The sequence below is a fragment of the Numida meleagris genome, chromosome 3, assembly GCF_002078875.1.
Source record: "Numida meleagris isolate 19003 breed g44 Domestic line chromosome 3, NumMel1.0, whole genome shotgun sequence".
Classification (NCBI taxonomy): Eukaryota; Metazoa; Chordata; class Aves; order Galliformes; family Numididae; genus Numida; species Numida meleagris.
The window spans coordinates 24,711,206-24,855,384 of record NC_034411.1 but is presented as its reverse complement, the minus strand read 5'-3'; the positions used below and the strand labels follow the sequence as shown (position 1 = coordinate 24,855,384).

Here is a 144,179-nt window from a genome sequence, read left to right as displayed (position 1 = left end):
AGGGAAAACACCCTGCATAAATACAGATGTCTCCACTTCTGAGGTTTTTCTGTGCTCCTGCTACTTAAACAGGGATCAAGAATCATACTGTTCTGTGGGCTTGGTCTTTATTTACCATAGCCTCGTTGAAACTTGATGTTGAAACTGGTTTCCTGGATTGGTTATTGAATCGGGAAGGCTGAGACTCTGCTATGAGGGCTGGGAACTTTTGGCTTTTTCCTTAAAAATAGCGAAAGGTTTGAGATTTTAAAAGCAGCTGCATTTTGCTATCATAGACTTTGTGGAAAGGGCTCATTTCTCTGCTTCTCTGAATTTCAATCACAGTGTCTGTACTAGAGCATAAAAGGCTCAGCAGAATGTCAGAACAGCAGGATTTTGCATGGCCATAAATGACCAAAGCAGAGCACGAGGATGAGCAAACCAATTATTTCACAAACTCCTGAGTAAGTGGCAATGAAATATCCTACGGTTAAAATGAATTTTCAAATATGATATAACACATACTGTAGCTTCCTTAACACATGCCCAGAAATCCTCTTGTTCTGCCTCGCACTGTGTACCCTGTCACTTTAGGCCAGGAGCTGAACAAAGTCACACACTTCATGCTGGCTATCTGGTTGTGGATGCAAAACCTTTACTTTTCCTTGCAGATGCCAGAAGAACAGCAATGTGTTTACAGAGACAGCTCTTTTGCCAGACCTTTCTGCTTACGGTGAGGAGGGTGCTCTCCTGCACACCTGCCTATTGAAATTCAGCAGATGCACCCCATTTTAGTGTTACCAAACTTAACACTGTATGCAAGGTATGTGGTCATTTACACATGCACACTGTTGTATCTGGTTTCCTATGCTCACTGTACATGCAATAAGACTGCTTAATGACAGACTTGGAGCCTTTACTCCAAATGTTGTGGTTTTCTGTTTTTTTGTTTCATTTCAGTTAGACCCCTGAAGTAATTAGCACACCCTGGGGGGTTTTGTGTGGTTTCTATCTGAATACCCATGAGTTAATTAGCTTGTTTGCAGTATCTCATTAATTCATTTTCAGCTGCAAACTTAATTGCTCTTTTATTGCTGATGAGTAAAATAGCTTTAGGCTCCCACTTAAAATGGGTGTACAAAAGCTGGGCTTCCAGCTTTTAGGAGGGGTGGTAGAATCGCCTTTCTGCTTCCCACTGCAGTCTGGGCTCCTTCATGGCAGGGCTTGCTGGGGACAGAGTCCTCCCGATGGCATACTTTTCTTGGTGTTGAAGCCATTGCCTAAATGTCAGTTTTCTCCAGTGGGAGGGAAATCAGAGGGGAATTAGTTGCCTGTAAACGTCAGTGTGTAGGCGAAGCTCAAGAAATAGAACCACTGAGAAAAAGGTTGTTACTGGTGCAGCCAGGGATACAGAAGCAGTAGACGCTACTGGTTATGACGCAGTGACTCTACTGAAGTTACTAATGGTGCAGGTCACGATTTCTCCTAGCACATCTTGAGTGCTATCTGATGGCAAATCTGTTTTCATGCTCTGGAGACCTATCAGGCACTTATTCTTGAAATTACTTTTCTGCCTCCTGTTATACATAAATGGACTCGTGCACGTCATTTTAGTTTTCAAGGCTTTGATTTCTTCCACCTAAAATGACAGTAATTGAAGAACGTGTCTAATATGTTCTGAGATTGCTGAATGGCAAGCATTATAGAAGAGCCAGGACTATTGATGTTATAAAGAGCAATAGCAAGATTAATTGAAAATAAGAAAGAAAAGCAAGTTGTAAATCTCTCCCATTTTTTCTCTTTATGATTGAATATCAAGAATACACAATTTATATTCCCGGTGGTGACTACCTTGCATCCGATGACCTTTACAAAAATCCATTGCTAGCATGGAAAATGTACTGAAACAATGTAAGCGGGCTTACTGTAGGCATGTGTGTTGCTTAACACAATAGGGTCCTGAAAGTAACTGCAGTCTCTGGATTCTTCTGCAAGAAGGGATCCCACGTGGGAGCTATTATGATGCTCCCTCTGCTGTCTCCCAATTTGCTTCCAAATTTCCCTTAGAAGACCTCATTTGGGCACTTATGCACAAACTGAAAAATAAAAAAAAATCTTCAATAAAAAGTACCATACCTTCTGGTAAGATGACTGTAGATAACAGGGAAGAAGAGTAAAACTGAGCACTAAATACTTGTATTCTGGACTTTTAAAATTGTGTATCTGCTTCAGCAGCTACTTGCAATTCTGAGTGAAATACATTTTCTTGAGAAGGAAAAACTATCAAGCTGTGGTTTTTATTCTAGAAAAAGATCTAGAACTACACAATCTGAATTCCACAGTGTTTTTAATACTTTCACAGCTTACTCCTTCCCTCATAAAATCTGAACTCTTTCTGACTTTGCCTTAATTATGGGTTTGAATTGGGAATAATTTCTCATTCCTGGAATAGCGAAGGAGGAAAAATCCTACTTACTTAAAAAAAAAAAAAAAAAAAAACCACTAAATTTTGTTTTCTGCTTTTCTCAAATCTGAGGGTCACAAGATGTCCAGACTATATGACACAAAAGTTACAAAACAACAAGAAGTTGGTACAGTCTGCTAACAATTTGCTCTGGAATTCTTCATGAGAATTTCAGTTATTGTGCAATATAGGAGACCTAGCTAAGATTGTACTCTTTTTTTTTTTCCCCAATGGGCAGAAAGTGTGTGGCGGGGAAGCAACTTCCTTAGGTGATGCTATGGCACAGATGATGATGATGTGGCACCTTTGTCCCCATTTCAGTGAGTGCTAAAACACATGCTTAATAAATGTGCTTAGAGAGTCAGCTGATCTAAGCTTTGCTTTGTTACCAACTTTGACTTCAGCCCAGACTAACTGGAGTTACTGGAGTTCATTACTGGTGCTACAGAGCATCAGGATGATAGTTTTTCTATCTTAAAAGAATCTTGCCTCGTTGCTGCTGGTAGTGTCCTTTTAATAGCAAAGGGGAGAATGTGCTTCAGAAAACAGGTGGGCTACAGTTGGTTGTAGTGTGCCAAAATAGTAAAGCCAAGTTTTCAGTTTCATAAAATGGGAACTGAAGCAGCAAGACATGAGAAGGGGAAGGAGATGAAAGGCAGCTCATGTGGGAGGCCCAGGGTACACCAGAGACCATGTATGGATCTGAGAAAGCTTGGCTCCTGCCTGTAGCTTCTCATTCCCCCTGGGTCCTCATGCCCCAGACTTGTGAATTGCTATTCTGGGTGTTGCTGAGAGGAACTACTGCTCACAGAAACCTCAGTTCTTGGCAAGAACAACTTATTCTAACCCTAGCATCTTTTTCTGGGCTGTCATCTTTACCCCAGTGCCTAGACAGAGTCTTAGTGAAATCTTTCTGGTCCTATTTGTTGTGTCTTGGCTTCTGTTCCTCTGTAGACACTGACTTACAGTAGGGAATCTCATTAAAAACCCTCTCCATGCTGAAGGTTTCTTCTAAACTTGATCTACAGTGGAATTAGGCACTGGTGCCCAGACCTGTGTCTGTCAGGCCAGTCTGTGGCTGTGGTGATGGACAAATGTACCCATGAAAGCTTTTGCAAGCGCTTTTCAAGGGTATGGAGAACAAAGATAGCTGTGAGGCTGCCAACCAAGATCTAACCAAACTGCCCTTGCTGGCCTGGACTCTGTTTTTTATCAGTAAAGTGTTTAAAGTTATTGGCGAAACAGAGCTGATTTCTATTTTTTTTTTTAAGTTGTCACACATTTTGGTTAGCTAATATTGAGTCTTTTGTGAGTTATCTGTTTAGTGGTGACGTGGTCTAATATCTTTGTGTTATGATTAGTTTCATAGAGGATGCACATGAAGTCCAGTTTCTCCTGCTGTGTGAACACCGCTGTGCTCAGGAAAAGTGACATTTCTCACCGTTTCTGACTGGTTTTTAGTGGAAACGGCATTTCCCTCCCATTATTCCTGGACCAGTGCTTCTCTGGCTGTATCTGGCATGTCCTTGCTGCTGTCTTTCTGCTCCTGTGTGGTATTTTTTGCAGCTTATCTCTTACATGCACGCAGTTGCAAGCACTCACTCAAACTCTTCAGAAACCCCCAGAGCCACCACAGCGCAGCCCTGCACATGATCTGTTTTGGGTGGCAGCTTCGATGATATGGTTTTGGTTATCTGTCTCATGAACTAGCTTCAATGCTTTGTTTTTTTATGCTGATTATGAATGGGAGATTGTAATAGCACCCATCAGCTTAACAGACAGAGCCAGTGACCGCTTCACAGAAGGGACTCTGGGAGTCCAGATAGGGAGGGCCAAACTGTTGTGAAATTAAACAACTGCATTCATGGTATGTTGGATATATGTTATCATTATTACAGTTTAAAGTTTTTATGTGTTCTAGATTTAAACATCACAACTGCTCAAATTCACATGTGTGGAGTCACCACGCAACCCATTCTCATATTTACCTCAGCTGTCTGCAATTTTCTCCAATTTCTGTGAGTTTAGTACAAGGACTGAGGTCTCTTAAGAAGCCAGCAGTTAATCTAGGCTGAGAAAGGTCTGATCTAAATTCCATCAAAGTTAATAGCCATCTGACAGTGGGCTCCAATAGGAACAGGGCTCACTCCTTCAAAGGGAGAGGCAGTAAATAGGCAGAATGATAGTACAGAGAAACACATCTAAAGGAAGATGTTTGTCACAGTGAAAACGTCACATGATATCTTTAGTTTGAAAAGTAACAAAAGGGAAAGCTTCCAATGTTTTAAATGTTATGACAGTTATTTGTTGCATTATGAGACAAATTTCTCACTTTATGGTAAAATCACTTAATTCCTTTTGAAAAGTGGTGTATCTTTCTGATTTGGATGGATTTGGAGGCACTGAGATACATTTTTGGTTGGTATAAACTTTGTCTAGCTTTGTACAGAAGCTTCATGTGGCAGATGAAAATCTGTCCCTTTGCCTTTCAGGAAGAAATTTCAACAACTAATTCAGAAAGTAATTCAGAAAGTTGTTTTTTTTTTTTTTTTTTTTTCATCACAGGAGCCCCAGGCTTAATTCTACTGTTAAACCAGCATAAAAGTTTCCTAATTGTTGCTCTAATAGAAGCTGTTTGGCTTAAATACTGCACTCGAGAATGCAATTTTCACCACAGTGTGGTGAAGTTACTCAGTATGGTATTTTGCTGTAACAACGTGACAAGGCTTACATTTCAAACAGCTTCAGAAAATGTAAGGACAGTTTTCTGTCATCCTTACTGTTATGACTTCCATATTATTTTATGGTCAAAAATCTGGTAACAGATGTGTGCGGTATTAGTATTGGGTCTGGTAGGTGTGAGAACCATCACACTTCACAGAGGCGTGAACTCCCCTGTCTCTGCTTCACACCTTGCTGCTATCATAAAGAGAACAGCCGTTTGCAGAGCTGAGCTGTGTCCTGGCCAAATCTTTTATAGGTGGGCCAATTTCCTTCCCAAATGTTTGATTGCAGTGGTGTTGATGTTCCAAAGACAGCCTGGCAAATAACTTCTTTTTGCTGGCAGAAAGGATTGGTGTTTAGAAATTTAACTCTGAGTTCACTTTTTCCTAGGAAACCAAGAGGCAAATTTTAAGGAGTGAAAAGCTTCAGACCTTTCATCGTGATCAGTCATCTCTCCCTTTCCCTTCTGAAATCCAGAAAGGTTGTTTAGAAAGCAAAGGACTTCAGTGAAATGGGAAATAAGTTATAGTTAGGAAAATATTTTCTAACCAGATAACGACAATCCAGAAGGAACTTCTGTGCTCTGGTGCTGGCTACAGTTAAATGATAGGGTTTTTTTTTACCCTGAAAATGAATATGCTATTTCTTTGTTTTAATATTGCCCATGATTATTTAGAGATGTAAATGTATGATACTGAAGAAGTTGATGTTGATTTTGCTGGCTGTCCTGGAGCTTGTTTTGTCTTTCATTAAATACACCTCTGACTAAATGTTTCTGATTAATTTAAATTGAGAATTAATTGTTGCAGTCACCTTACCCAAGCATGCAAATGTTTCTGGGAAGCTGACCATAAACTAGGCTGTAAGCAGCAAGAGTCCTGCAGATTATGTCCCAAGGCCAGCTGCTAGGATATAGGAATATGTTATGCTTTGTTGATAGATAATACAGTGTCTTTCCTAGGTATGCACAAAATACTGGGGGGAACTGGCTAGGCAGCTCTAGGGAGACTGGGCCGGAAGCTAGGAAAGCTCTGAAGAGGAGTTTCAGAGAGTAATTAAGAAAATTTCTGCTTGCCTTCTCTCTTGTGAAAGTGCTGGTGGTGGCATCATCTTTGACGTGGGCTTCTCATAGACATTTATCTTCAGATGATTTCTCATGCCAAGCCTGCCTGGAGCTGGGAGTGCTGCTCCTATACTGCTGCTTGGCCCCATGCGACGGGTACACCACACAACCATAACCTCTTCCTCTGGCAAACAGCGTTAAAAATATTGCAAAGAGCCAACTGTGGTCTTTTTTTTTTTTTTTCCCGTTCCTCTGAAGACTTTCTCCAAATACCTTGAATTAAGTTGCACAGAAATGATAAATCATTGTGCATGCCTGCTGCCTGGGATCTCTCTGACATGCTGGATTTAGCAAACTCCATGCTAGGGCATGGAGCATGCAATGAATTCTAGAGGGTGAGTTTATGTCTCTCTCCCAGCTGTTTTCTACTCCTTTTCCACAGCTGGCTGGTCAGGCCAGAGATAGAATAGAATGTGCGTACATCTCAGCCGCTTTTGGGCCAGCAGCAGACTGGTAAGGTTTTCTCATGATGCTGCAGCTGTGTCAGTCTAGCAGCTTCAAGGATATGTTCTCTCTACTTGTAGCTGTGTCTTTGCCTCTTTCTTGCCCAGGAGCACCAGGCTGATTTGTTGGTTCAGTTAACTTTAGGAAAAAAATTATATTTCTTGGGGGGTGGGCTGATTTCTTTTTCTTTTTTCCCCTCCCTGAAAGCTGGCTCTGAGAGCTTTGCAAGGTAGGGAAGCCCTTGCAGAGAGGCAGGAGGAGTGGCCAGAAGGGAGGGTTGCCCTACAGCCAGCAGGAGCTCAGCTGCGGCAGCAACCACAGCCCCATTACGCAGCGCAGGCCGTGGCCTGCTCGGCCTTCTGCCTGCTCTGAATGCTGCTGAGCACAGACAGAGCTGCATGAGTGCACTGCCAGGAGGAAATCTGCTGCTATGCACAAGTTAAAACTAGTTAATTATCTTTTAATTTCAGTGAATAGCTTTTATAGTTTTCTTACTGTATATTTCCCTTTTTTTTCTTAGCAAAAAAAAAAATTAAATATAAATCTTAATAGACAAAAACTTTATGCTCAGTGACTAAAGCAACTAAATTCTTTGGGTATTTTTTGCTTATAAAAATAAGTCTTTACAAGGTTTAAAAAAAAAATGTTGGCAAAGGTTTCCACCTCAGAAAGCTATTTTTGCCAGTGAATACATAAATTTGGTAGGTAATTTTGAGCAACGTAAGCTCCCATGGGCTGGGGAGAAGGGAAGCCAGGCCTTGGCATGTGAGGTTTTCTATCTTGCAGGGAGAAGCAGGGATCTGTTTGCAGGGCCTTCTGATGCTTTGAGTGGAGGAGGCAGGCCCTCACGTGTGCAGTATCACAGGTGGCCAAATGGTTACAGAGCTCCCCATAAACATTCCAAAATGTAGTGTGCGATTCGTGCAGCAGGCTGTGCCCGTTTGTGCAGGCTGGGATTGGGCTGAGCTGCTGGAGCGGTTAGCTGGGCAGGCAGTAGCATGGCCCTGGGCTGCCAGGGGCCAGTGAGCAGTCAGAGCTAGGGCAGTGCCTATGGAGAAGGGAAGATGCACAGCACTGGGCTGGTTGGAGGCTGTTTTGCATTTGTCATTTGATAGAAAGATATCAAGGCTCAAATAAGCAACAGCTTTTACCACTGATGCCTATAATGGGACTGTGCTGGTAATAAATTATGGCAGTGAGCTCATTAGCAGAGTCTTGGCTTCAAGTGCTTGCTTTGTGACCAACAGGAGAGCTTCCCCAACCCCAGCATGGCGAGGGGCAGGATTTCTATCTCTTTGCCTTACAGGGCTATTAGTAAAATGGCTTAGCAGCGCTCAGCACAGCTCTAGTGCAAAGCTGAGTACTGGCAGAACGTAGAAAGGTTCTTTTTAGTTTGTTTGTTTCTTTTGTGTGTGTTTTTTTTTTTAACATATTACTAGTTTGGCCTCCAGTGAAGGTGTGGACTTACGGGCTGCCTATAGGGAAAAAAAAAAAAACTGCCTGAGCCTATTCTATAGGCAGAAAACAGCTTATCTTCAGCCTTCCGTGAAGAGACTTAGATGAAACAAAAGACAGCAGGAGCTTGTTTCACTCAATACTAATCACGCTAATGTAATATGTATTTGTTTTTCTCAATTATGGGCCTGAAATGGGAGGCTCTAGACAAAAGCTTTTTTCCCTCTCCCTGACAATCTTATCATTTTAGTGCTGCCTGCTATTTATACGAGAGTGAAAGGGAAATGCAGAAACGATAGTGTGCAGTGCTGTGACCCAGCTGAGGAAATTCAGAAGCAGGTCTGCTGTTGCAGGGTGCTGTGTGCTGGTGAGGACAAGGAGGAGGAAGCACAAGCTTGTGACTGTGTCTGCAGGGCCCCTTTTGCTGGTGATGTGTCCATGCGTGTGTGTTCTGTGGTTAGGTCTGATGACCTCTCCTGACCAGCACTGAAGATTCAATAGCATCTGGGGCACAGGCAGGGGAAAATCAGGGAGCCAAGTGGGATGCCCAGCACCCATGCAGAGTGGTTGCAGCCTTGAGCACCTCTGCTGCTTTTTTGATCGTGCTGTGGTTTTTCTCAGGATTGCCAGGGTCTTTTCCAGTGTGAAGTACTATAAGAAAGTTGCCCATCAAATGGGTGGGAAGAGGAAGAGGAGGGCTTTCCCAGCTCCTGCAGGGTGCCTGCAGCATGGGATGTTGGCAAACAGGATGACTGTTGGTGGGGAGGTGGTGGCCGAGTCTCTGCATGTCCACAGTGAAGCTCTGCAACAGCCTTGAGATGGAGGGATCTCAGGAGGTTGTAAAGTGGCAGCAATTCACCAGACAGTCAGTGTATCTGTTGTATTGATTTTGAATGGGTGAACTGAATCGCTGAACTTTGACTGTGTTTGGAGGGATGTGTCTGACCAGCTGGATGTTTAATTGGACTAGCTGTTACATGAGAAAAGGATACCAAGCTCCAGTAAAGTCTGCAGAATCTTAGTGACTTAACAGATTGTGCCTTCTAGAGCCAAGATATTTCCTCTACAAACATCTTAGAGTTTGGGCAGTGGACAGGAGGGCAACTGGCCATCCCTACTTCCTTTTCTTGTGACTAATTTTGGTCAATGGAGGCCTTGTTATTTTTCAGAAATGATTTTAAAACCAGAACTTTTTTTTTTTTGCAGAAGAATGCATCTTTTAGAAAAACTTTAATGAGTGAGAAATAATACAAATCATTTTCCATGTTTTTTCTTTTCTGTTTTGTTTTAGAAGTTAAAGAGGGAAGAAATGAAAGGAGTAATTACAAACTTTTTTTTCAGTAAGAGGCATTTGAAATTGGGCATCTTGAAAGTCCCAAAGAAAAAGCTTATCAGTTTATATAGTATGTCATCAACCTTTTCCCTCTGAATTTGCACATATTTACCTTGGATAGTGTTCATAGAAGTTCATCCAGGAGGAGAAAAGGAGTTTCAGATTATCCAGGTCTCTGGTTAGTTTAAAATCTGCGGCGAGAAAAAAAATCTATTTGTTAGCATTAGCCTCTCAAATTCACCAGGTCATTGTCAACAGAACAACTCCAAACTGGGAGATTACTGAGGAAATATGATTCAGAGTTGATGTGCAGAATTTCAGTGGGGTGGACTGATGTATCAGCAAACACACACAATATGCTAAAGAAGGCTACCAGTAGTTATCAAGGTCTTATTCACTCCTAGAATCGCTGGCCTGCCTTGTATGTTCAAACTTCCGTTTTTCTCTTAAAACCAATATTTGTACAGAATGAAAATATTCACACTATAAAAATATAATATATAAACCCCACCATCCTTCTAATTATTCAGCCAGCTGTTTTGACATGTGCACTGACAAAGCTGGTATGAAGAAACAGTGGCTTGAGTGTTTTTTAGTGTGAAGGGTGTTTTTATCTGCTAGCAACTGTTTAGTAGGCAGCAAGCCCTTCATAATAAATATTTTCTTATCCTGATTTTGTTTTATTTTTTCCTGTTTCCTTATTTCTACAGCTTGGCCATCAGCTTCATGCCAATCCTTGTCAGTCTCATCTAGGGGATCAGAGGCACTGAACTGGGGGGCAGTGAAAAATGTCCAGTTTTTCTGTGTGTGGATTTCTTATTTGCTATTTTTTTTACTGCATGGTTTTGTTTATACTATATTTTACATCTATAAAGAGCCTTTCATTGCAGAGAATCTCCAGCATCTTTAGTGGATTTAGTGAGAAGCACCAGAGCGGTTTTTAACGTGCTGCAAAAATGCAGCCATCTCTAAGGAGGAAAGGTGTTATTTTTGCAGTTTGGGACAAGGTGGAAGACAAAAATATCTGCCTGAACTCTGAGCATGTAGTACAGGGAGGTGAAATACAAGAAGTTGTTAGATTTCTGGAGTTAAATGAGGATGTAGAAGGGCTCTGTGTGTTTCGGTTCTGGCTTAGAGCTTACCTGAGTGATGGCATGTCCCCAGCCCCTTTTCTCTTACTATAAAATTGGATTTAGGTTTGGGAAATGGTATGTGATCTGTTGGGTGAGAAAGTAAAGTTGTTCTTGGTAACTCTTTCAAAAATATTAACCAGATTGAGGGAAAAAAAAAATTGATCTCTTTGGTGTAGTGTTTCAGAATGGTCGAGTGTACACCTGGGAGTACGTACCCAGCAAAGCACAATGAAATGTCAGTGAATAGAAGGCTCTGCTTGTGCTGAGTTAATGAAGGACACCACAGCTGTGTTCCTCTAAGGTTTCTCATAGTAATTTTCCATGAAGCTATGGAAAAATATTTATCCTTCCTTCTATAAACATGTCTGTAGGAGATTTAAGGCAAGGCGTGCATGCACTCATGCACAGAAAAAGTCCCCTTACATAGCCATAATTAATAAAATGTCTATGTTTTAATGCTCCAGGAGGATACAAAAAAAAGTGTGTTTTACTTATCGCCCACCCCATTTTTGTGTGTAAATAGACACAATCTTTATGGAATAGATGTTCTCATGACCTCTGTGGAAACCCATGTGCTAGAAAGAGCATCCTCTGGGACGGTACAGACTAAAGAAACTGTACTTATTTCACGTGCTTCAATAAGCTTGAGGTTCAGAATGTGAAATACAACATTCTCAACTTATGAGAATGGCCCACCATTCTTTTTCCTCCTTGCTAACCTATACCTGGATTTTTTCGTGTCTCAGGAACAGTCTTCACTCACTTCCCACTCTAAGCAGCAGTATTTAATTGTACCAATGCCCTTTTTTTAATAGTGAGACTGATGATTTTATTGGCAATCATCTTTCCCCAGTATCCTACTGACATGCATGGTAAGGTACAAAGGAAGAACTGAGTACACACAACACAACTTTATGTTTGAGGGTTATGTGGTTGTGGTTAATATCAGACAGTGACCAGCTTTGTATTCCTGGGCATACACAAGATGCATCTGAACTTTAAGTCCACTAGTGGACTCAACATGATTTCAACAAATAGTTTTTATTATGTCACAGAGTGCAAGATAAGGAAGGAGTCCTTTGGCCAAGCACTATTTTTCTTGCTGATTCCCAGATGCCGGTCCTAAGAGGGTGGACTCAGATGGAGATGGCTTTTCCGTAGGTGGTAGAATATGTAGATTCTGTTCAGTCTTCTTGAGGCTAGATGGGAATGGCCTGGCCATTACTGAGGCAAATATTTCTTCAGGACATATAATGTAGGAAATAGTGCTGTTTTTCTCTGCAACCAGAAACTTTTACTTAAAATAGATAGCCAGTCAAATCTATGATATGCTTTGTGAATAATCTTGCTCCTTTGAAATTTGTTCCTGGTCCAAAGCTTAAATGAAAATGTCTGTTTTGGGGACTTCCTTACTCATCATTATTTCCCAAAGATTTAATTTCTGAGATTTTGTCTGGGAGATGTTCAGAATTCATGGTCACAAACAGATGTAGTATCTTGAATTAGAAAGGGAATGGTATTTCAATCAACAGACGAATTGAAACTGGAACTGGATTTCTGGGTGGGGTGAGCGGAGTAATTCAACTATTCTGTGCTCATATTCTAGGCAACAGTATAAAAGTGAGAAACCTAAAATGTCGCATAATGGGATTTTAAATGACGTTTCTCAAGTTTCTTCAATTAATTTTTAAATACTTTTTCCTGTGGGACTTTCCCTAACATTAATTGAATTGTAAGAAGAAATTGTGGTTTTATCAAAACAGACTCTTGGAAAGCTATTCTGACTGTATTTAATACTCATCAGCTGGAATTTTTCACTTTCTTGCATTTGAAAAATGCTGTTATTTTCTTTTTGAGTGAAGCATCAAATTTAAATAGTGAACTTACATTCATTAAAGAGCCTCTGGCAAGTAGCAGGCCACTACAAATGCTGGCATGGGTATCATGATGGATTCCTCCTCAGACAGTTTATCACTTGGCCCATGATATCCTTGCTTATGATACATGGCTGCATCCTGCTGTGAGCTGCTGCACTGTGCAGTCAGAGGAGTTCAACCGTTTCTACAAGAGGAGGATGCTTTTGATGATTATAAAAACATCAGCTTTGGTAAGGAAGCTCAGGTGATGGAGTGCTATCCCAGTCCAACCTAAGTTACTCTATGGATATGCTTTTTTTTTTTCCCCTTCCAGCCAAGAACTTGTTGTTCCCTTCTGGCCAGTATATTCTTTCACCTTCCAGAGACTGTCTTTGCTGATGAGGTACAGATCTATATGATCTCAATAACTATTCACATTCCCTGCTGGTTTAAAAAAAAACAAAAAAAAAACCCCAAAACTGTAAACTTAACTTTCATGTTGATGTACTATGCTGATCCTTCTACATCTATCTATGTCAAGCCTGTCCAGATCTCCAGACCTGGCCAATAACGGTCTCATTAGATCTGGATATGCAAGGGAACCCCTTTTCTACACTGTTCTTAAAGGTAAGACTGCTTTAGTAGTGTGTTACACAATTTAACGTGGAAGATATTAAAGAACAAGCCAGAAGACCGATCAGTCTTTGTTACTGCTTACCATGTTTTTGTCTCATTCAGATACTAACTGCAACTACTTGATATGCACACTGTTCTTTCTGTTGTTAGTTTGGATATCTGACTGGGCAGAAGGTGGGTGGCTGCAGGCTTTCAGTAGAATCGTATCCATTGGCTGAAGGCCACCATGCTGTTCATCCCTCTGGGGTTCTAGGTGAATTAGGATGAGCCGTTGTCTTGAGTGAGACTCAGTAAGGCTCAGGGAACTGCCATCATGAAGCAGCTTGTGAAATCATGCCTCTAGATCAGAATTTCTGAAAGGGAGATTGCTATTTTCTCATTTTACTTATCAGACAAAAATCTTGCAGTGTGATTGTTGTACAGGCAATTACAATATTCTGTCAGTCACAGAAATTCCTTTCACAGCCTCAGTGGCAGTACTTCTGTAGAAGTCTCCAGGGTTGTCATTCTCCCTTGTTTGTTCCTAATACTCCTAACTTAATAGCACTTGACAGAGCTGAATTTAACTTTAGCTTGCTCAAAGCTGACTACCATTGATTCCAAGTTACAACATGCAGTGATGCTGAGGATCTTATTGCCACAAGGAATCGGGCACCTCAAGATCTTAGTATGATCCTAGAAAGAAGAAGCAACTCATTTGTATGCAGGTAGCTAAGTAAGAACACAAGTAATTACTGACCTGCCATAAATAAGACTTATTTTTTTTTGTAGATTACAATCACTCCTTTTTCATCCTTTATGCTTTACTTTTCACCTTTCTTCTCCTCCCACTAGTGTACAGTAGTCCCTCACTCTCCCTACATTTTAATTTGTACAACAGCTATATACTATCAAACAATATTCTAGTAATTTCTCATTCTAATATAAATTTAAGAAAAGTGCTTGAGAGGAAGGAGGTGGTTTTTTTTTTTTTGGTAAAATAATTCAAATGTATTTTCACTATGCAGTGGAATGTGAATAATTTAAGTAGGGCAGTTGTAGCCATTCCTCTCTTCTTATGGGATTTACACTCCTGTAACTGAGGAATGTGTTGGGTCCTGTGCTTAGCTGTTTACTTCCAGTAGCCCCTAGCTTTGATACTGACTACACATTATTTAAATATTGGGTCTGCCAAGCTGGGAAGGAACAGAATGGATGACTGCAAGAATGAGACAAAATATGATGTAATTATGGTAAAATAAACATAGTACAGGAAAGGCAAGAAAGTCAAGCTCAGTGGAAGCTGTAGAACAAGTTGGAAGTCTTCAGATGGAAGGTTTTCCAATGGAAAATGCTGATTCATTGAGCACTTTGCAAAAAGGTGTTAATTTCAAATTGGCCTTGCTCAGAATGCGTGATTGAAGGTACCATGCCATTACAGCTAGCCTTTAAAGGTCTGAAATTACTTCAGTTCTGTCTTTGATATTATTAACAGTTTCAAATTTTTGACTGGCTGCAAATTTCAGTTTTTGTTTTACTTTTGCTGTTTTTCAGAGTTAATTAGTGTAGTTTGATTTATTTTTTGAAGTAGAAGTGTTGGCTTTTTCCACAAAGGGAAAAAATATAGTTAGGTTGTGCAGGTCAATTACAAGGAGAGGGCAGTTAGGCAAGAGCAACCTCAAGGGAAAAGCCATGAAGAAAGATGAGACAACGTCATACAACGGTACATACAGCAGCACCAGGTGCTCGGGACAGGATCTGTGGGGAGCTTAGTGCTGGACATGCATAACCACATTGTTATGGCATTTCAGGGAGAGCTCAGCCCACTGTGGTGGCCGAAAAAGTCTGCCACTCTATTACAGCAGGGAAATCTTGAGCTTCTCTTTTCCCATGACCCTTTTCATCTCAATTTTGTCTGTTGAAAATCAAGAGGAGGATGGTACCAGATGGCCACAGCCCTTCCTATGATGTAGGATGGCAAAGTCACCTTTGTAGAAAGTGCCTGAGCTCTTCAAAGTGTGAAAGGAGCCAGCAGGGATGATCCACACACATTGATTGCATTTATACATTTTAACCTCACATTGTGGTTTCTGGACACTTTCGATCATCCCAGAGATGATGCTGGAAAATGCTGTGCTTCTTTCCAGGCAGGAAAAGATGGCAGACCCTGGGAACTAGAACAGGAAAGCAGTATGGAAAGGGGCGTGTTTTTGCAGGCAGGGTTCTAGCCCAGCTGAGGCTCATAGGAGTGACAGGTGCTGTTTGCTTGGACTAAAGGTAGGAGCAACCAGGGGGGGCTTGGTGGGGAGACACTGTATGGAGTTTTGCTTGAGGAAACTGAGACAGAGGGAAACAATAAATGCCTGATAGACATAGCTACTGAAGCCTGTTTAAATGGAGAAGCAAAAAATGAGGGTCATTTTCGGGGTAAGTAGTCACCGTACAAGGCTTGAAGTTTGGTAAATCAATGGTATCTTGTTTAATCTTTCTCTTTTTGAAAAAAGTAGGACTTTGATTTATTTATTTATTGTACAGAAGCATTGCATCAATGAGAGAACAGGCTGTCATCAGTTTTTCCACTCAGTGGAAACAATTTTGGCTAACTGCCTGGGATCAGCAAAGACTGAGTATTCATATACTGTTGTACTGCTTCCATGGCAAGTAAATGATGTGCCCACAGTGGTCTGAATGTCCAGGTGACCTGATTCAGCAGAGACTTGTATCCTGCCTCCTCGGTCAAAATAATGTTGATGTGGTGCTTTGCAGGTGTGATATTTGTATCTTCCAAATCAGGAGCTTTTAGTTGCAGTAACCCTCGGTAGCCATTCCCTTGTAAGCAGCAGCACATGAGGGAGGTGCTAGACGCAGAAATGGGGACGAGTTAGCTCAGGGTGAGGACTGTAATGCTGCACCCTTGCCACAATAGTTTGCTGTCATGTGCGGAGCTGTGAACTGTGGGAGATGAGCAGCAGGGCTGTCCTGGCAGGACGGGTGAAAAACTCCAGTGTGGGTGTGGGAGGGAAACCTGGGGAACCACTGCAGAAGTTGCAAGGTAAGCCCTTTGCCTGCATGAATCAGAGCACATGTGAAGAGATGCAGGTTTAGCAGCTACCCAGAGACACAAACGCACGCCTTTATTGCTGTAATGAGGAGTATGGAGATTGGGCCACAGGCGGGGAAATGACCTTTGTCTGTATGAGCATCTGCTGCTGACCTGTCCACAAATTAGCATGAGGAATAAGCATGAAAAATGCATACTGCCCTATCGCACTTTGAGATCTCTGGAAGGTTGACAGAGGTATTAGAGAAATAAAAGCAAAAAAAAAAAAGAGAGTGTGGTAGCACTGTCTGCTGAGCCAAGTGTGCCTGGGACGGTGTTTTATGGGGATGCAGGTCATGTAGGAAGATGCAGAGAAACACGGATAGGACGATTGCATCTGATTTGCTGTCACTTAGCATATGAAAAGCTTGCTAAAAAGTGGGTGGGTGGTGGGAATGGGTTGTGGTGTTGGAAGAACCTGCTGAGCCACCTTCCAAACTACAGCATTGTTACAGGAGAAAGAGCAGAACCAAACGTGGCAAGCCACCTCCTCTGCAGCAGCGAATGGCATGGGTTGTAGTGCAGGAGCTTCCCCCAGATCTTGGAATGGGCTTTTATCTCGTACAGATTTGATCTCAGCCTTAACCACCATCAGAAAGCATATTAAAGGCATGTTCTGCTCCAGGTTATGTTTAGACCTTGAAAACAGAGCGTTTTTTAAACATGTCAGCTGGCATGCTTTAATTAACATAGATTTAAAATGTTCAGTCTATCTAAAATCATATTTAAAACAATGAGGGTATACATATGCATTTTCTAAAACTTCTTTGAATGTGATTTGTCCCTTCTGATAAAAGGTGTAATATGTATTCAAATTGTTGCTACTTATTCTTACTGGTCTGTGTTTTATAAAGCTCTTTTCCCATTGTTGCTGTGGCCTGAAGCTGTATAAAGATTTCTGGTATTTTAATGCTGGTAGAAGAATTTACTTGTCCCCTTAACCCTCTCCAGGCCTGGTGTGATGTTGGGATGCATGCAGGCTGTGGCTGGGCCGGGAGCTTGCTCATGGCCTGGTGGCAGGGCAGCAGAGTGCCTTCTGGATGGCCCGAATGCGAGGCAAGAAGATGGTGTGCAAGATGGATCGGCGCAGTGAAGCACAGCAAGCTGAGTGCTCATGTTGCTGCTAATTTTGCCTGAGCCTTGTTTCCCAAGCATGCATTTTTATGCCTGGTTAAATGGGCTTGTTTGTTTAATTGTGTGCTGCTTTTGGCTCTGTAAGTGAATCATCATCAGTGTGCATCCCTGGGTGCTGGCTTCAGTGTGTGTGGAGCTGCTGGCAGGGCGTGGGGCATGCGCGGGGTGGGCAGCAAGCACAGCTGCAGCCTAGCACACTACAGGCATTTGTGGGTTGTGTGTTGCTCTCTGAGCACGACTCGGCAGCCTCCTGCTCTGGTGTGGCCCGGCTCCCCTCCTCTTGCTTCCCAGGCGGACGGGACAGATGTTGCTGCTTACATGTGGCCTAAATGTTTTGCTTTTCCCACCCCCCTCCAGAATGTAAACACTTCTGTAATTGGTGAAATCAAATACAATTAAAACATGAAGGGAAACTGAGAAGCCAGTTATCTGTTTAGTTCAGAAATCCCAAGCTTGAGTAAGAGTAAACAGCTAGTTTCTCTTTTGGCAGATATAGAGGAGAGTGTTACCTGCTATCTGGGTAACTTGGGCAAGGGTGCATGAACACACATAGTTGGAGGGTGGGGACTAAAAATCTATTCCGTCTGGTTTAAATATTTACAAGATTTACTTGAGTAGGAGCGGAGTGTTTGAATGCAGTTGACCCAACCAGAAAGAGTGTGTATCTTTTCCTTGGGATGAGGGGTTTCTCTGGATGAACTCCTTTTCTCTCCCACCTGTGTTTTCTGCTGAAATAGTTCCTGCTGGTATCATTAACCTTGTCTTCCTGCTTGACTGCTTCTGGACTGACCTTGTTGGCTGGGCACAAGGCAGAAGTTCTGAAAAACAGGAACCAGTGCAGCAGGACCTGTAGCTCCATCCCAAGCCTGTGTTCTTCTTTCATGGGTCTGTGTTTAGTACCGACGCTGTGCTTGGCTTTTGCAGATATTTCCACTAAGGGACATAACTGTTGCTAAGGCTTATGAGCAAATTGTTGACCATTTAAAAAATTTTTGCAATTTGTAACTGGTATTATCTGCATGTTTGACTGTGTAAGTCACTATTTGCGTACAGTAGTATATGCATAGGTGTGTTTCTTTGCCAGCTAAAGCGTAACCTGAAATTTCTCCTAGACCTTTCCTTGTGACGGTAACCCCTCTGTCTCCATCTCTCCCAGCCTTTTCTCCTTGCCTTTAGAAGTGCTGTTAAAGATTCCAGCATAAACTCACAGCCGTGCTCTCTTTCACTGGAGTTTCTCCTCCACATGGGATGCCTGTTGTGGTCATGGTCAGGACTTGGAAGCTGCCTCATCTTAGCAACAGGCTGCAGCTTTCTGCTCTTCTGTTACCTTAGCATCTGTAGCCCTGGTAGTGCTAAGGGCTGTTCAGGCATGCCAGTTCAGCAAAGCCTGAGGTTAAACAAATGTGGCTAGCTTCTGGTTTAATCTAAAGGCAAATTAAAAAAACAAAAAAACAAAACAAAAAAAAACGCAGAGTCATTGGTTTTCTTTAAAGAAAAAAGAAAAAAAAACTGATTACAAGTAACACTATGATTGTTAGGGCCCTGACTTTACTTTTGAACTGCTGGTAAATTAGGTGTTTCTGTTATGGGAGCTACTATTGACAGGTTGTAAGTAAGCAACAGCTTTAGTGAGCTTCATGCGTCTGTAGGAAGCAGGAGAAAACGTTCCTTCCCTGTCCGTCCTAGTAGCATGTCTTGGCAGCAAAAGATGACTTCTCCAGGAATCCTGAGATGCCTTAACCTTGCAGGATGTGATTGCACAATGTGTTGGCTTCAGTGGAGGACCTGGGTGAAAACCATTCCCAGCCTTTCCTTTCTGTGCTGCCTGCTGCTGTGCTGGCAGCATGTGCAGCTGATCTGTGTCCCCAGTACTGAGGGCAAAGGGCTTACTGGTCACACAGTACGCTTGTCTTGCTCTCTGTGGGGCGCAATGAGTAGCACTTTGGGAAAAGTCAATAAAAGCAGTCCAGTATCTGTGTATTGTGGGGATGGCCATGCCTGAAGTGCCCTTCTGTTTAGACTGGCCCCATCCAGGCTGCTGTCTGCATCCCTGCCTCAAACCCCAAGTCTGATCCTCCTCTCCACCATGGAACCCAACAGAGGAGAGCAAGCAGAGGCTCTTCTAGATGGAAACATGAGAAATATTGCTAGGAATAGGGAGCTAACTGCCTTAAGAATGCATTTGGCAAATGTATCATTTCTGTTTATAAATACCGTGGAAACATTCTTTGATTTTTTTTTTCCTGTTATTACATTTTCTAACCAACTTTTCATCTTGCTCAGTGAATGGTTAAAGGGAGCATAGCTGAGTCTGGAGCATACTTGTACATGTTTTGAATGTTTGCTTTAGCTCCATTGGTTGCTTGCACTGTGCTGTATTTTTTTTTTGTGATATATTTTTCATATTTTGATCCCTGCCTTGGGAATTCCCAAACCACAAGAAGCTTTTACATTAGCTCTGCAAATGCTCTCAATGCAAATACTTGTGCCAGTCTTTTAGCATATCTTCATTAATGGATATATGTTTGCACAAGAACCTGCAGTGTTATCCATGTTTGCAAACCTTCTTGAAGATGGAACTAAATTGCTGTGAATGTTTGCAGTAAGCTCATGAAAAGAAACCTTGACCACCATGAATTTGCAGGATTTTCTTGAACAAATACCTGTGAACACTTGTCCTTTCCTCTTGCTGTACTATTTTCTCCATGGTGCATGTAGCTGGGAGATGCGGTAGCGATGTGTTTATAGAAATAAAAGCTTCAACACCTATCACTAGAAAATGTGCTCATCTGATTTAGTTAATAATGGTAGCTGTCCATGAGGGCTGTTTGCTTGAGTTATAGGGTTGGTAGCACTGTCCTTGCAACTTCTCTGTGTTTCTGAATAAGGGGGCAAGAACTGAGACAGTTCACCCAGGAAGGCTCCTTTTCTTATCAGAGATTTTCTGAAATGAGAGAGCTCCAAGTTCCTACATGCAGCCCTGTTTGTTCATAAAACCCTCCTGCAGGGATGTCTGTTACAGCACCCCTTTTGTCTCAATCAAGATAGGAAAATCCAGCGTAATTAGTAAAGTCTGTTTGCATGTAAAATATAATAGTCCCTTATAATTTGTTTCAGCACATATGACACTTATTCTGTCTCCGCTTTAAGTGTTTGTTTTGACTAATTCTCATTTACCTGAAAAAAAAATTCTTTTTCTAGCTTGGAGGGGGATAAATGTTATTTTTTTCATGCCTTGGTATTACAGAAATTCTTGGGTAGTCTTTGAAGCTGGATTCATGTTGGAGCAAGCGTAATCCCTCTTTGCAAGAAGGGTAGACAGCTTTAACTCCTTTCTTTTATAGGTGTAGGGTTTTCAGAGGATATATGCATATCTATCAGCCAGTTGCTTTTTAGCTTTTCTCTGTGTGTCTTGCTGTTCAAGTCTCAGCAGAGAGGATGTTATGTTGTCTGCTGTGTCTGTGGTTTTGCTCTGTGTTTCTAGAGTGTATATATTTACTATTTTGGTGAAATATATGCCCATCCACTGTTATGCTATACAAATGGGCTTTATCTGCTCAACCGATGTTTCTTGATTCTCAATGCATGACTTGTCCCGAGGAAATAATTTAATTCTGGCAGTACCTCCTGGTTTTAGTTCTGACAGGCCTTATCAGATAGTGTAGACTTTGAACTTTGCATGTCTCTTCCTTTTTTGTCTCTTACTTCTGCTAGCGCAGGCAGAAGTCATGTTGAACCTCTCTATGTGGCCTTGTATGTATGCAGCTTTTGTAATACGCTCTGAAAGGAGTTTTGGGGTTGCTATCAATAGCTCTTACACTATGTTCTCTTGTGGTTTATGGTCATTTTCTACTCAAATAGTTTCACTTCCTTATCTACTCAGGGCAGATAAACACATCTGCCGTTAGATTAATTGAAATAGGAATATTGAAATGCTTACTGTGGTTCTGAGGATGTCTCCTTGATGATACTGTTGGTCTTTCCAGACAAGGCTCAGAATAGGCATGCACAGCTACCTATCATGCATCATCTTATGCACGTGTGCAGGAAATAAAGTAGAATTTCACCGCAAGACTATAGCCTTCACATATAAAATAGCTAAGTTACCAAGGCAGAGAGGAGACATCCTGTGTTACCACCAAAAGGACCTTTTTTTCTTTCCAGTGGTTTATATCTTTTGGTCTTCCCTCTCCTTCTTTTACATCCATGTGTGTTGCTACAGTAAAACACTATGCAGAGAGACTTGACAAAAAAGAAAATTTTGGAGAAAAAGAACACTGTTAGCAGTGTGGCAATGTCTAGAAACTTAGAGTACTGCTCTTGGGAAAGGTTTGATGACAAAAGACAGTTTGTGCAGAGAAGATATTAAAAGCTAAATGGCTATGGCTCTTTGCCTATCTCTTAATGCTCAAATGTTGAACTTGGTGTTAGAAATAAGTGGCCTGTGATGAGTAGGTGAAAGCAGAAATGTAGGAATATTCATAATACAAGCAAATAACCTAAATGCCAATGATACAAAACAAATCACAAAAAGAGTACACTAGGTTTCTTAGAAGATGGACATAGTGGAATATTTAGCATTTCTTTTGTTTCTAGACTATGCTTCGTTCTCAGGATACCTAAAAAACAAACCAGTTAACCAACCAAACAAAAAATCAGGAAGGGACAGATCCTGTTGAGTTCTGATGAGAGGTAGCTGCCATTGAGTCCAGAAGCATCAGGAGTGGCAGCTTGAAAGAGCCTCTGATTTAAAAAACAAACAAACAAACAAAACCTAGAGAAACTAGCAACACTCCACTAGCATTTTCAAGTTGCAGAAAATGCAGGAAGTATCACAATTTTTTGTCAGTTGTTGATAAGAAGTGCCTGGTTGATACCAGCGGTACAAAACAAATGACTTCTGTGAATGTCTGATCTCAAAAGCCAAATTATACCTTAGTAATGAGGACAGGAATTATGTGATTTTGAACACAGTTTGTCAGAAAGCTAGAAATAAGCCTATCAAACATGACAGTATGGTATCTCACTTCAAACACGGAGTATAAACAGAGAAAAGCAGCAGCAAAGAAATAAACCAAGTTCTGTGTGGAAATGAATGCACAGAAGTAAGCAGAAAAAGGCAAACAAATAAGAAGAAAGTTCTTGGGAGAAGGAAATGCAAATGTATTGAATAATGGTCCAAGTACAGTGTCACCTGCATTGATTGTGGTGGACAATGTCATTATTGAAAAGTTTGTTAGCTTATGCAAGCATAAATTAAATATATTAATGTTTGTACAATACAGTACTCTCACTCCAGAATAATAAACAGTTGTAAACCTCAGTCTAACTCCAGCACTGGACAGCTGCATGCAAACAGGAAACTGTATGCCATGTAGATGGTGAATTATCAGTAAAGGCATTGCACTCATTATTAAAGGGAAGAATGTAAAAATGTAACCATGCACTGAAAATACTAAAATATCTATATTGGATAGTCCTCATTCCACTATGCCAACATAAAACACAGGGAAAACACCAAGAGGAGCTTTACAAGATGAAAGTGCAATTAATAATTGACTAAGTCACTGGCAAAGTCACTGCTTGCGGCCAGTACAAATAAATGTGGAGACCTAGGGACACTCAGAAAGGGACAGACAAGTTATTCATGTAATAGAGGCACAAGGAACTCCAGAAATCTAGTCTGAACAGACATATTGTGGTATCCCTACAGCAAAACTGCTGAAAGATTATAAAAATGTTTTTGAAGGTCTGCAATTTCTTCCAGGCACTCTGCACCTGGAGAAAGATTAAAGAATTTGGCTGCTATAGCACTTGCCCCACAGAGTAATTACTGTATGAGGAGGAAGAAATAATGTGAAATATAGAGAAACAGAAGAGAATGTACTCTCGCCAGTTGAAAAGTCCACACAGGGGATCAATGTACGGTCATCATGGAAAAGTCAGTCAAGCTGTGATGTGCAATGCTGAACACCTTGGAGCTCCCTACAAAGTGTGTGCAATTGAGGAAGCACTTTCTGAGTGGCAAAAATGAAAAGCAGCCATCTTTGGCACTGAGTATTGAGGATACTGGCAAGTGGATGAGGAAAACACCTACCTTACCACATTCTGGGCATCAGCAAGTAAACAGAGGTGGCTGAGATCAAAGTTGACGAGTGTCAGTGCTGCCTATGAGATACAGTAATGTAAAGGGTCTGTTACTGGTGGTATTCTTCTGAACTCATTCAGGGACAGAAGAATGGAAGTTGACTCAAATCAGCACCTCAAGCTCATCAGTCTGTTGGAAAGAGGCAGAGAAGTAACTCCTTAGCAGAATCAAAGACAAAACAGCAGTTATCTGAGATGCTGCGTGTGGGACATCATTTCCATGTCGCAATGTCCTGACCCCAGCAGCATGGGTTCTGCAGCGAATTGCTAATTACTTCTCTGAGCAATTTAAACTCATTCTAGCTCTTGGATTTTCCTTGATGGGATTTTTTCCCGGCCTCTTAGCAGTCACTTGCAAACTGGGATACAAATGTGTGGCATGGGGTATTTTCCAGTCACAATGCACCTTACTTGTGCCACACATAGACAGTGGCACAGCCATCACTTGTATAAATGTATTCTTCTCTTTTAAAATTGTCTCAGTCACGATGCTACTGAGATGCTCTTGAGATGTCCTTTATAAAGAGCAGCTAGTGGCTTTTATGTCACGTCAGTCCGATAAGCAGAGATAAGTAAACCACATTGAAAGGGGATATTTGGTAGTAAGTATATTTTGTGAGAAATCTAAACTGCAGTGCTCAGGGTGCTTGTGCCACTGTGGGTACTGCAGCCCAGGCCTCTTTGCTCCTGTCTCAATGAACCTAGCTGCAGATCTGTCTGTCTGCCCAGCTGCAGAACAAGAGTTGAAGTCATTTGAGTGAAAAATGACCATCAGCCACAAGAGAACATGCATGGAAACTTCAGATAGTAACCCCAATAGTCTTCTGTGGAGCGTTTCAAATAAAATGTGCAGTGCTAAAAGAGATTGTTGTGTACATGACTGACACCTTAAGTAAAAATGATCTTGCAACAAGAAATTGTGCAACTGCACAAGCACATGAGATCCTCAGGGTGATAGAGAGAATAAGCCCAGCCATATACAACTACTGTGTGGGTAGGAGCTGGAAAGACCTGGGAACCAAGTGGCTCCACGCTGATAGACGTGTGAGGAGGGATGGACGCAGGGGAGGAGTCATGTTTATCTCTCTAAGTTATCAAAATGAGCAAGAAGTCTGAGATAATGTCATATGAAAGTAGATGGGGCGGTTTGCTGAGAGCAAAGTATTTTAAATAGTTATAGTGAAGCAACGGATTAAAATGCTAACAAGATCATATTCTTGTCATAATAACCCAAGTTAGCCAACCCCTGATGAGCAGCTGTAAAACATGACAAAATGAAGCCAGGAGGAAAAGATTACGAAAGATGCAGCGTTTATAAAAGGCCTTAGACCTTTTCACCTGAAGCCAAACTAATTACCTCATGGCTGTAAATGATTGTTTAGATTCTGAGAATTCAGTTGGATTGTTAGATGTTATTATTGAAATCTCATGGACAGAAATGATGCTTAAGGTAACGTGGTGTCTACACTCTCATTTTTCTGGGCTGTGTATGAGTGTTTCCTTATGAAAGTCATTTAGACTTTCACTCTTAAAGGATTCACTTTTTAAGACCCAAGTTAGTTCTTTATTTCTTGGAACATGGTATGTACTGGTTTCCAAAAGATGAAACACAAGCTGGAAACTGTTCCATATCATTTTGTATTTCACTCAAAAGACAAGAGGTGAAAGTCTTGAAAAGTGTGACATGAATCCACTGGTGAAAGAGGGACAGGCCTTTCAGAGAAGACTTTTAAGAGTTCTGAATTTCAAAGAGATCTTTAATTAGCGAGCAAACTAAAATCGTGGAAGTTTCCCCCTTCATCATTCAAACCGGAATGTGTGGGATTTATGTTTGTAGACATTATCAGTCCTTTTGATTCCCACAGCCAGCCTGCATGTAGGCAGGTATAAATACTTCTAGAATAGAGATTTAATTTTATGTTACTTTGCTTTCCTAGAAAAGGGGAGTTTTCCTTCACTTGCTTACATAATGGCTAGCACGCACAAGTCTTTTTTCAATCTGAAATAAGAAGCATGAGAGGCTGTTGGCCCCACCGATTTCTTGCTTCCTTCATTAAGCTATTGTGACATTTTCTATTTTTGCCTTTCTCTCCTTTTTTCCTTTCTCTCCTTTTTTTCCTCTCTCCTTTTTTTTTCTTTCTTTCTGTTTCTCTTCCCTTTTTTCTTTTTTTTTTTTAATTTTCTTTCTTTTTTTTTCCCTCTTTCTTATCGCTTTCCTTTCTTTCTCATTCCTTGATCTTCTTTTACCTTGTTTTACCCTTGTTTTTCTGTTCTTGCTCCTTCTTTTTCCCTTCTTTTCTTCTCTGTTGTGCCTGGAGAACTCCTTATCTATTGTTTATAATTTATTAAAGACCATGTGCTAAAGAGTTGCTGTAAAATTACGTGAACGTGGAAGAAAGGCACTATCACTACAGTGACAAATGATGAGGTACAGATGAGCTCCAGTAGTAGCTTGGCTTTAGGACAGACAGTCAGCAAGTCCTGACAACTTTCTCACACTCCTCCTCTCTGAGGCACTGAATAAGTTACTTCTCTGCCTCAGTTTCTCTATCTGGAAAACTCTAAGAACAACGTGATGATGATAATTTGCTTCCCCCAAGGGAGTTGAGTGGATTAATTAGCTAATATCTTTAAAATGCTTTGAAGATGAAAAGTACAGCATAGATGGAGCCCTCCTGAGAGTCTAGGACTAAACATTCATTTAATGAGAATATTATTTTGGAAGTTCAGCACAACATGCAACAGAAAAGTACATTTATAGTGGTGCAGTTAGTTTAGTTAATATTCATGGCTTTGTTCTCTTCTCGTAAGTTTGCAGCAAGAATATAAAGATGGGAGAGAGAATAAGGGAATATTGCAGAACAGGGCAGAACGCTTGTTGTGGACTAATACAACAAGTCATTTTGCCACTATAAAACCATCTTCAGACAGCTGCAAGGATTCTCATGTACTAGAGCTGGAACAGGAGAAAAGGAATAGATCTTGGTAGATCTGCTGCTATAATAATAATCCGTTTTCCCTTCCAGGCAAAGCCACGGGGCTAGACCTTGCTTGTTGTGGTGTTTAGTCACCTTTGCACTTTATCTTACCTGCAAATCTCAGGCTGGGAATCAAATTGCAGCCCTCCTCAGCAGGAAGGAGGGCTGTGTGATCCACCTTCTATTGAGGAGTCATCGCTAAACCAAATGCAGGAGGAAAATTACCTGTCCTGGGGTGAAAAGCAGAGAGGCAGTGCTGTCCTTCCATCCTGGGAACACCAAGGTGATGAGGCAAGAGAACCACAATTTTTAGCTTTGGGAATCAAACCTGCCTTTTTTTTGCTTTCACAGCAAATTTTCTTTGCCCGTTTGATGTATGGTCTGAAACCATTACAACTTCTGTGCTTTCCCTTGAGTTAATATTTAATTCCTTCTTAAACATTAACCAGGGCTAGAACTACGTTTGTAAAAGAGTACTGCTGTGCTAATAACACTAGTCATTTCCTTTTAAAAAGCTTGGGAACAATGTGGAGCTCTGTATGTGTCTGAAAAGTAAACTCTCTTTTAATGACATATGTTACTGTTTCGCAACACAAATATTTTTTTTTGCTGTTTCTTCTGATGTTTACAAACTATTCCTGCCCAAACTGCAATCCATGAATCTTCTGTGGTGAACCCACCTCTTGAGCCTACACCTTTGTTGTGAAGCAAAGCAGTAAAGCAAAATGTCCCTTTACTCTCACCGGTTCATGTGGTATTAAGTCAAGTGCAAGTCAAATATAAATATATTCGTAGCTATAACTACCAGACAAATGGCTCTTGTCACAAACATTTCTCAACCACAGACATCAGGAAGAGAATCTTTTATGTATTTATTTAATTGTTATCAAGCACCAAAGACTGCGTAGTCAACTGAATGTTAACTCTACCATGGGTATTTTACCCTAAAGGTGAGAGGCTAGCTGGGCTTATCCATGGCCACATGGAAAATGGTTTTATTTAGGGCCTATGGCAGAGACTAGAAGAAGAGGAAGAGCTGCCTCCGGACACTCATGCTCATGCAGCTCTGCAGGTGCAGAGTACTGTATCCAAGGCTGGGGCCCCCAGGACAGGAAGGATGCAGAGCTGTTGGAGGGGATCTAGAGAAGGGTAGTGAAAATGATCAGAGGGCTCGAGCACTGCTCCTGTGATGAAGGGTTGAGGGAATTGGACTTGTTTAGCTTGGAGAAGAGAAGGCCCCGAGGAGACCTCATTGTGACCTTCCAGTGCTTGAAGGGAGCTTACAAGCAAGAGGTGAATGGACTTTCTTACGTGATCTGGTAGTGGTAGAACAAGGGGGAATAGCTTTAAACTAAAAGAGGAGATGTTTAGATTAGTGTTAGGAAGAAATTCTTAACTCAGAAGGTGGTGAGACACTGGTATAGGCTGTCCAGAGAGATTGTGGATGCCGTATCTCTGGAGGCATTCAAGGCCAGGTTAGATGGATTCCTGGACAACCTGATCTAGTGGTTGGCAACACAGTAGGGCCTCTTATGAGAACCTATTAAAGCTATATATTCTGGGTTATTCATTCTCAGTACAGCTCTGGCTGGTATAGCACTCCTCTTCTTGCTCACACAGTTCTGAGTACAGTTAGTGTACAGGTTTTCAGCCCTCTGCTGATGCAATTAACTTCTCCTATATACCTTTTCTGCAAGGCAGGAATTGTCCCATTTATTTTGTGGTTCTGGCAAAATCAATTTTGTTGCTATTCCCCCTCACACTTGTATAGTAAACCATGCTGACCAGTCAGAGGCTCTCCAGAGAGCATCCCAGCAATGCTGCCCCTCCAGTTCTTCCAGCCTGTGTGGCTGACCAGTATAGCTTTTGGGATACTGGCCCCACTGAACTTTTCCATGTTCCTCATTATCGCCCAGCAGACCTTGGAACAGATGAGATGTGGCAGCAGAAGACTTATTCAGGAGTTTGTTGTGTACTGTTTGCCAGGATGAGAGGGGACGGAAAGCTGGGTCATTATGTATTTCAAAAAGGGAGAAGAAAAGATTGAAACTTCCTTCTTCTAAAAGCCCTGCAGCTCAGGAGCTGCTTTGCTCCCTCCTCCTTCTTCCACTTTGTGAAAATTATACCAGTCCAACAAGCTCTGTTACTTACTCACCCTTTACTTCCTGGAAAACAAAGACACAGAACTGGAAAGGAGCTTGTGTGTTAATGAGTCTAGGCTCTCTTGCCTCGGCAAGCGTGTTGCATGGTCCCTTTCTTAAACTTACCACATTTCTTCTAAAAGCTCAGTATTTTTTTTTTGTCTTTTTTGTTTGTTTTTTGGAACCAGAACCCTACATCTTATGATTAGTACCCTTCGTGTAACTTGTAGCCCAAGAGCCCTCTCCAGTTACATGAAAGGTCTATCAGCCTTTGCCAGGAGCTCTTTGGCCGTGCCCACCTAAACCTGGTGCTCAAGCACTCCTTGCTCCCTGTACCTTCCACTGGGCTGGGTTGGCTCCCTGCCTGACCCGATTCCTTTATGTCTTTCTTTAGTATCTTTTCATTCATTGCTGTCTACTCCAGGAGGCTGTCACTTGATTCAGACCAGCCTGGTGCACAGGATAATAGGCATGTAAGAAGGTGTGGAGATGTCTTTGGGGAGGAGACTAGCATAAGAGAGCTTCACAAAAGGAGTGGTGTTTGCAGGAGACTGAGGTACTTGGAATGTGGGAGACAGCTTTACCTCTTTGACAGGGTCTGGGTGGGATGTGCAGGGCTAAAATGGGACCAGAAAAGGGGAGAAGAATAGGAAACTGGAGCTCAAATAGAATGATGGTGGAGGTGTAGTTGGATGCAACACTGAGCCTTGAGAAATAGAGGGTAGGCTGTCATTTATCAGTAAATGGCAAGAAACACTGCAGAAGGGTGGCACAGGCAGGTCAGTAGGAAAGGACCAGGGTTTTGGCAGTTTAACTGGTGTGTTCTTGCATTGAAAAATACATTGCTGCTGTACAGCAAACTGTGTTTGTGTTATGGGGCAGGTATGGGATGACTGTGCGCTGTGCAATGCAGAAGTGTAAACTTATCTCTCTTTGTATAAAAGCTCCAAGGATATCCCAAACACAAGACCCTGGATTTCAGATTTCTCTGTTTAGTCTGTGTGCTATAATTTAATCTAATATGACAAAATATTTGTAAGCACACATTTGTTTTGTCATGTGTATGTTTTACTTCTGATTTAAAACAGAATTAGCATTTCTTATGTGATATTCTCTCTTTTAAAGAAAGAAGAAAAAGAAAAGACTCCTATCCAGTGCTGGCCTGGTCGTTTGCTAATAATAATCTGCTGTTATCAAGTTTTATGACCTGGGATCTTGCTAATCCCTAGTGGTCATGTAGTTACTATAGTTTCACCAACAGAGCAAGAGTTGCATGCTGCAAGGCAATGCAGCACCAGTTCATAGCTGGGGTAATTCTGGATGTGGGCACGGGCCCTCTCTGACCTCCCAGCCCCCCTCTGTACCTGGATGCAGTAAGCAGCACATCTCTACCACTCATTCCTCTTGTTCTGCTCTGCTTGCATGCTCCTCAGAGGGGTTTTGTTGTGCTTCTGGTCTGTAAGTGACTTTGGAGTTTAAAGTTGCATGTTGGAAAAAAAAGAAAAGAGAATTTGCACAGATTTTGTGTCCTACTTCATAAAAAGTGGTTTTGCTGTTGACTTGCAGATAAGTGATTCTCTTAGGACAAAGGTTACAGGAAGCTTTATGGACTCAGTGGATGAACTCTGGGTGTGGGTATCAATAGCTCTGTGCTGTTCTAAAGACTCAGCTTCTTGCTTTTTCTTCCCGGTTGACCTTTGTATCCCTCAGTGTCACCATGTGTCAGATAGGAATGAGGACTATTTTTACTTCATAAATCCCAGTGACTCTTAGGAGAGGGAGTGCTACCATATTAATTTGTTTGGGGCAAAAATTGGGGCAAGGCAAGATAAAGCATCAAAGATTCCTATCAGCGTGGCTTATCTGGTAACTGAGGGATATGCTGTGAGTCTGTTTTCTACTCACAAAATGGAAAGCTCCATCAAAAAGTGTGATATTGCTTACATAAATGCTGCCATGGCTCTGCCTGTGACAGACTGGTGTTTATTAGAAACTTATACAGCTTCAAGAGTTAGGTTTATGTGGCACTGATCCATTGCTGTAAATTGCATGTAAATTTAAATTCATTGGTGTTATCAGTTGGTGCACAATTTCTTCAAATTCCTTCACCCTCAGGAGGAAGGGCTGCGGATGCCGGTGGGATGTTGGCATGTGCACGTTTCCATCTCAGCCCTGTGCAGGTCCCTGCAGAGGGGCGGGCGGCAGCTATGCCTCCCTCTGCTTTGCTCTGTGACCAAAGGATGTTGGCTCCAGAAATGTCAGCCTATGTCAAGCATCTTTCAGCCGCTTTTGACTTTGCTAATGACGCTAATTTGCTTTAAATACTTCTGCCATTTCAGATTCTCAGCCCTTTGTCATGGAACAAGACCTGCCTCCTTTTGAATTTGAGATGTGGAAACCTTCCTGTTCGCTTGCCATACAAGCTCTACTTTGGGTGTAGAAAATGCAGTTTGATATCTCCTGCAGACTGTCTCCTCTCTGTTGTGTATCTTATCCCTTCTCAACCTGGAGGCAAAAGCTGAAATGTCACGAAGTAGGCAGCTGCTTCTTCCTAAAACACCTGTGAGTCAATTCCCAGTGGGCATGAAGATGAAGATAACCTGGAATGCTTGCAGGGACAGGCTCCATTCATCACCTAGCAGTTCCTTGCTAATCTGTTTTAACCCTCCCTGACACTTTTTTCATCAGTCTTACAAACCATTTCTAAGTCTTGTCAGTGAGCAGGGCTGGGTTGCCCACTGGATGTGGCAGGAAGATGGAGTCCAGGAACGTCTGACCTGAATCTTAAACTGGCATGCATTTAAGGTGTTTGTGACCTTCTATTTTAGGGAATAACAACTGCAACTCTTCTTTCTGTTGCTATGAAAGCAGCTACTAACACTGTCTGTTGAACCTCTGACAGTTCACAGGCTGATATCGCTGTATGTTGCCGCCCCTGGTGATGTGGAATTACTTATCAGTAACAATTACACAACACTAACTGTGAAATAGAGATAATTGCTGAATTATTTTGAATATATTGGGAAAAGCTCTATAATTGTCTAAGATGCAACAGAAATATGTTGTGTGTCTAAACAAGAGAGGACTTGATACAGAAATCACTCCACTTTCTGTACTACAGGTAAATGAAGATGGGATACTGATTGATGGAGAAGAAACTACTGCAGGTTGGAGTATTTATTCAACATGTGCCTACGTGTAGCCTTAGAGGCAAAAACCTATTTATAGAGGATTAATATCATGATCTTTGTTCTTTTGTTTTAGTGTCTTGTGGCTGAACTGTCTTCTGGAGAGAACGAAAAGAATTAAGTAGAAGAATGGAAGAGGCTGGAATGCTCAATCATGAAGCGGCATCAGGCCGATATAGGTTGTCGCTGCCTATTATATCTCCAGGCAGCACTGGGCTGAGGTAATCTACAGTTTGCTTCACTTTGTGAGGTTATTCTGGTTTATAACTGTGTTATATCCATGGAAAATTCTCTCAGGTTGCTCATATTTCTCATACTTCTTCTCCCTATGAACTCATATTGTCAAGCTTACCCAAATAATTAAATAGCAGGGATAAAAAAAAAGTCCTTTTTCTTTTCTTTCCTTTATATTTGAGGTTTGTGAGGGTGCTCATGCTTTTCAGATGTTTGCCTTCACTGCAAGGGCTAGAGATGTATCTGTTCAGAAGCAGCCCCCACCCACTCCCCCATTCCCTAAATGAGAGCTGAGTGGATCTCCTCATCCTCTGGATGGAAGGTTTTAAGAAACTCCTGCAATTATGTGAGAATTACTAAAGCAGGGTAACCAAACTGCAATTTATGTTCAAGAACACCTCTTCTTCAGTGTGACAGCCTGGACAAGTAATAATGCCAATGGCTTGCGAAAACTGCAGGCTGTTTTAAAAGAATTCTTATGTTAAATTAAGTAGAAGCATGAATGTTTTTCAAACTTTTTTTTTTTAATCTCACATTGCATTATTACTGTCTCTGAATAGCTATTGTGTGCAAAAACTGAACTAAAAGCTTTGTGGTTTGTTCCAGTGTGTCACTTAGCTCCTTAATAAGCAGTTTGGTTTTTTAGGTCCTCCTGTAGTTTGACGTTCTTCCCTAATGCGCTCAGAAAGCCATGTATAAATAGAGCAAGTGCATTTTATGCCTATTCATTGTATATTTCTGAAGAGGCCTAATTTATTCCTGATATTTATTTTCTAAGTAAGAGTTACTCTTCTCAACAGAGTAATTGGGCGTAAAGGAAAAAAAAATCTCAAGAACAAGGAAAGCAGAAAATTAGGACATCGTTTCTCCAACTCTTCTGCCTTAGTCATAAGCCCAAAGATACATTCACGTTTTAACTTTTCTTAATTGCTTATATGTTTGGGGAATGTGTATAATAAATCAATTATTCAGATGAATAAGTTAAATGGCAGTGGTTTGAAGCTCTGCATTCCCCAAAATTCTTTCAGTTTTATTGTTCTATTTAATTTTCTTCAATGCCAGCGTCTTTGAAATGTATTGCAATGTGACCTTAGATATTTTATGGAATAAGCTGCATTTTTTTTTAAGCTCCAAACATGTATGAGCATGTAATTCCAAAATAATATCCAGTCATTTACCACAGAAGGAAGGAGGTGAGCTAGAGATTTGTAATATCGGCACATTGTGCTAGGGAAACTATAAAGGTGAATCATTTACGTAGAGCTCTCTATTCTGTTGCATTATAATTTTAGAAAGGAACATAATAAGATTATGCTAAAGCCACAGCTGTTTATACAGTAAAAGTGTTGTGTTTTGTGGCGTTTTTTTTGTAAAGACTGAAGGTTTATCCACAAAATAGTAAGTATTTTTGCCCCAAAAATATACTTGTATGTTGCACAAAAATTTGATTTTTCAATGATTTAAGTTGTTTGGAGATTGAGAGGCTTTGCGTATATACTGCCTGGAAGAAACAAAACATTATAAACTCCGGAACTATTGCTGTAGGTAATGTACTCTTTCTCTGTACGTGTGAGCATGGGCTACTGGTGTAGCTCTGCTAACAAAGACCTCTGTGTAGGTTGTGATTTCCTAGATCAGTACAACTTACATAAGAATAGCTTACTGGGTTGACAAGTGTGGTTCTTTTCTAATTGGCAATAGTGATTTTGCCCTGGAATATGCTCTCATTTTTCAGTGGTGGAGACTGCTAAAAGGAAGAGAGGGAGACAGATATTTAGACTGGCTAACGTATCTCTTCAGACTAAACACAGACTTACAGAAAATAGTGAATCTGACAGAAATTCATAAATATCCCCCCTACCCTCCCCCCCCACCTGCCCCAAGTTAGAGAGGGTAAGCTGTCTTGGGGAAGGGCAATGGGAAAGCGTGGAACATGTGAAGAGGCAAGAGAATGGTGCCTGAATATAAATAACTTTCTGGCACTACATACATTTATCTTATAAAAAAAATAAAAAAAATAAAATAAACTACATCACACATCAACGCATAACAAGATATCCATCAAAATGAGTTATCACAAATAAAAGAAGTGTGTAGTAAAAGGTAATCACAATTTACAGAGAATCTACTGTGTACTGTATGGGAGGGTAAAGGAAGAGCAAAAAACTCTGGAGATGAGAATTTCAATTTATGTTACAATAATTAATATGAAAAAGTCTTAATCAGTTATAAAGCAACAAAATTCATTAAATAACAATTGACATGAATTAACTGTATGTAATCACTTGTACTTTTTATCTATTTTACTTCTGAGAGTTTTTTACGAGCATATAAACTGATCTATGAGATTCAGGGATCTTTTGCTAATTAGTTAATCAATTGACACTACTTACGGCCCCACATAATACGTTGTCCTGTTCTGTAGTGCTGTGCAGTAAACTATAACTATTAGACCCTGGCCAAGCCATGCCCTGGCATTATCACTTATTTTTTTCGCTGGTCTGCTGTGGAAGCCTTCCTTTACAATATGAGTCATGATCTGCTGTTAAGATTGTCCTGAGTATTCGCTTTTGTCTGCTGAGAGCATAATATCTGGAAGCAGAACAAAAAATGTTCATCCACACTCATCATATTAGATTGAGACTGAATTGCTTAATGGAAAAGTTTTCCAAAAAAGAATAGCAGATATTTGCAGGACAGCAGCTTACTGCTTTTTGCCAGCAACATCTCACTAATCTTCACAGATGAAGTGTGGCATTGCATACCAAAAACAATGGTGGCACTTGAGGCAAATTGGAAAATGGTTAAAGGCTCTTGACTATGTCATCCTTTGCTTGTCTGCCCACAGAGCTTAGAAATGATGCTACTCACCGATTGCAATCAGAGGAGGGTGGCCCAATGGGAGCATAACATACAGGATGTAGCCACATCAACTTGCATGTTTGGCAACCGTGTATAAAAGGGAGTAAGTCCAGAGTGCAGCTCAATGGAAACAGTAAATTTAAAAGAGAGACTGCTAGTGGTAGACCTTTGCTTTGTGGGATGAAATCCTACTCTGCTGGATCCAGAATATCACCTGTTAGTTGCAGAGATCTTCTGCTTCTGGAGAGTTAGGTACCTAAGCAGGAAAGGAGGAGAATTTGAGAGTGGTAGGTAGTGTCTTGTGCTAAATTGCCCATCCTCAGATTGCCAAGGTGCTCCTTCCGTTTCATCCAAAATGTCTCTAGTCTGTGCAGCCTGAAGATGTATGTGTAGCCTACTGATTTCCTGTAATGGCATCAATCATGGTTGGTTTTCCTGAAAACAGTTGTGCTTTCGTGTTTTGAGTCACCAGTTGTTGTTAAGGTATGCAAAAGATAAGGGAGCATATGAAGGAATTGAGCAAGACCATGAGGAAAGAGGGGAACTTCCCTCTGAAACTGTACTCCTGCGAGGAGCTTTGAAGCACAGCAGGCATGTTGCAGAGCTAGGTCATAAGTTTTTTCTCAACTGTTCTATAGATAGAGCAACGGTTACCGCGTGAGAAAGTTCAAATCTCAGCACCCTCAGTCCTAAATGCATGCTTCTCCCTGTCATTCTGCCATGGCTCTTGTAGGAGAAAGTCAACGTGCAGGTACACGTGTGGTGTGTGCTGTGCTTGGCACTGCCGTATGAGCCAGGCTCCACATCTGCAATCTATTTGCCCTGCACCACTGTTCAAATCTGTGATGCTTTCTGCATCCTCCTTGGCTCTTGGATTTTTTTTTTTTTTCCTGTAAAACTATCTAAGGAACTCCTGTGAGATGAGGTTCACAGTGTGGATTGTGGATTTTGCTCTCCTCCACTCCTATTGCTGGCTGCTCCAGCGGTTCAGATCAAATTCCAAGTCTGCTGCAGCTAAGACTCTTTATCAAGGGAAAGCGTGCTGTACGCAAAGCACGTGGAAGTGCCCTCTTATGAAATGAGGTTTGACTTTCTGTGATATCAAAAAGAGCATTAAACCAGAATTTAATCTGTCCTGGGAAATCATATTTCACAATCTAATGCCTGAAGCCCTTTTCTTTTTGATATGAGGATCAGAATTTTGATCTCTCTTGTGGTTTGCCTAAACATTTTCTGTTAAATGACAGCAAGTTAATAAGTACAAAATAGTGGGTGGTTAACTACCATTTAGCAGGCCAACACTTTGCCTAAATGGGAAAGCTCTTTGTATGAGATAAGGATTGAATTTGAAACAGTAAAATTAAATCAGTGTAGCCACATCTTGTAGACACTCCTGTTTTGGTATTAAATGAGCTAGGGTTATTTCAGCTTACTACTTATGAAGACTTAAACTCAGCAGTGAGTCTTATCCTGGAACAAGGTCTATCCATGTGAGAGAGTTGCATTAATGCATCTCTTGCTGCTCAGCCATCTTGGGAGGATTGTTCAAAGCCTCTGAGGCAAGGAGAGCTACTGGAACAATTGCCAAATGACTTAGTGAAAAGAAAAAAGCCTGCATGTGCTACATGTAAAGTGTCTCCTTCGATAATGTGTGATAGTGGGGAACAATGGAGTGGGCAAGCTCGATAAGAATTTCCAGTAGCTTTGTGCTGAGGGAAAGGAGCTATGATAGCTGTGCAGAGAGCAGTTTGTTGCAGACTGATGAAATGACAGCTTTTATGACATGAGGAGAGGGGAGCTGATACCTTCTGCCTGAGCCAGTAATGGGCTGGTGAAGCCAGGGTGGAATTATCATGCTGGAACACTGCTATGAAAGCTGTTGTAAGCATCATGTGCTCCTCCTGGGGGTAATGGTAATGATGGTAGTAAGGTGGTATCAAACAGAGGTGATGTTAGGATAAATACGAGTAAGGCTGTGTCTAAGGGCTGGTAAAAGTGTGAAGAAGTTTATAGTTACCCTTTTAAGAAGAGTGTGGTATCTCCTGCCATTAGGCAGTTTTGACTCAGCATCACCTTTCCTCCATTGTCAGATGATACTGGAGTGATCATAATTGCATATCCTTGGTATGGATATAAACCATGTAAACTCTGAGAGATTTTAAAGCCTTTTGAGTGGTTTCCTTTAGGAGAAACAATAATGAATCATTGAATTATAGAATTCTTAGAGCTGGAAGGGACCTTTAAAGGTCATCTCGTCCAACTCCCCTGAAATGAACAGACATTCACAGCTAGACCAGATTGCCTTGGGCCTGATCCAGCCTCACCTTGAAACTCTCCAGGGATGGGGCATCAACCACATACCTGGGCAACCTGTTCCAGTGCCTCACCACCCTCACAGTAAAAAGCATTTTCCTTGTATCCAACCCTAAATCTACCCTCCTTAAGCTTGAAACCGTTTCCACTTGTCCTGTCACAACAAATCCTGCTAGAGAGCCTGTCCCCTTCTTTCCTGTAGCTCCCCTTGAGATACTGAAAGGTACTTCAGATGCTATCAGATCACCTCAGAGCCTCCTCTTCCCCATGTTGAACAGCCCCAGCTCTTACAGCCTGTCCTTGTAGGAGAGGTGTTCCATCCCTTGGATCATTTTTGAGGCCTTCCTCTGGATGCACTCCAGCAGGTCCATGTCTCTCCTGTACTTAGGACTCCACATCTGGATGCAGTGCTCTGGGTGAAGCCTGTCCGGTGCAGAGCAGAAGGGCAGGATCACCTCCGTCAACTTGCTGGCCCTGCTTTTGATGCAGCCCAGGATTCAGTTGGCTTTCTGGGCTGTGAGGGTACATTGCTGGCTCATTTTGAGCTTCCCACCCACCAGTAACCCCAGGATGGGGCTGTGCTCCATCCTTTCATCCCCCAGCTTGAATTTGTAGTGGGGGTTGCTACAATCCAGGTGCAAGATCTTGCATTTGAATTTGTTGGACCTAATGATGTTCTCCTGGGCCCACTGCTTAAGCCTATCTAGCTCCCTCTGGATGGCATCCCGTCCGTTCAGTGTGTCAGCTGCACCCCACGGCTTGGTGTCATCCACAAACTTGCTGAGGGTGCACTCGACCCCTCTGCCGATGTCAGTGATGGAGATATTAAAGAGTATTGGTCCCGGCACTGTTCCTGTGGGACACCACTTGTCACTGATCTCCATACAGACATTGAGCCATTGACTCCCACTCTCTGAACTCGATCCTGCAGCCAGTTCTTCGTCCATTGAACAGTCCACCAATCACCCATCAAATCCATATCTTTCCAATTTGGAGAGAAGGATGTTGTGGGGTACCTTATTAAAGGTCTTACTGAAGTCCAGATGGATGACATCAGTAGCTCTTCTCTTCTCCATTGATACAGTGACACCATCATAAACCACTAGGTTGGTCAAGCAGGATTTGTCCTCGGTGAAGCCATGCTGGTTCATGAACTTGGTTATATCTTGGGTTCAGGCAGTTAACAAACAATACCTATAAATCCTGAATTTTTGTTGTACCATTCAACAGAAGAAAGTGTCTTGGCTCACTGTTCTTCTTTCTAGCTGAGCCTGTTCTCTAGAGATCTCTGTCAGATGTTTCTCCAAAATGTTGCTACAAATCCTTCCCCCTCTGTCGCCAATTGATTACTATGCTTTGCTGGTCAACTCTTACACATGCAGCCTCTGGCTTTGCTCTTTTCTTCCTTCATCTGACACATAAGTTTGCTTATAAATCCCATGGAAAACTGCTCAGGCTGCCTGACTTGGTTCCTGTTTGTGACTTCTTCATGGAATGTCTTGCTGGTAGTTTATGTTGTCTGAGTTTCCTATTTTGTTAAAAGTTATACTGCTCTCTCTATCTGTTTTGTATGGTAATCACGTGCTTCTGTGGGCATGCTAACTGTGCCCTAGCATAGCCTAACTGCTCAAGGTGAATGTAGAGATGTTTAAGGCCTTTCTTATGCTAGGCAGAAAAGCGTAGTGTCTTTTATCAGGATTGGGGCAATCATATGGGAGCTAATCTTTTACTGAGAAAAGGGGATTACACTGCAAGTTTACAATTTTAAACATTGCCAGAGTATTCTGGGCTTCTTCAGCACTTGCTAAACAGTAGTGTTCGCTGATAAGGAAAAGGAGGGCATGTTTAGGAAATTTCCAGTTTGTTCTGCACTGCATTGTGAGATGGAATGAAAACATCCCATATAGCTCCACACCTGCTCCTGGGAGAAATTTCACTTGCTCAGTGGGACTCTGTTCAGAAAGTGACACCTGGATATGCTGTTGCAAATGTGTAGATTAATTACTGTAAGATTAATACCAGAGTGCTGTAAGGATGAATGCCTGCACCGTGGTGCTATGTCTTGGCTGACTCTGCAACTTACATCAGCAGACTGAAAAAAAAAAGAAAAAAAAGGTTGCATTATAAAAAGAAAATGAAAACATTTTCCATATTTTTTTTTCTTTTCAAACTGACCCAAAAAGGTCTAAATTAAATGAAGTTGGAAGGTTCAAGTGTGACTCAACTCATTGTTTTCATTCTCTCCTTTTGGCAGCCTTCACTAATTCCAGATGTTATTTGTCTAACCACATGGAAAAATTCTTATTGAAAAGGAGGGGTGGGGAAGAGGGTGAGAGAGGGGGAGAAACTGTTTTCCTGCATTTGGTACATTTTTAAAGCAATGATGGTATTGCGTAGACAGTGCTAATGTGCAGCAGGCACTAAAACTAGCTGGAGGCATGCCCAGGAGGAGACAGCCCCGAGATAAAAGCCTCTGTGTTATAGGGGAGGAATAAGAAGAAAGCCAAAAGCAGCTAGTTCAACAAAATGGTGTTCTGTCATTCTAGGACTCATTTGTGCGGAATTGTAAGGGCAGGACAAATGGGGAATTTAGCCTGACCCACTATATTGAGGAAGCTTGGAGAGCTATAGTATCATGTCAAGGAGAGAATGACTGTTTTTCTTGCACTGTGATCACAGGGGAATATATATTTAACTCATAAATAATGCCTTACCCTGAACGGAAAAAGGATTCATATAATCTTAGGCAGTGTACTCTTAGAGCACATGAATCCACTTACTTTGCTTGGCTTACCTAGCATTGCTCAGCTTAGGAACAAATGGAGCACTTCCTAATTTAATATAGCATATAAGCTCTTGTGTATTGTGGTAACATTATGTTGCGAGGTGGTTCCGGACTCCCCTTTTGTACTCTTGAGGTCTCCTTCAGGATTCGAGAACTCCAGGGGTCTGAACCAAACCACCTCTGTGCTGCAGGGGCAAAAGGGCAGTCCCTTTCTACAGTTCATAGCACAAAGTGAAAACAAAAAGTTACGGACTGAAGCACATAGGGGTTATGCCTCTTGGCAACACACAGTAATATTTGGCAGAGGAAAGCGGAGTTCCCAAGTTCACTTCACACCAAAGGAAAGCATCCGTGGCTCCCAAGCTCTGGAGCCAAGCTTTTTTTTTTCCACCATCAGCGCTTGCCCTTCTGTCTGAGCAGGACACCTGAGAGCATAAGCATGTGAGCTTAGGACCCTTCAAATAAATATTGTACAGAAGATCACCCACTGGCTAGCATACAGAGTACAACAAATCTTATTAACAGAAGATGGTTTAGTGAATACACATTTAGCAGCAGGCTCAGAACAAAGCATGCAGGAGGAAAGAGCAATGTGCTTTTGAGAACCATCAGTTTTCCCTCTCAAATGAAGCTTTTACATAAAGGACCTCCTTACAAGACCAAGTTTTGGAGTTTCTTAGGGGAAAGAAATCCCTTTTCCTATGAAAAGAATGGCTAGCTTGCATCTGATTGATTGGCTTGCTATCGTTTAGTTTTTTGGTGATGCCATTCTTTTTTTTTTCTCCCACAATGCACAAGATGCAGTAAAATGACATGGTGCTAGCAAAGAAAAAGAGAGGGGTTTTCTGTCTGTAGGTGGTTCTGTACTGAGAGTCCAGAGAGAAAAAAAAAATGTTCTGTTACGTCGTTTGTTGGTAAAAATACGAACTGTTACTGGAAAATACTGTTTTGAGATTAGCTGGTGGTAAGCTGTGACTAATGCTCATTGTGCCACTGTGTGCTTGCTTTTGGGTTACTAGGTCTCCCTCCAGCCCCCTTGCTTGTTTCATGTAGCTGATGGAGCCTGCCGAAAGTTGTACTGTAAGGTCTTTGGTGCAGGGACTGCTTTTTCAAGATTGTCTGCATGTTGCTTAATGCAGCGGGGGCTCTGGCTCAAGACTGAAGGCTTTGGGCATTAAGATAGCAAAAATAGTAAATTCAGTGTTGGTTCTTGGTTGCACTGACCTTTGCACCCTCTGGGTCACTTCAGTTTTGAGACTCTGGGGACCCAGAGCCCATGTTGGGTTCCATTCAGAGAGTGGAAGCCAAGTTTCCAGCCATGTTCATTGTGAAGTTTTCAAAATGGAAAACAATTGTTGATTCAAGTCCAAGACATTTTCTGGCTCTGGTAATCTTGTGTTCAGCATGATCACAATTAAATACATTCAGTATTGGGTTTAGGGGCTTAGTGGGATGTATTGTGTTAGAAGCAAGAGAAAACAATACATTTGTTACTTTTTTTTTTTTTTTAACTTAGTAAGGCATTTACTTACTTGGTGTTCTCTGGTTTTGTGGATAACCATGAAGATCTTATTGCAAAGCTAGCAATGATTGCTTTACTTTTCAGTAAAAATAAAAATGAGAAAGGCCACACAGCTTTTATCTCCATGTATCTCAGATGTAACTTCTCCTACTAGGCTCCTTCTGGCACATTAAAAAAAACTCTGTCCCACTTCCCCAGATGATCAGCGATAAGATACTGGGCTGCGAAATGATGTGATTATACAATAGATAACAGCTAAGGAGTGCTTGTTCTAGCACTGACTTTTGGTGAACTATCCTGGACCAGATTCAGGCAGGACTGCTGCAGACAACAGTAGCTACAAAGTTTTAACAGCATATATTTTTTCCAGAGCATATAAAAGCCTGCCAGAAGGGTTCACCCAAAGCTAGACAAAACATTCTTGGCTACGTTACCTCTGGTTTGGGTTGCTTCTTTCTGTGTAATGTAGGGAGGGAATATAAGAGCTACACTGCCTGAAAGGAAGATCTAAAGAATCAAGTGTCCCAAAGGAGAGGATTACTTTTTTTCTGTTTCAAGGGCATGTTTGAAAGAAGTATTTGGGTACCTTGGTGACATCTGTTAGAAGAAACCATTGAACAATTCACATTTTCAAGCTCCCCTTGTAAGAGGCAAGGTAGGTAATATACTTTCGAGGTCAAATGCGTCCACTGAAATACTGGACCAACCAGCCTGGCAAAAGCTGACAATATTATTGCTAACGGTATTTTTTTCTACAGGTTCCAATACTTGCGATTTTTAAATAGCACCATGTTAGATGAAAGTCAAGACTGAGTTCCCCTCATTTTATAAAATCTTCCTTAAGGGAAAGTTTAAGAGACAATGACCTTCATTTAGGAGTCCTGTTTGCCAGCTGACCGAGAATAAGTGTAATTCTGTAATGTGATTCATCCAGGTTCTCTGTATTTGGTCTGTAGGTAGTTGTTTCCTTCAGTGGCAATCCAGAAGATTCAGAAGGTTCACAGCATAGTGATAAAGAGAATGCCAACGTGTCACTCATATGATGTGTGAAAATAAAAGCAAATAGGGAATGTGCTATATTTAGACAGTGTTTAGACTTTTTATTAAAAACAATACTGTTTTATTTACAATCATGAAGGCACCTCCATAACTGCTGCCTAACATTTTTTTTTTAAAAGGAGAAACTGAGCGTGCTTGGTTGCTCATCCATGAAGACAGTCATCCTAATTTATAGATGGAGAGGTAGGAGGATCAATATTGCCAAGCACAGAAAAGATATTAGATTGGGTTGAGTGAGGTTTGATCCCTGAGGTTTGTGGTGAATCCATTCAATCAGTGGAACAGGACTTTCTTTCATCCTTTTATGTGGCTCTTCTTATTTGTTGCATATATGGAAAGTCAAAGTGAAATGTCAAAGTGGAAGGAACATAAGGCGTTCTGGTTTTTGTTTTTCACATGAACTTAGTATCACATACCCATAACAGCTGTAATTCCACCCATAGCTGTTGATGAAAAAGTATATGGAAGATAATTTTCAAATGTTTTCTGCTATGCTTAGCAGTTTCAGGGTTTTTTGATTTGGCGGAGTTTGCTTTGCTGTCTTGACTGTGCAAGGTGAACTGGATGGGTCAAAGAGGCTCAGATTCCAGGGAATTCCAGCCTAGTACTTTGATTAGGTCTCCCAGATTGCTAGTACTGGAAACATTTTTTTCCTTTTAAGTAGGGTGTAATATTACTTTAATTCTTCCAACCAACATTGTTTTCTGTCCATGAATGGTTGTATTTATGTCATGACTGAAGTAATATCTATAGATTAGGTTGTACCTGCAAGAATTTTAGAGTCTATGACCTGTTTGTATAGCTGTCATTCATTCTCATTCATAGAAGCCACCAAACACCTTCACAGAATCAAACCATGTTTGAGGTTGGAAGGGACCTCCAGAGATCATCTGGTCCAACTCCCAGATCAAAGAGGGACAAGCTCCTTCTCTTTAGTCGTGAATCTTTCTCCTGGTTTGTAAGACCAGTGAGTGGACCTCTGAGGCAAACACATGTATTAGTGTGTGTAATGTAAGTGTGCATTGAGAAAGGAATCACTGAGAAAGTAAATGCCAAGTATGTTTTTGTGGGAGAAGGTAGAATGTAGTCAGTATATATACAAATGTTACAGGGAGAAGACTGGACCTTTGAAAGCCTCTTAAACGTATAATTTCAACTGATCATTGAGTTATGCAGAAACTGGTGTTATCGAATACTGAGGAGTAGACAGGATAGATGGAGATTTTGAACATGCTTTACTTTCTGCATTCAAGGGGTGCCTGCCAGAAGTAAGATTGTCTGAAAGTAGTGTGACTATTTCTGACAGTAGTTAGTTTTGAAATACTTGACATTTTCAGCAGTTTTCAGTTGACTCAGGCAGAGAAGTCTTTAGTCATGAAAGTATTTAACAGCAGTATGGGAAGCTCCAATCACCAGTGAATAACAGTTCATCGAACAATGAACATAAAGCAGCATGTTTTTCAACAGAAGAGGGAAAAAAAAAACACTGGCAAGTGGCAATGACTGCTGTAAGACTCAAGTGTGACTCTTTTCACCCTGGATAGCTGAAGAGTCTGTTCAGAGGCAAGAGTGTGACTTGAGAGAATGAGAGAGACAGTATGTGAAATGGAAGATGCAGAATAATTCTCAGTGTTTAGACTACGTGGGGCCAACACAGATAATGAGCAGGATGGAATGTGGAGACCTGTGCGCTCTAGTGCATTCAGTATCCATCGTTTTGCTGTTCTTTGTTGGCAGTCCTTTGTAGAGCTTGACAGTTGAGGTTCTCACAGCTGTACCTGCCCTAGCAGACACAGGTGTGATATGAAGAATAGTGGAAAGCTGAGCTTCAAATGGAAATCTGTACCTAATGGAGGTAGGATGCAATAATATAAATACAAAAATGGCTCCTATTTTTCTGCCTCTGTCAGTTGTTAGGAACAAGCTAAAAGAGCAGAAAGATTTTCAGTGATGATTTTTTTTTTTTGTTTGGCCAGCTGTTAGTCGTCTCTTGCATTCCTGAGTCAAAGGTGGTTTGTAGCCCTTGATGGATCACTCTTACACGGTTTTGTGTAATTGCTTTTGAACTGGTTCAGTCCCAATTGCTGCAGTATCCTGTGGCAATGTGTTCCACAGCTGATTAATAACTAGTGCAAGAAATGGATATTTTCTCTTTATATTAGATGAACATTCTGACAGATACATTTAATGTGCCTTCATTTTTGCATCACTTATCTGCAATATCACTTTATCTGCAATAAAAAGCAGTTTGTTTTCAGATACATACCCTGATATGGATTTGCCATGCGGCCTCCCATAGAAATTCTAGAAAGTGATTTCCATCAGTTGTGTTGGTTAGCATTGTGAGATGTGGCATAGCAAGGAGGATGGGACTTACCATTGCTGATATCTCCAGGTCCTCATGAGAGAATGTTTAGTTACTGGGCTCCTCAGGTCTGTCTTTAAAGTTGGCTATCTGGTTAGGTATTATTAGGTGTAGCTGGTGAAGGGCAGTTATGGACTTCTGAGAAGCTATGACAAGACTCCATTGTTGTGCTGTGCAGTCAGGGCCCATAAACTCAATAAAACCAGCATCTCTTAGACACCTTGGATCTGAGTAGTCAACGACCAGCACAGTTTATCTTAAATCTGCAAATGTGGCTCATCTGAGTATTTGTAACAGGAAACAACTCAACATGACTAAGAACTTTCAAGATCAGATCCATAATACTGGTGCTGCTAGATTTAATCTGTGTTTAAGACTTTCATTTCTAGAGAACTACACTGGCATAACTGCTTTGGTGATTTCTGCCTGTCTAATACTGTTGCTTTTTATGACAGACAATGTAGGTCTTCCTGTTTACTTTCCCAAATAAGATGTCAGTCAAATAACCTTTTAGGAAATACTGCAGGTCACTTCTGTAGCGTGCCTCACTGCATGGAAACATTTATTGCCAAGATGAATGATATTCTTAGATATTCATGGGAAATAAACAGCAATAATCCTGGCAGGAGGTGTTGGCAGAATGAAGTGTGAACAGGAAGTGATTAAAGATAAAAGACAATCTCTGGGGTTACCTTTAGCTCACTGTGTGATTGTAGGTGTGGTTAAAAACAGGTCACAACAGAGTGTAATGCTTGCCAACAACAAAGCTGATTGGGGATCCAAAGTTTGCTCATCACTCAGGCTAGATTGATATTATATAACCAGACTGATCACACTGAATAAAATTCTTGGTGATTAACATATGCTTTTTAGCTTTAGCTGTGTTTCAGTGTATGCAGAGACATATGCCATATGTCTCATAATCAAAGCTGTAGTGACTACTAGATAAAGCTTCCAAAAACATTTAGCACTAAAACATTTACCTTCATTTTCATTGCAGTTATGCACCGAATGAGGCAGGAGTCCAGGCTAAAACAGTGTGTAATCATGTAATAAGGACTACCACATAATGACAAGGAAGGCAAATGATGGTTGCACCATCTACATTCATTAGTGTATTTCCCAACCTCTCTTAGTTTTGTGTTGGCTTTTTTTTTAAAACTTTTAGTCCCAGTGGCTATCTTTTGTCATAGCTTTAGTGTATGTTTGCAGCCAATACTTTACTTGCTCTCTAATGCAGAAAACCACCCATATTAGATTATCAAAGCATTGTTGACTGGTATCAATCTTGTGTCTGTCTTAATTTGTTAGAATCTCTCATTTATGAATAACAGGATGTGTGTGACAAATGTGGACTATTTATTCTGTGCATGTTATATCTTGCGCTTCTGTACATACAAAGCCTGAACCCTTGGGCTTTGGGAAAAGAGACAGAAAAGATGAAATCATGAGCAATACTCAGTGTTTCAATAGGTATCTCTGAAGTTTCCCTTCTGGTTTACAGACTGGCATTGATAACCCCTCCAAAATGATTCTGCAGCCCACCTGCCTTAGCCACCAGCACCATGACCTGTCTCCAGAGAAATATTCTAAGTCAATGTAGAAGGGAGATATTTTCCCAGGGGGAGCGGGATGTGCAGGTCTTGCATGGGATATGCTCTACCCACAAATAAGTAGCCTTTATCTGAGACTTGTCATTTACATTTCAAAAGATCAAGAGGTGAGTGGACTACTCAGTGTAATTACAACATGCATATGTAGCAGGATAGTTCACAGATCTGAATATGAGTACTCCTTAAACTGGTGGTTGTGGTGAGAAGGGGAGATGGAGAGAGGTGATCTTAATGTTCCGTACTCACACCCCTCTATGCTAAAGGCTCTCTCTGGTTCCTGCTCTCAGATAGAGAGTGATTACCTCCCTTCCTTATTTATTTTCCTACCCTTTTCTATCCCCTTTATGATTCCTTTGTGCTAGTGTTTGGCTTTGTTGCTAGGTCTCAGCTTGCTCAGTCTTTTCAATTGCTTGCCTAGGTTTAATCTTCTTTGAAAGGTCAGCATTGTGCCAAAGAAAGATGAGCCTTGTGTCAAGCACTAGAGTTTGAGGCATTCTGCAGTATGGGAAGTTCACCGTGTGGTGCTCCTCGCTAGCTAGAGCAACCAAGCTCACCAGGAGCAGATTGCATTACTTAGGCAAGTCTTGTGTAAGATACTCAGCAGAACAATTTAGACACAATCACTGAGGTAAGAGGGTGGTTCCAGGATGTACCTACATCACCACTTGTTCTTAAAATAATAGCTGAACAAATCAGCAGTAGGCAAGCTGAAGGAGCAGACTAGTTAGCTAAGCAAATTTTTTTGTTGATGAGTTCCTCTGAGGCACTGCCCTGCTCGTGATGAAAAAAGCCCCATCTCCCTTCTTTCCTACTGCAGCAGAGAAATTTGCTTAGACACCAGAAACGTGTCTGCATTACCTCACCTGGAGAGGGAGTAATTGTTTGGGACACACAGGATTTGCTGTTCAAATTCCAGCTCCTCCCTGGGTAGGTCTGTTTACCCTAAACTGTTGGTTGGGTTTGGGTCTAAGGGCACTTGCACACACAAATGGCAAACAGGTTTTACTTGACAGAGGGCTTCGCAGTGGGGAGGTTGGAGGCAAGGTGCAAAGCCCCAGCAAATGAAAGTCATGAAAAATGAAGCAGCCTAGCTATGTTTAGAAGTTCCTAAGTATCCAGCTTGCTGTTTCTTTTACTCACAGCTTTGAGGGAAATCTAGCTTAAGAGGAAAAGAATTCTGGATTGCTCCTGGTAGATGTGTATCTTCACCCAGGCTTTCTCACTCGGTACTTCCCCGTGTTGCTTCCCTCCTGTATTACACAAGGCTAAGTGACTTTGTCCTTAGAGATGTCAACTCTGGATGGGATAGAGAACATCACAGCAATGACTAAACTGTTCTTCAATAGTTCTAGGTGTAAATACTAGTTCTAAGTCATGCCTTGTGATTTTTTTTATTGTAGATACACACGTATGTTTGAAAACAGAACAGTTACCACGTGAGTTGTCAATTGTTTACAAACTTAAAATTTTATTTGCTTGCACCTTCCAAAAGAATCTTTCTACACTATTTTTAACATTAGGGCAGGAAAGCCCTTACAGATGTAACCCAAACATCTGAATGTGAATTGCTTAAGAAGACATCTTTCACCACCAGGCAGCTGGAAATATTTCTGATGTGAAGGGAGGGGGAAAGAGTTTGCAGAAAGACGTGAGCTCTGACTCACATCTTCAGAGCTTGTCAGGGCTGTATTTGCATTCGCGCTGCTGAGTGTGTGCTGTCAAAGCCTCTGCTCTGCTTATGGCTTTGCTGGGGGCTCAGCGACAGTGGTGCCTGAGAAATGCTCCCATGTAGGCATGGTGTTGGAGAAGTTGGCCAAAACACAGCTGCAGTTTCAAATACATTTGGAAAAAAAAAAACAGTGAGCTGTTGACTCCAAGTCTCATCCTTGCACCTGCTGTAACCTGGCCCAGCACTGCTACAGCACCTCCTGGTGCTGCCCCAGGCAGTGCTTACACCTGCATCCCTTAAATTAGGGCCAGGGTTTTACTAGGAAAACAACAGTTTGGTCAATTTTCTGCTCCCAGATGTGAAGCAAAATGGAGATTACTTATTTGGTTAAAAGGACACAGGCTGCAAATCAGAATGAGGTGTGAGATGGCAAATGAGACTACAGCTATGCTGTTTGATGGGAGTGATGTAAAAATATGGAAAGTCCATCAAAAATTCAGGCAATTGAAACTGAGTAGAGGCTATGTGGGAAGAGCATGTTTGGGGAAAAGCTTTGTGGCCCAGTGTGAAATTTCAAATTAATTTGCTTCAGGTGTGTTCGGGGATTTGTACCAGCTTTCAGTGGAAGTTCTGGATTTGAAATGTGCTGTATGGAAAATCATGACCCATGAATCCATAAACAACTATTAAATTTTCTTTCTATGAGAATTAATATTTGGTGAAAAGAGCTGTGTTGGGTCCAACACTTGCTATAATTTGTTGTTGGTATTTGGAAAACAAATAATAGTGAGAATGGTAAGAATGTGTGTGGATGGTAGGATGGGAAAGTCAACAGCCAAAGTACTTTCTAGAGACGTTGCTTTGAGAAAAGGGTGACCTTGGACTAGGGAATAGGAAGGTAAGGATATTTCCTGGGGCATGGTGTCATAATGTAGATTGGGTCAAAGCAGAGTCATGGTGCTGTGAAAAAGGGAAGATCCTGTCCCCACACCTGTGTTGGTTCCAGCAGCTGTGGTACTGGCAATCACCATGTGCTGGTTTCTGTGTGTATTGGATTGCCCTGTGGTACGGTTCAGCTCCCTAAAATGACAGGAACCTGGTGCGGGAAAGAATTATGGTTTTCTTATTTTTTCTTACTTTTTTCTTTTTTAATAAAATTCACTCTGTGAAAGGAAGAATGCATGTGGGAGCTGGTGCCCTGGAACTGTGCCACGTGGCTGGAGTGGGATGGAGATCGGCGCTTGCATTCTGCAGCCCTGACTTGTTACATCAGCACTGATTCAGGCTGGAAACCACCGAAAGAGTTGGCAGCAGCCAAGGGTGCACATCTCCCCCAGCCCGACTCCAGAAATGGCTCAGGAGAACAAGCACTGCAAACTGGTACTGCAGGGAGTTCCCAGGTCATCCAGACTGCTCCCGTTACCTCTGCTTCTTTCTGCTGTGTATGTGCTTCCCTGCCTTGTCCTCATGCTCATTTGTCAGATATCTACCAAACTTTAGTGGCCTCTCTGGTGCTTTTAGTTTAACCCCAGGAAGGCTCAGTGTTAGAGTGGGTTCATCATGCCAGCTTATGGCTGGTGTTTTGAGATTTGAAAGCTGGTGGCAGAACTAATGTCTAAGACATTCATAATTTTTTCTGGGGGAGAAAAGGGAAAGGATCATTTATAACTTATGTGAGTCACTGCTGAAACTCAAAACCATGTAGTATAAATGTTTTTATTAAAGAGAAGTTTGTATCTGTTCCCCAAGAGCACTGCAGTCCATCCAGCAGTTGAACTGGTATTTCCGTCATGGAGATGGATGCTCTCCTCCTGAGAGGCCTTTCTTTCTCCTCCAGCAGTATGTATAAGGGATGTACAAAGCCAGCTGGTCAGATGGGTTAGAAAGCACTGCACCACGTCAATGGGACCCATTGTTTGTGTTGCTGAGAAGAGACTCTTAGTTAAGAAAGAAAGAAATGCCTCCCCTGTAATCGCAGCTAACGAGGAGACCCTAGTGAAGTTTTTGTGTTTTAAAAGGCTTTGGCAAAAGATGTTTTGGACTCTTGGATTAGTTTATGTCCCACCCCCTTCTCCCCCCAAAAAAGACCCACTTGATCCTTAAGGATTTGCCTCAGTCATGGATTTTTCTGGGCTTGTTAACTTTGTTGTTATTTTTTTTCAGCTAGCGGAATAAAGAAATCCTTTGGGGAGAAGCACTCACTGGGGATTAGCTGCAAGTGGACCCAGCAGCTTGGTGGCTCCCCAGAGGGGTGACCTCTGACTCCTGGGTCAAATGCCGACTTGTCTTTCGCCTCCTGGCTGAGCAAGCTGAAGGCTGCCGGCAAGTGTTTGCTCTGTCCTCACTGATTTCCCTCTGTGCAGCAATGGGCAATGTAGGAGATGGGTTCTGTGTTATCACAGCTGCTACTCCATGAAACCAGGGGAAATTGATAAAGTAGATAGAATATCAAAGGCTATGGTAACTGTTATTGGAAGGAAACCGTAACCTGTTTTACCACCTAGAGGGACCTGTCTGCTTTCCTCCTCTATAATTTCAGAGCTGCTTTTCCAGCAGGGGTTTTCCCTACACAGCGGTGGTTCTTCAATTCATTGCAGAGTTGAGAAGTGGCAAGAGTGGCTTTTGGAAACTTTCTGCTATGGATGGTAACTCTACCTAGGCCTGATGGTATCACAGATTATGTGGTGGTGGCAGAGAAAGGTATCAAGGGAGCTGCTTGCACGAGCTATAACTGCTGTATATTAACAGAACCCATTTACTCTGGCTAGGAAGTTACAAGCAATGTGTTTGGGATGCAAAATGCTGTAAGAAGAGAAGCCAAAATTTAAACTGAAACCTTACATGTAATGGAGGTTAGATTTTGTGTGTAAGGCTAATACGTAGTTGAGTACCACTGAACAAATGAATTATGCAGATTAACTCTGCCTCTGAGAAGACTGGTTAAATACTATGCTATCCACTGCTTTCCACAGCCTTTGGAATCCTGGCTGTTTTACAAAGCAGTCAACTGCATCTTTTATCAGGTTATCAAGGGCTTGGATCAATTCATGATGAATAAATGTCCAACCTACTCTATTGAAAGTTCTGTCAGTCATTGTAGTGTACGGGTAGGTTTTCAAGAAACAGCTGTGGAAAAGGAACCTTTCCCTCAAAGCTATTGTCGGAGGAAAAGTAACAAATCGCTTTCATTGTTGGAAGGGAGTGTCGGCTCACATGGAGTCAGGTTTAATGATATGTTATTTTTCTTGTGAATAAACTGGATGGAATTAGGTGAACCTCTGGTGTATTACAGCGTTACACCTTAAAATGAGATTTCCAAACAAGTCAAAGGAATTAAGCTCCAGTGCAGTTTAGATTTATGTCCTGGCATGCGACAAATAAGGGAGGAGGGAAAGAGTGATATTAAATACACTAGACATATTTAAGTGTTAGCTTTTTCTTCTTAGGCATTTATTAGTAGTTGATTTCTTGTAAACATGCACGGCAGAAGAATGCTTTTAGTGGCTTTATAAAATGGGGAGGCTGTACAAGCTGTAGAGTTATGTATGGAGGTCTCTGTGTATGGAGAAGCAACAGATGGGAAGAAGTTGTGTAGAAAGCTGGCAAGGAGCAGGAGTGATCAAGGAGGGGCAGACAATCTGCAATAGGTGTTGGAAGAGGAAGACCTTTAGGATTTAGACCACATCAAACTTTGTGCCTTTCTGGTATCTACTCCATTGGTCTACTCCATTGCTCCATTGTGTTTTCTTTTTTCCCCAAACTGGTTGCAGGTGATGAAATGACTTAAAATTGTTTGCCATTAGCAAACAGTCAGAAATCTGCGGTGTGTATTTCTCCAGCAACGGCAGCTGTCAGGAGTGCATTGACTATTTTTGCCCTGGCTTTCCATGGGGTATTAGATTAGGTTCAAAGTCTGTCTGTTGGTTGTCAGGGTCCCTAATGGCCTGCCGTAAGGGTTTGTGGATGGCTGCTGAGAGCTCAAGGAGGAGAGCTGCAGCTGGCAGTTTCACTCCTCAGCTGCCAAGATACCTTCAGTCAGGGTCAGATTGCTGAAGGTAAAGCAGCTTGTTACCGCTGGTCATGCATCTTGGTCTCTTTCTGCATCATGGACATCCTGCACCCCATCTTTGCTGCTTCGCTTCGCCGTTCCTGGCTGCCAGCTGTAAGTCTAGTGCCTGTCAGCCCTGAGCAAAATGGATTCAACTCACTGGCCTGGAAGAAAACTAACGTGACAAAAAAGTGAATTGTTTGCTCCTGGGTTAATGAACTGAATCAGCTCTGTGAAGGCTCTGGTGAACATCAGAGTTTGATGCAAGAGAAACGATGCATTAACATGTCTGGGATGGAAAGGGCAGGGCTGTAGCACGGGATATGATGCTTTTGATTATGATGAACTGCTAGAGTGATTCATGCAGCTACCCTAGGAGGGTCTTAATACAGGACTGTGAAACAGGAACTGCTGTTAGCACAAGCTGCACCATCGCTATTATTATCATAAACATCCAGTTGTATGTAAAATAACATTTTACAGTGCACACACAGGACTACAAATTCATTCAGAAGAAGAGCAAAGCACGTGTGATAGATGTTGGCCACATTGCTGTGAGTCACTCTGGCATGACAGTGGTGAAGGTCATACCAGAACTTATTGGGGAGGAAAACAAGTAATCAAGGTAAAGGTAGATTTATTCCCACTCTCCAATAACCATCATGAAGGCACCATGCTCCAAAGAAGAAACATTATACCTGTAGAGTTCAGTGAAAAAGTGTTAATGATAGATCAATTTCCTTAGACTGGACATATGGGATGCTCCAGGGTTGTCACTTATTTGAGTTCTGAGATGCATTTATCATGACTTTATTAAAACTAATGTAACAAACATTTTGGAAGCTGTATTTCACATCAGCTAGCCAAGTTCAATTTAGTTGTGTTGGGCTGGAGGTCACGACTGAGACCTTTTGCCTCACAGGGTGACCCAAGAATTTTGGGCAGAGAATTAGGTTCTAATTTATTTAAAGTATGAAGGAGAAAACGTTTGCATTTCATAGTGTGTTCACAGCTTAAATGAGTATGAACAGTAATTAATATCAGCAGTTAAGGAGGGAAAAAAAGGTTCTAGATTTATTTTTACCATTAATCTTCCTGACCTTCCTGTGTCTTGTCATTTCATTCCCCATCTTGCATGCTTTTTTCTTCATGTTCTATTTTGTTCAAAAGATATATGTAAAGGTAACAGAGAATGAACCTTGGAAGGTTTTCCTTGCTTACAATGTAAGTTCAAACCATTTTCCAAGTAGTAAAGTTCTATAGATAATGAATTTTGGACATTCAGATGCTTCATCTATAGCTCTGTGCTCTTTAGCAGACCAGATACAAATTGCTTGACCCTAATTTGGCTGCATAGAGAAGCACAATACTCATGCTGCATAGCCTTGAAAAGGCTCTGGTACAATGTGGCATGAATATGATGAGATAGTCTGTGGCCTGGGGAAGGATCTATTTGGATAAACTGGGCATCCTTGTACTACCTTGCCATCTAAAATGGCAGTTGAAGACCTTACAAGATGTAGTTCAAAACTTCAAACAGCTAAAAGGGATGTCGCGTGAAAGTCTCTCTGCCCAAGGTTCATCAGAAAAGGTATGGACCATGCACCTTTGTGCTGGTCACAGTTCAGGGGATAGCCCTTAAATTTCAAAAATTAAACATGCATTTTTATTCATTTTATTACACCAGTCCATCCTCAATACTCTTCCCACTTTGTTGTGGCATTAATTGTTAGACTGAATAACTGGAGGAGTAATTAGGGTAGAGACATCAGATAGAGACGGATATTTTACGGTTGTCCCAGTATAGACATTTGTGGCAACTTCTACATTTGAGTGTCTGTGATCAGATACTGCCACGGCTTTAGGAAACCTTGGGCTTTACCAAAGTTGAAATGCACTGCCAAACATTTGAAAAGTTTGTCAGGCTTTAGCACGTGTTCTGATCTGACTTGAGCTGGATGCTAACTTTCAAATGTTATTGGTATGAGCGTTGTGATCTCTTCTGTCTTCAAAAGGAGCAATAATCATTATTCACTGATGGAAGACTATGGAGATGATGACTCTCACTTCAGGTTTTTCTTCTTGTATTTATAAATGCTCTTTGAAATAAATCTGCAAATGCAGGATATAATTCAGATCAGCTGAAGCAATATGTTCAGTGGGTCATGCACAGAAAATTGTAGGTGTTCCTCATATGTCATCCAGATTTTTTTTAAATGTTCTTGGCGAAAACATGATGTTTCTGTGTGGACAGCAGTACTGATGTCCTGTTGACTCCCCCACCTCACCACTAACCACCTGGAATGAAGTTATTTTTATAACTGGCGGACTTTCTATAAGCAAAATTGTTCGGATTTAGCAGCTGAATGGAAATGCCTGGCGTGCTTTTTGTGGTCATCCTTGATTGCTGATGTTACAGGGTAAGGCAAATGTGCCACAGAATTATGGTATGTTTGCATCTTTGCGAAGCAGTTGATAAGTAGCCTAACTAAGACACACAAGCTCAGGCCACTTGGTCTCCATGGTTAAGCCCTCCAAAAAGATGGATATACTCTCAAGCTGGAAATTGGGTAAATCTCTATTAAATAGGAAGTAGCCACAAAATCTGAACTTGGAGCCCAATGAGACTGTTAAGTCTGGCAGATTGGTTTAACCAAGGATTGTTGTGAAGTGTATGATATATACTGATATTCTCTTCCAAATCCCCTGATATTTTTCCTCAGCTTTGTTGGAGAGGACTTTTGAGTGACAGCCCAGATGAGGACCCTGTAGTATTTCCCTCTTTGCAGATGCCCAAACGATCTGTTCTCCTTTTCTGTTCTACGTGTTTCTTCTCATTTTCTGTTCTGTCTGAGCCCTAATTAGACAGTATTTTAGGTACCTAGAGTCATCTTCCTCTGGTTCTAGATAATTTCTGTGACTCTGTCTAGGCTGTCACTCTTGAGTTTCTACAGGAGGAAAGCAAATTGTGACAGACTGATGTAACAGAAAAAGGTGAATATTTTTAATAGTCTGCAAGGATTAAGAGAACTTTCTCTACTTCACCTGATAAAAGAAATAAATTCTTTATGTGAGCTATGTGTCAATAGTCTCAGCAGTTGTCAGCCTTTTGCAGAGTCCTAAAAGGGCTCTCATGGAGTTGCGTGCTGTAGGCCCTTGAGCAGAGTTTCTAGGCATGAGTCTCAGCCTCCTGCCATTTTTCTGGATAGCATTTATGTTGGTCTGGGCCAAAGACTAGGAATCTAGGGACTGTAGGCTGAAATAATTTTCCTATTTCTTTGTATATATGTCTAGAACTGTGTGCATGGTCTGAAAAGACCTATGAGAATGATGCCATTAATGTGACAGGGCCAGAATTTCTCTTCAGGCACTTTTACATCTGCATATGTAATCTGCTCGGAGCTGCTTCAGACAGAACTGGGATGACAAATGCCTGGGCAGGTCTCCACAAGACCTGCTGTCGCTGTGCCACATTTCATGGCATTTTGCTGGTGTTATAGACAGGAGGTGGGGTGAGGAGAAAGGAGACATTCAAAGCAAGTATTGAGCAGGGTATTCCTCAGGGCCGCAGGAGCAGGAGTGTCCTTCAGATCATCATTTTCAGTGGTAAAGGAGGGCGTTGCTTACTGGCTGGTGCAATACCCACCTGTCAAAGGCTCCCAGCTCCCCTTTGATGCATTGCAGTTCCAGCACTAGCAATTTTCTCTCCACCTATTGGACTGCTGGTTCTCCAGGGTGCCTCCTTTGCCTTCCTGGTTCCCCCAAGTCCTGCAGGTCATAGTTCTGTACAGATGCCTCTCCTGGGGCTGCTGTGCTTCTGTATCATCTTGCTCTGCTAGGAAATGCCTAAGCCCTTACCTTAAAGAAATGTACACAATAGGAAAGATATTGATTTCCAAGAAAATGCGGCATGGAGATCCAGACTTGTTCATTCCTTGGGGTTTAGATCTGGGGCTCTGCTTTGATCCAGCCCCACAAAGGTGAGGCCTGAACTTGTGCCAGTGTCTGATCTGACAATGTTTTGATTTGAAGAAACACATTGGTGTTTCTTTGATTTTACTTTTTTTTTCTTTTATTATTTTTTTTTCTTAGAGAAATTTAACTTGAGTGGTTTGAGGGGAAATATTTTAACTGTTTGGAACAGACTCTGTAATACAATAGTTTTCTGATCGGTGGCTGTTGAGATATGACTGACAGTCAAACTCTGGTCCTCATGTCCCTGTGCTCAGAAAAGAGCCTGAGCCAAAGCCAGGTAGGGAATCTTCCCAGGGTTTATAAACAACTTTGGCTGTTCGTAATAATATACAACAAATGTAAATCAGTTTAAACTGAAAGCTATGTTAAGGCTTAAGGTAGGTGCCCTGGAAAACGTTATCGCAGTTCTTTGGCACTGACTGTGGTTGGTTTCCCATCTCTGGAGCATCCCTGCTGAACCTTACACTTTCTGCGTTGCGTTGATGGAAACTGCCCAGACTATGTGCAGCAAGGAGACAAGTCTCTTGTCTAGAGAAACTTATTTATTCCCTCTTGTTCTGACTGTGGGACTGCTTTGGAAATGTTTTGAGCAGATTTTCTAATCTCTTGAAATGCTGGTTAGGTTCAGCTCTGTGTAAGGGAGGAATTACTTGTGCTTGAACCTTTCCTTAAATAGCTTTGAGTATTTTGGTAAATACAAATTGCAGCTCGGTATTACAGCTTTTCATTACTCTCTTCTCTTGATGGTCATTTCTGTTAAGAGGTACACTTTGAGAACAAAATGAATTTATGTATATCTTAAAAATGAAAAGCTTCTCTGAGAAGAGAAACCTACCACTAAAACTATATGCAGTTTTCTTTTTGGGCAGCTGGTGTGCTAAGGCCACATGAAGGCTTTGCAGACAAAAGGGATGTACTTGGAGCCTGGCATAGCAGCAATACCAATTGCCAAAGATGTCTGAGATAAATTGGTTTCCCTTAGTGTCATGCTGATCAGTTTTGTGTGCAACAGGAACCTCTGAGAGTAGAGCCACTGCTCCCAGCTGGCTCCTGACCCCACATCCCTCATGTGGAGGAACAGCACCTGAGATGAGAGGGTTATCAGAGATGACTCAGTTATGTTTAATTTTTAGGGGCTGGACATAGGTGTTTGGAAGGAGTCCTCCTGTGTGTAGCAGTTTATTTCTGGCAGTTGCTCTTGCTTTATCATTGCCCAGGGGTTATCACAATCTGCCAGATACATGCCTACTAGAGAACTCTGATCTTCCCACTCTTCACAGCTTGGTTATGCATTTTTTTTTCTATGAATTTTTGCGAAGGAATTCAGACGAAGGCTGTGAAGTTCTGTGGCTTAGAAATCACCTTTTGGTTCATGATGGCCAAAGGTTTCCCTTATAATCAAGATTTAGGGCATACGCCATATCAGGCTGTGCATCAATCTTGTTCTTTCTCTACTTCCCACACGCAGTAATATATGTTTATACCTTCTTTTGCACCAGCACCAGTGCTCATGTGACTCCTTATTGCCTTGTTCCAGGGAGTTGGTCCAGCCAGAAAGTAACCTGAAAAAGAAGTGCTGAGCTCTGTGAACCTTCTTCCTGGGAGATCAGGTTACTAAGTTAGGGCTGGCCAGGGGGGAAGGTGGGAACATATATCCCAGGGTGACGGAAGAGTACTATAACTTTCTGTCAGAGGATTTTATACCACCATGCAATCTTAGTGATTTGGATGGGGAATTTATAACTGTGAGAGCCTTATCTGAGTCACTGACTAATTGCTAATATTACCATGTTTGCCCTGCAGAAATATCAGGAGGCTGCAATCATGATAGGAGCACCGCTGTGCCTAGCTCTGTGTACACACTAGAAGAAAATTACACAGTGTTTGCAGTCTCCATAGATGTGTCGACCAAACACAACTAATGACAATACAAATGTGCTTTGGTCAGAATAGCTGTAGTGTTCCTCACTGAAAGTCCGTCTCAACCCTCTTACTCTATATTCTGTCTGATGGGGTAGAAGATATAGAAAGGGTGCAGGAAATGTGGTGTACGCAGCACTGCCTTATGTGGTACATTCTCACAGCTGCAGGGAAACAGGACTTCTGTGCTGTAAGTTGCATCCAAATGATAATAGTTACCAAGGGACTTACTCGACAAGGAGTTTGTTTGGACTGACAAAGACCTGTCTTGAATGTCTCTGCAAATGCCCATTGTAGTGGGCTTCAGTCTTACCCAGTGTTGTTTTAAATGTGCTCTTTTAAAAGGAACTTCATGCTCTCCTTTGTAAAAGGTCTGAGCCCTCTTCACTCATATTGTATGAGCTGCTTTTGGCACCTCTGAGAGTTGAAATATTTTTGCAGTTATGTGCTGCAAGCTGAAGGAAGCATTCCTCTACGTGCTGCTGTGAGTTTTGCTCTGTGACTGTGGGGGAATATAGCATCAAATGGGGGGGAGGGGGGGGAGGAAAAGAAACATTTCAGGAATTGGCAAATTTATAAGAGTTTCATCAGCTGTGATCAATTGGCTCCCAGGAATCATCTGAGAAGCACCTTCTCTATTTCAATACAGAGCAGAATTAAAAAGTGAATGTAATACGTCCAAGTCTTGTTCACTGAAGTGAGGCACCTACAAGATAGATCAGGTTGCTCAGAGCCCCATCCAGCCTGACCTTGAGCATCTCCAGGGATGGGGCATCCACTACCTCTCTTGGTAACCCATTCCAGTGCTTCATTACCCTTATTGTAAAAATCTTTTTTCTTATATCCAATCTAAACCCTCCTTTTAGTTTGAAACCATTTACTCTTGTCCTGTCACAACAAATCCTGCTAGAGAGCCTGTCCCCTTCTTTCTTATGGCCCCCCCTTTAGATACTGAAAGGCCGCTATCAGGTGTCTGTGGAGCCTCCTCTTCCCCAGGTTGAACAGCCCCAGCTCTTTCAGCCTGTCCTCGTAGGAGAGGTGTTCCATCCCTTGGATCATTTTTGTGGCCCTCCTCTGGGTGTGCTCTAACAGATCCACATCTCTCCTCTACTGAGTACTCCACATCTGGATGCAGTACTCCAGGTGAGGTCTTACCAGTGCAGAATAGAGGGACAGGATCGCCTCCATCACCCTGCTGGCCGCGCTTCTTTTGATGCAGCCAAGCATACTGTTGGTTTTCTGGGCTGTGAGAGTACACTGCTTGCTCATGTTGAGCTTCTTATCCACCAGTACCCCCAGGTCCTTTTTGGCAGGGCTGGGCTCCATCCTTTCATCCCCCAGCTTATACTGATAATGGGGGTTGCTACAACCCAGACACAAGACCTTGCCCTTGGTTTTGTGGAACCTCATGGTGTTCACCTGGGTGGCCCACTGTTTGAGCCTGTCCAGGTCTCTCTTGATGGCATCCCAAACCTCAGGTGTGTCAGCTGTACCATGCAGCTTGGTGAGAATGCAAACTTGCTGAGAATGCACTCAACTCCTCTGCTGATGTCATTGATGAAGATATTAAAGAGCACTGGTCCCAGCACTGACCCTTGAGGGACACCACTTGTCACTGATCTCCGTCCAGACATTGAGCCATTGACCACCACTCTGGATGCAATCTCGCAACCAATTCCTTGTCCATTGAACAGTCCACCCATCAAATCCACATCTTTCCAATGTGGAGGAAAGGATATTGTGGAGGACTGTGTCAAAGGCCTTACTGGAGTCCAGATAGATGACATCAGTAGCTCTTCTCTTGTCCGTTGATGCAGTTACACCATCACAGAAAAGCCACTACGTTTGTCAGGCAAGATTTGCTGTTGTTAAAGCCATACTGGTTGTCTTGCATCAGCTCCTTCTCTTCCACATGCCTTAGTGTAACTTCCAGAAGGATCTGTTCTATGTTATTCCCCAGCACAGAGGTGAGGCTAACAGGTTTGTAGTTCCCTGGGTTGTCCTTTCTACCCTTCTTATAAATGGGCGTGGCATTGCCTTTTTTCAAGTTACCAGGGATTTCACCTGACTCCCATGACTTTACAAATATCACCAAGAGTGGCAATAATAATTTAATAGTAATTCAGATCTTTTCTTTGAAAATAATAATCATTTCCTTCCTCTGTCCTTTTGTAAATTTGAGGATGTAATCAGATGTTAAACTGAATTTGACATGAAGCAAATTCTAAAAATTCTCCCTTTCCACTCTGGCTGTGCTGAAATGATCCAGGTTAAACATCAAACAAAAAAATCCAGCAGCAAAAACCTTTGTTTTTTTAATCAACTCAGATCTGCAGATCCCATCTGTTTTATTGATACACATCCCTCCACAAATTTGCACTGATCTAAGTGAGGTGGATCTCGATTGGCAGGGAGCGTGGGTGGGTGGATTTGGGCCTGGGGAAACTGAATAGCAAAATAGGAGAACGTTTGAACAGAAGTGGGTTAAACAGTGACACTGGCTATTCTGTGTGGCCTCAACCGGTTTCTGCTTTCAGTTCATGTGTACACAGCATGACTCCAGATGGAAATGGCCTTAACTGGTGGACTACTTGTCAATATGGTAATGCTCACCAAATGTGACATTTAAGGGATCGACTTCATTTTGAGTTAATTTTGTACCTGTTTATATTTAGCAGGAAAACATTTGTGATCTCTCACAGACTTTTTAAGTCGAAGTAACTGTTATTATATATATATATATAAAATACGAACTCAACACAACCCTTTACAGTGACTGGAAGGAAAATAGGGAATTGAAAAACCAGGCTACTGACTTCAGCTCCGTCTCTGTGTATTTAGTTCTCCATTTGTGCTGCAGTAGTAATGCCAGCTTAGATTTTGGAAAGGATTATAGGCTCTGCAGGTAAGAGTACATAAACATAAAACGCTATTACAAGGTAGATAGAAGCAGCTTCTTCTGAAGCTTACTACTACGGGAAAGATAGAATGATTTTAAGGGCATAATGCTTTTTCTCCCAGGCTGTGCAGTTCCTGCCTGCAATACAGTAAGGTTTGGCTGAAGATGCAAGACTATAATGCTGCACAGTGGTCCCAGCCTCTGTTCCTTTAAGTCCTGTACCGACACTTGACCACTACATCGTTGAGGTGACTTTGGGGTTTTAAATGCAAGACATATTTAAATGAAGAGTGTCTGCACATCTTTGGATTGCATCCCGGTTCCCCGGAGCTTGCTTGGAACAGACTTACTTCTCCTCAGGATCATGTAAGTCAGAATAACTCGAAATTTTGCCTTCCCTGAGCAAGCTGGTTACGTAAAACCTTAAATGCTCCAGAGGTCAACCAATTAAGAGCGATGATTACAAGCTGGTTCGTAGCGAACTGCTATTCACTTGCAGCATTCTCCGGTCTAAAGTTTCTTCAGAGGAGACGCAGGGATAACACTCCAGGGTGGGAACACTTCCTTTTTACATTACTAAGCAGCACTATTGTCTTAAATGTAAATTAGGTAATTAGTGAGGTGAAGAGACCACACAAAAGATTTTATTGGTTTGAATAAAATGCAGCCTGACATCAACCGGTAGAGTAACAAACAAATTTTCTGCGTTAGCATGAATCAGCACGTTAGATACAATTTCACCTTGTGTCTCACTCATGCACTACTGCATTTCCAGTTTATTTTAGGGCTGTAATTATTTAGATACGTATTTGGTTGCTGTAGATACTGTATTACCTACCTCATTTCTGCATTAGGCTTTAGTTTTCATTTCTACGCGATCTTCATTGTGTGATAATTCTTTGACTTTTCTCTCCTTATTGCTTTGTTTCTGCTTTTCTCATGGGGGTTTGCTTAGAAGTTACATAGACTCTTTTAAACAATATAAAGATGTGAATTTAGCAGATTGTAAATTGCAAGGCTTGAGCTGCCTTCTTGGCTATCACCCATGTGTTTTGGATTTTACTGTCTGTTTGACATGCACTACTTTTTCATTCAGATGTAAGCAGCACTACTGAAGTGAAAAGGCCGTGGCTGTGCGTTAATAGTAATGCTCCAGGTGTTCACTCACTTTGTTCTTTTGCAGGCTGTAGATTCTCCCAGCAAAGGAAATTTGTCATTTTCCAGATTATCTTCTGAATAGCCAAGCCAAATGATGAGACAAAAGATGATCTGGATCATGTGCCATCTGGATCGTAGTGATAAGATGAGATGGAAGGGCCCCAAGTTGTGCCAGGGGAGTTTCAGGTTGGATATTAGGAAAAACTACTTCTCCAAAAGAGTGGTCGAGCATTGGAACAGGCTGCCCAGGGAGGTGTGGTGGAGTCACTGTCCCTGGAGGTGTTCAAGAAATGTGGAGATGTGGCAGTGAGGGACATAGTTCAGTGGGCAGTATTGGTGGTAGGTGAATGGTTGGACTGGACAATCTTAGAGGTCTTCTCCAGCCTCAATGATTCTATGATTCTTTGTGCAAGGGAAGCAGGGGCCCTGGGAAGATAGGTGATAATGTGCAAAGTTTATAGTGAGCTGGAAACTGAATCCAAGTCAGAATTACCTCCCATTGCCATGCAAGTTGTGTTCCTTCAGATTCTACCATACTACGTTTTGAGTTGGTATGGCTGCTAGAGACTTATTTAAATAATAGTATGCAAACTTTTACCTGAAAAGATCGTGGAAAAATTTAAATAAATCCTTATTTTCTGGTCATTGTGGTTTAAAAAAAAAATCATTGTCTTGCCTGTATTTACACATGGGAGACAGGGATCCTGCCAGTCAGCCATGGGAGCGCTTCTCCCAAGCAAAATGCCCTGTGAGGTGTGTAAAGCAGCAGAGCTGGATGAGAGGGAGGGAGGACTGGCTCTGCCAGTTGGGGAGAGTCAGCTAAATGAATTGAGTGCTTTACACTGTGGCAGGGATTGAATCATGTGCCAGACAAAGCAAACAGCAGGCGTAGAGCCCAGTTAGCACCCACTGGTTATTAAGAAATATCTGCCCAAAGATACAAGGATAACAAAACAGGATTTTATTTCATCTTTCACATGTCTATGAGGTTGCAGTCCCCTGCTTTTACTCAAACCATTCCCCTCTCAGGCTAGTTATGCAGCGTGAAGCTAATGTGAAGCCTCAGTTCTGTTTTCCTGCCTTTCCAAAGCAAAGTACCACCTAGCTCAGTGCGCAGGGTGTCCTGGTCACACTGGGCATTTGGTGCTCTAGGTGAGATAGGGAAATGTTATCTCTCATTTTATAGACAGTGATTGCAGCGCAAAGTAAACAAGCGCCAGACCCTCAGAGGTACTTTGATGCCTGACTCTAGATGGTCTCAAGGTCATGCAGGCTCTGCATATTTCTGAAGCTTGAGGCTGATGTGATTTTGTGCCTGGACACAGACCATGTTGCAGGCAGAGATGGGATCTGTGGGTCCCGGGCTGGTGGCTTAGCTGCTGTACCAGACTGCCTTTCCTAATCTTCTGTTCAGATCTCTGCTTTCAACCTGTCTCTTCTGAAGGTTAAAAACCACTGTGGTTTTATGCTGAAGCACTGCCTCAAAGCTTGAAAAGGCTGCTTGGGTATGGGAGGACTGATTTGTTGAACTTCTGCCTTGTGGGAACACAAAGCCTGAGTTGCATTGTGTGGTGAGCAATGTTCAGCATGCAGTCACCCCAAACCACTTCACTGCCTAAATACTGCACCGTGGGATCACGGTGAAGTATCAGCACAGATAGAAACATGGCATTTTCAGGCTGCGTTTAGAAGGAAGTTCTTCAGGGGCGAATGGACACACTATGCAAACACTAAAGTAAAAAGGGAAGCATTTCTACAAACTATTGCATCATGGATACAAGTATGGATTATGTATGTGTATGTATGTGTAAACCCAGAATTTAATAAGGGCATGGAGGAATTCCTGGTAATTAGCAGATTGGATTTTGCCTGTGTTGGAGACTTTTTCTAACCATGTGTGCTAGATTTTCTGCTTTATGCCATGTGACTGGCTTTTAAAAGTGAGCAGAAGTGACCTTTCTCTGGCTTTAAATCTGCCTGTGAATTGCAGAGAACAGCCAGTAGATATTTTTGCTGGGGATTTAGAAAAAAAAAAAAAAAAGCCAACATGGCACAGAGTATCTCTGTTCCCTCCCACTGCAAGGTTTATTGATGCTGTCTGCAGATTTGTGTTTGCTTTACTGCTGGTAGTTAGAGCTGGTGATCAAAGGCGAGTGTAGCCGAACCCATGAAGGGATGTAATTGGTTGGACTCTTTGAGTCCCCTGTAACAATACTCAGTTTTGTTGTGTTAGGCAGGGCTCCACAAAGTATAAAACATTGTATGATTGCCGGGGCAGTTGGTCAAATGTTTTCTTCTTGTCTCAATTCCTTTTATACAGGAAACCAATATAGCTGGGAGCCCAGGGATGAAAGCTTTAAACCTGGAGGGTGCCTGGTACTTCCTGAGAACCTCACAGGGAAAAAGTTCAGTCCCCAAACAGCCTCGCTGACAGATATGTTTTTATAGCCTATTATTTTCTCTCTTCGTTCTTTGTTTCATTTGAATATAATAGGCTCTTTATTTTTATCTGCTCGTCTGTTCCTGCTGTTTATATCCTCTCCCCAAAATCATAATTCTCTGGTTATTTTCTTTTTTCCTTTTTTAACATCACATTTGGTTACTGTCTAACTGTGCCTGTATAGATGGGATATGGTTTATTTTTTGAGTAATGCATTTTCCATTTTCCTTCCTGTCTTTGCAATAGTATCCCGTATTTCAATTTGAACCAAAATGTTGTAGCCCTATTTATAGGTCTTGAATTTTGGCAGTGATGTAAGTGTGTTATGTGGTTGTATGACTTCATGAAAGAAAAAGCTGGAGCTGCAGATGAATACGTAAAAATGTTATTTTCTTGTTTATTTCTCTAATGCATGAGATGGAGAAAAGACTTAAGGCCTGTGATAGTAAAGTTACTTTATTTCTTCTGTACCAAAATCATGTTTATTCATTTAGATAGAATAGATGCAGAACTTTTTGGCATGATAGTTTTTAATTTGAACAAATACGCAACATAGGGTGCTTGTTTTCATCCTGTACTTGCACTCACAATATTCATTTCAGGGTACTGTCTGTGAGAGCCTGCCCCCCTCTCTTGCTGCCCCTGCACAACCCGACGTCCTCCAGCCATTGGGGGTGAAACAGCGGTGTTTGCCCAACCGCGCTGTGCATACAGGCGGCTCTGCATAGTGCTGGGTCAGCATGACATGAACATGCCACCTCTGATACTTTGTAGCAGACCTTGTTATGAGTTCCTACCCCCTGGCAGGCAGCAAAGCAGGCTGGAGAGCCAGAGTCGGGCTTTGCTCTCCTTGCTGCCACTGACTCGGAATGACTTTTGGACAAGTTCTTAAACCTGGTGCTTAGTTTACCCTTCTCTTAGTTAGCAGCTGCAGTGCCTGCCTCCAAGAGTGTCTGAGAATATAACTGGTGAGAAAAAAGGTCTTTGTCCCAGAAAACCCGTTATACATATCTGCCTATAATTGTTTAGCATAGAACATTACTTATTTACCTACATGTACAATGTTAATTTAACCTCCAATTTAATCATAATGAAAACCCAACTTATTAAAATCTACATTACAGATTGTTTCCTTGTCTCAAGGTTCGGTCATAATGCATCTTACTGAGATAGTTAAATGTGTCATTTGGGGTTTTGCTATTCTGTGGAAAAAGTATACATTTTTACTGAAATGGGATTTGCTGCTCAAAAGCTGTTTCAGGAATGTCTTTCTGTTGCTTAACTTAATGAAGTACCTGGAAGTGATTTTAAGCTGCTTGCAAAAGAACAGCCAGGGATCTATGACCTTATAATTATTAATTATAATGCAATTAATAATTACTATTATGATTACTTAACTCTTTTAAGTACACGTGTTCTTTTTATGTGCTTTCCTTCTTGCAGATTGATCACCTTAATTATGGTGTGTCTGTTTGCATGTACTTAGCACCTATTAAAATGAAACCTGAAGTGCATTCTCAAACAAATTAGAAACTGCTTTGTATGTTTTGAGGCCATCTCAGTGGGAATGAACTAGAGTTTTTCACCTCCCTGTGCTGATGTAGCTTGGACTTTGCATTATGTCATTTTCCCAGACCTTTGACAGAGAATGCTCCCTGTGTTCTCAGTATTTTGACCATTACTGGTAACTGTCTAATGATTAACTCTTAGAGCCATGGGGAAGCAAGCATATGCCATCACCCCAATATGCTGAATTCTGCCAGCTCCTGAAAGAGATAAACCTCTAGAAGTTTACGGAGCAACGTGTTTTGTAGCTGGATCGTGTAATTTGGTTTTCATGCTTCAGTCACTTTTCACAATTCCCCAGGCAATTAGAGAATCCAGAAATCCCCAATGGATAGACACCTGCTTGCAGGTCCCCGCAGGAAATGTCTGCAATACTGAATTAACTACAGATACCGTTTTATGATCTTTAAGTAATAACTTGGAAGAATAAAACTACCTATGGAATGGGTCTCAAAAATCCTTTGAGATGAATCCTAAATTTGAGCCCTGCTTTGTTGAAGCTGTACACTGCACACAAGGTACCATCTACACAAGAACGATGTGTCAAGTTTTGTGCTTTTTTTTTTTTTCCTTTTTCTTCCCTGGCAGCAATGGGGTCACCTGAGACAGTCGCTGCCCATGCTTACCCAGATGAGCAGTGCAGCCATTGTGTTCCTTCCTACATCAGCGTTTTTTGCAGTGTCCCTGCAGAAGTGGGCCAGGTCTGCTGAGCCTCCCAGCCTGGGCCTGCTGGCAGAGTCAGGAATATGCAGGATTCTGCAGCTCTTCCTCTCCCTCAGATAAGGCAGGGGCCTTCCTACTCCTGTTTACACTGCTGACTCCTGGGCAGCTTTACCATTCTGCTTCAGCTGCTTTCCTCAGCACAGCCTATTATGGGTAGGTCACAAAACTTTCCCTTTTGCTCTTAGATTGAGCTCTACATTACTGGGGAAGGACATCTGAGGCTTTGGGATTCAGGAGACCTGAGCACTTTTTTTTCTTGCCTTACTTCTTCATTCTTCCTCACTGAATTGAGCTATAAAGGGAAGTGATAACATTTGGCTGCCTCACTGGTTCATGTCTTGGTGTTTATAGTAGGTTTTGAGAGTGTTCTTAGAAAGTAAAGTGCTATTGGTGGTGGCAGGGTAATATTATCATTGTCTGAATTTTCCACCATTTAAACACAAGTCTTTAGATTTTTTACACCTCAGAAACTGAATCACTTCTGATATCATAACTAGAACTTGTACATCAGTTACATGCCAATTATTTGTGCCTTTCCTAGGCTAAAGGACAACAAAAGAAAGGCAATGGATAAAGGTTCTGAATCAGAACTGATATTGACCGTGTGTATTTCTTTCCTCCCTTCAGTATGATAAGCTGTCCCAGTTTTCTTCAGTCTGGCTACTTTTATGTGGCTATATCTATCGTTATATGGCTGTTTTTTAAATTGCTGATAATAGCTATTGAGACTTGAGGAACGTTATTTGCTTAACCTTGGATCTCTGTGAGAGAGAAGCTGGTTACTTTGAACCTTTTAGCCTACTGTATTTAGAAATGTTGAAAGAAGCAACTCTAAATTAGGGGGTTTACTGCATTTTTAAACACACAAATAGATACCTTCATTCTTACAAACAACATCAAAAGGCTAGAGAGTCTGGAGTATATCAACCATCTGTTGGTCATTCACCATTAGTCAACCTACACGTGCCTGTGTCTCCATCAGGATCCCTCTTCTTCAGATGTGTTCCCTCAGACATGATGCTGGATAATTATGAAGCTGGGAGGAATCCCAATAGTCCCCAGTTGTTACATGCTGTAGGTAAGGACAAAATGGCTTCCTGACATTCTTTGGTAGTAACATTGTATTTTGTCACATGGATGACTCTCTGTGCTTATTTACATGCATTTATCATTATACTTCGACTGTGGAGTTTGAATTTTCTGTTCTATGCTTCTCACAAAGATTGCTTAAAATAACAGATGCTAACCATTGCAGGCAGATTAGTTAATTTTATAACTAGTAAAACAGTAAAATAATAAACATCAAAGTAAGTGCTTAGGTCCAAGGTCCAAGAATATAAAGAAGGAATAAATACATGGATGTTTGGAGATTAATTTCCAACCCCTGTGTATATGCATTCATTGTATGCAATGACCCTTCTCTTTTGTGTAGTACAGCCTGTGCGTCATCATCACTGAACTCTCTGATGTGTGTGTTGTGCAAGTTGTTTGGGCTTGCATCTTACTGGTCAATATATTGGTTTTTGTTAGCGCTCTTGTTCCACAAAGTGAATTCTTTCTTTGGATGAGAAATACAGCAAAGGAACAAATGTGTTGCTTTAGAGGGGCAAAGTTCTTGTTCATATGCATAGGTGTTATTTAACATTGGTTATATACATTGGCTTGCATGCCTTTTTATTTTGGTTTGCTAAAATACATTTTGATTGCATGTGTAAAACATGAGAACTATTTTAGATGCATGTCTCTACTTAAAGCAGTGGAGTTAAAGCATACTTTCCTGTTCTTCGCATTTTGACATTTCATCTCTGGCCAACTATTATTACTTTTATGCATTACAGATGAACCTAGTTCCAGTATAAATCTAGTCATAAGCAAACTGTGACTGAAAATCTTATGTTAATATTCAGGAGTTCATATTCTCACTAGACAAGACAATTATGCTAAAAGGAAAAAAATAGCAGATCACAGGATCTGCAGTTGTGCGGGAAGTATGTATGAAATACAGAGATTAGCCCAGATTTCCCGAATTTCAATCAGTATTTTAATCAAAGCACATATTTCCTCAGTCCTTTTCCCTTTCTTTTGCTCTTTCTCATCTCAGATACTCATTTTATGGTGATAGTCCCAATAAAAATGCATGGCACGAAGATATTATGTGGATTATCTGATGGGAAAATATAGACTTTCTTGTTTTCCTGTCAGCAGTCTGTATGGAGACAGAGGGGCTGAAGCCACTGGATGCTTTGGCTCAGGAATGCAGCTGACTGGATCTAGAGGGTCACCTCTGAGAAAAGGGACCCATTCCTCCCTTTCCCTGCTTCTAGTTCTGGTGTATACAGGACATCTTCACTGGTATGGCGGATGAGCCTTGGGTAGTGTTTTATTTAGTAGATTACTGAATCAAACCATTCAGGTGATGGGGCCTACATTTGCCAAGACCAATTCAAGAAAAGCCTAGGGAATTTCCTTTCTGCAAACCTTTCAGACCCACTTTTTTTTTTTTTTTTTTGGCCTTAATTTGTCTCTAGAAACAACTAGGAACAAATTGAGAGAAATCATTCCATGGTGATAAATGTGGCACAAATGTTCTGTAATTTTATTCACTAGATAGAGCTCACAATTTTTCTTTATCTCCTAAAGCCTTTGTTATATTGTGAGATTATCTAATGACAGGATCTTCAAAGGAGAGAAACAATATTCTTACGCACGTGGAAGACTTCCATTGTTTCTCCTGCTGCTCCTTTGGCTTGATGCTGTACGCAAGGAGTAATTGTAGGAAATCAGTGCTCCTCTTCCTAACATAAACTAGGTTGAACTGCATTCTTCCTGTCTGCTATTGTTAGTGATAGCATTAGAAAACTGCATAGCAAGTCAGTCACGGAGGAGAAAAAGCAGGACAATTTCCTTTTTTTTTCACAGCTGCGTGCAATTTCACCTTCTGAAAAAAGGATCATTTGCACTACAAATTATATCAAATAATCTTCATGAGAAGGATCATTTCATTATCTTCAATAAAACTGTGTGGTGTAATAAAGCAAAAAACATTGTTTTTTGTTTTTGTCAGTTTTGCTTTTGTTTCCCTCTCAGCAATGGCATTCTCTTTCAGTCCAGTGTAAGCAGAAGAAGGGAGTGTTTGTATGTTTGTTCAGTCGGCATGGGAAGAACTTTTTCAAACCTTTATAGTCCTTTTGGCTAAGGTGATTATTTAAATGTCGGTGAACTGCAGTCAAATTTAGAACCAGGTAAGTAGCTAGTTTATTGATGGTTCAGAAAGTGTTGTTCTAGAAGTGTGAATATGGAAATCCCTGGTATGGACGAAGTAATTTGATTGTGCTTGGAATTGAATCTAAGCTTTTGTTGCAGTTTAAAAGATACTTCAAGGGCAATTTTCTGAGTAATTTCCTGAACAATATGTCTAGTTGCCAAATGTTTTGAAGATTTTCCATTTCTAAATCATTTATCTTGTGACACAGTAGTATCATTTTTAAGTCTCAGATGAGGCTGATTTGTGTCCAAGAGACTAGTCAATCCAATTTAAAACTTTTATTCCTTTTTTTTTTTCCTGCTTGTAAGGAAGAATATTTATAAGGCATCCTTATAGGTTGGAGGCATGTGTCGCGAAATAAAATGATTCAGAGGAGCATTTCATCACTTTGATTAAGATAAGAAAACTTTCATTCACTGTCGTGGTGCTTTAAAAGATAAGTATTCTAGAGGATTTTTAGGTTAATGAGGCATGAATAAATGTAAACTTTCCATGAAGAAATTAATAAAGTGATTGTATTTACTGTGGTCAAACAGTGCATTAATATCTATTACTGCTATTCAAAAACGATCTTTTAATAAGCTTTTTGCACAGGTGACCTGAGGCCTATATGAATATCACAGTCAAAAGTAGAGTCCTTTTCCGCATAGTTGTGCTCACTTTTAGAGCAAAGTTTGAAACTGCAGGCCTTCTGCAAAAGAAATGGGGAGACATGTGTTCATTTGGTAGAGGACAGAAATAGTTCTTTAAATGTAGAGTGTGAACTAAAGACTTGCGCTACAACAAGCTATTGACCTACATGCTCAGCTGAAGAGATTGGATGGATTTGAGATAGATTCCTTTCTTGAGAATATATTTTTTCATGTCCTTATATTCCATAGTTCTGGGCTGAAAATGACTTAAGAAATTGAATGAAAAATGAAAACAGATTAAATGAACTAAGTACTAATGCCAGCAAAACCTCCTAAGTTTTCCTTTAAAGCAGAGAATTGACAGGTTTTGTTCTAAAGAAATCAAGGCATCATTCAAATAGAAGCATTTAAATTCACTTAGAACTGTTGGAAAAGAATGTATCTAAAATACTCTGGCCGTCATCAGCAATGTTTTATAATTGTGCTTTGAGAGTCCGGTTTTCAAGGAATCATTTGAAATGTTCTCATAGCAACACACCAGTCTCTTTCTTAATACTTGCGTTCTGGAGGTGTGATGATTTGGCTTTGCCTCTGTCAATGTCATTGAATGTATTTAGGGTCTAAGATGAATATTCAACAGTTCTGTAGGATTAAGGAGTAAAATCCCAAACAATCTGAAGTCAAAAGTTTTAAGTCATACTTCTAGTCTAGATATTTTTTATTATTATTATTATTTTGGTGACTTGAAGGCTTGCTACGCTACTTCCCAGGAGGTTAAAAAGTCTGTAAACTGAGCTGGAAGAGCATTTGTGGGGTAGGTTGAAGTCTGATCCAGATGTGCTGGCCAAACTGCAAGAAACTGTAAGAGCAGCAAGAGGGCTGAAACGTGCCACGAGAAGCTCTTTGAGGCAAATGTGGTACTTCCTGTGGTGCTAAAGCAACACCAGTTTTACTGCTGGAATTACTTGTGAAATCGTTAGAAGATTTCAACATTATGTAGGTCAAATTTGCATGAGAGCGTGGTTTATGTATGATGCCTGTTGCTTTAAAGCGCGGTGTAATGACTTGCCCATTGCCCGGCGGAGGGCTCTTTTTTGATGTTAAAAACCCATGAAACTACGGTGGAAGCAGCCTCAGTTGGCCACTTTTTTTTTTTTGTGTGTGTGTGTGTGTGTGTGTGTGTGTGTGTGTGTGTGTGTGTGTGAAAAGTGCATTACAATAGCGCGTTAGTCATCCCTGCTTGATAAAAACGAGAAGGATGAATGAAAAAGCAAAGCACAATTTTGAGCTCTCAAGAGCAGCTTACGCTGAAAGACTTTTAAAGCGTGCTGTAGGGAAGACACTGCTGCTACTTGCAAGCCTCTCAGTTTTAGGTTTGGAAAACTACAGACTCCTTGAGATGGCAGGTCCTGTAGCAATGGTTGATTCAGCCCTTTATTCTTTGCGAGAACAGAAACAAAGTTCTGGTTTCTCAGTGGCACAGGGTGTTCTGAGGAGCCCTTTGAAACATCCAAGCAGACAAGGTCTGTCTGCTCTGTGTAAACACTCATGAGCATATAGCATTCTCTGGATGCGCTGGGATTTTGTACTGGGTCACTACATTCTCCTTTTCCCCAACTGTGCAGTTAGCTGCTGCCCTCCAGCATGTTGCACAGCATGATTGCACTGCATGCCAACAGTGTTCGGATCCAATGAAAGGCTCTTTAAGTAATAATGACCATTGGCACTACATTGCGTAAGTGCTGCTAGTCTTTCTCTGTTTCAGGGCTCAGTAAATGACTGTTTGCACTATTTAATCAGTCCCGGAAATGCCAGATGTTAGGAACTGCTGGACTGCAGGCAGATCTCGGGGAAACAGCAGATTGATGACTTATGGGAAGACTTATGGAAGAAAAACAGATGGTTTTATAGTTTTGCCTTGTTGGCAGGACAAATAGAAGGAGCTCTTGGTGCGAAAGAATGATTTGAGCATCTGGTGTATTTGCTAGTCCAGCAGGTTGAGAATGTTACATTCTTTCACTTCTAGAAACAGAAATCACTTAGATGTTAGCCAGCATTGCATGAAAGTAGCAAGGGCGTGGCAATGAAGACAAACCCCAGTCTGTCTTGCAGGTGGTGCTGATAAAACTGAAGGCACCGAGCTCACACCTGTAAGTGCAAGGGCTTAACACTTGATCCTTATTTCCCACATTGTTCATACAGCCTCCTTGGGTCTGTGGGCAAAATTTCCTAGTCTTAGTGACTTAAAACTGCCTCATGAATTCATTGGGATATCAGAAGTTCATTAAGAATATGAAGCGTTTTTGCATGTGATACGATTTATAAGCTTGCTTTTTTTTCTGGATGACAATTTGATTATAATTTCAAGCTGTGATGTTTCACAAGAGAAAGAATTACCCTCTGCTGTTTGAGTCCTCATTTCTCTGCCTTTTATTTGCTTTCCCATTGAAACTTGGGAACAAATGCCACGAGAAATGGTGCAACAGCCTTTCTATGGCTTTAGAGGCCTGGACAAAGCAGTGGAGAGAACATGTAACATGGAACTTATGCACGAGGGAAACATGAGGAAGACATTCAGTTATTATTTTTTTGTTTTCTGAGTAAAGCTACAGTTGTAATTAAATTAAACTGCAGAGCTCAGGCTTACGAGGTGCTCAGAACCCTCTGCTCCTTCTGACCACAGTAGGTCTGAAGAGTGGCAGTTCAGATTTTTTTTTTCCGTTCCTTCTCACAGCTGTATACCACAGTGAAATTTATTCCAAGCCTGAGGTGGCTTTGAGATTAAACATTTGGGATGTTAGTCTCTCTCTAACTCTGCTTGCAAGACTAACTCCAAGGAAGATAATAAGGGCATGAGGATAAGTTGCTTCTTCAAGTGAGTGGAAATGTTGTTTTAAAGGCCTTTGTGTGTGTCTTAGGGATTTGGGACTAGTTCTGAAGCTTTTCTACTCCAGTTTTACTGTTACTGGGTTATTACTGTGCATAGTCTGTGTTTCTGTTACACTAAAATATAACTGACTATAAATTAATTATGACACATCTTTTTAGGAGGTCACATTTCTTTAAAGAAAAACATTATTGAATAAGTTACAAGTGATGTGTCCTAAAACATAAATTCCAAACTATGGATTAGACTTTATGATATAAAATAATTAGTATTATGCCCAAGGAAATAATAAATTAACTTGTCTAATATTAGGCATTAGATTAGAATTAAGATGTCTTTAAAAAAAAAAAAAAAAAAAAGAAGTCCTTGGATATAACTTCAGAGAACAAGTTTTTGTACTTTGTATATACTCTTTAGATATTTTATTTTGGACTGAATGACAGTGCCAAGAGCAGGTTTTGAGAATATCAAGCAGAAAATGTCAAAATTCTATTCACTTAATTTTGAGCAGACACAAAACTGAGCAGACTCAGTTGCAGGTGTTCACTATGTCAAAGTTAAAATGCAAGTGCCTCTGGAATGAAATTGACAACAAAGGGAGCAATTAGGCAGTATCAGTGAACTATTATTTACGTATCTCACCTTAAAAGCCCATAAGGAGCAAGAATCAGGTCTGAGGCACCCACTTGCAAGAAAAGTTGTGCATGCAGTTTTTGTTTCAGAGGAATTGAGGGCAGTAGGAAGGCTGGTGCTAATTGAACAAGTTCCATAGGTGTGTGTATCACAAGTTGTCTCCAGCATTACTGGAGTGACTTCTTCACTCCTTTTTATGCCTCTAGCACTAAAAATGAAAAAGAGAAAAAAAAAGTTTCATGTCTCTGTTCTCACTGCTCTTTGTTCTATATTACCTTTCAATCCTGATGTTCCGAAAGTTGCAGAATGACACTATCACTCAAAACTGGTTTTGTTCTTGGATTTTTCCCCTACTTGGAAAGGGCTTTTCGATGAAGAAGAAAACTACTACTTCTTCCACTAAGAGGGAGTAGGATGAAGTTAACTGTTGATACAGGCTACTGTAGAAACCTACTTAATGGAATGTATCTGAGTTTCTATGTCCTGTGCAGAAATGAGAAAATGAGAAAAAAAAAGTAGGTGTCAGACTATAGTGATCTGAATGCAGGAAACTGATTTCAGAGAGCATCTGGCATTTTTTTTTTTTTTTGGTATGGATGAGGTGGTTTTTGTTTTTTGTTTCCATTTTTAGTCTGAATTAAAATATGAGCACACTGGTAATCTTATATGTAATGAAATAAAATGTGGGGCCAAGATCTAGTAGTGAGCAATGAAAAAACAACATTTTGTGACACAATTGCTTTCTATCAAAGGACTTTGTCATGGAAGGTGGATCTTTTCCTGTTTGAAAGTGTGAAGTCTCATATGTCTCTGCAAAGTGCACTAAAACTGTCTCTCAGAATTCCAGTACTATATCAAAGCCTTAAAAAGAGCTGAAAATGAAATATTAAATAAATGAAATATTCCATGCTGCAAACTTCAGCAACTTGGCAAGTTTGGGGGTAGCTGACATTAACATCCATGCTAGTATTCAGCTGACGTCCTTGTTCAGTGTATCTTTTTCACTGGCAAGGGACAAGAGCTGTGACTGAAACTTTGAAAGTAATATTTAATTAAGTAAATTGATGTGCTCATTGGGAAACTGCAAATCATTTTTGTCCTTTTTTAAAATTTATTAAGGCTCTTGAAAGGATGCTTTTTTCATTCAACAAAGATATATCTTTACAACAAGTACTTAGTGGTTAGCATGCTTCAGCTTTCTGCTTGGTGGTATCAGTGGTGGAATCTTTCCCTTAAATCTCTGTATTCTCCACCTAATACAGCATTAGATGTTTGACTTGTGCTGAAGGTTCGAATCATCCTTTTTATTGAAGTCTGAGAGACTGATCTGTTGTATCTAAGGACCTGAATCAGGAAGAAATAAATACACAGTACTTACGGACATGAAATGGAGAAAAATGCTAACATTCTGGAGGGAAGGCAATTAGCTGCTTGTTCAGGGAGATCTAATTAATCATTATCCTCTGCTTGGGGCTCACAAAGGAAAGGGAGAAATCAAGATGTGAATTCTGAAGAGTTAACTACAGCACTGAGAGAAGTTTGTCTATTGTTTCTCTATTAATATCGTTCACCAACTTACCACTCATCACCTCTTCCAAGTTGTCTCCCTAAAGTAACAAATGGCACCATAGATAAGCCAGATGCAATCTCATCTCTGCTTTCTTTTCAAAAATGTTTGAAAGTTTGTGAAAAAGAAAAATAAAGTGGGAGAAAAGCATGTTTTTAGTAGAAGCTGCATTTAGAAAAGGGGACTCTGTTTTTGCTGTAACATCTCTCTGCTATCTCATGGGCCTCCAAACTTACACAGTATGATTTGATTTCCTTAGAGGAGTTGTTCTGTGTCATTGTATTGCCTTCACAGCAATCTTGTGATCCCTTGTATTCTGAATATTGAAAGGATGCTCTCAGAGCCCTAGATCCATAATTGGCCTCAGTTCCTCCTCACCTTCTGTTTGTGGCTAATTTTCATTTTTCTATTTAATTCCATAACACAGTTTTTCTCGGGGATGTATCTGCACGTAACTACTACATATATGATGTTTATCTGTCTGCAGCATGATGAAAGAATATGTGGACTCTTTTTTTCTGGAAATGTTGCTCAAAGTCTTTAAATAATTCCTTTACTAGATAAAGCCATTATTTTTCCTTAAAATAAATCCATTGCTTTTCTCCTTTTTGCTCCAAGCTCCATTCAGGTCTACTTAACTTTAAAAGATGGAAAGCATTGTTCTTTCTTTACATGGAAAACAACTCTATGCTTTATTTACATGTAGCTTAATTCAGTAAAAACAGAACAAAAAAGAAGTCTGCTTCCAAACCAAACTCATGAAAACAAAGTCTCCACAAAGGTGGCTTGTATCTTTTTTCTTACAGTTCAATCTGAGATGAATATAAAACGCCAACTGCTTTTATCGTAATAGCAGATGTCTTTTTTTTTACAGGCATGAACCATTGCTTTATTTATGAGTTTCCTACTTTTCTTTTGATGCATCTTTTTCTAACTTATGAAATGTTTAATAATCTGCACAGAACAGGCTGCAATATTGTGAATGAGTCCAGGTAGAAAGCCTAGAGTCTGGTCACATGAAGTCATTCTTCTCCTTTCAAGCACTAGACTGGTGTGAAGGTTAACCAAAATAGAATTAAAAGTTTTTCTTCTGCAGGAGCAATTGCTGGTGTTGTTAGAAAGAATTCACAAATGGGAAGGAAATCAGTTCAGCATTTGAGAATCCTCGCAGTCATTTCACAGTGGAGCCTTGCATGAATGGAATTAACTTGTATTTCTGTAGGAAACAAAATGGCAAAATTTGCCACCAAGATGCAGCAAAACTCTTACTTAAAGGAAAATCAACATTGGTTTCTTCCTGTCAACTGCAAAACAATTACATAAAAGTATTTTCCATCTCATTTGGCAGTTTAAGTGTGCATACAGTCTTCTTGACTTGCGTAAATAATGGCAAGACCTAAAAATTTGATGGCACAATGTGTAGGATTTCTGTAGAAATACCATCACCTCTGACCAGTAGGAAGCTTTGCTGCTGATGTTAATGGACAAAGACTTTGCCCCGTGTCACTAGCCCCCAGCACTGGAAATCTTCCCCAAGGGCAGCCTTGTTTCCTGGCTGAAGTTGCGTTTAAGGTATCTGTGGCTCTTGATGTTGCTTGGGTGGATGTATCTAACATTTGAAGAGCATCTTGTCTCCTTATCTGTTGCAGACTGTGCTGTGAACACTTCTTTAACTACTTCCAGAGCTCGCTTCCACAGGCACATTTGGCCACTCCATCTGATTACCACCAAAACAGAGGAAAACAGCCTTCCACTGCCACTTTGTCACTGGCGTACCATCCAGCCAGTGTTTACAGAATGCTACAGTTAACATTGGCCAGATGCTCTATCAGTGGGAAACTTAAAAACCAGGCAGCACCAACTGCTTGTGTTTTCCAAACTCAGATGTTTTATCCACGGCCTAGTCTGCTCATGTGAGCCGGCATCGCCCCACGGCGGGTGCGCTGGCAGTTAGGCCTGGCAGCTGATAGCAGTGCTGGAGATGTTCACGTTGTTTAGGTCACTTTTAAAATCCGACATGTCAACTTTTTGAGGGTATATCCGTTTCTGAGAAATGTAGATCGCTTTCTTGAGGTTGCTTGCTTTTGAGGATTGCACAAAATAATATCTTGTGACGGCTCTCAGGGTGTGTGAATCACACTCCCATACTCACTGGTCTGAAGAACTGAAGAAGTAAAACCGTTTTCAGCCATGCTGAGGCAGTTTCTGGGGTAAAATATATGATCAAACTATATGGTATCGTTATAGAAACATGTCAAAAATAATTTTTTTGAAAGCAATTAATATTTTTCATAAAGTAAATGCTTCAGAAATGGTAACATTTCACCATGTCTACATCTGGAATGTGAAACATTCTAGAAAAAACAATTCTGCTCATTTCCTGTGGACTGTGTAAAAGGCACAGACATCTCTGGCCTAGACAACTTTTTAAAATTATATAACATTTCTTTCTAATATGCACTTAACCTACATCATCATTTTTTAAAAACATTTTTGAAGCCACTTTTCTTGGAATTCTGTTTCTTTTTAAGAACATTTTCATTTTCTAAGGAGTTGATACTTTGGTACCTATACATTTTGACCTTCACATACAAGGAACTTTTGTGTACAGCACAGAAATAGTCCCATACCTGAAGTACTCTTATGCTGTTAAAAGCGTGAATAGGCATTTCTTCTTTAAGGGTTGGAGGTGAGGTTCTTTTAACTATTTCAAATCCACATTCCAAAACCTATTTAAAAACCCGAGCCCCAAGTCCAGCTGACAATGAACTCTATTTTCAGCTGAAACCCCTGCCTCCCCTGCTTCACCAAACACTGTTTCTGCTGCTGGTCCTCTTGTGATAAAGACCAAAACTGTTGTTTGGCTGACATGCAGAAGGAGTTGTTTATCAAACGAAGGCTATTCTAGGATGATATGCTCTTTAAACACAACAACGGGGATTTTGAAGATAACCAAATCAGTACTACATAGGTGTTAGATCTGCTTTAAATTGTTTCAGTGTTGGAAAGTAGGAGGGGGCCTGGGATTTGGCTTTGAATCCCAGTCTTGGGAGTGTGAAATGGTTGACTCCAAATTAGCTGCCATCTGTGCTTTGTGCACAGATCTGTAGGGCATGAGCTCCTCTGGCCCTTCAGTACTTGGTGGGCACAGCCCTGAGGAGTGGTGGAAAAGGGCCTCATGAAATCCAGTTCCACTTGATCATCCAGCTGTACCTTGTGTTTCACCCTGCTTTGTTTATTTTTTGGTCCATGCTTGATGCTGGTGAGCTCGACCCACACTCCCTAAAAGCAGATTGACAAAGTCATCTTTTACTAGTTAGACCAGATAACGATCCCACTCTACTGATACAAATTAATTGCTTTCTAGGCTTGTAGAAAAGTGTCAATGGCTGTTTGATAGGTGGGAGGAAAACTGAAAAAATCTTAAGGAAGAATTAGTTCTGTAGAGGAAATGAGCAAACGTATGTGGTGCGACTTCTGTTGTTCATGCCTTCTCCAGAGTGAGAACCTCGCCAAGAATAAAGGTGACGTTCAAAGGAAAGGGAGGAACTTTATATTTTGTGTCTAGCTCTTAGATGACTGTTTTTCTTCTTCCTGAGCTCTGAATATGCTTTATTTTATGTAATGAAATCTTTTTTTTCAAACGTTTTCTCAGATATTTTTGTTACTTTGCTATAATAACCTATTACCTGTCATGAGGTCCAACTAAAAATTTCACTTTCTCACTTACAGCAGTGACCTTATAGGATACAGTGATCTCATTTAAAATCCTCTTTTCAAAAGTAGGAAAATGATGATTCCCTATATATGGAGAAGTATCAACTCTCTCTCTCCACCCCTCTTTTCCCTTGGCTAACAGCCAATACTTCTGCCTGTTTTCATATAATGCCTCTATACATGAAAAGAAAAGGAGCAGAAAGCTTTTTTCCCTCTAGTGCTGATCACATGTAAGTGATTTATTTAAGGCCACATAGTGAATTGTTTGCAAGAGCAGGGTGATTCTACCAGCCATATGGTTAAAGCTTAGCCTAAACATGCTGGATAGTTGCACCTTGTTCAGGGGAACATCTGGAGGTGCCCACTTTTCCTGGAATGCCATTTTGATTGATTGGAGGCGGGGAGAGGTCTTTCCTATTCAGCTGGTAGACATCTCTTGGCCCCAGAATTCAAGAAGAACCTATTTTCATCTGTAAGACTCCTGCCTTCTTGGAAACCTTCTCTGTCTTTCAAATCAAAGGCTTAAATTCCTCTGAGTGTGAAAGGAGCACCTTAGTGACCTGTGCCTAATACCACAGTTTGGCATCCTCACCGGAAGTTTGGATTTATTCCCTTAAAGAATCCTACTAGGTAGACCCCATGGAAAAACTAACCCTTAATTGAGAGCTATTGCTGTTTTGACCATCACCTTTTACAACAAAGTATGACGGTGTGGAGATGAGGAGTGGCAGTTCTCTTGTTTGTGCTTGAGCCAGCCTTGCTGCCTACTTTATCTTTTTCTATCCAGTAGAGATGCGTTTTTAAAAGCTGTATCACACAGACAAGAAGAAAAAGCAACTCCGTGGTTATTATTCAGACCAGCGTAGGGATCTACTTCATGAAGGAAAGTAGACAGTGTATGCTGATTATTGCAGTAAGGTTTGCTGGAGCCATCTCTGACATGATTGGTAAATAATGAACTCTTTTCTGTGCTTTTACAGAGGGATTGTGTTGCAAGGGGACCCCGGTATGTCTCAGCCAACAGTGACAGCCCCATAGCTTGCTGCAGCGAGCAAGTCCTGGTAGAACTATGGGTTATGCTCTGCTGCTGGAGGTTAGCAGGCTGTTTCATGGCTATGTTACCTGGGATTTAAGCAGTATAGAACTTCTGAAACAAAATTATCCTATTTAACTGAAAAAGATTCCTAATGAGGGACTGGGCTTTAATTAGCATGTCCAAATACAGATTAAGAGGTCCTTGTGTTTGAAAATGTTTGCCCTTTTGTTTGAAAATGATGCCCTTTACTTTTTTTATCTTATCCAAGTCAAGAAACCATACTTACATTTGGCTGTTCTTTTTCCGGCTTTGTTCTAATAACGCTTGACCTGCCCATGTAATTTGACGGAGTGAATATAAGGGTTATGCCTAGTCATCATGATAACTCATATGCATTGACCAAGGTAACAGAAACCAATTTTTGTGACAATGTAAGGGGTAGAAGTCCTGTGCAAGAGGAAATACATTTCCATACATCAAATACCATGCAATTTAATGGAGGAAGCAATTATACCTCGCAGTGCTGCTGGAGTCCGGAGAGCACTTCTCTGTTTTGTGGGTACCCACATGCTGGCGTTTCCCGGCATATGAACTCAGCGCATTGATCGCTGCCGCTTGAACTCTGGACTTGGTTCCTCATTGGTTGTTTGTTCTAACCACAGGGCTGAATGGAGCCTTTGGAGACTATCACAGTGTAAATAAATACATGTGTGTTTGTTTCTAGCCTGTTTAAAAAAAAAAAAAAAAAAGTGTGTGTCAAAGAAGTGGGGAAACTGTTAAGCATGCATTTGCGTGCCTTTGAGATGCAGGAAGTACAGGAAGTAAGGGGCTTGGGGGAGGGCTAGGAGGATCTTTCCTAGGGGTATAACAATAGGGAAACACAGAGAGTGCTTAGGTGCTGTTAGATTAGATTAGTGCAGATTTATTTAGCAAGTGCTGTTCGTTTTGATATTAATCGTGTAGAGATACTTACAGCTTGCAAAAAGTCTTACTAAACAAATGAGTACGATGAGTATTTTTTTTTCATCTACAGGAAGATACTACAGTTTTTTACTTTTTATTTTTAATTTTCTTTTGGTAAAGAGTCTGAACTGGAACTAGAAAATGAAAGGTGGCAGTAAAGTAATTCAGGCATACTAAATATCTGTGCTGCCACAATTGTCCCTAGGTGGGAGTTTTGTTCATCATTTGCGTTAGTGATATTTTTTTTTTGCTTTTGCTGTTGTTACAATTTTAAACGTGATGAAATATGCTGACTTTAGCAAGTTTTATGTTTCAGCAAAGGAGAGGCTGCAAATAGAACAAATGAATTCACAGTTGGCTAGAGCTAATTTTGTGTAGTTACTAGCTTACATCATGGTTTTCTCTGCCAGTTAGCTGCTTGAAAGTAAAATAAGAGGCATGGCATGGCCTGAAACTAAGAGAAAGGTTGGAGTTTCGGAGAGAGAGCCTCTTCACACCATTGCCAAATCACCTCTCATATACATTGTGTTTGCAGGCATAAAATAGAGCACAAGTCTGATGGCTGCAAACAATCCTTCTCAATACTTGCACTTTCTCTTCAAAGGTTTTACTTGCTGTACACTTCTTGAAATTTGCTGTGCGGGACAAACCTGGTGTAAGACTTGGCTGTGGATCATCACAGAGCCTGACAGAACAGCCCGTGATGAAACCTCCCTAATGCACCCGCAGCTGCTTGCAATGCTCCCCAAGGGGGCATGGCCCTGAACAGTCATGCTGCAAGAATATGACAGTGCTGTAGCAGCAGGAACCTTTTCCACAATGCTGGAGCAGGCAGTCCCTGCTCCACACCCTAGTGTCCCTTCTCACTCTTGCTTCTGGTATTGCTCTTTTTTTTTTTTTTCTTGTTTTCTCCTGGGTTAGCTATTTTCTCCTCTCTGACCACTAAACAGATGCACAATTCCATTCTTGCTTACAGTCTCTGTAAATCCAGCTGTGAGTGAGGGCTCCTGCTGCTTCTCTGCATTGTAATGCAGCTAATGCCACCATCATCAGCATCGTCTGAAGGGAGGAGATGGCTTGTCGTCTGAGTTTCTCCTCACCTCCAGTCCCGTCCCAGCCCTGCTCTCTGCTGGGCACCTCTCTTTAACCTACTCCTTTACTGGACAAACAGAAAATGGGCTCTTGCATTTCTCAAAACAGGTCTTTCTTGCTGGAAAGAGACCTGTATGACCTTTGGTAAATACATTTTTGTTCTCTCTATATTATACTATTAGCATAGCTTTTTCTTAAGTCCTAAATGATGGCCTGTTTATCCACATTGGTTGATTGTTCTGCTTTCTGCATATTGATTTCTAAACCAAATCTGAGCTATCAAGTGGTTACAAAAACTGTGTATGTAGACTAGTACTGGCTTAAGTTAAACTGTAGGGTGGATTTGTATTTCCCAGCATTTCCCTTGTCCCACTTTGCTGAATCAGTTTCCAGTGTCCCTGAAAAAGAACGTTTTGTCTCCCTTCTGGTTTTGCTATTTCCTTTTGTTAGCTGAAATCTTTAATAAAAATGCCATACAGAAAAGTATAAATGGAGGGAGTTTTGTTGGCTCAACAACGCAGGAGGTCAGATTTGGCAACCTTCATTTTAAAATGTATTTTCAGATCGCCCTTAATTCTTAGCTGTATACAACTGTCAAGGTGTTTTATTGGTTTTTTTTCTCCCTTCATTTGATTTAACAACTTAATGCTAGGCAAGCTGAAGGAAAATCCTTTTCTTGTTATTTCTTTACTTTCTTACTGATTGTGGTGATGTCATTGTGTTTTGTCTTTGGTCACCCTCTGAGCATTTTGTCGTAGAAACATTATAAGGTAAGAAACCAGAGAATGCCCTCACCCTGGATTGCTTTTCAAAAGCAGAAGATGACTCTCACATCATTGTTGTGCACACTAACTTGCTTTAAAGATTGAAGAGGGGAAAATTAGACTAATGTTCTCACTGCCCCTTGGCAGCCATACTTAGACATGTGCTCCTTGCCTGAAGGAGCTGCTGGCCCACTAGGGCTGCAGCCAGTGGCATGGAGCTGCTGCTCCTCCTGGCCTGTGCTTGCCATATTTCTGGGTCATTTGGGTGGGACAGTCCTAAAATGTAGCATGATCAAGGCTGCGCGTCAGGTACTGGTCCCGTTCTGCTGAAAGACTCATCCATACTGGCAGGATGGGGAGTGTGAGGGCCATGGGAAGTGACTGTGTCAGGGTTTGGTTAATCTGGGCTCGCTGGAGAGATATCAGCATAAGCTGTGTGTAAGAGGCCAGGACAAGTGCAGTGAAAACCACAACGGAGGATCCCTCTCTTCTGTCTCAGTGCAAGGCACCTCTATCAGGGCTTTGTGGTGTTGTCACTATGTAAGTCTGTGGTTCAAACACTACGAAGGAAAACCCTTTCAGGTATTGCGGATCGTCCTCCTTTTGTGAAAGTTCCTCATCCTCCCAGCCTCCTCAGCATCACACTTGAGACTAAGCTTAAAAAATCTTGCCCTTATTTTTCTTTTGTTGCACCCATGTCCAGCACTATGGAGGCTGTGGCACTCCTTTTGTACCATCTGCCTGTGTTCAAAGTATAGCCACAGTTTTGTACTCTCCCCATTCATACCATTACTTGAAATTGACATCTTTCTCTGTTTTGTGTGCATTTGACAATGTGTGAAATGTGTGCTTCAGAGACTTAACTGTAACCACCTACTGTTTTTTCCATAGTTATGTGTATGCAAATCTATTATAAATGTTGGTATCTCTACTTTGGGAGCCAAAGGGACCTTCATCCTTTTTGAGCTAGCCCTCTCTTACTCCAGCATGAAAAACAGCTGTGTTGAGGTAGGATCCTTGTCCTCTTGTCTTTCTACTGCATCAAGAATTCATATTTTATCTATAATAATTTGGACTTCCCAACGTTGTTGGGCCATACAGAGAGAGGTACTCAAATTTGTCCTAGCTCCAGGTCTGGAAGGGGCTTTATTTCATAGAGCTAGCAGCTGTAGCTATTTTTGAGAATGTTTGAAGTCTGCGCATACCTGGATAAACTTTAGAGGACCTTTTTTAGCCCTTCTTCTAGCTCTCCATTTCAATGGTTATGCTTGTGACCTTTTTCATTATGAGAATTCATGTTAATTCATGGCAAGCCAGAACATTATTATAAACTTCTCGACTGTTTCATTTTTTAGGGCTTTGAAATGTAATCAGAGGTGGATTTATCTGATACTAAGAGATGAAACAGTTACCAACCTTAGGTTTCCTCCCTTTTATTTTTCTAGGAGGTTACTGCCAGAGTAAACTGAAATTGGAGGTGGTTTATGTTAATGCTGCAGTCTGCAGACTGCACTTGCTCGGGAGTTTATCCAGCAGGATCAGCTGATCCCACTGCAGAATGGTGACCTCTGGCAGAGGCACAGGACGGAGACAGCTGCTTCAACTCTCCTAGCTAAACCTGTTTAAGGCGATGAGTGGGAGTTGTTAATACCACTATTTGTTTAATTGTTGGGCTAATAGAATTTTTGTGTGCTTTATTACAATACGATGCATGAAGTGGAAGCAGAGGTAAGGTTGAGTGCGCCACTTGGGAGCTGGTTCTTAATTATTCTCTTTCTTATTAATAAGAGCCTAAAATGAAAAGTAACCATGAGCGTATTCAGCTTCAAACTTTGCAGCTGTATAAAAAGGCTGCCCATCCTGAAAGGTCTGGAGCCACAGGGGTGCACAGTACTTTTAGGAATACAGGGCAAGTGTGAGTTTTTAATAAGCTTGGTCTCCTGATTTTTCTCCAAATATAGATAGGCACTTCTCAGCTTTAGTACTTAAGAACAGACAGCCAAGCGTGCTCTGGGAGCTATTTGCTGGGCAAGTCCCATAGAAAAGGGGAATCCAGAAGTTATTTCTACTTTAATAAAGAGACGATAAAGTTCTTAATGTTAGATTAATGAAAGTGAAGCCCCTTTCCTTCTCTCCTCCTCCCACATAATTCACTTTATAAAAAAAACAGAGTTGCTTCAGAAGCTATAACATGGATCACACTGGCATTGTGTGCTGGCTTGTGCAGTGCTGAATCCTTGTTTCAATACTTCCAAGCCCTGAAACTCATAGGGACAGACACGTGTGCCTGTGGGAACTTCCTTCTGTGCTCAGGCCCTCTGCAAATCTGCAAGTAATGGTCCTCTCAGCAGAGAAGCTGAGGGCACTTGGCACTGTAAAGTACCTTGCCCATACTGGAGATGGTGACAGAATTGGCAATGAGGAGGTGACTAGTCATTCTGTGAGCCCTGGTCTGGGGCCAGTTTTCATTTTCGTCTTGTTCTCTTTCTGTTTTTCTTTCTCTCTCACTTTTGTTATTTATACCAATGAGCAAATGTTGCTTATTTTTAGCAGCCTTTCCATTTTGCTCAGGCACTGATCCTCAGTAATGGAATGCCTGTGGCTCTCCCCAGGGCACCATACCATGTATAATAAGAGCAGACACGCAAGCTTTGGTGTAGGGAGTTATTGATTTGTTTCCAGGCACGTAGGTGTGTGTGATACATGTAAAAGGTGCCCATGCATACTGTATATTAGCACACTTAACATCTTTGTACATGGCTTGAGTGATCTGCCTTGAGCTGTTGATGAGAAATTATTTCTTTATGCTGTGTATTTCCATAAAGCAAGCAGACTTGCAACTTTCTTATTTTAGAGCGTATAAAACCAATAAAAAAAACCAAACACACCCAAGTACACACACCCATATCCACAAACAGAGCAAAAGTGAAGTCTCTCTCAAGGGCAGATAGTTTCAGTTTGGGGAGGAGCAAAAGAGATGGACCAATTCATTGCAACAGATGTAAGAGTTACTTAAGGGTATGTAATGCAAGGCCCCCCTCCTTTCCTCTACTAGAGCTTGTGTTGCAGAGTTCCTAGCACAAAGGGCTGTAGTCTTGAAAAAAGTACTGAAGAAGGACTTTCTCTGACATGTGGATGCCCTGGGAACCCTTGCTTCACAGATTAGCAGCCGACCAGCAGAATCTTCCAACTTCAACTGAATGGCCCAGTAGCTTATGTCTACTTTCCTACTTCGGGAGACGAGTGTATGACCATAGGCACTGACTCTCTTCTAAACTGTCTTAAAATGTGAGGGTATATTCAACTTGAGACAGCTCAGATTATTGTTGTCCTTGCCCAAAGTTTACCCAGAAGTACATCAGCACCAGGCAGTAGTTATATGCTTGAACTACAAGGAAGGAGGTGTAAACAGTTATTTCCTGCCTGTCCATGCTGGTCCTTCATCTGCCTGAGGTAAGAGGAATTTGCTGCAAGAACAAGTGCCTTGGATCACTGCTGCCCACTTTGCAGCAGCAGAGCTCTGCTGCTGATGCTAATGCTTTTATTGCTGTAGAGGATGTTACTGATGTGTGCCCTGGCTGGAGCCTATTGCGGTTCTGGTTGAAAAGAAGCCAGGAAGAGAGGTTGTTCCATGCCCTCAGTGTCACTGGGATCCCACCCAACCTGCAGGCATGGCTGCACAAGTGCTTGGATCTCTCAGCAGGGCTAAGTTTCAGTACTTCATATAGGGGTAGGGACCTACTTCATGTGTGTTGGCAGAGGAAACTAATTTGCTGCAGATAGAGAAAGAAGAGTCTAGGGGAAGCATTACTCAGGTGCAGCCATCAGCTGGATGGCTCAGAGCTTAAACTGCTAATGCTATGTCTACACAATTGCTCTCACTTTTGCCAATGTAAAGGAGTTACCATTGATTGCAACTGACACATATTGGAGACAGTGGGAGGGACTAAAGCAAAGCTTGTTTAGAGAACAAAGATAGGCTGCCTTTGAGAGGAAACTAAATGCTTTTTCTTCCTTCAATCTTTGTGATCCCACCACCTTTTGCCTTGCTCCAGTTACTGCTGGTTTTAACCTTGCTCTGATGGATCTCTGGGGTGAAGCAGTCTGCTGTTTGCAAAGAACCTGTCTTCTTACTGTCATTTGGGATCCAGCTCTTATTAATTATCCTGAACCAAGTGGAAGGGGGGAAGATATCTATTCTGATGTTTCTTTGTTATTATTATTATTTTTTAAATTCAGCCCTATTTGTATAGTGTGATCTTTACACCTCTCTCCCCCCAAATTACTAAAATTGCAGCACAGATGTCTGAAGTTTATTTTAAAGTAAATAACTCTTATAACTGGTATTCAGATTAACTACTGTCTTAGTCTGAAATGCAGCAAGACATTTAACATGTGTGGGATATGATACCCTTCTCAAATAAATGCAACACCATGTCAGGAGATGTTTTCATATTTTCAGGTAAGCAGGCTGGTGTGGGGAAAAAGGTTAGTCTATTAACACCTCTGCTCAAAGTGAGCCAACTTCCTTTTTACATGGAATAATTATTTTTTCACATAAGCCCTGTAGTGCCTCTGCTGTGTTTGCACTTGTAAGTCTCAAACATTGCAGTACAGATCGCCCTTTATGAGCGGAGTCTGAGGTCATGTGTCTGCATTTCAAATTCACTTTGCACGGGCTATCATGCAGTGGCTTGTGGATTCTGTAGGTGTAGGGCTACAGGAGCCCATATTTCAGGTGTGAAGAAAGCAGAACACTTTTTAGTATTTAAAGTACCCGTGTGTGCAACTCATGGCTACGAGTACCTTTGGCAAAGCTTTATGAATTCTGTTGATTCATAGCTGGCATCTCACCATCTCTATGGGAAGGGTTACTTACAAGTACGTATGTCATGTACATAACAGGACCATTTAGAGCATCACGAGAGCTTAAAGGTAAAGTGAACTTGGGCACAGAAGTCACTATGCCTCTGTGGAAGACTTGCTGGGGAGAATATTGAAAGGCTTTTTGTCTGCCATAGCCCAGGGCTCAGAAGAGATTTTAGGTGTCTAGCAGTCCACGCTTCTGTTTATTCTGTTCCAGTGAGGATTACGCTTCTTTGCCCAAAAGCAGGAGAAGTGGTTGTACCCAGAATGCCAAAAAAACATCAGAGATAGGAAGGCTTCTTCTATCCTGGATTGTGAATCCTGGGGCTTTCATGGATAAAAAGTTACAGGTGGAGATGGAGAGGGTGTAATGACACACAAATCTTGGGTCTAATTATCTTCTGAAGTTTTGGCCAAAGCTACTTTAAAGAAGATGAAAAAAAAAGGCTAATGAATGCTGAGGAGAGCTGGTCTGCAACTGCCCCCAGTAGCTCTCTTGAAGGTGGTCTTTTTTCACTGCATGCGTAACTGCTGCATGTCACTGTTTCATAAAGCTGTGTCTTGGCTACCCCTATACACTCATCACTGAAACTATCTCTTAAAACTCTGTACAGCACCTGGAAAAAAAAAATTATCATTTAAGGTGGCATTAGCATCTAGGTTCCAGTCACAGTTTTGTGCTAGGCACACTATAGCTGAGATAGGACCCATGTCCTAGAATGCTTATTTTCTATCTACAGACACTTAACGTTGACAGAGGACATGGGTAAAAGTAATCTGTCTCTTTTCTCCCAGTAAGAGCTGGCTAGACCAGTGATTGTTCTTAACAGGTGTGAAATCATGGTAAGATTGGAGCCATCCAGCAGAGCTGCAGGAAAATTTGATTAAAAAAAAAGAGGTTGGGTCTCAGCTTTTCTCAACTATCTTTACTACTGAATTTTTGGGTACCCATATGCAAATCCATTTACTGTTAAGTTAGAGCCAAAATTTATACACTGAGCTGTTGTGTGCCATGATCTGCTAATTTTTCACCAATAGCGCGATTTAAAGGGGCAACCCCAGGTGAAATAGAGTGACAATACTGTGCTGGTGCAAGGATTCCCTGTACAAGGTGAATTCTTTGTCATGCAGAGTACAATTCTGTAGGAGCAGTTTGTTATGATAACCTGAAAGGAAGGAAAAAGGCAGATATATTGATGCAATATATCCAGTGGTACAGCACTGCAAAGAGCAAATGGCTGTTCTGCAGTGAGGAAGGCAATCTTGCAGCTCCTGAAATATAAAAAAGGTCTGAAAGGTGCCTGTCTTTGCTCAGAGGATTTTTTTTTTTTTTTTTTGAGTTCCCCAGCATTTTTCCAGCATTTTAAAATCAGGAATGTTTACTGTGGGAAACTATTAATGAAGCCCAGTGGAATGGTGACAGGAGGGGTAAGTGCATATAAATTCAGGAACTGAACGGGTATATTCAGTAGGAAAAAAGGTGCATTACCAACATCTGTTAACTAAAATATGGTAACGAGCTGGAGGTAAGACTTTAAGGCTGTCCTCTGTGCTAACAGGCCCATATGGGGAAACTGGGAGAGCCCTGGGGTAAAACTGCAAGGCTGTCTGAAGGCAATGCTCAATGCTATGGCTGTGTTTTTAAATTATTGTAAATAAGATGCCTTTTTGTCCTAGCAAGGATAAGGCACTAAATGAGATGCTTTGCAAATGTTAAAACGTGGGCTTTTGTTAATGTGTCATTGGCCAGTTAATATTTTGGATAAAATTATTCATTGTTAAAGCTTTAAAACGTAGCTCTTTGCAACTGACCATTTAATTGTTATTAAAAGGCTGTGAAAGAAACCTGAAATGCTCCAAGAAACTGAAGGAGGTGTCTTCTGAAACACCTTCCGATGCAAGGAAAGAGGTAGGGGCTTTTATTATAAGAAATTGCTTTTGGAAAAGTATTTTTGCAAGTCATTTCTTGTTTTATTATTAATGGAGTATCCAAAAGAGGAGAAAAATTAGAAGAAAAGCAAAATTGTGACTCCCTGTAAAGGTGTAAATGTGAAGATACTGAGCCATAGCTGTTCTCTGGAGCAGCAGCTGGCAGCGCTACCTCCCATCTGTGCCGAGTGGGATGTGCTGCAGAAGCCAGGGCTGCAAAGCTCTCCACCTGTTTTTGGAAAGTAAGCACGCGCAACCTGAAGTTACTCAGCGTATTCATTTGGTCTTCGGCGGTTGGGTGATGTTGTTACTGCAAGTTTTCTGCTGTCTCATATCTCCTGCGACATGTGCCAGCTGATATGGGAGCTGTGACATACCACACCCCCGCGGCTGGGACGTGGCTCACATGGTCTGGGCTCATCCAGAGAACTTTAAAGAAACTGATAAGCTCTATCTTGTTTAACTTGGCCTTTGGAAGACGTTTGTGGAAATTTCTGCAAAGGAGGTGACATCAGTTGTTGTCACAGCTGCTGTGTAAGTCTGCAGGACTGCGTCTGTTCAGTATCTGGCTGGGGTGTGTAGGCGTGTGCCAGTAGATATTGATAATAGATTGTGTTCCAATCAAAAGCCAGCTCATATCAAGTAGGTAAGGAGGTTCAATTGCTCAGAATAGGCGCGTTATCATCAAAGGTTGATGTGATGATGGAGAGCGTAAAATTAACAAAGCAGAAAGAGAACCAGCTCTGGAGAGCTGATACTGCATTTGAAACAAACCTTCTCCCAGGGGAATTCCAAGTGTTAGCATGTGGGACAAGCTCCAGCTGCTCGCTGCTCAGACTTAAAATAAACCAGGCAAAGTCCCATGTACAAATCTCACCAGCTGAGGCAAGCTGCTGCTGCAAACTTTTCATCTTTTCCTCCAGTTGGGTCAGAATGACTAAATATTTTTGAAGGAGCATTTGAATGCTAACGTTTTGCACAGCTTTGCTTGTGCTTCTCTGAAGTGACACGTTTCTCAATGCAGTTATGAATTTAGCAAAAAATCTGCTTTGTGTATGTCGAAACACTGTCCTGGGAAGACTGGAATTAATAAAGGTTTAGAAATAGTATTTTTACCTTGTGTGACAATGACATTGCTATCAGTACGGCTGCTTTCACAAGCTAGGTACTTTTGAAATTGCAGCATGACTTAACTACTCTCCTTGGTTATTCAAATTATTTCTTAAAGAGAAGCACATATGACTTTCTTCAATAAGTTAAGAAAATAAATAGAAAATAATGTGTCTGTGGAACACACCATAACAATATTTAAGAGAGGAAGATGGCTGGGAGATGCATGGTTATTTGTCTGACAGCTATGGATGAACACCTTTGGGGAGCTCTGAAAAAAGACTGTAACACTGTTTGCTTTGTCTTGTGGTTTGAGATTGATTTCAGTTTTTTTTTTTTTTTTTAGATTTTAATAACCTTTTGACTATAATCTATTTCTAAGGTACTGAGATGCTTGGGAGGGGTGGGAAACAAGCAATTTAGCGCAATCTATGCAAATAATGTTTAAATTTTTTCTTTTAACATTTTCCTATGTGAAACTCCATTCATCAAGACTGCTCCATTTTTCAGTGATAAAACCTGTTGAGCAACGTAGCACACAGCATTTAGGAATTTAACGCTCCTATTACTGTCAAAGCACAGATATCAAGCTACACTAGTCAGCTTGAAAAATGTGCAGGTGACTGACACGATCCACCTTCCTGCTGCTTCTCTTCTTCCTTTAGATGCATGCACACTAATTTTTTGTTTACATCAGCAAGCTTATCCAGAATTTATTTATAAGAGTGAACTCTGCCACACTATGGTTAATCACATACAGTGCTAGGGATATCTTCTGAAGGTATCCTGAATACTGTGACAGAAGTATTTGTCACTCAAACTATTTATAATTCTAAGAGTTTAGAGGGCAGACATGTTTATTTTTTTTTTTATATGAAATGCTAGTCCTTCCTTTGCTCAAAAAATATATTGTCTATATCTGTATGGACGTGTGAGCCAGATCATGAGGGTGCTGTTTTCAGGCAATGCTGTATTTGCACCCCAGCCGCACTGCTGCTCACCTGGTTAGCCCTTCTGACTCACAAATGACTCTGGGGCTACAGCGCTCAGTCTGTTGTACACCGAGCCGCTAGTATCTGTGGACTGTTGGAAGAGGTCAGTGAAGGGTGACTCAAAAAATGTAAAGCTATTGTCCATGGACTTCAGTTTTCCATGTAGCACCTCCATAGAAAACTTTTTAAGGGTTTCCAGATTTAAACAAGCTGTAAGCCCTTGCTGTACTGTTAACCACAATTCCCTCCCCCCCTCCCGAAACTATGTAAAGCCCAATCAGTGTTGGAGAAATAGGGGGGATGGGAAAGCCATGGTTATCAGTCGTATTTTCCTAACCACCTCAAGGAATTGGTTCTGAAGACTTACTGACAGAGTTTACATCCAACTCATCCTTCCCTCCTATTGCTTGTTCCATATATTGAATTATTCTTAACTCTGTATTTCTGGGAATTGCAGGCAATGTATAGGCACTGTGCCTTCAGCAGGCATGCAAGGAATGTTGTGAGGGTAGCAAGCTTCCCTTTCCCCTTGCCACTCAGAAGATTTATGTACCAGTATAATGAGAATGAATGATGAGCTGCTGTTCAGTGACAGAGACCTTATGGGTCAGTGTGTGCCAAAAAGGTTGATAACCTCTGTGCATCAGGTTTTGTTCTGAAGAGACAGAAAATTGTTGTTGGTAGATGTAAAACTGGATGGACAAAGTAAAGGGTATTAGCAAATCTCTGGCAGTAAAGTTGAAAATCTGAGCTATTTATACAGTTGGAAAGAGAGTTGGGGTATTTTCATTAGTTTGGCACACAGTATTGACATTTGTAGAGCTAGAGATGATCCTGCCTAGAATTTCAGTCTCTTCTATTTTTTAGGTCTGTGAGACAACGTGATATATTGCAGGTTTGGTCTGAGCATTGGCCAAGCATAACTGGAGGGGCAGATTTCAACCTCTGAAATGGAGAAGTCTCTAGGTCACTCTAAATTTGCCTGGAGACAAAGCATGTTAAAGTATTTTTCTTTTTTTTTTTTTAGTTTAAGAACAAGATAAAATGTCCGTTGACAGAATCACTATTACTACTATATAAGTTATTCACTTCAACACCTTTCCCATATCATATCAAGTTAATGACCATTTTGTGCATCTGGTGTACATCCAGAACCCCTGCTACAAAGTCAAGGTTGCATAAGATATCCCAGTTTGTATTAGTAAATGCTATAGCACACTTTTATTTTGACAAGTATCATAAAGCTACATAAACTGAAACCATACTTAATTTTATTTTTCTAGAAGATATGAAGTAAAGATTAAATAGTGAATATTTTCATTGAATTTACCCTTTACCAAATTCCATATCCTACCCAGTAAATTCTTGAGAACTGAAAAGATAACGAAGCCTGAATTGTTTTGCTTCTATATACCTATATTGTAATCATCTTGAACAGAAGCCTAATTTTTACGTCTACTGGAACTACATCAGTTCCAGAGGAATCTCCCTGTCTTCTGGTACTTATGATTTTGTAGATCCACTCTGAAAATTTAGGTTGTCTCAAATGTTCTGGCAGCTCCATGTTATGAACTCTTGAAGCTGATTTAAAATTTCACTGTCGGTTTCTGTAGTGTGACAGAAAATTCAAGACAGGACTTCAGGGCTTAGGTCCTACTCAGAGGTTACCCACTTGCAAAAGCATTTTTCTGAAAAGTAAGGCAGAGAACTGGGTGCTCTTATACATACACCTGCAAGATAATTGGAAATCACTGTGCTACATTTTTCATAAGTAAGTGCCATAAAAAAATCCCCACCTGGAATGACGTGAAGCATGAACATTTTCCCTTTGAAAGGTGTTAGCGCGGTGTTTTTATGTGCACTTATGATGTGGTGGTTGGGATGGAATTAAGTGCTCCTCAGCAGTGGGCATATCACCATCCTCGTGCCTGTGCTGGCTGCAGAGGAAAAGGGCTGTTATTTAACTCTGCGTCATCACATTGCACCCCAGGGAAGTCAGAGATGTCACTGCCTTTGTTGCTTTGCATTGACAGGCGGTCCAGGGCACATAAGGGCAACAACGGGGAGGGCCTTCTGTATTCTGCACACAGCAGTCACCTTTGTCAGAGGCAGGAGGACCAGCTGTAGCCATCCTGCGTGGAGCAACCAGGGGAGAAGGAATGGGACAAAGCTGCTGTCTTGGGAGCTCCATCCATTCTAGATGTTGCCTTTACCGAAGTGATTTCATTCAGCCCTGAGCTTGTAATGGAAAATCTTGCTTGATTACAGCTTAATATACCATGGTTTATCTTTATGACTGAGTTGGCTTGAGTTAACAGTACCCGCAGAGATACACTGCTTGCAAAATATGCCCCACTAGCCAAAGCATGCTGTCTATCAAGATGGGTTAGGAAGATCTAGTGCTTCCCTGCAGTCATGTTGCTACTTGTAGCTGTATTTAATAAGATGTATATTGCTGGATTATTGCAGAGTGGTTTATACTGGCTTTTTTCTTCATTCTTTTGAATCCATTTATGTATGTTTTTTGCCATCAGGAATATGAATGCTTGCAAAAGTAGGGTCAGATGGTAAGACTGGATTGGAAGAGGATATTTAAGTTCTTGGGATGATGCTCAAAAAACCCTGTGGCCTCAGCAGTGCTACACAGCCACGCACACTACAGTGGTCCCTGAGTGTTAACCATGATCAGAAGCTCTGTAAAGTGTTTTGTGTTCTCCCTGAGCTAATTAACAGGAGTGCCTTTCAGCATACCTAATTAGCCCTGTTTCTGCAGCATCCTCAGGGGCACTGCTAATCAGCGTGGGTGCTTTGCTATACAGACACAGATATATTGCCTGTGGGTTCTGAGCTAGCATCCGCACACAGCATTGCGATGTGCCGTGTAGACAAGCCTGTTTCCTCAAAGCTGCCTCAGGATCTCTAACAGCCCTTTGCTGTATAGACTTGCCCCATGCATTAATGAGACCCCAAAAGTTTATGCAGGGAGAAGGATAACGACTTGGGATATGGGCCAGAGCATAACATTTCAGGAGACAGATGTTTTAGGGTGAGTCCAGAATTTATTTGCATTTACTTTACCTCTGCATCTACTTGTTACCTTTGGATTAAAGGATGGTATTAAAAGTAAGCGTGAGCTACAGTGAGGCAAGACATAAGCCTATATTGAGGAATATGAAGTCTGAACCTGCTTTTTTGCAGCTTGCTGGTTTTTACTTTTAGGTTCTTAGCTGAACTTATCACTGCTAAAAGGTAGCCATGAACCAAAATGTTTCTAAAGGATGTTTTCCCATTGCTGTGGTCAAATAATAATGGTAATGAATCAGCCTTTATGGTTTCACAGTCCCTTCTGTCTCTGACCTTGAAGCTCTTTGCAAGCATGTGTAAGTGCAGCTCGCATAAGCCCTGTGATGAGGCTACACAGCAATTCCTATAGCGTGACTGGCAAATCTGAGATGCAAAGACCTGCCAAAAATCTCTTGCATTTATTAGAAAGAATGTATCTTCTCTGATTTAACTTGTTCTTGCACTGTGCTCCTCAGAATTTTCTTGTACATACATTTTCTTATCAGTGCTATTTTAACACACTGATATCAGGTGATTGCAGATTTGGGTTAGCTGAGCTGATCTGAAAATGTTGCACCGCACTATACAAGAGCTGCAGAAAGGTGGCTTATTATTCCCAAAGGTACTGTACACTGCAGGGAGCTGATAAACAAAAGGTTCACTGTTTCTGTCTTCTCTTACAGTATCGGTAGCAACAGGACTGCACTGATACCTTCCCTGATAGCTTAGCCTTGCACAAGAAAACAGCACCATTTGTGGCTGCAAATGGCAGCCTTTGCATGGAGTCCCCAGGGCTCAGCAGCTCAGTGGGAATCTCCTCCTGCTGAGTGGAAAAGATCCATCCAAGGCAGCCTGAGATGCCTCTTAATCTTGTTTCACTTTATTCTCATCTTTCTAATAGCCCCACAGACACATAACACGGAGATATCCAATTTTCTCTTCTTCCCACAAGGAAAGCCTATGGCTACACCTGTGTCATATCTGAACTTATCTTGGGAGTGGTCTGAAGCCTGCAGTGCTTGTTGTGGCTTTGCTGCACTGGATTCAGATTGCCTGTGAGTTCTACATCTTCCTGCAAGTGACGGTGGCGGCCGTTTATGAAAGACCTTTCCTTTGCTGAGAGGAGAGACTGGATACATGGAAATGCCCAGGTCAGGTGATGGGAGTGCCCTGATGTGTGCAGGTCACACCAGAGCTGATGTGAGATATGTACCAGCAGGTGAAAAAGTCTAGATGGTCCCATATGAGAAATATGGTTTAGTGGTCAATACGGGTGCTACGTGGATGGTTGGACTAGATGATTGTAGAGATCTTTTCCAACCTTAATGATTCTATGATTCAATATACTGTTAAGGAGGAACACTACCTGAAACAGGGAGCTGAGGTGTTTTCTGCTTCTTTCCCTGTTGGAGGTGAGGATACTGTGAGTGATGCTAAGTCTTTGCAGCACAGGCAGGAGAGGAGACTCTCACAGCCAAGTCTCTTTGTTGCTGGTTCCACATCTACCTGCCGAAACCAGCAACCTACCAAACCGTGCCGTGGTGTGAAAGGGGCCTGCCTCCTTACCCTATTGCTTTAATTAGTTATAGTTAGGCACAGCAGGTGAGCTCCCAAACAAGAGGTAAGGCCTTCTAGTTAGAGGTCTTAACAATACCCTCTTCATACAAAGGTCTTCTGATTTTAACAGATGATCATGTGCAATGGGAAAATAGTGCTGTTTGCAAATATGGATCCTTCACTGAAATCCAAAAACCGTTTTTGCTGGAGCTACGTGCAAAAAAATTCTGGGATTAAAAAGTCTTCAAGAGCAAAGAGGAACAGGAAACAATGAGAGATGTATGTCTCAGCAAGACTTTGACAGAGAAGCCTCAACACGTGTGCAAGGTGAAAAGAATAACAGGATGACTTCAGTGTTGGCTGGTGATGGGCAAGGGAGGGCCCTCTTTGTCAGGGGCTGGCAGAGAAAAACGTAGCCTCTGAAGAGGGAGGAAGTACAGACCTTGCATGAGAAATAAGTCCTTTTCTAATAAACGATGGAAAGTGTAGGAGTTCTTAAAGACAGCTTTCCTGATCTCCCTATCTTTAACTCTTTTCCTACCTGATGGAACGTTGCTTTCATTCTCCTGCTTTACTCAAACTTCTGTGCATTTTGGGAAGGGACTGAGCAGCTTTACCTTACGCAAAAAGGTATCTAAAAGGCCAAAAGCCAAAACCAGAACCTGCACCAGAAAGAGCAGAAAGCCAGAGCTGCTGCAGAGTTTTCTGTTGCTGCGTGATCCTGATCTGAGAAATCAGTGAGGTAGGGCTACTGTTGTTAAAGGAAAAGGCGTGTATGTTCTTACTGAGGGTGATTTTTCTTTTTTCCTGAGGCTTGGTTTCAGTAACAGATGCATCTTGAGCAAAGCATCTAGTCACCTAAACCTTGTTTATAGTCAGAGGGAATAAATAAGCATGTCCAGAGGGCAATTCGTCCCACCTGTGTTAATTTGGGGGGAGTTGTGGGTGGAAGTGGTGGAAAGAAGAGCCCCTGGGAAGGGCCTGCCCACTGCTGCTGACCACACAGGGAGCCCAGGCAACTTTCTGGGGCTGCTTTTTGTTCACAGCAGAAGTCTGAGTTGTGCAGCGCTGCCTATGCTTTTGATTAGGCTGGAACAAGGAAGTACTTGGAAAAAAAAAAACCAAACAAACATGAAAGAAGGTGATGCCTTATTGTTCTCAGGCTGAAGCCCTGAGCATTAACCAGATATTGCAGAAGTGTAAGTAAGGATCTACACCTTTAAATGAGGGATGCAGATAAAAAGAAAAGTGCTTGTTACTTAAATGTGCTCTTAGCTGAGTGATTGCTAGCAGGATCTAAATACAAGACATGAAGTCAGTGATTGCTTACTGGTTTTGCTCTGGTACTGCTGAAGCTGTGATCAGGTTTAGAAACTATAATAGTTTACAGAGACTATGACACCCTTGAAAATAATTTTGCAGTGTACAATGAATTATGTAGTACTGTAACACAAAATTTTCTGCTTCCTTTCTTGTGTTAGGCTATGTTATCTGCAACCCACTAGTTTAAACAAAACAAGTGGGTTTTAATTTACTTTGCAACAAAAGTCAAGGCTAATTTTCACAGAAATGTTTAACTTTACAATCAAGATAGAAGTGACCAACGAGGATTCTGGCAGACAATTTTATCAGTCTAGTCTAACATCTAACTTCTGTTGCAGCAATGCTTGTCCTGAAAAAAAGCAGGTATGCTAGCAGAGATGAGCTCTTTCCCAGCCTAATGCGTGCCGGATGATTCTTGCCTGGGCATATTGCGTATCTCTACAATCTGAGCCAGGCTGGCAACTGTGCTTTGCTCTCCTCTGCTTTTGTCAGAGCCAAAGGCCAGCTGAGGTGCTCAGCACCCTATGGGACTGGCTCTGGGGTGGTGCAGAATACGGCTGAGAAGGAAAAACCCTATGAGAGCGGCTTGGTTCTGCCCTTTTCCATTTAGGGATTGTTCTCTTAGTTTTAGCAGGCATATGTGGGAGGGCAGACAGTTCCTCTTTAAGTGACCCTACTTTGTGTAAAGCCACATCCAGAGCAGCAATTTCTCTCTCCCTTCCTCCTTTCCAAATGTCTGCTGCCTGACGGAGGAAAAACTAATACTTAAAGAAATCTGTGACTTATGCAAAGGATTACATTTAAATAGGAAGCAAGTTAGCAGAAAGTTTCTTGCTGAAACTTGAAACTATACTGAAACATTAGGTCTAATATCCCAGAGTTGTTGTCTTGCTGTTCTCTTCATGAGCTGATTTATGAATTTACATTATACCTCTGGCTTGGGACATACATTTTTGGTTCAGACTGTAAATTGTTCCCTGTACCCTCTCCCGTTTCTCTCACTCCCCATTGCCCAGAAAAATTAGGACGTGTTTGTAAAGGCGCTGTTTTCTTCCCTGGCCCATGTGCTGGCTGGATGACTCATAAACCAAACATTGATAATATCAGTTGGCAGTTATTTAAACCTGAGGTTTCAGGTTAAGGAGTAACAATAAACGCAAATCTAGCTGGTGAGAGACTGTAATGGGTGCACGTGTGCTACAGCTTGAAACTTTTGAAGGATTGTTACCACAAACCCTGTGACACAAAATCTTAAGATGCTCTACAGGGAGTCCATTCTAGGGTGTCTGTTCTGATGACATGGGGTACATCTACTTCTCAGCTATCTCCCTCCTAAACTGCAGCCCCTCCCTGGGTTCCACAGGGAGGACTCCTGTGGTTCTCTGTGCAGACACCACTTGCTGATAGCAGAGGATTGCTAGTCACTTATGACAAAGCAGATTATCCCTCAGAGAGTAAGGTATTTGTATAATAGTTTAAAAAGACATTTCTGTAGCACATGTCCCATGAGTTAAATAAACTGTGGCTGGGAATGTTCCCATGTGCTGGGACATGGTCATCTGTGCCCATGGCCCGCTGGAGCACTTGCTGGAGAGAGGCCATCCACAATAGACAGATTGCATGAAGCCACCCAATTTCACAGGCTAAGACTTGTTACTAACAGAGACACAGACTGTTTGGAAGGCAGTTAGACACAGTTCTTAGAGACATGCACTGACACATTTCAATCACTGATTGAAAGAACAGCCTAAGAGCTGGTCTCATTTCAATGCAATAGTAACAATTGTGATGTCATAAATATTTTCATTTAGAAAATGCTCTGCTTACCCTGTTAGGGGCAAAATAGCCATTGGCTCCTCTCACTGATTTTCAGACTGTGAATGGGCAAGTGTCTTAAGAGTTTTTTGCTCCCAGTCCTTTCCCACAGAATTTCCAACGTACTGCCCAAAGAACTGCCTTGATGCTGCTGCTTTCTCTCTCTGTGTGTGGATAATAACTGGTACAGACTGCTGAGCAAGAAAGGCCTCCATAGGCCCTATGTTGGGATAGAGAAACAGCACTGGATGTGCAAAGTAAGCTAGCAGCAGAAGGGAAATCTCTTATTCCTTATCCAGTCCTATAATGGTGGCAGGAGATGGAAGAGACTCTGGGATGCATTCTCTTCTTGTGCTTAGAGAAAAGTCTCTGTTTCCATATCCAGTACTTATCCACACACTCTGGCTCCAGGAGTTTAGAAATACTTTTTTTTTTTTTTTTCCCAGGGAAACCTGAGAGAACATTGAAATTGGTAGCAAGACAACTTCAATATTGAAGTATTTTGACACTTTCTAGTGAGTTTTATTTTTTTTTCCTAGAAGGTCAATCTATAATGCTAATGCTAATATTGCTGCTGTGGACAAACTAAAAACCCAGACTTAATATGAAGTGATATTCTGCCTGTGTAGGCTGGTAGGTGTGTTTATGACAGATGGACAACCTTTTATAATGATTTTTGAATAATTTCTGTTGATTTTTTTTTGGTCAAAACTGGGATTGGGGATTTTATTTTTTAGCTTTGGAAATTCTTGTCAGGAGTGTGGGATGACATTGAGAAGAACAGCTGGGTCGTCTACCTGTGAGCCTTCTCCTGACTTTGTGGTTTGTTGGCCTACATCACTTGATAGAGCTGATTTCATTGTGTTAGCTACCTTGCACTGAGTTGTGTGTTCTTTCAGGAGGAAAAGACTTTATCACGTCAACATGTATTGCCTTTAGGCTTCGTCCTTACTGGGGATATTAAACTTCTTAAAATTCTGGAAGCATTTGTGAACAAGGCATATAAACACATTAAAACATCCTTGAACAATTTACAAATAGTTTAATTAGTGTTTGGAATAGCTTACCTTTAGCAAATTTAATAGCCAGCTAAAATTTTGGTGTTTGAAACTGAGCTAGTTCAGTGCCAAACTGGACACAGGAATTAATTTTGATCACCAAATCTCCCATTGTGTGTTCACAGTTCATCAGAAGCCTCATGAAAGATTCCCAGGAATAGGAAATTCTCAGAAAAGACTGCAGACGAATATTGGAGGTAATAGGACAAAACTTAAATTTCAGCACGTCGTGTTTATACAAAGCTAGTTCAGCTGATTCAGTTACAAACCATTCATTCCTGTTGTGTAAGCACGGCCCAACTCAGATATGAAAGTGGAGTTGTTTTTCTGAAACCTCATCCCACCAAACCTCACAGCTGCATCTTTTTGTCTTCCAGTGTGGTTTTGGACAGCCATAAATAGAAAGCATACAGACCTCCATCGCTAGTTGCTAGTTGTAACCTAGCAATGGCGGTAGAAGACTGCAGAACCTGTGTGTGCAGCTGAATCTCATGAGTTCCTCCATATTATCTACTTTGCATTGTGTATTCACAATGCTTTCAGGTTGGTTTTTTTTTGGTTTTTTTTTGGTTTTTTTTTTCCAGAAAAAGAAACTGATCCTGCCAGTGTCACCTTGCAGGAAAAAAAAAAGCCACAACACCTGAAAGCAGGGAGACAAAATCTCTTCTCAAAGTTCTCTGCATCTTTTTTGAAAATGAAATACTTTGTATGTTTTTAGAACTTGTGAGGAAAAGCAACGCTTCCTACAGACTTCATAAAACTCTGCAGTCCTCTGCCTGCATAACAATCAGTAGAAGAGGAATACGCCTTATTGACCTGGGAGGTGATCAAAGTTACTTATCTGATTAAAGATCAACTGGCTGAGTTCTGTTACATGTAATAAACAATGAGAACACATTCAACCCAGTGCTTTGAACAAGTGAAACTGTGCCTTCTCCCCACTGCAATATCAAAAAGTTATACTGTGACCTTTGCTTCCTCTTCTGAAGTGTTTTGTTCCGTTTTTGTGTGCAATGCAATTAATTGGTAGGCTGTCCTACCTCTATGGTGGGAAAAAAGTTTTTGTGTAACCCATGTTTAACTTACGGAAGTTAAGGCTGTGCGCAGTTACTCTCTATTCTATGAGACTGTGGCAACAGCACAAAGTGTCAGCAGAGTATTCATAGTGAATTTCAGTGATACTGTGTATATGTGTTTGGATAGGAAAGGATTTGCTCAAACTGGGAGATGTTATTTTCCCCAAGATTTGTAAAAAAATTTTTAGTAGTTTTCCATTCATGTACATCCCAGTACTCAAGTGTAGGAAAATAGAAGGAGGAGTCAAGTTATGGTGAGAGAGTTCAGTGCTTATGTCTGGCTTGACAGATACTGTGTTCTTGTAAGCCTAATTTCTAAACCAAAGGAGGCTGGAGACATTTGGATAAACAGCTGATGATGTCTGAAGTTTAATCCTGTTCATTAATCTTTTTCCGTACCTCTGATGCAACTACCTCTGTAAGTTCTTCCAAAACATTTCTACTGTCTCCTTTTCAAGAGCTATTTTATTAGAAATGTCCTTAAGCAGTGAGTCAGTATTTACCAAAACACTCCTAAATAGCCGTCATCTTGTGGTGTGTAAATATCACTGCTCAATTTACATGCAATGCTAGTGATGATAACTTGCTTTATTTCACTATTTCGGACATTTTTCTTGACTTTTTATTGCACTTTCTTGGGAAGATGATTGTGAAACCTTCCTTGCAAGATCCACATGCCAGTTACCTGAGCACTCAGAAATTCATGGTGATGATACCTGAAACAAAGCTTTCAAATTCTTTTGTGTTTTCTAGTCATATTTATTACTAGATTTTGAAGTTGCTTTTTTCCTTTAAATAATAAACTTCCATTTCTTTCTGCATTTACTACTAAATGTCAGGAGTTGCACAGAGCTTGGATCTGTTCACAAGCAAGTAATGTTCCTGCAAGGACTGTTCCTCTTTGTAATTCTAGATCTTGGATGGGAAGAGTCCTTCTTCGTGGCTTTGAGCCCCTTAAGTCACTTTTTGTTGTTGCTGTTGTTGTAGTTGAAGGCCACTCCTGGAAAGCTTTCTGTTTCTTCTCCTGGCCTGGCTAGCAAGGATCCTGAAACAGGGGTGCAGCTGTTCACATGTTTAAATAGGCAAAAAAAAAATCCTTATATTTTTAATAAAAGTAAATCTCAAAGACTGCTACTCCTCTGCCTAGCCAATGTGTACACGAGCTGTAGATGCTCCCTGGAAATGGTAGGGCTTCCTAGTCAACGGGTAGGGTTATTGTGATAAATAATGTGGAACTGGCTTCAGAGCAGCCTTTGGACAGAATCTCCCTGGCCCTAGTGGCACCAGCTCATTTTTCTGCTTGGGGAGGCAAAGAAGAGAAGGAAAGGGCATGGGATCAAGGACAAACAGGTGGAGTCAAGTAGCACATAACAGAACTGTGCTTGGCCCAGTAACAAAAATGCAGACCAGGAGACTCTCCTGAAAACTGTCAATGCTATTTTTGCCTGTGTGAGCTCAGGTACTGGAGCAGTGTCCATTCTGTACAAGCAGCTAAAATACATTTCCTATAACAACTGAAGTGGAAAGGGAAGTGGAGCTTGCTCAAATAAGTGCTAAAATAAATCTACAATCGAGGAGTGAGATGGGCAAAGAGGACCAGAATGAAAAATGAGCTGGTTGATGATTGGGATATATGTACTAGGGTCACGGTAAACCAGAATGCTACTAAACACACAAGAAAGAGCACAGTTTGAACAACAGAATGCAACTCTATTGTGTTTAGCAGATGTCTGCTGTAGCATTTATCCTACTATCTGCAAATTTATGACCAGTGTAAAATCTGAGACGAAATGAAAGGATGGTGCCAGTAAGTGCTCTTTTTAGGAGAATAAGACTGTGTGTTACTTGCATCTATTTAATGTATTTTCTAAAATGTATTGAGTGTCTTGCATGACAATCTGAGACAATAGAATAAGTCCAACTTCTAAGCCTGAGAGATTAAAATTCTGTTTCTTCTGACCTTTTCTATCTCCTCAGTGTATATGTTGTTACAGCTCTGAACACCATTGATTTGACTGAACTCCGTGTCAGTGAGGTGACTTTTGTTGACTTGACTGAGGTTTCTGTAGGAGTGTTCCAAAAGGTCTCAATATCTTTCTAATGTTAACTTTTAGGTCAGCTTCAGTAAGAGTACTTGACTAATGACAAGAATCAAGTCCTTATCCACCAATTTTTAAACAGGTATCTACTTGGATTTTGATCAGTGTTTCTATCCTCTCATGTCACCTAGAGTAATACCGAGTGACTATTCTACTCCACATCTGCAACTGCTGTGACTTCTACTTAAAGTTCTTTTACTCTGTGAAATAATTTATTAAGATATCATCCATATTGGAGAGATTACAGATCAGAAGTAGTCTGATTAAAATATTTGGCAAGCTATATTTGCTTGAAGATATGTCAAGAGACTAAGAGAATGATCTAAAAAAACTCATTATAAGGAGTAAAACAGTTTTTCTGATGTTTCTAAGTTTATCTAAGTTATCCATTTCATGTCTTCAAAGGTTTAAGGAATTACATATATTCCTGGGTATTTTCCCTTACAGCAAATCTTACAGTATTTCTAAATGAATTCCAAATAAATCCTTCCTGTATTTCTGTATTTCAATGTATGTTAAGATGATAGCTAGCATGCAATGATGTATAGTTAGTTTTCTGGTTAGTTTACCTCTAAGAGGTATGCTGGCATGAAATTTAAACAGCAGCAAATCCTAATAGCCTAGATGCAAAGTATTACTCTCGGAAAATTACGAAAGATGCTACTAACTCAGTCTGTATTTGTACCCACCTGAATTTAGGTGCCACCTGAAATTACAAAGGGCTCTGAGTTATCTCAAGATAATTACCCAAGTGCTGCTAAACTTGCGTTGCCTAGATTCAGTGCAACAAACCTTGATGCATGTAGTCACACTTGAAAAGACTTCTGCAGTTCATCAAGAAGCCAAGGCTTTGGTCATGTGTCCTCAGATGACTGATTGGGTAATGTTTGTACACCTCTACAGAAAAAAGTTTGCATAGAGAACTACATAAATATTACATTTTATGGTTATTAATAATCTTTTCCTGATGAAAGTAGTCTGTTGCATTGTTACATTTACCATTGAATGTATCCTGATCTGTTGAGGGGTCCTCTCTTCACAGTTTCTGAGGACCTCATGTAGAAATCCTGCAAAGTGGGAACATGGTGGCCCTCCTTTTAAGGGGAAGAACTGACACTTGGTGCTGTGCTGAGGCTTGCCTCTTCATCCTGTGCTGGTGTGCATGCTAACTAAGTGTTAGTGCTGCTGCTCTGTGCCTCGCAGCGGGTACCTGGAGCCATTCTGGAGTTCCTGTGCTGCACCCCACTGTGCAGCAGGGCTGATGGTAGGTGAATGTTTACATAGTAGCACTGGGTTTTCTAATGTTTGTTGAGGTATTTTGGTCTTTTCTTCTAAGGTACAGGGTAGAGTGATGCTACTGGGGAGAGTCTGCCAGGTCTTGCAATAGAGTTTTGTTTGGGCTGCTAGCAAGGCTGGGATGTGATGAGCTGCCCACCCCAAGGGCTGAGAGGGGCAGAGTGTGTGCTGGCCATGTGCCTCCTCCCCAGCTGCTGGTGGCTTTCTAGGGAGCAACACTGGTGCCAGGGCCACTCTGGCACCTGACTTGCCCTGGAATCAGGCATTTCTCTCCTGTTTCAATAGGCCTCGGTTTAATTTGGGTGGCAAGTGTTTACAGATTATATCCTCTACTTAATAAGGCTTCTGTGACAGCTGTTTTGTCCAGCTATCATCCTGATGTAAATGTTTTCACCCAATGGTCCTTGGATACCTACTAATATACTGCACTTCTCATGTGTTTGCTGATTGTTGTTTATTTTCCTGAGACATTTGCTGGATTCACAAAGCACAATTTTCCACTCTCCTTCTGTTTCAGGGTAATGCTTAATCCATGACCCAAAACTGCTTTTTAATTCTCTTGTTTATAATAAATTGCTAAATGGAAAGAAATGGAACTAAGCTCCTAAGCTTGATGAGCTTTTGTTTTGAGGTTGAACAGTGAATCTTAGAAAGCTTGTTTTTCACTTGCCCTGAAACCTTCCCCTCCTGCCTCCCTTCTTTCATGCCAATAAAAGGTAACCAGAGACAGATGGAGGCTTGCTCTCTGCCTCTTTTCAATGGGAGCGTCCTCTGAATGCCTCTTTCATGTACCTGCAGAGACCCTGCTCTGCTCCCTGCTGCGGCCGAGGTTCTCAGAGGTTCATTGCCTGCATTTCTGGTCTGAAACAGACTGAGAGAAATGAGCGCTAAGTAAACGTGCTGGCAGCCGTGCCAGCCTCAGCATTCCTACCTGCTGTGCTCGTGCTGGCTGTACCATGGCACTGGCTCCCACACACCCAGCTGTGGGGTGCTGGATGCACTGGCTGGGGATGGAGATGAGGCAAAGCAAGGAATGGAGAGTCTGATTTTTATGAGGCTGTTTATTCTTTCTATAACAAGCGTGTGGTGCCTTGTTGATGCCGAATGGGAATTTAACCCAGTGATAAAGTAAAACTGTAAACTTACCAAGCCTGTTTTCAACTGCTTTTGTTCTGTACTTCTAAACATCTGCAGAAAATGTGTTCAGTAACCCTCAGACAGTTCTGTGAAAGTGCACGTGATCATATTCAGCACCTTCTGCAGGGAGCTGATCGCCCTGCTGCAGCTGATTGAAGTCAGTAGAAAATGAACGTGTTATTCTCTCCCAACCAGACCTTTTGCACGTGAAGTTGGTGTTCGCAGGCTTTTGAGTGAAAACAGAAATTTCTTTTCATTTTTCTATCTACCAACATTCTGTTATGGTTTACAGAATGAAATTTAGCAAACACTAACATTTGATAACACAGAATTTTGCATTTGGTGTTTTTCTTAGCTAAGACGAACTCCAAACCCCCCTAGATGCCCAGCTTGCAGTGGAAGTTACATGTGAAAGGACTGTGCATTCATAACTTACTAACAACAGGATCAGAGCATTGTCTGTTGAAGCAAGTGAAAGAACCTGAACTGCATGAATTAGGGCTTTGTTTCCACAAACACCTAGGCATTGTGTAGACAGGAAAGTTTCCCCTTCCACCAGAATAACCCTATTCCATACCACACGTAGGCATTCTTATACAGATTTAATACCATACCATGTAAAGACATCTTTATTCAAGAATGAGAATGTGCAATCAAGGATTTATCTTGCTGTAAATACAGGTTATGCCAATCCTTCCACCTTGCTTTCTTCCAGTTGGCTCTTCCTGAGCTAGAGACCTTACTTTTGTCCCAGCTGCTTGTTCAAGGTCTTTTGATGATTCTTCTGTTCCTTTATACTATGAGTAATACTTTTCTCTTATCTGCCATCCCGCTCACTTGGGTGATGTTCCCCTTCCTGTTTCAGTCCAGCTGAGCTGCTGGCCCATGTTCAGGACTTCTTGATGCATCTTAGCTTTAGTTAGGTAAGGTACCTAGTGTGGATGGCCAGAGTAGAGCCATGGTGATGGTGTTGACATCTCAACCCAACAGTGTGATGTCAGGAATCAAATGACAACAGGTAAAAAGACTTGAAATGAAGGGCCATCCGAGCACCCTGATCAAAGCAAAAAGCATGAAATCTCAGTTGTTGCACTTTTGAGAGCATCAACAATGAAGCTAACCTTTCACCCTTTACTTTCTTTTGACCCTAATTTTGAAAGACAGTAGCAAACCATTCAGCTAGCTTCTTAAGTGCAAGAATATTCAGACTAGCTCGATTGTAATGCCTTTTCAAGTGAGTGGGAGAGCTCGCGGTAATGCATACAAATACAGAGGCTGGTAAGTTCATTACTTTGAGTTTCTGGTGTGGTGGCAGCAGTGAAGTGGTTAAAAGGTTGGCTTTAAAGTGGTCACAATTAGGCTTCAAAGTTAACACCCCACCCCACTGAGATGAATGGGAGCAGTTGACGTTTCTTAGTGCTATTGTTTCAGTTTGGCTTGCTACAGCTTCTAAAATAAGACAACAGTACATCTGTTTACATTCTGCTTCCGCAAACCCAGATGGGCTAGAAACTTCATTGTTTTTCAAGTGGAAGCTCAGATTCTGGAGAATACAGCAATATCCACAGGGTATCTGTAGGAAGAAGAGCTGAAAGCCTTCTTAATCACAGACATCTCCCCCTTCCCTGTAAACTTCTATTGTCCCAGGACAAATCTGTAAACCACTTGGGGGAAAAATAAAGCCATGTATATTTGAAGTACTTTTTACTTACTACATGACATGCACACAATAGCTTCTCAACAAGTCCCTAACGCCGATTTTCTGAAATGGGTGCAGGGTTTTGAACTTTTTCTGTCAGTGGTACCTGCTGTAAGAAAAGGTAAAGGTCCTGGGCTCACTGAACACGGTAGCTTCATTTAACCTTTCCTAATAAAAAACTTGCTTCATCTTCAGAGAAGTGAGGGTTTCAGTCAGGGGCTTTTGAGACCAGGTGATACTTTCTGTGCTCACATGGGCGGAGAGCAAGTGAAAAAATATGGTTTTTGAGAGAGATGTTTTATGTTTTCCTGATACGTTAACAGGACAGTTACATTCACTTCAGTAAGATCTTAGAAGCTGAGATGGATGAATAAAGGTGCAAGCAGGGCTGGGATTTGGTGCAGATGGTCTCTATTACTGCATGCCTCAGTTCATGTTGGGAGTACACTCTGTCCTCTCTGACTCTTGTTGCAGGGCCTGCACAGTGGCAAACTGCCCTCGGTAGCAGCCAGAACCCTTTGAGAGTTTCTCTGATAAAGGCGGTCCATTAGATATGCTCAGGCTGTAGATTGAAACCAGCTGTGAATCTGCCGGAAAGATTTTCCTCATTGTGCTTTCATCAGGGTGGAAAGTTTGTTGCTCCTTCTGCATAGATATATTTTGGGCTTCATTGCTCCAACTCTGCAAGTCCCAGAGCCTGCTGTTGATAAGGGCTGTTCTGCATGCAGGCTCCTGTTGTACCCTGGCACTGAGACCCTGCCTGCCTTTTGCCTGTGGACAACATAGCTTGTGCTTCAGAAAGGATGTTGTGGGCTCTTCCAAATGGCCTCCCAGATTTCAACCATATCATGCAGTTGAGCATGCCATCTGTGGTTGGGCTTGTGGAACTCCCTGCCTGTTGTACAGGAAGATGGAAAATTTCCGGTTATTAGGAGGAGCGAGTACATAAGGCAACAAATTTTCATGGTATATGCGTCATATGCTTGTTGAACAAAAAATCTGCTTTTTCTGCTATTTGTAGCTGAGGAGTGTGCAGTCTGCAAATGCCGTGGAGCAGTGTTGAGTGAAAGCAAGGGCTCTTCTGCTGCTGTAATAATGATCGTTTTGGGCAGTGTTGGAGGAAAGGATGCTTCTACCTGTCTGTGCCTGCTCACTTAGTTTTCTTTAGCACAGCATGTGAGACAGAGCACACCTAGCTTGTTTTCTGCCCAGCTTCAAGCTGCATTCTCATCCAGCTATTGTTTTTGCTGACCATCTTGCAGATTATTCAAGAGAACTGTGGGCATTTCCGTGGGTTGGCTGGCTCCTCTCAGGTCCAGCTCTTCAGCTCTTGTGCTAAGTGGGATTGTGCAGTAATCTGGTCTGTGTGAAGAAAACAATGACAAAACACAAGTGGAGTATTTATTTTTGAAAGCTTTTCTCGTGAGTTTGTTTTGTCTTTCTATCTAAAAATATTGCTTCACAATTAAGATAACATTAAAACATGCTGGAGAAAAGCTAGTCCAATGTGATGGAACAGCTACAGTGTGTAGCAAGAGCTACTCCATACAGTTAAAGGAAGAAGGATGTGCTATTCGGACAAACAGCTCAGAAAAAATGGGATCCAGTACAACTTTTTACATGTTTCCACTTTTCAGTTCTCTCGGTCATTTCTGACTCTAAAGAGGATCACTAAGGTATCATCTGGACATGAGTTACACATCTTGTTGAAGAGAGTAGTTATGCTATTACGCCTTTCAAATGCAATCAAAAATCACTTCTGTAAAGATACAGTGGCAGAGCTTGGAGACATTAGGAGATGTGTTGGCCAGTTCTGTACGCTAACTGGCCTGTTCTCCTGCATCACAGCAGTGTTGTGATACCTGTGTATCCAGAAGCTCAAACTTTCTTTTAATTTTTTTTTTACATTGTGCTTTTTTTCCCTTCTTTTTCTTCCTTTGAGCCTTCATTTTTGGGATTTTTTTTTTTTTTTTGAGTCAATTCTGCATTTCCAGTTTGTGGTGTATTTCCTTAGTCAATTTATAGTTGATGTCTCTGCTACTGCTAATCTCTTTGCTGGTCTGAGCTATCTCACTAACTGGTAATTGCCACTAAGCAGCAGAATCTTAGTTCTCTTTGAGTAGCTTGATGTGTTGCAGCTGTCACTGAACCCTAGAAGAGGATGAAGGATACAAGCCAGTCCCTCGTATAACTCATGAGAAATGGCCTGCAATAGGAAAATAAGACAGAAAACTGAAACAAAGTTTTTCAATTAATAGATACTAAAAAAAATGAATTTTATTCCCAAAATACTCTCAAAGATTTATTTATTAGATTTTTTTTTTCTAAAAGAAACCTGAAGGAGATGGTACTCACTTATTATTTCCAGCTTATGAAAAAAGTTGTTGAATACCCAAGTATTACATAGGATTAAGTTGTCATCATTTTTTTGAAGTTCTAATTCTGATAACAGTGGACAAGGATTATTATTATTACTATTATTTTCCTTTTTTTTCCTTCTTTCTCTCCTTCCTTTTTCCATCATAGACAGAGAAAATAGATTAATCTAGGATCTTTTACATTGTGCTCTGTGGTCCAGAGCTGGCTTATAAGACTTTCTATTTCAGTGATTTTGTTGTTCAAGAACTGACACTTCCTTCTACTTCTGGCCATGCTTTTTGATTTTGTTATTGAGTACACTTAAAGAAGAGAATACTAACCAAGTGCATACTTTCTGTGTCCAGGTTAACATTCACATTAAAACAAAAAATGACAGCAGAACTGCAGAGGTAACAACTCCACTGGAAGATGGAGTCACCCAAGGAAGACAGAAGTGACAACAGTCAGGAAAAGAAATCTGGGACATCCATGCTTCGGGCATACAGTAAGGATGAGGAAGCAGCACAGGTAAAACAGAGTAATGGCTCTGACTGCATGAATTTTAATCTCAATGGAACTGTTTTGGTTTGCTGTTAAAATCACTGGTTCTGGTTCATGGCAGGGGCTAACAAACCAAGAAATGAACAATTATGATTGAAGTAGATAAGTGAGAGCTACATGATCTTAGCTGCTGCATCACACCAAGTTTTTTGTGTCCATCGTGTGTGTCGTGGTTTTACTATTTTAATGCTTCATTTTTGTGTAGTTTGGAGGTGGTTGTGTACGTGACTAGATTCACTCCCTACTGGGATATAGGCCAAGATTTTCAAAGTGATTGTTTATTTTGAGTGCCTCTATTTTTTTTAAAGGACCCAAACTGGCAAATTTTAGAGGAGGCTTTAAAGAAGGACAGAGCACAAATCTTAGTCATCTTGGTTCTCTGTGGTGCATCAATACAGGAAGGAAAAATGAAAGATGTGAAAAAGAATGCAGTCAAAATCCTTGTTCTCTTTCCATAATTTCAGTGTCTGACCTTTGGCTTGCTGAACTGAGACCAGCAGATTTGGGCAGGGTGGTACTGGAGCTCAGAGCATGTTCCCTGCTGTTGAGCTGGCAGCCCCAGCTCTGTGCTTCTGCTGTTACCTCCCCACCACTCTGGAGCTTTATCTGAGTTTTCATTGTGGTCTTAAGATTGTGGTGAGATAGGGGCTGACTGCACCCTATGGGGAATAGGAGCAACAGGTACAAAACTTGTACTATAATAAGTACATAACCAATGTATTCCATCTTTCCGGAGCTGGCCAAGGCAGTAGGATAGGCTTTTAAATGGTGCCATGAGCACGGGTGCTGCTAGGATAATTGGTTTAGTCTCACCTTTTCCCTCACATTCCTGTTTGCTGATACAGAGCAGGGCTATTTGTGTTGCAGAATAAATTTCATTTGAAAGAAATACTGGCACTGAATTTAACAACAACAACAACAACAAAATCCTGGAAGCACGCCTGTAGGTTTTTGCTTTTTGAATGCCTATTTTTAGGGCTAGAGGTCAGCTGAAATAGCTCCTTCAAAAATGCACGTTGTATTCAAGGGAAGAAAATAATGAAGTGTAAGCTGTGAAGGCTTAATTGTTAAAAGTGCAACAATAGCTTACAAACAGTCTGCAAAGCCTGATCTCACAGCTGGAGGAAGGGATACTTTATTAATAGTTGCAAGGAGCAGGAGGATAGGGCCTGAAACAGGCAGGAAGCCTTGTAACACAAAACTGTTGCCAAAGCACCCTTACTGAACAATTCATGACAGAGTCAGCGTCACAGGAGCACCATGATAATGCAGCATGAACATGATGTAATCATGAGGCTTCAGTATTTTATAATCTGATGTGTTCCCTGAACACACTGGGAGCGAATACCTATTACACTGGGAGATGGCAGGGGGACATCTCTCTGCAGAGATTTCATGTGACTTTAATTCCTTCACTCCACACCCCAGTTTAACCACTGTGTGTTGTGAGTCCAGGGGGTGACTGCATGGGAGATAAAGGTCTGGAGCACAAGTCTTATGAGAAGGAGCTGAGGGAACTGAGATTGTTCAGTCTGGAGAAGAGGAGGCTCAGGGGAGTCCCTACAGCTGCCTGAAAGAAGGTTGTAGCGAGGTGGGGGTTGACATCCTCTCCCATGTAACAGTGATAGGATGAGAGGGAATGGCCTCAAGTTGCACCAGGGAAGGTTCAAGTTAGGTGCTAGGAAACATTTCTTCTCCAAAAGGATGGTAAGTTGTTGGAACAAGCTGCCCAGGCAGGTGATGGAGGCACTGTTCCTGGAGGTGTTCAAGAACTATGTAGATGTGGCACTGAGGGAAATAGCTCAGTAGGCATGGTGCGGATGGGTTGATCGTTGGACTAGATGGTGTTAGAGGTCTTTTCCAGCCTTAATGATTCTATGATTCTATAAGGGGATCCCTCCCTGTCACTCTATCTCCCAGCATAGCTGTGCTCAATGTTCAGCAGTGACCAGTGGTTTATGACGGATCCACACTGCTGCAATTTTCAAGATGTCCCTTAAAAGAAGTCCTTAGGTAACTGCAACAAATATGAGAATCTGGGAAAGCCTTGGGACCCGCAGAAATGCTTCAATGCTGGGGAAGATTTTATTTCATTTGAAAGAACATATCCATAAAGTTGCTTTAGTGCTGACTCCCCTTCTTGTGCTGCGCTGGCTCTGTGTGAGATCTGACATGGTTCTCCTCTATTTAGTAACAAAAACTCTGCTGGAAAGGGGAGAGGAAATCTAAACAAAAATCAGAGCCTGTTTTTTTTTTTTCTTTTAAACATCATGCAGATTTAATCCAGGTTGCCTGTGCCAGTCATAATCCCTCCTTTCAGGTTTGTCTTTTCCATGTAGGTCAATGGCAACTCAACTCCTGATGCATCAAATTCAGAAACTTGCTGAGGCTGCCAGTATCCCTGGCAGCATCACAGAGTGCAGATGACACTTATTTTGACTAGGATAGCATGTACTCTCAGGGTCAGTCTTTGCTGTAGGCATGGTATTTGTGTGGCTCGGCTGTAGGGGTTGCGTTGTTAGAAAGCATGTTTGCCTTCACCTTAGTTTTAACTATGTTATCTGGTGGGTTTGTTTGTTTGCTGTTTTTGTTTTCTTAAGGAGGATGTTTTCCTTTTCCACACACACCCTTTAATTAACAAGGTAGGTATTTCCTTGCAGCTTTACCTGTACATGACTTTCTCCATCATTATTGCCCTCTCTGGGCAGCACCAGTAACCAGGAGTGGCAAGTGAGGTGTGAGGACAGGCAGGTTGCTCTGTTATTCAGATCTATTTGGGGCAGTATAAGCTGTTATCTAGTGGGATTTTGTCTCCTGCATTCTTAACTTTTCCTGCACCGTGCAGGAGAAATGTTTAAGGGGTTACTCTTTTACATACTCTGCAGGAACCCATCAATTCTAGTCATAAAAAGGGACTGATTGCAACTGCAACCATTCATGATTTCCAGGCTAATAATCCATTGTAATGCACTTTGTAGAATAAGATCAGAAGGAAAGGCAAGGACAAATGTTCTTTGTTTCAACCCACAATAAGATGCATGCCTATGGTTTTCTTATCTAAGCCAAGCTGGCATGTGGCAGAAGGAGAAAGAATTCCGCTCCTCATCCTGTCCATAATGTATTTATTTTTTCCCTTGGTGCAGCCTAAAGTGTGGTCATGTTGGCTTCTTCTGCTCTGATGTGCTCTTGGAAAGAAAGGGCTCCCTTACTTTCTTATCTCCCACCTATTAAAGGTGAATCATTGTTTAATTCTGTCTTAGGTGCTTCATACTCAAATATGTCCATCAGAACTTCCAGTTTGGTCCCAAGGAAGATTTTCTAGATTTCTAAATGATCGAAAATTGATATTAGAAATGCTGCTAGTCATGCATCTGACCCATGGAAAAGGTCACTTACAATAGAGGAAATTATTCAAACTCCTCTGTTCTTTTTTTCTCTGTTTGGGCTTAAAGTACTTTGAACATCCTAGCTATACCAGAACTCATTGTATATCATTAGTGTTGTATCCCAGAAGAAATGCATCCCTTCAGGACTTCCTCCTTATTTATTATACAATCTCGAGGGAAAAAAAGGTGAATGGGGCTGAAATTGTGGTCCAGCTGTTAGGAGTCCACTTGCTGCTATGGGAGAGATGTGGTGATGCTATGCTTCTTGATACAGCGAGTCTGTTACTTCCAGTGGCTGAGGCACATTCCAAGTGTGCAGAGGTCCAGATCCCTTTTCTGAGGTAGACAGCTCTGAAAGTAAGTAAGTTTATGTCTCTGCTTTTCCTTTACTGGCCTTTTTACTCCATTTTAGGCATTATTTGCCTTCATGTATCTTTTTGTCATTACGATTACTGAAAAATGCAACTGGTTTGGGTTATCCACTGAAATACCTCAAGAGATCCTGTGACAGTTGCCCTTCCCCTTCTTCTATGAAGCCAGGCTATGATTAATGAAAAGTTGCAAGGGGTTTGTTTAGTACACTGTTATTTTCTTCCGAGAATTTTTTTCTCTTCTCCCTCTCAGCACAGATGACCTGTACAGTTTCCTCATGCTTTTGTTTCTTTAGATATTCTTCAGAATAGAAAATAACTTCACTCCTGACTTGGACTTTGAATCCTTTGAAATGAAATCAAGATAGTTTGTATTTAGCTGGTTGGGATCCAGTGCCATGGTCGACTAAAAAATATTTGATTTTTTTACTAGCTTTTTAGATCAACAGGTTAATTTTGATTTCCAATCTACAGCAGTATCACAACATTGCAAGGTCGCAGCTCAGTCTGAGACTATCACAAGAAAAATTGTAATTACACTGGCTTTAGTGGGGTTTTATAAATCATAGTGATTCATATAAAATATATCTGAAGTTAGGGTCTATGAGTGCATCCAGGCTATTGATGAGACTATCTCCTCAGTTCTACAGAAACAGAGAAGACAGAAAAACACAATGTAATAATTCAGTCACTGATTCCAAAACCATGACTGAACATGATCACACACATACATGACTATATATATGGCACATATAGGTGCATTTTTGCTATTCTGTACATGTTCTCTGTCCTTAATTATTAATATGCATGCTGTATACTGCACATCTATATGCGTACCTATTTAACATACAATAGAAATCAGACACAGGCAAAAATGTGTTGCATAATTTGTGGTCTGATTTGTGGGATAAATCCCATATGCATGTCTACAGTGTGATTATTTAAGTTTCACCGTTCCTCTGCTGTACTAGTAAGAGGTAGCTGCTCTAGAAAGCCCTCTGAGCTTTCCCAATCCAGACATGCCATTCGTAACCTTTCCAAAATGTGATGTCAATGGAACTGCAGCTGGTTAAAGGGCTACGTAGGGCAAAAAGTGGTATTAGTGGCTAATAAAGGCTAATTCTTTTGCAAGCAAAATTAGCTCGCTTCACTAGCTTGTTATGACTTGAAGTGTCTGGCCATTGAACTACGCATCTGGCTCATTTGTTGATCTCAAAGAGATCGCACCCTGACTGACAGCTGTAGTGGACTGGAAGAAAGTAGCCCAAATGAGTAAGAACAAGAGGACTTCAGTTTGTGTGACTTTGGGACAGTAGCAATCCATGCAAACAGCCTTAATAAGCAGAAGAGAAGAACCTGACAAAGAATGGGTGTGATATGGATCCTGGCTCAAGGCAGTAATTTTCCTGAAATGACTGGTTCCTAATGCACAGCTTTGTTGCCCACAGATGCTACCTCCCACTCCCAGTATACACAACTACTGAAGAGACACAAATGTCCAGTAGCTGGTTACAGCAATCCCAAATAATCTCAAGGAGACTGATTTTGAGCAAGTCCCAGAAATTCTTGTGGTACTCTGTAGTGATTCAAGCTGCACCAGAGTCGCCTAAGCTCTGTGGATGTGTATTTATTTTTAATTCATTTTGCTTTGGGGTAAACACCACATCAGAGTGCTTTTATTATCAAGTTCCTTTTCCTGCACAATGCATCTGTACAGATTCTAAACCCCTTCATCAAGAAGGATCATTTCCTTTTTTTTTAACTTCAGATTGGTTTATCCAGAGTTGTTGTCCCTGACTTCCTTTAACCTGCCCTGCATCAAAACTCTTTTAGAGTCCTCTCTGCATCCTTTCTTTCCTTAGCACATATTTAGAAATGCCTGTGTATACACATACACACGTGCATGTCCATGCATATTTTAATCCATTTCTGCTTCAGTCCTGCAGCCTTCTGCCTGGTCAGATTGGCTGAGGCTCATGGGAGAGGTTAGTGCTAGGAAGCAGCAAAGCACATGTTCCTTGTGTACTTTGAGTACTTCAGAAAGGTTTTAATGCTGCCTTTATTTGTGCAAAAATTGTTCAAACTTCCCAACTCTCTGATAATACCACACAGACAAATGTTCATTAAGATCAGGGCTGATTACTTTTTCACCATGGTCTTGTTTTTCCAGGTGATTTGAGACTCAGCGTTAATACAGGTCATTGAGAGGGAGAGGCTGATGATGCTGCTTTTTGTGCTGTTAAACCCTCAATTGTTGTTCCTGGATTACAGGTTTATAGAGACCATATGGAAATGTTGGTTTAAGTTCTTAAGTAAATTCTAGGTCTAAAACTTCTCTTCATTATCAAACATTGCTTGAGGTAAAAGGAGACCTTGGACTAATGAATGAGATTGGCTTCTGCAGTGTGCCTATGACATTTCTTTATTTGGACCACAGACCCTTGCGAAGTGCTGCCACTGACATTTTGGCAGAGGCTGGAACAAGAAAAGGAAATCTCCCCGGAGGAGACCTGTGGATCAAACTCATCAGCCCCCAGGTAAGAGAAAACTACTCACCCATAAACATGATGGCTGCAATTGGGCCTTTGCATCTGCATTGTTTTGTTCCTTGTTAAATTTTTAGGATTAGCCATGGCTGGGCGCAGCCTTGATGCCCTGTGAGAGGCTAAGAGATGATGAGAGTGGTATGAATGCTCTTTGCTTACTGAGGATTTCAGGAAATTGTACAAGATGGTACTCCCAGGATTTTCTCACAGCAGGAGAGACTAACCTCACAGAGAGAGAAGAACGTAAAGTCTCTGATCCAAAACTAGACATACAGCTATGCTTAAGTAACGTGTGGAGAGGAGTCGAAGTTATGGTGTTTAGTAAACTATAGCTTTGCGTGTTTAAATGATAATGAGAATTATAGAAGAGAGATCTTGTAGCAACCCAGTTGAAAGAAACAAGAACTGGAGCTAATGGATCCTAAACAAAACAAGACAAGCAGTAAAGCATTTGCTGAGATAAGTTTCTATCCAGGTTACAATAGAAGTTGGTGCTGCAAAACCCCACTTGTTTACAGTTACAGTGGCAGAAGTGCATCAACACTGCGACCGTGCTGAGGCTGCAGATGGCAATCATATCTGCTCTGATATTAAGTATGGAAGGATGAGTACCTGTGAAGGCTAGTAGAGAACTTCTGAAGACATTTTGACCTAACTAAAATGTCAGAATAGTCTGTTTCTTGTTGGATCAGGAGTCAAAGAAGTACCAAAATAATGTAGGTGGTTGTCTGTTCCTGTTGCTGTTCCTGTTAGCTTTTACCATTCATCCTTCCCCTCAATTCATGTCATGTAGTACAACAAATCTTAATTTTGAGTCCAGTATAGGGTGTTGTAGACTGCAATCCCTCTAATCTTTTTCTTGTTACAGGCTATAGTGTAGCCAGTGTTACTACCTTTCCCTCTCCTTTTCCTTCTGAAGAAATTCAGCTCTATACAAATATTCTTGATTTAGTTTTGTTGTTACCACTATACCTCACTCTTTTTGGCTCTTCCTCAGTAACTCCTTATCAAAGTCCATGCTCAGACCTTTCTTGTACAATATCCTTGTTTTGTCCTGCCATAAGGCTACATCTGAACTCTTCTATGATTCTTTTTCACCTGCTTTTCTGTCTTTCTTACGGGAAGCTGTTTCTGTGCAATAGAAACAAACAAACAAACCCAAAACAACAGTTGCTGTGCTTCACCAACAGCCAGCAGTGGTGTACTTGCCCCAGTGCTGAGCTGATAAAGCCAACAGCGCTGAAGCATTGCTGGTTTTGTGCTTTGGATGACTCCTCTGAACTGGTTTCCTGATTTGTCCTACCAGCATTAATTTGCTTTGTGCTCTGAGAGCAACTGCTCTGTTGGTGAGAGTTACAGCAGCTAGATCTCCATTTCTCCCTAGTATAGTCAAAGCAACAATGATGACTGCCTCTCCCTGGCTTTTCCTTGGCAAGCTTCCCAGAAAGATGTGTACTTAATTATAATTTGCTCTCTGCGGTCAGCAGCAATATCCTAGCTTTTAGTATTTCAACAGTGTCTTTATAACTCTGTTTTTAAGTCTTCACCTGTTCTACAGAACAGCATTACAATTGGGTTGAATATATGCAGCAATCAATGATTGCACTTACAGTACTTGCAGTTAATTCCCCTTTCATTTTCTACTTCATCTGTCCATTTTGACTTAAAAAGAGAGAAAAAAAAACACCAAAAAACTTCTACTGCTTTCTTTTGTAAAAATAGCATCACTTTCTGGGGAAATCTTTCACTCCTTCCTTGCCCACACATGTAGTATATCGCATTAAAGCTGTTATTGAGTTTTAGGCAGGGAAGCAGTTGTCTGTCAAATTGCTTCAAACGAAACCACAAAATGAGCAGGTCATAAATCCAGAAGCAGCACAAGAGTGGGAATATGAGACCTGCGATATGTAATACGGCTCTTTTAGTCCAACCTCCCCTATTGCCACTCTGGTGCTAAATATACTGCTGGTGTCCTTGCAAGAAACCAAATGCACTGAGCTGGGAAGGGCAGTGGGCAGTGTTAGTTTAGGGATTGTTTGTTTGTAAATTTCCTTGATGTAAATTTCCTTGATGATACACTAAGAAGAGAGTATCCAAATTCTCCTAATTGTGTATTTGTTACTACAGTGGTGAGGTTTCACAAATATCAGATCATCTTAATCAAATGTCTAATTTTTAATCTAGCATTTTAATTTTTAAAGATATTTTTGTTAAAAATTGTCTTTTTTTAAATCCAGATACTAATCTTGCTCTACAGGGACTCCTATTTTAGAATAAGATAAGTGAAATCTGCATTTGCAGTTCATGAATAAGTGTTGTAAGGTAGGAAGGTTATTTCAAAGAGTTGAGCTTGCCTGTAGCATTTGTATTAGATAAGTGATAAGTCAACCCTCTGTTGTATTGCATTTTACACAGGATGCAGATAACTGACATTGTGAGTCCTGGAATGAACCTTTCCCTACTGTTGGTCAGGTGGTGGTTTGAGCTTTCTAACTTCTGGAGATGTAAAGAAAAGTAGTTTTGAAAAGTACAGATTCAGATTAACTTGAAATTAATTTAAAAAAATCCACGTGAATTCTTTTTGTATGTATATAAAATAGTAGGTCAACTTTGTAGCATAGTTAGCAGCTTTTTTGGATTTCATGTCTTTCACTCATCACTATTTTTCATGTCTGGTTTAATAATTATGCTTTGTTGTTCCCAAACTGAATTTTTAGGAAAATGTGTGATTTTCTAGTTTGTATCCTTAGCACTACTAATTATCTAATTATACTTTATTAATGTGGCTTATTTTAATGTTTTGTACATATGGTAAGTTTCACTAAGTAATAATGAGTAATAGTTTTTATATCTTCTATAAACAAGGCTTATAGTCCCATCCCAATGCATGATGATTCCTCATGTCTGAATCTGATGCCAGTTCCAGAGCAAGGATCTGCATGTGGTGCCATGTGGTGGGTCACGGCTTGCATGTGGGAGCAGTCATGTCAGGTTTTGCCTCACTGTGCCCCTTCCTCTCCAGGACCACAGTGTGAAGGGACAGTGAAAGGACCATGGCGACCATTTCCAGTGGAGCATCCCTCTCCCTGGCCACTGCAGGGGTAAGTCTTTTGTTTATGAAACCAGAGAGGCTCTTTGAAGTATAGGCCATTCAGCTTTTTGCTGATTTTCCACTCTAGGCCCCACAATGAGATTACTGCTGGATGAACCCAGAGAGTTGCCTCGCGATTTAGGAGTTGCAGTTTCTCTATCTACAAAGTTGAGAGGTGAGGGTAAATTATTTTGAGATACTGAGATGGAAAAAAACATGATTATTACAACTGTACAGCTTGCTGTTAAAATCAGAAAGGAACATGCTATGGTCTTGCATTCCAAAAGAATCAAATGCTGTGAAACTAGTGGGAGTGTAACAATAGCACAAGGAATGCTGGTAAAATACCAGCGTGACATGACTTGAATTAGAAATATTCTATATTTGCCACATGTTAGGAACCACTAACTCCAGTGGCTACTGTAACTGATTAAGAATTGTATAGGAATCTGCTTTCAATATCTGTGCTTTAAAAATATCTTGGAATGTAACACTGGAAAAGAAAATATATTTCCTGAAGTCTGCCTCAACACCATTTTGTCACTGTCTGATTTCTGGTTTTGTTCTTTTTTCTTTTTTTTTTCTTTTTTTTTTTTTTTAAATTATTATTGTTTTTACTGCAGATTCTTCATTTTTCCAGAGAGCTGACATTTATCAGAGATCACATGCTGAAGATCAGCTTCAGTTTTACATACTCTGGATTGTTTTATTTAATTTTGTTCTTTTTTTTTCAGAGGGAATGAGAGCATTTCAGGGAGAAGAACATATTTGTTATAAAGAATAAAATAAAAGTTGTTATAAATAGGATAAAATAGAAAGGAAATATGAAACATTTTCTTTATACTTCTGTCTATTGTTTGTTGTGTTAAATATTTAACCATGACTGTTGAAAATAATCTGATGAAATGTTAAGGATTTTTTTTTTTCCCCACATCTCCTGTGGTCTGTACTTGAGGTGCACTGAGAACCTAAACTCAGCCTGAGTAAGCCATAATGAATGCTTTAGAGTATTATCTTCTGTTTAGTATTAAGGAAATGAACACTGTAGTGCTAGAAGTATAATCATAGTAACTTTTCTTTGGTAGAGATTTGACCTGCCTTCACTTACTGGTACTGTCATTTCTGCCCTGTGGGACTGAAAGGTCAATGAGAAGACTCCTGTGCCACAGAGAGGAGCAGGATAGCAATGGTTCTGTGAACACAAGTTCTATCTCTGACACAGATTTCTTCTGTGATGTAGAACAAATTATTTATTTCCCATAAGTTTTAGCTTACTCACCAGCTATATAAAACCTCTGAGGTGTATAAGTTCACAGAATGCTCTAAAGCAGAGAGGTGAAAGATTAAAAATCCTTTAAAAAATTCTTGGTGAGGCCTCAGCCTCCCTCTGCAGTTGTCTGTAGTTTTACCGTAGACTTAAACGGTTCCGAGTCAGGTTTAGACTAAGTCCTGTTAAAATCCCAGCTATATAAACAGCCTGGTAATTTAAGGCATTGTTGTCAGCAATTGCTTTCACTTAAGTTAGTGGATTCAAGTATGTGTTCATGTTAACAAGTTTTCTAGTCTTATGCTTCTTTCAAAGCAGGACTTGATCCTTCTTAAATGAGATACAGAAGTAGGAGCAACTGCTCTTCAGCCCAAGAGCATGAGGTATCTCACTACTTTGCTTGCTGTCCTAATATAATAATGTCTTGTAAACCTTTTATGCAGGAATTATTTTAAAGTGGCATTGCTCTGTACTGCACATCAATGTGAATGGTGCCACCAGAGAGCAGGCCTGTCCACCTCCATCAAAGACTGCCCCTGCAGAATCTGATAGTGAATTAGGTGTGTGGCACACCACAGCAAGCCAGCAGAAGGTGCAAACATAAATGAAAGATGGCAGTTTCAGTAAGGCAGAACTTTTCTCATTGTCAGACTGAGTCTAGTGGCTCATTGGTGGAAACAATGCTGCCAAAGGGTTTGTAGAGTATACAAACATTGCTATATAAGTAGTAGTGCTCAGTAGTGAATTTGGAGCTTGCTTGTGAGTTCAGTAAGGTTAGTTTGGATGTCAGAGCTGCAAAAGCCAAAATGATTTAAGTTGTTGGAATTAACGTGTACATAGAGTTCAGTCTTCTTGGCTTTACAGAATTACTCAGACTTCCTTTATTTAAAAAAGGAACCACATTTTCCACGTACTAGAAGTGACGGCCCTATCATGAAAAGAACTTGGTAATGCACAGCTTGATGATAGGGGATAGCGTGATGCAGAAATAAGTGTCACTGGTCCAGATGCATATGCAGGGATTAAGAGGTTCACAGCAAATGTGTAGTGGCTAAAAGCTACCTGGCGAATGAGGTCAGCTCTGCGCCTGTTGGGAGTTATCTACTCAGTGCTCAGAACATTCCTATTGTAAAACAACTTATCTGATTGTCACTAAAAGCAGTGAATACCCAGATAAAGCAGTTTTTTGAATAATTTGAATTGACAGAATTATTTCTCATGGTTGGAACTGAGCTAGAGGAATAGTCAAATCTATTTGGATGGTAATGGCACATTTGCACTGTGTAACTACTGACAAAATGTAAATGATTACGTCATAACTAGAGACACATATGCCAGGATAGTGTGAGAATTATTTGGCAAATGAGATTAATGTCTGCATGGGAGACACTGTGGAAAGGTTCCTGTTAGTCATGTGAGCATGTTTGATGTGGATGAGATGTGTTGAGAAGCTTGAGCAAACACAGCAAGTGATCATCCTGTTAATAGAAAAGACTCCCAGAGTCATACCATCGTGATTCACCTTTCTGTGTATGTTCGTGCATCCTACTGTCTGATCCCTGGAGCTGCAGTGACCAATTAGGGCACTTCTAGCCAAATGTTCAAAAACATAAATAGGAGTCTGGTGAGACCGCTGGAGTGATAAGGGGCTTGTTTTTGGTGATTTTATGAAACTCTTACCCAGGGCTTGCTCCACCAGAAGATTTAAGTGTTCTGATGCTGACAATAGGATTTATCCAGAAAAGATATACAGGATCCAGTGTTGTACCTAGGAACAAGCCTGAACACCTTGGGAAAGAATGCACAAAACTGCTCACACTGAGGAAAAAACTGCCATGAGGTAAGAAATGTGCAGAAGAAACACAGGACATAGCTTGTTGCATCTTTCTCTGCGTTTAGGATACAGTTCTGCCTCCTTCCTCTCAGGATCCTCAGCCATGGGTAGCTGTTGAGTGATACTTCTTTGCATGGCATGACTAACATAATCTTCTGTAGCTTTGCAATGTAAGAACTTGCCCCCAAAATTCTTCAGCCAGTTTCCAAACCCTTCTTCAGCTTCCCAAAGTGTCTCCTTTTCAGTGGCTTTTCATCATGCTAATTTGTAGCCCACTGCTCCTTTTCTCACATTGTCTTTATTCTCTCTAAAATAAAACTTAACTGTCTTGTAGTGCTTGCAGAGAGACTAGCTTCTGAATTCAATGTCATTAACACTTACTGACCTACTGTTTCATTTCTTGAGAATCATGAGATTTAGTCTGACTGTTGTCTCAAATATGAGTGTTTTTATTTTTGCAGCATTGATATTTTTCAGCTCTAGTAGCTCTTATGTTTTCTGTATGGGTCTACAGAACCATCTAGTCTAACCTTTTATGCAACATAATCCATGGAAATATATATATAATAAGCAGAGAAAATGTCAAAGTTATGGTCATTTATGGCCATCAGCTGAAATATACTGTAAACTAGTTCTAGATATTTTGTTTAAAAAAACTGTTTCAAATCTTAAATCTTGAACAATGTAAGAACATTGATAGCAGGCTTGCAAAATAAGACCTACAGTATGATGTCAAGAGAATTAATCACATTAATTCCAGGAAATTTAAAGTGACACCTCTCATTGTCCACAATGGAAAGGAAACTAAAAAGAGGCAATGTTTGGTTATACTCATTAGTTAACAACAAAGAAAAGAAGAAAGAAAAATAGCCCTAAGTATTGTGAGAGGAAAATTAGGATTATATATCAGGGAACTACTAGCCAAGGAAAGCAGCTGCCAACTGAAGCTTTGGAATCAGCAGCACTGAAGATATTCAGGGCTAGGCTAGACATCCATCTATCAAAATGGGATAAAGAAATCAGTCCAAACACAATGTAGGAATAATCTAACAGAGTGCCCTGCCAAACTTCTACCCCAAATAGTGTATGATTTAGTTGGAATGGAAAAGGAAGGCATTTTGGCTTGCTGAGTCTTTTACTGTTTTAATCTTAAAAGCACAAATTCCTCTTCTTCTTTTCTTTTTTTAAAGCAGAACTTATTGTTAGAAACTTTTTAAATTTTTTATTTATTGCAACAAGAGTGTATAGGCTTTGCTGTGGTTTCTAGATACATTGATCCTAGCTTAGATTGCTGTTACATTTCTCTCAAAATGAGTACTTGTGTATATATACATATCTATACACATATAATAAAAAATAGATCTTAGAATGAAAAACTGTTTCACAATGTCTTTTCATAGGAATTTTCTGGACATTATCAGATCACTCATACCAAGCCTGAGGAAAGACTGTCAGAAGGATATTTATTTGTTAGAGGTATGTAGGATAGTAAGACTGGAGGGCTAGTGTGGTTATAATGGTATGGTTAGCTGTTTAGCCTGTGTCACAAGTTCAAATAGAGGCCAAGAGGGATATTCACCATTCATTACTACCGAGTTATTGTTGAAATGGGTGGTGACCTACTCCTAGTGGCCAAGTAGGCAGCAATACAGTATTCAGTACCGAAGTGAACCGACAGGCTAACACTTGTCATCAAGAGCTGGGGTCCAGGTTTTTAGGGGTGTCTATCCCTTTAATATGCAATTAGATGCCTATTGCAGTTTTGAAGTGTTTAAAGGTGCCCACCTGAGGCTGAAGGAAGTGGAGTTCATGTACCTAAGATCTTTACAGAAGCTATATAGGCTTTTGTCTGGAGCACTGAGCACCTTTAAAATTACAGCCTAGCATCCTCAACACATTTTCAATGAAACTGATTCCCTATTTTTCAGTGCAACTTTAATAAGCCTCTTATTTCCTCATTGTTTAACCCAACACATACTGTAAAAGAATACAGATGATATTTTATTAGTTTTTGAGTATGCTGCTGCAAGCACAGTCTCCTTTCACAACAATGTCTTCCAGTGCAGCAGTCATACCATAACATATCATAACTGTTTTAAAGAGGCTGTTTCAGACACAGAATTAACTTTTAAATAACAAATTGATCTTCAGACTGAGTACCAATTTTCTGTAGAAATGTGACACACAGAATTTAACCGCTGAAACCACAGTACTGTCTGTACCTTGCATTTCCTGATTTATACTGTAAATATTAGTGCTAACTTCTAAGAAAAACCAGAACAGATCAAGGATGATTCTTTGCAAAAGTAAGCCTGCCACGTTGTCATTGTATTATGAAGACATGTCACGTGGTGGGAGGGAAGTATGAATATCTGCTATCTGATGTATATGATTGAAAAGGGAAAACACAGAATGAAATCATCAAGCCACATTAGCCAAAGTGAACAGATAAGAGAGGGCATAACACTGGAACTGTAAACAGTCAAGCCAAGATTACTCTTCCATGTAGAACAGTGCGTGCCTTTAGATGTGGAAACAAAAATGTTAATACTTGTGGCTTATCACTGGAAATGTTCAAGGATGGGGCTATAATAGTCATGTGTATAACCGTCCCTCCCCTACTATTTTGTGTACTGTTTGAGATTTTTCTCCAAGTAACTCAAGCAGGAAAATGAAACTCAACTGACCTCCATTCAGACTAATGCCCATGTGTTTGCTATCTGCCCCCACACCCTGCTTCCTCTGCTGTGCCATCAGCACTTTGTGTCACCACTGGTGAGCCCCAGCTCTCCCTTCTGCCTCTAGCCCAGCTTGGCTCCCAGCACCCTTCACAGCCACTGCGCGAAACAAGTCATGTACATGTGCTGCTCACAGCCTCCGTCTTCCTTCTGTTGGTGAAACCACATGTGCTCAAAGTTGTAAATATGGGTGTCAGATAAAATGCAAGAAATTTTGAATGTGGCAAAGGCTCTATTTCCCTCATTCCTTCCCCCTCTACCATCGAGAGAGGAAACCACAATGACAGGAAGAGCACAATGTTTCTTCCCAAGGAGACACCCTGCAGTAGTCAGTAGCTCACGTTTACCCAGATTTTGCTTTCTGTGTTGATGCACATTGTGCTTTGCAAAATACGAAGCTTACCTGGACATTTAAAGTCACTTGAGTAAAACATTTTGGTGGAGAAAATAGTCAAGTCAGGCTACCGTATAATGAGAGCTTTTATAGTCTACCATTCAGGCAGGGCTGCTAAGATAGCTCTTACTAAGAATGTGCAAGTTCTATTTTTACTTGCTACTGGTCTAGCATTGACCTGTTTGGAATACCTAATTTATTATTGCATACACATGTATACACCTCTCAACAAGATTTTGGGAGGATTTTCTGAAGCTGATGGTGCTCTCAGAAGACTTTGCCTGTGATAAGCACATTTCATTTCCCCTGTCGAGCCACTTCATAAATTTGTGTTAACTTTTTATATTTTACCCATTAGTCAAGTGCAGTGTTTTTTATTCCCTGGTTTTCAGCCACTACCCTTGTCCAGTTTTCACTCTTTCTAGCTTGCATACAGACACCATCTGGCATTACCCCCAGGGTTTCCTAGACAAGGGCAATCTAGTTAGCCTTGTGAAATTCAAACCCCGGGCAAAACAAAAACTGTATAAAATGCCACTAGATACTTTTTCTCACTTCTGTGTGAGAAGCAACTACATTACCAGGGCAACTGTAAGAACAGAAATTTCATCTCAAAATGAGTTATCCTCTCAACCAACCTATTCTTTTCCCCAGTTTTTTTTTCAATTTAATGGAGTTACTACAACTCTTTTCCAGTCAAGCGAAAGTTTGACCAGCTTGTGTGTAATTACAGGGCTTCAGAGTAGAATGTTGTGTAAGGAACTGTCTGTAACAATGCTTGAAATAAAGTAGATTGAGAACAGATTTAGTAAAGAAATTAGGAAGTCATTCCAGCGCTCTTTTCTTTTCTAAATAACATACTGCAAATAAAATCTTTGAGGCAAGATTCTGGACAAAGACATTCTTTTGAAAAAAGACCACAAGATTCCTGGTTTTCTTAATGGATAAAACAGAAAGAATTGGTCTCGGTCTGGGACACTCAAAATGCTGATCCTTTTGAACAATGTGGACAAGTATGGAATATTGTCCAATGTATTCATCCTCAAGGAGAAATAAACTAAATTTGTGTGCTCTGACTGTCTCATAGGAGTTGAAAAAGAGCCCCTCCCTTTCCTTTTTGTGTTTGCATGTTTCCAGAGTTTCCAAAGGAATTTACTTGGGCAAAGCATTTTGAGCTGTATATCTGATTTTCCCTGAGAAATGATGTTCTAGTTGCACATTTGTGAGGTTTAGAGCCAGAGACTCTATTATTTATGGCTCTGAGAATCTAAAGTCAGTAGGGAGCTGTGTACCTACATGGGTGCTGGCCTCAGATTGAAGACTGAGGTGAATTCTCCACAGCAAAGTAGGCTTCTGAACTATAAATGTTTTTTACTTTTCAAGTTTGTTGTATTTTATTGTCCCTTCTGACTTCACAGTCACTTTACTCAAGTGTTTTCACAGGAAGAATTCATATTGTGGCCTTGCTCTGACAGCATAGGGGCAGTGATATGATGAAGACAAGCAAATTTTCCATGGAAACACCATGGAAAAATGAAGTGTAACCGGTCACTCCCTCAGCTTGGCAGTCACAAGTAAGTGAAAGGAAGGTATATGCAGCAATATTTGGGAAACATTGATACAAGACATCAAATTTCAACCTTGTTATATGTCCTGGGACAAGCAAGCTTGTTTTCAATTTGATTGAGAGTGTATGACATTTAGATGATCCTGTAAGATGTAGGTGACGTATCTGTCAACTTTTGCTTTGCAATGTTCCTTAGTGAAAACCACAATTTCATTTTGGTTTCATGAGCCTGCCTTGATGGCATAGGTAGGTTTATATTTCGACAAGATCAGAAGAGCAGAAGTAGACAGGCTAACATTAGCAGGGGAGGCAGTGTCTGAAATTAATTACACAGCTAGAATTTTGCAGCTTGGAACTGAGTTTTTGTTGCTCTGTAAAATTTCTTCTAAAATGGTCCCTTTTTCTGTAGTGTACAGAGAAATACCTAGCTGGTTGAAATTGTTGTGTCAGTCAAAAGATACAGTTATTTATCAACAGTCTTAGAATGGTTAACTTTTAAAGAGTGAGATGTAAATCAGCAGTCTCTGGTTTTAATCACAGTAGATGCATGGGTTCCTTTTCAGTCCTAATGAAGGAGTTTGGAGCTGGAGACCACAACATGTTTGAAGTAATTTTGATGTCCCTTTTTGCACGTTCCTAAGGTATCTAAGATGTGGCTAATAATAATAGCAGGTGTCATCTGTTTCTCTCAGCATGTGGCATGAAAGTAGTGTGGCCACAGAGCTATGCATTATTTACATGATGTCAACACGTCAGCAAGTGGGGTGGCAGAGAGCCAGGTTAAGTCGCTTCAGATTTTAAACACAGGACACCGAATAATAACACTGTGTCACACTCGAGGACAGAGGAATCTGGCAAATCAGCAGTAGAACAGTGTGCCAAGTTCATTTGAATGGCTTTTTTTTTTCTTTTTTCCCCTACAGAATGATGAAGGAATCAAAATTGAGAGCCAAGGAAACCAAGTAAAATTGACTTTCTTTTTATTTTCCCCCAAAGCAAAAAATTGTATTCAGAAAAGGACATTCTTTGATTACATAATATGAAGATGCGTGGATCTCTGTCCTTCATCCAGAGGTGTCTGCTCCTGAGAATGCACAACCACACTACAGTGCATCTGTCAGCTCACTGTCTTTGCTTCCATAAGTGGTAATTCTATTTGATCTTTTTACTTTCTTCCATTAGCTTTTTGTAGAAGCTAGTGTAACAGGTCCACAATCAACAAATGAGCCCTGTAGATGTAGATTTGTAAGAGGCAATCACATTATTTAGAATGGGTAGTTTAAGGATTTGAAGCTTCCCAAGTGAATGGAGCACATCTAGGAAGGCTGCTCTCAGCCATTACTACTTCTGGAGCAGCTCTGATATCTGTGTCACCCCTAAGACTGGTTCACCATACCAGCTTGCAGAAAGCTAACTCAGCATAAATATAAAATGAACGGTGTTCTATTGGTATAGTAATCCAACCAGGCTCACTGAAGGGCCACATGAAAGTCAGAGAGGACGTAATGGAGGCAATAGAACTGCATGCCAGGGAAGGGAGGATGTTGGGAAAAATGAAGGCAGCAGAGCTGCTGGCTAAATTCAGCTATACTGTGAAACCTCACCCTAGAATGCTTAATGCACAAGGAGGGGCTGTTGGAAGGTTAAAAGGAGCATCCAAAATACTGGGATTCATTTTACCTCATCACCATAATACCCTTTTTATGAAACTAGAGCTATTTATTCTCATAAAAACCTTTTGCTTTTCTTATTTTCAAGGACAATGCAACCATTGGAATCCATGCACAGTTCTTTCAAGTTGAATGCTTAGTTCAACATTCCACTTCCATTTCCTGGTAGAAAATGTTTTATATGAAAGCAACTTTAACCTTTCAAAAGGGTTCATTTACTGTTACGTTTGGTATCAACTTTCCAAAAAATGCAGTCTGCATTTGGCATATTATGGTTTCTGGTTTTAATATTGGTTTAGGAAAAAAAGAGTCATGTGCCATAAGTCAGAAATAAAATATTGCACCAGAATTCTCTCTACATGTGAATTCACCCCATAAGCAAATGGTTTAAAGTAGGTCTGATCACTTAATGCCAAGACTTGGGCTCAATCTAACCATGAACCAGCTGGTAACAAATAACACATTCAACTCTCAGCCACAGGAAACTGTTAGGTTGCCTTTTTATAGATGACTACAGCCCTAAAGCTCCTGAAGCACGGAATAATATCATACGGACTTGGAAAGTGTTGAACACCTACCATATGCACATAAAGAAGGGTAATAAAGATAAAAGGCCTGAACTGAGCTTTAATTCCTAATTTTCTGCTTTTGATTTATCAGCTACTTCTGCACTGCTATGGCTCTCTTTGGCCTAAAATTATGTAGAAGATGCTCAATCAAATCAATGAAACTCAGGCTTCCCCCTGTGAGTGTAACAGATGATAAGCATAAACTTGTGAGTTCTTTCTTGCTTTCTTTTCAGCATTTTTGTGCATTTGTTTCTGAAGTGTTGACTGTGGTAACAATATGCTGCAGTGGACAGTTCCTGGCGGTCTGTCCCTACTGGAGTGGTGCTGCTGATGTGGTGAGAGAGATGCTGAGTTAGCAGAGCTGCTTCAGAATGGCTCTGAACTTGAGCTAGGGCTGACATGGTTGGGTGCAGTACCATGAAAACATGGCTGAGACACTCTGGGAACATTTACAGCACCTCTGCATAATGCTGCAGTGTGCTGTGTGACCATCTCAGCTGTCAGGTTTGTCTAGGAATCTCTGCGCTTTGGCTATTGCAGTGTTTAGAGGTATTCTGAGAACTACACTTCAACTGGACTTCTGCTATCAGTAAGTACCTCTTGCAGCAAAAAGTGCTTTCAGACAGGCCTGGCCATGAGTGAGACAATAAAGGCTAATCCTCTGTGTTGCTGAGCCTCAGCTTCTAATAAGGGACTCAGAACTTGTAAGGGTAAAGCTTCAAAGTGAATACAGATTTACAGGAGGCGGGCAGATAAGAGGGTTATAGCCCACCCATTAAGTCCACCTGGTCTTAATATATGATAGCAGTCAGTCTTCATGTGACAAGCTTTTTCCATATCCCAACTTTGTTACAGGGAGTGAGATTTCCAAGAATTGGGTTGGCAGTGTGCTTGTCAAAGTTGGGTGCACTACAGAGCCTAAGTCTTTCAGTCATACATAATAGTTTTATCACCCCTTGAACTGCAGCAGCTAAATCTGACAGTGATAGTGAAGCAAACCCTTAGAAAAATAACATTTATGACATTCAGTAACAATAATCTTTTCTGATGATGAATGCGTGTCCAGTGCTTTGAAGATGTAAAGGTCTGCAAAAATGCAAATTATTATTTTATCTGGAAATGTGCTTTGTGGTATCCCAAAAAGTACTCTCATTTTTTATTCCTTTTTTTGTGCGTGTGCAGGAGTTCTCATGAGTTTTCAGCCATGAATCCATCTGGGAATAATTTCACTGTGAGAAGAATGCTTCCATTCTATCAGGAAAAAAGGCTGCATGGAAATCATGGAAAGCTACAGAAGAAAGGAGCAGTCATTGTTTAAAAGCACTGTGGCCTGTGAAGATGGAAACCAGAATGGGAATTTGCCTCCGAATTTTATAAGCTTCTAGAAACTAAAATGATGAGAAACAAATGCAAAAAGTTCACAAAAGTAGTAGTTATTAAAAAAAATAATAATTCTTAAGGCCCTATTCTTTTATGATGAATAGACCTGATTAGAGGGATATTAATTACCTGGAATACCATCATTTAAACAGGTAGAGATATTCACAGTATATTTAGGTTGCCACCTAGATTAGTATTATACTTCTCAGTTGCTAACAATGAAGTTATCAGCCACTGGAACAAATTATTAAGAGGAACAGTGAGCTTACCATTTCTTGAAGTCTTCAAACTGAGAGTGAATGGTATGCTTTAGCAAACAATGGAGACACAGCTGGCTGAAATTATATGGTTGTACTAAAGAGCAGGAAACATGAGATGTTCTATGTGGTTCTTTCTAGCCTTAAGAGCTATAGCTCTATAATTTCACAAATACCATTACAAAGAATTCCTTAGAAGTAGTGATGACCATAGCAACAATCTGAATCCATCTCCTGATTTGGGGTAGATTATTCTAAATAATTTTGAAAAATTACAGGCTATAGTACTGTTTCTACAACGTACTGTCACTACAAGGTCATGTAACTAGCATAAAGAGGGCACTTTGTAATTTTACAGTATTAGAAATCCCTGTTTGTGGACTAAAGAAACCCTTCTGCTCTCCAAAAGAGCTCATTGTACTTCAGTTCATGAATGAGTGTATAAACAAATAAGCATGTGTACTGCTGCTTTCCTACATGATGCATTTCTTTCATTAAAATGTGTTAGACTCACTTAGTGAAATAGAAAAGTATCCACAGAGGAAATTCTAAGATATTGCTCATTAACACAGACTATTTCTAAGCTGTACTAATTTTCTCCTTCTAGGGTGACCTGGGACTCTGCTTAAAAGAGAGCTCTTTCCCATAGCCAGTCTTCCAGTTGAGGACAGCTAAACCATTGTTTTCCATATTTCCAACAACTTTGGGCATTTGTCACTGTCAACACTTAAATACGGGGGAATATATGGAAATTTGGGAAAGGTATGTATAACTGATTGAGCAGTTAGATGTGAAAAGAAATGGTTCTTCAGATCTAGAAAGATGAGGAAATTAATTGACTACACGCTTAGAAGGAAGACTGTGCTATTTCATGATGGCTCTCAAACACCATCCTTACAAAAACATCTTTATCTTTGTCTGATTTAAAATAACAACAAAGAAAACCACTACTGCCACCAACAAAAAACCCAAAACAACTCCCAAAACTGTAGCCTACACTATAAAAGACTTTGAGTAAATGTATAGCATATTTTATTATCGGAAATCACCACAACAGTCAAAAAGGTATTCCTTTAGAATGGTTCAACTATTTCATTAGTCATAAGGGAAAATTACTCTTCTGACAGTATGACTTTCATCCAGAAGGATGAGTTTGGCAGTACAGCTGGGACATCTGGATTGTCCAAACTAATGTTAGAAAAAACGTAACAATGTAGCTTTTCAAACTATGATAGGGGAAACTGATGATTTATTGTCCAAAATGGATATGCATAATTCCAGAGGCAGATTCTTGGATTTTGGATTATAGTTAATGGTTAGTTAACTGTGTTTCTATCAGTCTGTCATTTTGGCTCACTTCTATATATGCACATTGTGCCTTAATAACTACCTCCACTATTCCTCAGTTGAAGTGCTGTCTTCAAGACATGCTTTAGCCAAATGTCTCTCAGATACTAGGAGCTGATCACAGTATGAGAGCCCAGCAGAAATCTGATCACTTGTGAAATGCAGGAATTAGCTTGCTTTATCAAGCAATCTTTTCTTAAGTTTCCTAAATTTATGACGTGCATCTTCAAATAAATTCAGCTTTTTCTTCCTACCATGTTTCATACTCTGGAGAAAAGATGATTGGAAAAGATGATTGCTATAAAAAGGGTGTTACCTCTGACTTCTCTTAAGCTTTTCAATTATATTATCCTTTACATTTTTTACCTGGTTTATTGTAACAGGCTTAGCACCAACAGTGACTAATTTATTTGCCAGGCAAAGACCATAATAAAATATAGGTGTGAATATTTGATACATTAATTTCATGAGTGTAAAATTTTAGGTTGACTTATTTGAAGAAACACAGTTTTAGTCCCCTAAAGACAATCTTAGTAGATCTTTTTTAATATACACCATGGAGAATGAGGAGATATTTGTACATTCTGAAGTTTGGAGGTCTGGACTATGTTTCCATTCACCATGGTGGTTCTCAAAAGTTATTTTTGAGCAACATAGCAAGGAAACTAGGAAGAGCCTGAACTGCTGATTATGTTCCCTTTGTTGTGCGGATATACAGAGAACAGTTTTCTCATCCCACAAAGGTTCTGTTGATCTTGAAATTTTAGGCCTGGCATAGAGCTTAGTGAATATATGGGTGACTTAAGAAACAAGCAAACATATTTCATCATAATGTTCTTTTTTTTTTTAACCTTTTAATATAAACTAAATTGAATTTCAACAGAAGATGCTTTTAACCACAAACCCAAGGCTTTTTTTTTTTTCTGTATTAAAAATGTTGAAATGGCACAGTTCTAGAATTTCAAAACCTTTTTTTTCCCAAACTTTTTTTGAGAACAGGAAGTTCTGGGAATAATTTAAGTTTTTATGAATTTTTGATTGTGTCCGTCTCTCTTCTTCCCCTTTTGAGAGCCTTATTTTCAGTCTCAGCTGAAAACTGAGGCTTCCAACGCTTTCCAGAAATCTGAGCTCTGGTTACCTTAATTCAGTTTATTGATCCATTATGGTGAAACATAGATTTAAGGCAACTTTCTTTGTCCACTTGTGCAATAAGACATTGGTGAGAATATTGTGACAGTCTTAATAGGATTTTTTCTTTCATGTATGATGAAAGACTGAGATACCTGGGACTGTTCAGCCTCGAGAAGACGAAGAAGAGATCTTATCACTTTTTATAAATATCTAAAATGCTGGAGTCAAACAGATGGGACCAGGCTCTTTTCCATGGTCCATGGCAACAGGACAAGGGGTAATAGGCAAAAACTGGAACACAGAGATTTCCATACAAACATGAGGAAAAACTTCTTTACTTTGAAGGGTGACAGAGAACTGAAACAAGCTTCGCAGGGTGATTATGGAGTCTCCTTCTCTGGAGATATTCAAGATTTACATGCTGTTCCATTTCAATTATTGATTCACAGTTTATAAACAAGTAGACAGAAGTAGGTTAGAAATTAATTTTATGAGCCCCTTTTCTTTACCTCTATCTAGAAGAATAATTTACTGTCACTAATGACACTGGTTGTGTTGATGGGACAAAATCTGATGCCTTCAAGAAAGGATTATTAATGAACCCTTCTTTAAAACATCTGGTTGACTTTTAAAACTGGAAAAGGACTCTGGATTTTTATTTTTTAAATGGCACTACTTGTACATGGTTGCAGTACTCTGGAACAAATGCTTTTTTGTGATTTGACTAATGGATAACCTGTTCTGCTAAGAAGAAACTAATGCATAAGCTACCTTGCAGCTGATGACTGAGGAGACCTCAATGACTAAGCAGAAGCAGCAAGGTTTGGGTAAGTTCTGTGCAAATACTACCAAATAATTCTAGTGAAAGTCTTCATGTGAGAATTACAAATCAAGATATTCAGAGTTCTGAAAAGTGAGGTTGATTCGTAAGTACTGAGTAAGGATAAATAAGGAGGTTAACAAATGAACGAAAAGGAGATTTTTTTCCTTACTAAAACCAAGAAAGCCTGTTTCAGCAGTTTCTTCCTTTCTCTGTTCTAGCTGAGCACTAATGTACAAGGTCTACCAATTCAGAAAGGAAATGCTAGCTTACATATGAACAGAGTGCTAACAGTTACAATAGTTTTAAATCTCATAATCCCATTGTTTGGTAGTTGTATTTTGTTTTAGTCAGAAAAGTTGCATAATCTACTATATTTCTACAGGCATTGTACAGCTTTAGTGTGTCAAGACCAGCAGAATTGACAGACCCTCATGTTCCTGCCTGACCACTCAGGGCTCCCGTACTTGGCCTAGGCTCAGGGTCCCACCTCAGCCCATGTCCTCTCAGCCACTACCCCAGTGAGGCTGCAGCAGGGCCAGGCTCCAGCTCCCCACAGCTCTGCTCAGCTGTGGGATCTGCTGAGCCAGGCCAAGTCCTGGCTTCGGTCCTTGGGGAGGTGGTTGGGGCTGAGGCTGCCCCAGTGTTGTGCTCCTGTCTGGGGTGGTGGGACGTGGGACAGCCCCTGGCTGGTGAGGGAGAGTGCTAATGGACCCTAGGAAGCCTGTTGTAGAGTTACATGGTAAGCCTCTGCCACCTAAATTGTCTGAAGTTGTTGTGTCCAGATATAGCAGACACAGCCATATTTCTAAAAGTATTTGTGAGGCAATTATTGTCCTTCAGAAGGAAAGGTCTCCTCATGGTAAAGATGCTGTGCTTCATTCACAAGAAAGTACACTCCTGATGAAAACAAATATTGGAAACTGCCTGTTACCTGACCTTCATCACGGTATGTTCCCCTGAGTTAAATGACTCTGTGACATGTTGTATCACAAAAGTGCAGGTGAACCAAAAAGGCAATTTTCAGTCATCAGCTTTCTAGAATTAAGTGCAGGTTCATAGATTTTCTGCCCTGAAAGTGACTCTCTTGTTTCATACTTAGCTGGGAAAGAGCTGAGATCTCCTAATACAGATGTTGCCTTTATATAATAGCTTATATCATAACTCTTCTGTCACGAACAGTGAAGGTTGCGGGGGATGTCTGACTTTACTGGGATTTAAAGTCATAAAATCATAGAGGTTGGAAATGACTTCTAAGATAATCCAGTCCAACCACCTACCTACTACCGATGTTGCCCACTAAACCCTGTCCCTAAGTACCACATCTATATGTTTCTTGAACATCTTCAGAGACAGTGACTCTACCACTCCCCTTGGCAGCCTAGCATAGTACACACATAACACTCCAATCTGAAGCTCAGATGGCATTAAGGATACACTTAAATATATGTATTCATTAATAGGTAGCTCTATAGCTTTCTTTCATCTTCTTTTGAAATGTAACGTTTTGAAATCATAGTAAACAGTCTGAAGTCTATCTGGAAACTGATTGATTCTGTCTCTGGGATCAAGACGTCTTCATTGCTAGACAGCAGAGGGGAAATAGGTAGTCTCCATTTCAGTGTGTCTATATATATACACCACATATTACCAATAACACTCTTGTTAACAGGAGAAATTAGCAGCAGCCTCAGCAAAGTATCAGCTCTACTCTGTATTCTCACAGAGAGGTGGTGCTTCACAATATGTCTTTTTTTTTTAAGTGATAGCTCTGAAAGAAACATCTCTTTATCCTTCCAGCATAGGAAACCAGAGGTATCTTCTATTTCCTGTGTCAAGACCTCGTTAGCAGCCACTCATAATGCAAAATGGCAGCCCACGAATTGCAGCTAGTGGGATATCCAGTTAGCCACATGTATGAGTGCTATTCTGAAAGTAATGTCTCCTCCCCATGGTGTCAGAGGCAGATGTTGGTGGTACGGCAGTAGAGGTTGAACCTTTCCACCAGTATTTGATTACATGTTGTTGCAGTGTGATAGATGGCAGCAGAGAGGCAGTCTGACACAATGGCATCTGACATGGAAGTGCAATAGGAAGCAAAGGTGTGTCATTGAATTCTTCCATATGGAAAAATGGCACCCACCAACATTCATCGACTCTTGCTGAATATTTATGGGGCCCAAACGGCGGATGTGAGCACAGTGAGGTGGTGGTTGGTGCATTTTAGCAGTGGCAACAGTGACAGTGGATCACCTCTGCTGGTACAGATTTTTATGAGCATGGCATGCACTCTCATTCATCTCTGGTGCAAATACATAGCTAATGGTGGGGACTATTGAAAAGAGTGTTTTGTAGCTGAGAATTTGCTCTATTAAATAGTGTTATTGTGCTCTTTGTATTGATATTCGTTTCTATGGAAATAAATAGGAGGCACTTTCAGAGCGACCTCTATAGTATGAGAATTAAATGCCTTCATGAAACAGTGCACTCTGGGTTTCATCCCTTGCTGTCTGTATTAGTCAGTTACACTCTTCTGCTATCTGGTTCATTTTTCAATTTTGTTTCAAAACCTAAATTTGATGCATAGCACCACTGTTATTTATGGACTGACAGAGCACTAGTGCATCATAGAGGATCAATGGAGAGATTTTGGCAACGCAAGAGGGACTTGTAGTGCTGCCTTTTACTCTTGGAATGGAGGCAGGATGGGGACTTATGATGGGGAGCAGTTTTCTCTTAGCACAAGCAGTTTGCAGCTGAATGCAGAGGAGGTTTAATTTCTGCGTACCGTGAAAGTGACTAACTGCACTATTCATTTTGAAACTGAGAATGAAGTACATCAACTTGCGGTCCTGCTGCTAAAATCATTTGTTTAGATGGCAATTCTTGTTTCTGAATCATGATGATAATTTGGTTTTACTAATTGTGAGTATGCAACATCTGCAGATTCAGGAATATTTCAGCAGTTTCTGATATCAGTTTTAATGTCTTTCCTCACGACTGTGGAAGTAGGTACTTCTTTATAAAAAGAAGAATAATGCTTCTATTGGGAGGTGTCCCTGCCTATAGCAACCTCATCCTGTCATTGCATTATTTAAACTGTATACTGCATATAGTATAAATACTTGGGCATGGATGCTGTCAGTAGATAATATGCAGAAAAAAATTAAATGACCTTATGAACCAAGAAGGTGTATAATATTTTCGATGTTGATTTAAACATCAGCCAGGAGAAGGGACAACACTGATAAACAATGTCAGTAGCTAGGTTTAATCTTTGTCAAGATAAAACAGAAGCACTGGATTCCAAATAACTTTGCTATTGGCTGCATTGACTAAGAAATGAGCCTCTTGACTATTTCAGGCATTGGAACAAGCCTATATATGCACTAAAAGCTGAACATGAGCTCTTTCTTTTTAGTGGATAACTGTATAGTTCATGCTTGAAGAAAGACCCAGCCTTTGTGTTTGGACATCTTTTCTTTCCACCTTTGCAGCACAACTTCTGTACTTCTACACCTAGCTCAGAATAAATTTTCCAACTATTGTCATCCGAACAAAACTTCCTATCATAAGTTGGTATTGACCTAACTCCATTATACCTTAGCTCCTGCCTTTGGCTTAAATTCCTGCAGGGCCAGCTTAGCAGTTAAACTGAAGGAACTTGTTGCTTGTAACACACCTTTGAAGAGCAGCATTACTGACTTGCAAGAACAGAAAATTTATTCTGGAACTAGGAGATGTTACTTTTATGTATATTTTGGAAGATTAAAGGGAAATAAGTAGCTTTCCATTCCCTTTCCTCCCCACACAAAGAAATGAAGCCATTTTGGAGATGGATATTTAAGTTGTGCAGCATGGATGGGATTATTTAGTAAGTATTTGTTCTTTTTCTTTCATTACATGAGGTTGTGCTTTTCTTGGATCAGGCATATTCTTATAAAAATGTAACAAGCTACTATTCTGAATGTACCAAATCAGAAACAGATGGATCTCTTTACAGAATAGTCTATCAGTAATATTAATGGGATCTCATGTTTAGGGACCAGGCACCTCCCTTTCCTTATGCCAGCCTTCTTAACTGGAACAAAGAGACTCTTCTAGCAATGACTTGCACATGGTAAGGGAGAAAAAGGAGGTCTTGGTTGCTTCAAAATAAAGCACAGCATTTTTTGTTGTTTCAAAATGTATTTTTAACATGCTATACCTTTGGCTATTGTATGCAAGGTTTTTTTTGGGGTGGATTGATTTAAAAAAAAAAGTCATGATCCTGTATCTTCTTTACACCACAACTGAATTGATGTAATTCCTTTTCCTCAGTGGAGTTCCTCTGACTTACATATGAATCCTTCGCAGTTAATACAAGGTAGAGCTATGTTCATGTGACTTCTGAATTAAGAAAAATCCTGTTTGGTATAGTGTATAATAGAGAGTACTCCTTAGATACAACTTATGTATGTTAGATTCAGGTTTTGTGATATCTTCTTGCCTTAGTTGAAGTGGACTTGTGCTTTTCAGTTCCCTTGCCTGGTGACACCCTTCTAAATAAAGAAAGGTTAGCATTATGAATGAATGGCTACAATGTGGATGATCATCCTCTACTTCTTCATGAACCTCAGGTTCATATCACACTGCTTGCTGAAAGTGAGCGATCAAACACAGTTTCAGAAATGGCTGGAATATGCCCTTTTGAATTTACTAGATCTCATGAATATACTTGGCATGTCAGGCCTTGGGCTACTTGTGAGACAGCCAAGAGGATGAAGGCAAGAACTGGACATACTCTGTGATTCGTGACTGCTCCCAAGGGTGTTATAGCAGAACATGTGATCTGCACAAAAGATGCTCTTCAGAAAAATCAAGTAATAAGGCTGAGATGTTCCTTTACTGATGGTATTTTCTTTTACTTGGGGCATTTCCAAAATGGGTTGGGTGGGATGTGCAGTACTTGTTTGTAGATGGAATGATAACTTAATCTAGATAAAGCACATACATACTGTTATTTTAATAAAAGAAAGTAGGTTCGTGTTTAAAAAGGAAATATAATACGATAAACATCCTTTTTGTACTGGTCTAGTTATTTTTCTGAACTTTTGTCAAGTTTGAGGTATTTGCCTTCCAAAATGAAATTTTTGCAAGAGTCTGCAAGTTTTATAATACCTTTTCCAGTATCTGTTGAGTGAGCCAAAGACCTGTGGTCAAGTGGGCATCTCAGTTACAACTCTTAAAGCTCAGTAGAGCATCTAATATGTTAGGCTTTAAATCACACAGACCTTTCTCTTCCAGAGTGCAGCTCTTGAGCCTTTAATTTTCAGCTTCATCCAGGCAGAAAACTGCAGAAATTGTATCCAGTCTTACTCTGTTGATGTCCCCAACTCTTAGATGTCCTGATATTTTGGTTTAACTTAATCAAAGTGAGCATGAAGAAGATTTTTTTCTTCTTTTCAGTTTTATTTTGATTTTAAAGTAACCTGATAATGTGTGTAAAGAACTTACATTTTTAAATTTTAACTCTTTGTCTTAGAGCATGATCACTTCTCAGTAGTTATTGAAGTCTTGTTAGGATGTCCTATGTAGACTTTTTTGACCTTCTTGTGCATCCCTCCTTAAATGCATCTTAAAATGACTTAGAATAACTAAAAATTTGATGTTTGCAGTAATATTATGTAGGTGTTATTAGCATTTCTCTCAAATTGTAGTAAGGTTACTTGCAGTAAATAAGGTAGAGAGCAAAATGGAGCTGGATCCTTTGCCACTATCCCCAGAACTATGCCAAATTACTAGTCTGAGGTGCACCCATTCAGTGATCAGCTCTCATCAGTGCATCCAGTTTGTTGTAGATGCCCACTGTTGAAATGACTACATGCCTTTGCTACTTTCTCACCTGTTTCAGGACTTTCTTAGAGAAGGAGAGATTAGATTAGGGAGTGAGAACTGGTGTGGAAATGTCATATTGCCTTCATAAAGAGTTCTGTGTTCAGGGTGAATCATAAAGTCATTAAGGTTGGAAAAGACCTCTAAGATCATCTAGTCCAACTGTCCACCTACCACCAGTGTTGCTCACTAACCATGTTCCTTAGTACCACATCTACATGTTTCTTGAACACCTCCAGGGATGGTGACTCCACCACCTCCCTGGGTCCATTCCAGTACCTGACCACTCTTTCGGAGAAGTTTTTCCTAATATCCAACCTGAACCTTTCCCTGGTGCAACTTGAGGCCATTCCTTCTTGTCCTGTCGCTAGTTAGGCAGGAGAAAAGGCTGACCCCCACCTCACCACAACCTCCTTTCAAGTAGCTGCAGAGGGCAGTAGGATTTCCCCTGAGCCTCCTCTTCTCCAAACTAAACAATCCTAGTTGCATCAGCTGTTCCTTAGAAGACTTGTGCTCCAGTCCCCTCATCAGATTTTTGCCCTTCTGTGGACACGCTCCAGGGCCTCAATGTCTTATAGTGAGCGGCCCAAAACTCAACACGGTGCTCAAGATGTGGCCTCACCAGAGCTGAGTACAGAGGGATGATCATCTCCCTGCTCCTGCTGATTACACTATTTCTGACATGAGCCAGGATGCCATTGGTCTCCTTGAACAACTGAGCACACTGCTGGCTCATGTTCAACTGAGTGTTAACCAACATCCCCAGGTCCTTTTCCTCCATGAAATCTTCCAGCCACTCTGCCCAAAACCAGTAGAGTCTCCTGTTGTTGTGGCCAAAGTGCAGGACCCAGCTCTTGATCTTGTTGACCTTCATCCTGTTGGCCTCAGCCCAGTGATCCAGCCTGTCCCAATACTTCTGTAGAGCCTTCCTATGCCCAGGCAGATTGACCCTTCCTGCCAACTTACTGAGGTTGCACTCAATCCCCTCAACCAGATCATCAATAAAGATATTAAACAGAACGGGCCCCAAAAACAATCCCTAGGGAACACCACTTGTGACCGGTAGCCAGCTGGATTTAATTCCACTCACCACCACTCTCTGGTTCTGGCCATCCAGCATGTTCTTTACCAAGCAAAGAGTGTATCTGTCTAAGCCATGGGCTGCAGGCTTCCCCAGGAGAATATTGTGAGAGACAGTGTCAAAGGCTTTGCTGAAGTCTAGGTAGACTACGTCAGCAGCCTTTCCCTCATCCACCAGGCAGGTCACTTGATCATAGAAGAAGTTCAGGTTGGTCAAGCAGGACCTGCCTTTTATGAACCCATGCTGCCTGGGCCTGATCCCCCGGCTGTCCTACACATGTCATGTGATGACTCTCAAGATGATCTGCTCCATAACCTTCCCTGGCACCAAAGTCAGGCTGACAGGCCTGTAGTTCCCCAGATCTTCCTTATGACCCTTCTTGTAGATAAGAGTCATGAGTTCAGTGCACAGCTACTGGACCTTATACCATTATGATTAGTGCCGCCACAGAAGCAACCATAACAAGCTACTGCAGGCCTTCTGCATGTGACAAGAAAGTGTGGCAATCACTTGTGTCCTCCACATCCCTGGATCCTCTCAGTGCATTAGAGGGTGCTGATTGGAGATGCCAAGATTGGAGAAATAATTTTTCTTCCTTTAGGGCTGGAGTAGATAATGAAAGTCCGGCAACTGCTTTGATGCTGAGCTATGATAATGGTGGTGTGAATATGCCCCAGAATTAAGACATAGTGTCACTATGGAGGACGGAGCATGAGTGTTTGCCATAGCTTAAAGGGAAGAAAGGGGTGTGCTTGGAAAATTGTGTGTTTTGTATTTGGTGTTTTCTCTCTTTCCATAATGTCAAACTCTTTGGTGGTACAACTAGCCTGCATTTAGAAATATGTCCTAGGTACATTCAGAATAGATTATCTGTTGTAGAAGATGAAGATTGCTTCAAAAGCCGAGATCCTTCTTGGTGCAATGGTTGAGGTTTCAGAATATATATAGTTTATTTTTGTCTTAAATTAGAACAGAGTCGAAAGTTTTTGCAGAAAAAAAGGGAAATGATTCTTTTCTATACTATCAGATCAAATATACGAAAACAAAAGTCCTCACTTTCCAGAGAAGAAATGCTGGATATTTGATGATGACAAAATTAATGACCTTTAAACATGCATTATAAATCTAGGGTAATGTCAACATTGGTATTAGTGGAGGATAAGTTTGTATAAATAGCATTTATAGCAACTTAATAATGAAACACAATCTTTTGGATGTTTAGAAATGTCTTATTACTTTATTATGCTTAGAGCTTATAGTTATTATACTTAGAGCTGACCTGTTGCTCTGACCCTGTAGCTGGGCCTGAAAAGTTGTTTTACAGTCTATCAAACTTACTTGTAAGGAAGAAAGGCTGGCAAAATGGAGCATCACTGATATTTTGTTTCCAGTGAAG

General features: G+C 40.9%; 1 long non-coding RNA gene across 19 annotated transcripts; it reads left to right on the top strand.

Moving 5' to 3' along the window:
- On the top strand, positions 31,219-137,931 carry LOC110396225. Of its 19 annotated transcripts, none has more exons than XR_002436844.1 (18): positions 31,221-31,793; positions 31,891-32,035; positions 61,201-61,444; positions 64,557-68,043; positions 101,360-101,431; positions 101,612-101,777; positions 101,953-102,728; positions 104,425-105,289; positions 105,452-105,673; positions 111,265-111,427; positions 117,655-117,754; positions 120,786-120,864; positions 120,943-121,029; positions 123,806-123,961; positions 128,531-128,661; positions 129,651-129,800; positions 130,985-131,099; positions 132,076-132,352. It is a non-coding gene; the product is annotated as an uncharacterized LOC110396225 (long non-coding RNA). The 19 variants fall into 19 exon arrangements; XR_002436853.1 differs by adding an exon at positions 133,138-137,931 and having other exon boundaries at positions 31,222-31,793; positions 104,425-105,673; positions 132,076-132,425; XR_002436845.1 differs by having other exon boundaries at positions 31,222-31,793; positions 104,425-104,491; positions 105,109-105,673.